This window comes from Phodopus roborovskii, unplaced genomic scaffold (assembly GCF_943737965.1).
Source record: "Phodopus roborovskii unplaced genomic scaffold, PHOROB, whole genome shotgun sequence".
Classification (NCBI taxonomy): domain Eukaryota; kingdom Metazoa; phylum Chordata; class Mammalia; order Rodentia; family Cricetidae; genus Phodopus; species Phodopus roborovskii.
The window spans coordinates 9,757,919-9,879,814 of NW_026126482.1; the positions used below are offsets into that span (position 1 = coordinate 9,757,919).

At 45.0% G+C, this 121,896-nt stretch overlaps 1 protein-coding gene and 1 pseudogene across 1 annotated transcript; both read left to right on the forward strand.

Annotated features, from left to right (window-relative positions):
- Positions 1 to 12,164: 12,164 nt before the first annotated feature.
- On the forward strand, positions 12,165 to 12,779 carry LOC127229229 (adenylate kinase 2, mitochondrial-like; annotated as a pseudogene).
- Positions 12,780 to 60,532: 47,753 nt separating this feature from the next.
- Positions 60,533 to 99,732, forward strand: Sptlc1 (serine palmitoyltransferase long chain base subunit 1). Its single transcript, XM_051194273.1, has 15 exons — positions 60,533 to 60,697; positions 62,329 to 62,436; positions 63,069 to 63,163; positions 68,128 to 68,221; positions 68,798 to 68,870; positions 78,559 to 78,691; positions 84,588 to 84,717; positions 86,564 to 86,653; positions 87,029 to 87,136; positions 88,081 to 88,176; positions 88,491 to 88,587; positions 88,751 to 88,805; positions 93,330 to 93,447; positions 96,813 to 96,886; positions 98,466 to 99,732. The coding sequence occupies exons 1-15, from the start codon at positions 60,641 to 60,643 to the stop codon at positions 98,557 to 98,559; spliced, it is 1,422 nt and encodes a 473-aa protein (XP_051050230.1). The 5' UTR covers positions 60,533 to 60,640; the 3' UTR covers positions 98,560 to 99,732.
- Positions 99,733 to 121,896: the final 22,164 nt, after the last annotated feature.

The window sequence follows — 121,896 nt, forward strand, 5'->3', positions numbered from 1 at the left end:
GGATGTGATAATCCTACCTTTTTTCAGGGTTCCCTAAGGGTGTCATCTTCCCCAAACAGCAGAAGGTAATTTTAAACACAACACCCTCATTCCCAAGATGTGGAGTAGATGGTTTTTATTGTTTAGTGTGTTATAAATATATGTCATGCTTTCCTTGTTGGTAATGGTCGGGGAAATGGTGAGCAAAGACTACATTCAAGGATTTCGTTCTAAGAATAAAATGGGGATATATAAATAGGATAAAAGGGTAGATTATGGAATCTACTTTTAAATCAAAAAATCACTACAGGTATTAAGTATTTTACATTGCCTGGATTTTTGCATATTGATACAAAATTGAGGCTATTTTTGTTATTCTGTATATATGGTATAGAATGGATACAAAGGTATATACTTGAATATCCTTTTAATGCAAGACAGAAACTAATCTTAAATTTCTGACATTGATAATGATTTTTGTTTATTGATACAATTTTAAGGTTATTTTTTGTTATAACATACTGTATATACATTTCAACCTTTGTTCCAAGTTGTTGTACCTAGCTCATTTAACAATCTATTACAAATTTCATGTGAGTTATTATTGCAACTTATTTAGGGCAATAAAGAAATTCAGGTTAATAGTGAACTATTGCAATTAAACTTGCAGTCATTTTAGGTAAGTTTTCAAGGTCAAACAGAAATAACTTAGAAAGAAAGGTGTTCTTCAAACATTTCAGAGATCAACAGAATAGGACATTTAAGAGTTTTAAAAACTTGGTTCTTTTTATGCAAATGAGATATGTCTGCTCCTGGAAGCAAGAATCTGCTTCATATATCCATTGGGCAAAAGTTATCACTGGACAAGAAAGTACCCTTGCCTCGATGCTGACAGTATGCTGTCCAAATGGGGCACGCAGGACAAAAGGAAAGTGACTGCTGAACCTTGCCAAGACACGGTGGGCTGGACTTCAAAAATCCTGCTTCATGGAAAAGTCAGTCCAATATTCTAGGCCTGTAGGCCAAGATGCCACAGTGTTACAGAACTTTGGGTGACTGTTTTGGCAGACAGCTGTTCTCTGTCATTTTTTTGGGGGGGGGGGGAGTTGCACTTACTGATTTCTTAGGTAATATTATTTCCTTCTCAGGACTCTTAGGAAATTGAAGACTAGTGAGTTATAGGTTTTCTTGTGAAGAAATTCAGAAAATAAACTCATAAAAGAAAATAAAATGGATAAGGTTGAGAGACATAGTAAGATGGCTTTGAGTTTGTGATACAAGCTAGGATACAAATGAATTAGCTACAACACCTTGGACACACAGGATAGGATAGATAATGGAACATTTTCTCTAAATTTGTCAATTTCTCATGGACTGGACATTGCTAATTTAATTCTTGCCTGTATAAATGTGTATGTACTTGTTGAACTTTATTTGTATGGCTTTTCTATGTTAGGAATAACCTCTTTTATTCACCAAAAAGAGGGAGGAATGTGATGTTTTCTTTGTGTTTTGACAAATAAAGCTTGTCTGAAGATCAGAGGGTAGAGCTGGCCTATACTTTCCCATAGAGGTCTACAGGTGATTACATACAGGATACTGGAACTGATATGGTGGGGCAAAGAGAGAGGGAGGTAGACAGGAGCTCGGCCCCTTCTAAGTCTGAGACTCCTAGAGGTCAAATTCTCTAATGGCTGGCTCATCTGCTTCTCTGATCTTTCAGCTTCGACTCTAATATCTGACTCTGGGTTTTTATTGAAGACTAAGTGGGATCACACCACAGACTGGAGTGGTTGCTATAGGCCTGCAAGAGTCATTAGAGCCTGGAATGGTGGAGTTAGGCCTGTGTGACTGCTCAAGGCCTAGGGATGTTGGGATGGGAGAAGGCAATCCTGGCAAAGGTGCCCTCTGTGAGTTCCACAGCACTTTCTACTCACACTAGGAGACATCATGCTGGGGTCTGGAATGCATGGAGGACAAGCCAGAGGGTGAGGAGGATGAGATGGGAGCAATGGTGCCCCTAGTGGTGGTGGTGGTGTATGGTGTCTTCCAGGAGTCAAGGCTTCTGGTGCCTGAGAGTCACTCAAGGACAACTGTGACTCAGTAGAAGCTGAGGAATCCAGCAGGGCATGTGACAAGATTTTAGAATTTGGGGGCAGCAGGTGTTCCTGGAGAGTAGCCAATGATGCTCCTAGGGGCTTGGTGGCCACAGACTCCCCTGTGCGATACCTAGGTGGCAGGTGGGCTTTGGCAGGTTCTGGTTGGAGTCTTCACCTGAGGCATCTTGTCTTAATAGCCTGCAAAAGCTGATGATATTGACAAGCCTCTGTAGTGTGTGTGGAGGACAGGAGATATCATTGCAGCCAGGAGAACATGGGGCCAGGAAGCCGGGCAGTATGAGTAGGAAAGGACCCTCACAGACCATCACAAACAATGTCCTACACTCAGCTTTTTACAAGGCCATTTTGTCATCAACTACAGGACTGTACTCATGTCCCACTCACCCCGAGGTTCCCTATTCTCTTGATAACCTCATGCCATTGTCGAGATGATCACAGAACAGCTGAGAATTGAGGGCCTGAGGAATGGTGATGGCTCACCTGGGCAGGAAGGAAACCAGTGTCTTCTCTGCCTTCGGTTTCTTCCTGTAGCCTCTGTAAGCTGGAAATGAAGACTGGGTTACAGTGGAATAAAGGGGGACCTGGTAACTTACCAGAGTAGAAATAAAAAGTTAAAGGGAGCTCAGGCATCTGTGAGCAATGCTGCATGACCAAATGCATCGAGAGCATGGCATAAGTGTGGCAGGTCTCTGGCATGGACCAGACACTTACATTACTAAGAAACTCCAGGGCTTCTTAATCCCTCTGTGGAGGGCACAGAGTGTGTCTTTATATAGCTCAGCCTAGATGTGAACTCTGGAGCCTCCTGCCCCAATCTCCTTGGTGCTGGGATTAAAGCGTGTACCCTCTGACACTCTTAATTCACACATTAGCAAATTATTACTATCATCATCATCTTCATTATTATTATTATTACTGTTATTATTGTTGTTATTATTATTATTATTATGCTTTTTGAGTGTGTGTTTGAGCACAGATGCCTTTGGAGGACAAAGGCATCAAACCTTCCTAGTCAGGCAGTTGTGAACTCCTTCATCACAAGGTACAGAAACGGACCCAGGTCCACTGGAGGAGTGGGATGGAGAGAGGGGAAGATCAGCCCCTCCCTCTGGTAAGATAAGACCATGTGGAAGTACTTAGATTAATAGAAATTGATTAATATTTAAGACAGAGCTAGCCAATAAGAAACTAGTAACTGGCCAACAGCATGGTATCAAATACAGAGGCTGTGTGTTATTTGGGGCTGGCATGGCTCTGGGTCCAGAAAGGCAGGAAAAATCTACTCCTAACAAAAGGGCCTCAGCAACATGGCTAATAAGGACTTCCACTTAAAACTTAACAAAAGCTTAAGTTTTCATAAACAAAAGAATAGAGACGAGCAAGGCTTCTTGGTAACAACATTTTTCTCAGTTAGACTCTTTTGCTAGAGACAGAGACTTGCAAGGCTCTTTTAAGAGAGGTTTCCTGACTCAGCATAAGAGGCAACCCTCAGGGCTTTTAAAGAGCTCCGCTAACAATTTAGTGGTGTGTAGGAGAGCTGGTAATAGCAGTGACCACATCTCCAAGCTGGCAACATGCTGCTAGATGGCAGCATGGACCAAGGCAGTGAGCATAGCTTTGAGTCTGGTAGTAAAAGTACTGGCAACCATCTTTGATAGACCGTGGCTGAAACAGGTGTGGCTTTCATTTTAGCAATGTTGTTTAACAGAAAAAAAGACTCATGGCTACAAAAAGATGAAGATTTACAGTAAAGACCGATTCAGATTAGAATAAACCTCTAAAGTTTTACAGTGTGTTTTAAAATATACGTAGGCTTGGGAGAGAAAAAGAATAAAATGATTGTAAAAAGACAGAGTAGCTGGGTGTGGTGGCACACGCCTTTAATTCTAGCACTCGGGAGGCAGAGGCAAGCAGATCTCTGTGATTTTAAAGTAAACCTGGTATACAGAGTTAATTCCAGGACAGATAAAAGTACTTTCAACAGGCCCAGTGCCCTCTTCTGGCCTCTGCAGACACCAGGCAAATATATGGTACACAGATTTACATGCAAGCATACATTCACACACATTAATAGAATGTATTAAAAGAGAAAACATAAACTAACCCCACATAATGGCATGAAATGCCTGAACCCTGTACACAATGGGGCAGCAAGCAGAGAGACTGCACGGGTCAGCAACTGCTCATCTTCATACACATAATGGATCCAGATTAGTGTTTTTATGGGACTCATGAGTGTGTAAATATTGAGTCTCTGATTCTTATGGCTTCTCTTGGTTTCATTTCTGTCTTTATTGCGGGGTGGAGGGAGAAAATGAACATGAACTTGAGTAAGACCTGAGAGGTGCTGGGGAAGAGAACATGATAAAGATATTTTATGTAAAAATATATAATAGGATAGAAAGTGTAACTACCTAGGGGTCCCTTCTATTCTAACCAGTTGGCATGATTGAAGGTAAGAATTTTTGAGTTCTAGCTGTAGTATTCTGGGCACCAACTCTCCTCATCTGTTCCAGCACGAATAAGGCAACCAACAAACAAATGAATAAACAAAGGAAGGGTCTTTCCTAAAAATATTTAACCAATGGGACTAAGACACAGAAAAACCACAAATGGAAATGATGTGGCTCTCAAACCAGAGGCCATTTCCAGGATTTAGTCACAGGGACACTTGAAGACATTCCAGAAGCAAAGGGCAATGTACATAGCGTAGTCTGAAGGCTGAGTCAGGAAGCCCCTGGTAGCTGTCACCTTGCACCACCTGAGGACTCAGTGAGCCTGTCCCAGGGTCTCCCACACATAACACTGGTGACTCCACCTTCATCACAGAAAGAAAAGGTGTTCTCACCTTTCTCTGGGTATTCACTGCCAAGGGCTCTTTGCCAGCCCTGCCTTTGGACCAGGTATGCACTGCACTTAGTTCTTGTCAGTGGATGCTGTGACAGTACAAGGCTACCTGTCCTGTGGAAAAGTCACCTTTGCCTGACCTTTCACTCCACAACATGGTGACACCACACCACACGTGGAAACCAGCATGACCTCTAAGAGCGAGCCCCCAGAAGCTGGGCCTTTCTCCCAACAGCTGCTATACACAAAGGAAACACTCTTTCCCAGCACCCTCCATCAGGACCCCTGCAGCAGAGCCTTGCACAGCACATCCTCAGGCCCTGACAACTCTTCCCCGTACAACTCTATCCTTGCTGTCAACACAACTAAATGAAAAGAAAGTACGTGCACACACTCAGCTTGAGGGTTAAGAATGCTTCCGAAGGAGATTCAAACTCAAACAGATCCTCGAAGGGAGTCTGAAAGAGAATGTGACTTACCAAATGTGCCATAAAATCCTCTCGGTCCACAGGTGCCCATGCCATACTTCTTTAACGATGCTAAAGCTGCGGCCTTTATGGAAGCAAATGTGATAATGATTTCCTGTTGGTGACCCTGACCACTCTCCCTATTCTTCCACCCACTCGGCAGACCTCACCATCCCTTTCCCTTCTTCCCTGTAACTATGGCAACTCCAACCAGTCAGGTAATGTGTCCCACTCAAGGACCCATGTCTCCTCTTCCTCTCTCCGGCTTCCCCCTTTCTGTGACTACAATTCTAACACTGTTCAGGAAACACAGATTAGTGAATGACAGACATGACTGAAGCAAAGGAGAAATGACACTGTCTGCTTCTAAAAGCCCAGTGACCACTGGTCCTCCCTGAGGATGTCTGCCATTCCCATTCCGAACAGGAGCTGGGCAACTTCTCGAGTGCTCTCTCTACTACCCAGGCCTGGCTACCCATGGTATGGATGTCAGGATCACTGATCCCAGCAGACTCTCTACCCTGCATGCTTCAAGGCCATATTTTGAATCTGTCAGAAATACTCATATGAAATGATGTCCTCCCTGACGACCATGCCTTTCTTATATATTTGCAGCTGTTAGCAGTGTCGTATTACACTTCAGTACTACCTGCTACTCGCCTTAAACAAAGGTTTTCCAGCAACCCAAGAAAATTAAAGGAAGCGAAGTTTACACATTCTTTCCCATTCACCACGATGTTGTGAGTTGGCGGTCTGGGGAGAGACAGGGAGTGGTTCACGTCAGCGCCCATCTGGGCACAGGAGAACAGGCTCTGCACCACTATGCAGTCATCCCTCCCGATCCGCTCTCCACCCCTTTCCTGTGTGTTTCTTCATAAACCAGAGATGGCAGATTAGAAGTCAAACATCTCCCCATTATGTCTGTTCTTTAACAAGCTCCCTGTACAGCTTAAAAAGGGAAAAGATGTCAGCGGGTTGTGGGAAAGACAGCAGATGGCTGGGGTTTGGTCCTCAGCACAGACATGTGGCTCACACTGCTTGTAGCTATAGCAACTTGAAATTCGATGTCCTTTTCTGGCAGTCACGTGCACTGCACATATGTAGTTTCCACATACATACTGAATACATACATTCAGTAAGGCAAAAAGTCATACAAATAAATTAAAAATAAATCTAAAATTTTGTTTGAAAAAGAGTTAAAGGAATGATAAATCTTGGATATAATAAGTTGTTTAAGGAGAAAGTAGCTAAATAAAATGTCTAAAAACTAAAATAAGACAATCAGGAAAGAAATATAAAATGATTAAGATCAAAGGCAAGAACAGGCAAAGTGAGTTATGATCTTAGTAAAAGTGTTTTTAAACATTATCTACACAGCCCTCTGAAGTCACAACTCATTTCTGAAATAAGGCTAAGATGTCCTTTGAAAGGATTCCTCTATGTCCTCTTTTCTCTCCTCAAAATGAATAAGGGTAGCCAGCCATACAGAAGCCAGATGTGCTGAGATGGGAGAGAGATTCCTACACAAGCACCGAGCCCTTTGTTGATGGAAGGAAACAACACAGCTTGAGAGCAGAGACAGATGCTCTCACACTGTCGTCCAAGTGAGGAGAGGGTTTGTGCCCTGGACCGCGGCTCCAGTTACTGCTGGCAGTGTCTGCGTTGAGGCTGAAAGGCCTGGGACACTGCTCTCACAGACACTGTTTATTTATTTTATACAGAAGTGGTAACTCAGGAGAGAAGTGGTACAGAATCCTGGAAAGCTAGAGAAGAAACAATCTGAAATAAAGCAAACATTTGTTTTATTATAAAATAGTAAAAAGATATGTCATAATCTTAGTACTGTAAAACACAGACTTTTTTTTTTTTTACTAAGCTACACTTTTCCCAACTCTCCTTCTCTCCTCCCCTCTTCCATTCCACCCCTGAACCCACACTCTCAATTTATTCAGGGATCTTGTCTTTTTCCCCTTCCTAGGTGGATCCATGTATGTCTCTTTTAGGGTCCTCTTTATTACCTAGGTTCACTGGAGTTATAACCTGTAGGCTGGTTGTCCTTTGCTTTATATCTAATATCCACTTATGGGTGAGTTCATATTATATTTATCTTTCTAGGTATATATTCATCATCTTTCTGGGCCTGGGTTCCTTCACTCAGGATGGCACTCTCTAGTTCCATCCATTTGTCTGCAAATTTCATGATGTCGGTTGTTTTTTTTTTTTTTTTCTTTTTCTCCCTGTTGAGTAGTACTCCATTGTGTATATGTACCACCATTTCCTTATCCATTCTTCATTTGAAGGGCATCTAGATTGTTTCCAGTTTCTGGCTATTTTGAGCAATGCTGCTACAAACATAGTTGAACAAATGTCTTAGTGGTATGAGTGTGCATGCTGGGTCTTGAGATAAATTGATTCCAAATGTTCTGAGAAACAGCCATACCAATTTCCAACGCAACTGTACATGTATCACTCCCACCAGCAATGGCGTAGTGTTTAGTGTTCCCCTTTTTCACATTCTCTCTAGCATAAGCTGTCATCTGTGGTTTTAATCTTGGCAATTCTGACAGGTATAATAAGATGGTATCTTAGCATTGTTTTGTTTTGCATTTTCTGATGATTATGGATGTTGGTCATTTTAAGTGCCTTTAGGTCATTTTAGATTCCTCTGTTGAGAGTTTTCTGTTTAGATCTGTACCCCATTTTGGTGGGGGGTGGGATTTGGCCTTTTGATGTTTAGTTCCTTGAGTTCTTTGTATATTTTGGAGATCAGTACTGTGTCAGAGATGGGGTTGTTAAAATCTTTTCCCATTCTGTGGGTTGTCATTTTGTCTTGTTGAATGTGTCCTTTGCTTGACAGAAGCTTCTCAGGTTGAGGAGGTCTCATTTATTCATTGTTGCTCTCAGTGTCTGTGATATTGGTGTTCTGTTTAGGAAGTGGTCTCCTGTGTCTATGCATTCAAGTGTATTTCCCACTTTCTCTTTTGTAAGGTTCAGTGTGATTCATTTGGATTTGACTTTTGTGCATGGTGATAAATAGGGATCTATTTGCATTCTTCATATCCACCAACAGTTATACCAACACCATTTGTTGAGTATGCTTTCTTTTTTTCCATTTCCTATTTTTAGATTCTTTGTCAAAAATCAGATGTCCATAGGTGTATGGGTGATATCAGCATCTTTGATTTGATTCAGTTCGTCCACCTATCTGGTTTTATGCCAATAGCAAGTTATTTTTATTACTATAGCTCTCCAGGAGACCTTGAAGTCAGGGATAGTGATGTCCCAGATGATCCTTTATTGTACAGGGTTGTTTGGGCTATCTTAGGTTTTTTTGTTTTTCCATTTGAAGTTTAGTATTGTTCTTCAAGGTCTTTGAAGAATTGTGCTAGGATTTTGATGGGGATTGCATTGAATTTGTAGACTACTTTTGGTAGGAATGCCACTTCTACTGTATTGATCCTTCTTATTCAAGAGCATGGAAGATCTTTCCAGTTTCTAATATATTCTTTAATTTCTTTCTTTAAAGACTTGGTTTTTGTCACACAAATCTTTTACTTGTTTGGTTAGAGTTACCCAAGATATGTTATTTTATTTGTGATTGTTGTAAAGGGTGATTCTTCTCTGATTTCTTTCTTGGCCAGTTTATCATCTGTATATAGAAGGGCTACTGATATCTTTGATTTAATCTTATATCCTGCTAAATTACTGAAGAAGGTGTTTGTCAGTTATAGGAGTTGCCTAGTAGAATTTTGGGGGTCAATTATGTAAAGTATCATATCATCAACAAACAGCAAATGTTTGACTTATTCTTTTCCAATTTCTATCCTACTGATCTTTTGTTGTCTTATTATTCTAACTAGAACTTAAAATACTATATTGAATAGATATGGAGATGGTGGATGGCCTTGTCCTGTCCTGATTTCAGTGGGATCACTTTGACTTTCTTTCTACTTAGTTTGATGTTGCCTGTTCACTTGCTGTATATTGTCTTATTGTGTTTAAATATGTTTCTTGTATCCCTGTTCTCTCCAAGATCTTTTTAATAAAAGGGGTGTTGAATTTTGTCTAAGGCTTTTGCAATACCTAATGAGAGGATCATGTGGGTTTTTTTCCTTTCAGTGTGTTTATATGGTGTATTACATTGATGGATTTTCTTATGTTGAACCATCCCTGCATCTCTGGGATAAAGGCTACTTGGTCATGGTGGATGATTTATCTGTGATGTTCTTTGCCAGCACTTTATTGAGTATTTTGGCGCAATGTTCATGAGGGAGATCAGTGTGTAATTCTTTATCCTAGTTGTGTCTTTGTGTGGTATGGATGTCAGGGTAACTGTAGTCTTGTTCTATTAGTAGTCTAGTATGAATATCTTCAGATAATGAAATATCCTCATGTACCTTTGTTTTAGCATTTTTCCTTTATTTTTCCTTGTTCCTTTATGTTCCCTTTTCATCAACTATGGTGCTTGTCCAGAGCAGACACAGAAAATAACTGAATCCACCCTCCCTTAAGAGGGTTCAGGATCCAGCCAGGGTTGAATTGTGGCAAGTGTATTGCTATGCACTTGTCAAAGTGCAGAACCAGGGAGGAGGTCACAGGATGGGACAATTAATCTAGCTAGCTCCGGCTCCAAGCTTCTGCCTTCAATGCTTACTTTAAATCCCTCTGCCTGGGATTTAACAGAGAGCCTGGTTGTAAGGAGTAAGGTTTTTCCTCCCACCATTAGTCTTGTCACGCCACCGCGCCAGCCCCAATTATCACACCAAGACTCTGTATTTGATATAATACTGTTGGCCAGTTACTTGATTCTTATCGGCTAGCTCTGTCTTAATTATTAACCCATTTCTGTTGATCTATGTATTTACACGTGCTTATCAGGGAATGGGCAGGCGTCTCGTCTCCCCAGTCTCTCCATCTTGATTCCTCCTTCCTACTTCCTCTTTCCTCCTTGTCTCCTAGTCCCTCCTATCTTCCTTTCCTATTGGCCAACAGTGCTTTATTCATTAACCAGCATGAGAAACATATACAGAATGATATCTCCCATCACCTGGTGGTTTTGTTTTTCTCTTTTGTGCAACCAAGTTGGAGAACTGTGAAAATGAAATTATTTAACCTGTAGGACCCAGGCAGCAGCAGGCAGTAATACCGACAGCAGTGTTTTCCTCGTGGTCATTTAAAGCAGGCTAAGGAAAGGCATTAGTGTGTGTCTACTGGACCCAAGGATGGACACTTGTGAGGCCTGATGAACTCTACGTGAGGTCATCGTCACAGGCTGGGGCATATTCTTCAGAGCCCTTAGCTGTCCTAACCCCTGGTCCTTCAGATCATGATGTCATTCAGGGACAAGGACTTTGAAAGATGAGGCTATAATCCAAGGTGACCATTGTCCTTGAATGGGAATCAGGACACAGACACACACAGAAGGACAGTGCCCAGGAAATGGGGTGGCCATGCTGAGGCAAAGATGGTAGAATACTAAGTTCAAGGCTGATCTATCAACTTAGGGAGACCCTGCCTCGAGAAAAGATTTTAAGGATGGACTGGGACTGCAGCTGAGTGGCAGAGGACTGCCTCCCATCCCCAAAGCCCTGATTAAGTACAGACAGTCCCTGTGCCTCTTCGCGTAGGAAATCCAAGCTCAGGTCAAGTGAGAATGCTTTCCTCACCTTGAATGACCCAATGATAACACTGCTGTCGGTATTACTGCTTGCTGCTGCCTGGGTCCTACAGGTTAAATAATTTCATCTTCTGAGAGAAAGGTCAAGGCTAAAACAAATCATCTCTGGGGTCATGTGGTGGAGCTGCTTTCATGGAGCTCCTGGACATTGGGCTGGAGGTCATTTGTGCAGAAAGGGGTGGGGTAAGGGCTAAGGCCATTGTTGGACATTCAGCAGAGGCCTGTATGGGGCTGATGAACAAATACCCTGAGCTTTGAGGCCTTTGGCCTCATTGCCTCTGTCTCTCCCTAAAGGCCTTTTGCACTCAGATCATGGACCACCATGACTGGTCCTATGTATAGTCAGGTTATAGGTCCTAGAAGAAGAATCTCATGTGTTGTAGATATACTAGAGGAAATATATTCATCAACCAAAAAATGTTAAGTAAAACAAATCCTTAACACAAAATATCCAGGAAATATGGCACATTGTGAAAAGACCAAATCTAAGAATAATAGGTATAGAAAAAGGCAAAGAAGCCTGATGGGAGATGTCATTCTGTAAATATGTTTGTTTTATTGGTTAATGAATAAAGGCCTTTTGGCCAATAGGAAAGCAAGATAGGGGGAACTAGGAGAGAAGGAGGATTTGGGAAGTGGTAGGAAGGAAGTTCAAGATGTAGGGCCAACAGGGTAGAATTCTGAGCCCTCTCACCAGTAAGATAAGGCCACATAGAAATACATAGATTAATAGAAATGGGTTAATATTTAAGACAGAGCTAGACAATAAGAAACTAGTGACTGGCCAACAGCATTATATCTAATACAATGTTTCTGTATGTTATTTGGGGCTTGCATGGCACTGGGACCAGGCCGGGGAAGGGGGGGAACCTACTTGTAACAGAAGCCAAAATCAAAGGTGCAGAAAACATATTTAACAAAATCATAGAAGAAAACTTTCCCAGCCTAAAGAAGGACATGAAAGTACAAGACGTTTACAGAACACCAAATAGACTAGACATACCAATCGAAGCACCAAACAAACAGAATAAAGAAAGAATATTAACAGGCTGCTGGAGAGAGGCTTTGGCAGACATGGCTCCCAGCGTGCTGGCTCCCGAACCGGAGACTCGGATACGGAAGGGTATCTGGGCCATGTTGCTGGGGCCGCCAGGGGCTGGCAAGGGGACCTAGGCACCCAGATTGGCTGAAAACGTCTGTGTCTGCCATTTGGCCACTGGGGACATGCTGAGAGCCATGGTAGCTTCAGGTTCTGAGCTGGGAAAAAAAGCTGAAGGCAACGATGGATGCTGGGAAACTGCTTGATGACCTCATGGAGAAGAGGAGAGAGAAGCTTGATTTGGTGATTGAGTTCAGCATTCCAGGCTCCCTGCTGATCCGGAGGATCACTGGAAGGTTGATTCACCCCAGTAGTGGTCGGTCCTACCATGAGGAGTTCAACCCTCCAAAGGAGCCCATGAAAGATGATATCACTGGAGAGCCCCTGATCCGCAGATCAGATGACAATGAGAAGGCCTTGAAGATCCGCCTGGAGGCCTACCACAGGCAGACCACCCCTCTGGTGGAGTACTACAGGAAACAGGGGATTCACTCTGCCATCGATGCATGCCAGACCCTTGATGCCGTGTTTGCGAGCATCCTAGCAGCCTTCTCCAAAGCCACATCTTAGTAAAAGAAGGCCAGGCGAGACTTCACGTGATACCTGCTCTTAGGTGCTGGGCAGAAGGGAAAAGGGTGGTCACGGGAAGGAAGGATGGTGAGGGAAGTGTGAGGGGCTCAAGACAAGCATTTGGAACAGTGGCAGTGTTATAATTAGAAAGGGTTTTTTTTTTTGTTTTTTTTTGTTTTTTTTTTTTTTTTGCGCATGGATGGGAATTTGTAAACTATAAGCAAGGGGAACAATTAATTTTTTAAAAACTGTGATTGGAGGGCATTGGTGCGAATGAAGAGCTACGGTATTTTTTAAGCAATCAAGCTTCCATTTACTCTGGACCACAAAGCTAATTCTCCAAGAGACCTCAGCTGCTCAGAAGCTCATGGATCACCAGACCAAGAATGCAGCCGTCAACTGGGCCTATGTATCCTGTGTGGGTGCGGGGGTGGGGTGGGCTGTTGCCTGTGGCTCCCACGCCATCTGCAAGTATAGAGGAGGTGGGGTGTGACCTCATTGGGGTCCAGTAAATCATTTTTACTGGAATTGGGGGGAGCAAGGGGACACAGATCCCACACTTCCTATCACTTACAGTCACCAGCAAGCCTTCAGCAGCCACCCAGCACACACTAGTCCTTACAACTTTGCCTCTGTTCATCCATGGGACCCTTTTCAGTAAGTGAACAAGGCCTAGGAATGTAGTTCAATGGCATGTGTGTGCCTAGCATTACAAGGTCCTGCTGGGTTCAGTCCTCAACAATGAATGAGGAAACAAAACTTAAACTGTCTTAAGCTAAAGCATCCAAAGATTATCCTTCTCGTCCTCAAATCCTTTGACCGGGATCACCCAACAACACTGTGATGTATTTTTCAATGAGGTGCCTTCATAACTGATCAAATGCTGCCGTTTGGCTCCTGAGTCAATAAAGTATTTTGAAAATTTGTAAAAAAAAAAAAAAAAAAAAAAAAAAAGAAAGAAAGAAAGAAAGACTATTAACAGCAGCAAAGGAAAAATATCAAGTAACATAATAGTCAGACCTATCAGAATTACAACTGACTTCTCCATTGAAACTCTGAAAGCCAGGAGGTCCCAGATAGATGTTGTACAAACACTAAGAGAACATGGATGCCAGCCCACACTACTATACCCAGCAAAGCTTTTATTCACTATAGATGAAGAAAACAAGATATTCCATGACAAAAATCATATTTCAACAATATATACCAACAAATCCAGCCCTACAGAAAGTACTGGAAGGAAAATTCCAACTCAAGGAAGATAACTACACTCACAAAAACACTGGCAATAGATAATTCCACATTACCAAAATCAAAAAAGGAAAGAAAAGGAAAGGAAAAAAAGGAAACGCACACAAAATACCTCAATATCCCTCAATATCAATGGTCTCAACTCACCTATAAAAAGACACAGGCTAACAGAATGGATACAAAGACAGAATCAATCCTTCTGCTGCATACAAGAAACACACCTCAACTTCAAAGACAGACATTATCTCTGAGTAAAGGGTTGGGAAAAGATTTTCCAATCAAATGGACCTAAGAAAAAAGCTGGTGTATATTACAACTCAATATTCCTCCCTCCAGAAAAACAAGATTCACAAATAATTATTGAACAATTTTAAAATATAATCCTGACATTTTTCCTGCTTTGATGAGAAGTCTACCAGACACACTATGGCCTATGGGCCAAAGATGAATGTTCCAAGGTTAGAAAGGAACATGTGATGATTGTCCAGTCAGCAAGATGTCTCTGTAAATTCTAGAGTTTATACATTTTCCTTCTGTGGTCTTTGATGGAGTTGAGACAGATAGTTATGGTTATGTTTTCATTAGTTATGATAAAAAATAAGTTACATATAAGACATTAGATTTGCAAAGATAGGATAAATGCTAGAATATTTTCCTTAAATTTTACCAAATGCTAATGAACATTGTAATTATAGTTCTTGCTTAATAACAATTTGGTCATATATAATTTTACTATGTTAAAATTAAAACCTTTCTTTTATTTAGAAAGAAAAGAGGAGGTGATGAGGGAAGTCCTTGTCTATATGTTTCTCTTATTGGTTGATGAATAAAACACTGTTGGACAATAAGACAGGAATATAGGTGGAAAAAGGAGATGAAGAAAATTCTGGGAGAAGTAGTCACAGGGAGCCAGCCAGATGCTGCCAAAAGAATAACACCATGCCAGGCATCACTGGGTAAGTCACAGCCTCATGCAATACATAGATTGACAGAAAAGGGTTAATGATTAAGACAGAGCTAGACAAAAAGAAGCCATAGTCATCAGCCAACAGTTCATATTAATATAACATCTGTGTGTTCATTTGGAACTAAAGGGCCACAGGACCTGCTGGGCTAGAAAACACATGCTTACAGGTATAGCTGTACTAATATCTAATAAATTATACTTCAAACTAAAATTAATCAAAAGAGATGAAAAAAGTCATTTCATATTCATTACATGAAAAGTTCATCAGGATGAAGTCTCAATTCTGAATATCTATGCCCCAAATACAAAGGCACCCACGTTTCTAAAAGAAATATTAACTGAAACTCAAATCACAAAAAAAACCCCACACACCTATAGTAGGAGACTTCAACACCCCACTCTCACCACTGGACAAAAGTACCAGACAGAGAGTTAACAAAGAAATAAAGGAATTAATAGAAGTTACGATCCAATTGTGTTTGACAGACATCTATAGAACATTCCATCCAAACACAAAAGAATATACGTTCTTCTCAGCTACATATGGAACCTTCTCTAAAACTGACCACATATTCATCGACAAAGCAAGCCTCAAAAGATACAAAAAAAATTGGAAACCCCCACCCCTGTATCTTATTGGATCACCATGGTTTAAAGTTAGAATTCAACAACAACACAAACTGCAGAAATCCTACAAATGCATGGAAATTGAACAATGTTCAATGTCATCACTCATGGGTCAAGGAAGAAATAAAGAAAGAAATTAAAGACTTCCTAGAATTCAATGAAAATGAAGACACAACATCCCCAAACTTATGGGGCACTTTAAAAGCAGTGCTAAGAGGAAAGTTCATAGCTCTAAGTGCCCATATGAAAAAACTGGAGAATAGTTGCACTAGAGTGCCACTGGCCGGTGATGCATGGATTAAGATACAAGGGACTAGGTTTAAAATAGGTTATTAATTTTAATTGGGGAGAAGTCACTTACACGAGAAACCAATGACCGGCAAGTTTCCGCCCCAAGGATCCACACCCAGGCAGCTCTCAGTGACCCAACTAGAACCAAGAGAGTGCACTGGGGTCCAGGACCCTAAATCTAACCTCACCCTCCATCACATCCATCCCTGTGACCACGCCCAAATGGGTGTGGTCAATGCTACAGGTGCGGGCAGGATGGATATCTCACTACAATTCCCCTTTAGTCTAAAGAAAAAGATTTAGACTTGAGACAGTAATATCAAGTGTGCTCTAGAAAAAGGAAATGTCAGAACACACACACTAAAGACCTATTGCCAGTGAAGCAACAAGAGCAAATGGCAAGAACTACATATCCAGTCCCAGGTGAAGGAATAACAGAGATCACTATAGAGTTGTCCTAAGCCAGAAAGTTTAAGTCTTGTATCTAAAATTTCTACCTAAAAAGAGAGAACAATAATTTGACAGGCTAATCTTCAATCTCATCAAAGACCTGAGAAGGAAGATAACAATACTAGGGTAGCCAGGAAGTACAGGCGAGCAGCTTCCAAAAGGTGCAGCGAAGACAAAAACAGCAGGCTACCTGGACAGTCACCCAGAGACTCACAGCAGCAGGGGCAGCCAGCTTTGGCTAAGACCTAGAGTATCTGACTGCCAACACAGAAGCAGGGAGGTAGAAAAGCTGCCTTACCCTGACTTGGCAGGTTCAGCAGTCTTCTATGTTTGTCTCCTGCAAGCACAGTAGGACAGCATGTCCAAAGTCAGCAGTCAAGGCTGGGGCAGTTCTCTGCCTTACCAGATTAGTTTGTGTCAATGTAGAATGTAAGGATTCCAGAGAGTGGTGCATGCATCTCACTTTTGGGATAATTGTTGCTAATCATTCCCAAATAGTTACTCTAAGCCCTTTGCCAATATTCATTATCCTTCCATAAGGAGGAAATTTACTCATTAAAGGTACTGTAATCTCTGCTGGGTCCCTTCCTGTCAGTTGATGAAGTCTTAATTTACCTTTTAAAATCAAATCAGAAATTTTTTCTATATATGTTTTTAGTTTTTTATTCTGCTTATGTGGAAGAAATATCCATTCTAATATGATATATTCCCTCTGCATCAAATCCCTGGAGGGTATTCTCTAGATGGTAATATAACCAGAATAGAGTCTAGTTTTGGATACACACAGTCCATGTGTGCTTCTAGTATTCTCCTTTGTACCCATTATAATTCCTTTTCAGTTTCAGCTAATAATATTCATGGACTATTTAAGTCCTTTGTAACGATTACGGTTTTTCCGCCTGCAGCCTGGTCTTGTCCTGCCGCCGCGCCAGCCCCAATGAACACACTGAGACTCTGTATTATTTATAATTCTGTTGGCCAGGTACTTGTTTCTTATTGGCTAGCTCTGTCTTAAGTATTAACCCATTTTTTGCTGATCTATGTATTTCTCTTACCGGGGAGCCAGCCGGCATACTGCTTTCTCCCGACTCTCCATCTTGGCTCTCCTTCTTACTACTTCCTCTTTCCTCCTTGTCTCCTAGTCCCACCTATCTTGCTTTCCTATTGGCCAACAGTGCTTTATTCATTAACCAGTATGAGAAACATATATACATAATGACATCTCCCATCAGTCCTTGACCAGTTTATGGCCATTTTCAAGTTTTTCAAGTCATGCCCTTCTACTCCAATAATGGTCTGTAGTTGAGAAATCTCGCCTAATCATTTTTGAAGATCATTGAGTATCTAGTATCAATCTTTCTTGATCTGTACTTTTTGTGGTCTAATATTCTGTAGAAACATTTTATATCCTAAATAATTAATAGAATCTCCTCTTTGTATTTTGTCAGGGGCAATCTGTAATCCCCAGTGAGGTAAAATTTCCTTTACTTCCTCGATTTTTTTCTAAAATTTCTGCTTTAGAATCAGACAACAATATATCATCCATGTAATTGGAAATTATGGATTGTGGAAACTGTTTGCAAATTATTTCCAAAGGTTTTTGCACAAAATGTTGGCACAGGGTTGGACTATTTAACATTCCCTGTGTCAAAACCTTCCACTGATATCTTTTGACCGGCTGAGAATTATTGTAATTAGGTACCATGAAGACAAACTTTTTGAATCCTTGTCTCTATGCTTAGAATTCTATCATTTTCAATGTTTTGAATCTTTGTCTCTATGTTTTGAATTCCATCATTTTCAATGTTTCGAATCTTTGTCACTAAGTCTCCCATGGTTTGTACAAGTTCCTTATTGTTTGCTGTAATCTCAAACCATTTTTTTAAGAATATCATGTTAATGATGAAACCCATTGCTATTACAAAATAAAAGTATATATTGGTCCAGTCATAAGTTTCTTCTGCTAAAATCCCTTCTACATATGAAGTAAAATAATTCCTAAAGTTCTGCATAGTAAAATTATCTGCCATAGTTATGGAACAATTTATCTCAGATTTTATATCAGCTTAAATTGCAAAGGATGTTACAATTACCTTAGGTGTAATTCTGCTGTCCTGGAACTTTGATGCTTTTAGTTGTATATCTCAGCTTGTGGTAGCTACACCTGGAGGTGTGTCATCAAATAGCGCCTAGCCGCCCAGGCTCTTCTGATCCCGGTTCCTGTAAAAAGTTCTTAACAAACTATGGCAAGCAGAATTTTGTTAAAAGGGGACTTTTGGAGTTACTTGTAACACAAGACGAAACGCGTGCAAGCCGGGCGGGTGCCGCCGGGCGGGTGCCGCCGAGAGGCTCTGCGTGAATGCAAAGTCCTGTGCGGAAATGGGCAAAAAAATGTTAAGCGGTAAGTGCCTTCTCAGGTCTGCTTTAGCGGCAAAGATCTCCTTTGCAGTAAGGAAGAGGCAAATGTCCCAAAGCTGTGGTGAGTCCACCTGGTTAAACCCTGCCCGTTGGGGAAGGTGGGGGAGGGGGCGGCTTCTGCCGCCTGGGGGCAAAACCCAGGTAAATCCCACTTCTGACACCAGATATTGCGGTAAATAAGGATCAGGATAAACAAATAGGCCGAATAGATGTTTATTCAGGGAGAAATAACTTACAACCTAGACAGATGAACACCAGGAAATTCAACCTGATCCTCTCCTGTCCGAGTCACGCCAGCAAGAGGGCGCCTTCCTGGCCCCCTCCGACCTCCTTCCTCAGGTCACCTCCGCCCATCGCTCCACCCCCCAATGGGCGTGGTCAGTGCTACAGAAGGACTACCTCACTATACCTTCAACAAATCCAACAACCCATCATGATAAAGGTCTTGGAGAGATCAGGGATAACAGGAACATAACTAAACATAATAAAAGCAATATACAGTAAATCAACAGCCAACATCAAACTAAATGGAGAGAAACTCTATGCGATTCCTCTAAAAATCAGGAACAAAACAAAGTTGTTCAGTCTCTCCATTTCTCTCCAACATTGTACTTGAAATTCTAGCTAGACAATAAGACAACAAAAGGAGATCAAGGGGAAACAAATTGGAAAGGAAGAAGTCAAACTTTCACTATTTGCAGATGATATGATAGTTTACATAAGTGACCCAAAGAATTCTACCAGGGAACTTCTACAGCTGATAAACACCTTCAACAAAGTAGCAAGATGCAAGATTAACTAAAAAAAAAAAAATCAGTAGCCCTACTATATATAGAAAATAAATGGGCTCAGAAAGAAATCAGAAAAAGAACACCTTTACAATAGCCACAAGCAACATAAAAATATCTTGGGGTAACACAAACCAAACAAGTGAAAGGCCTGTATGACAAGAACTTTGAGTCTTTAAAGAAAGAAATGAAAGAAGATATCAAAAAATGGAAAGATCTCCCATGCTCTTGGATTGGTAGGATCAACACAGAAAAAATGGCAATCTTGCCAAAAGCAATCTGCAGATTCAATGCAATCCCCATTAAAATCCCAGCACAATTCTTTACTGAAGTTGAAAGGATAATATTCAACTTTACATGGAAAAAAAAGGCCCAGGATAGCCAAAACAATCCTGTACAATAAAGGAACTTCTGGTGGCATCACCATACCTGACTCCAAGCTCTATTATATAGCTATAGTCCTGAAAACAGCTTGGTATTGGAAAAAAAAACCAGACAGGTGGACCAATGGTATCAAATTAAAGATCCTGATATTAACCCACACACCTATGAACACATGATTTTTGACAAAGAATCTACAAATCTAAAATGGAAAAAAGAAAGCATCTTCAACAAATGATGCTGGCATAACTGGATACTGACATGTAGAAGATTGCAGATAGATCCTTATGTATCACAATGCACAAAACTTAAGTTCAAATGTATCAAAGACCTCAACATAAATCCCGCCACAATGAACCTCTTAGAAGAGAAAGTGGGAGATACCCTTGAACTAATTGGTATGGGAGACCAATTCCTGAACATAAAGCCAGTAGCACAGACACTGAGATCAACAATTAATAAATGGGACCTCCTCAAACTGAGAAGCTTCTCTGAGGCAAAGGACACAAGACAAAATGGCAGCCCACACCAACCCTACATCTGACAGAGGGCTGATTTCCAAAACATACAAAGAACTCAAGAAGCTAGTCACCAAAACACCAAATAACCCAATTAAAAAGTGGGGTACAGAACTAAATAGAGAATTCTCAATAGACAAATCTAAAATGGCTGAAAGATACTTAAGAAATTGCTCAACATCCTTAGCCATCAGAGAAATGCAAATCAAAACCACTCTGAGATACCACCTTACTCCTGTCAGAATGGCAAAAAAAAAAAAAAAAACACCAATGACAACTTATGCTGAAGAGGATGTGAAAAACGAGTAACACTCCTCCATTGCTGGTGGGAGTGCAAACTCGTACAGCCACTTTGGAAATCAGTATGGTGTTTTCTAAGGAAAATGAGAATCAGTCTACCTCAATATCCAGCAATTTCACTCTTAGGCATATATCCAAAGGGTACACATTCATACCACAAGGACATATGCTCAACTATGTTCATAGCAGCATTATTTGTAATAGCCAGAACCTGGAAGCAACCTAGATGCCCCTCAACTGAAGAATGGATACAGAAAATGTGGTACATTTACACAATGAAGTACTACTCAGTAGAAGGAAAAAAAAAAAGAAAACAATGAAATCTTGAAATTTTCAAGCAAGGGATGGAACTAGAAGAAACCATCCTGAATGAGGTAACCCAGGCACATAAAGACAAACATGGTATGTACTCACTTGTATATGGATATTAGACATAGAGCAAGGATTAACAGCCTTCAATCTACACCTCCAAAGAAGCTGGCAAATACAAAGGACCCTAAGAGAGACATACATGGTCTCCTGGGGAAGAAGAAATGGACAAGAGTTCCTGAGCTAATTGGGAGCGGGGAGGAGAAAGATGAGGGGAGAATATGGGGGATAGGGATATTGAGTTGGTGGAAGATACAGGACAGCAGGCGGGGAGATGCCTTGATAGAGGAAGCCATTGTGGGCATGGGGAGGGATCTGGTACTAGGGAAATGTCCAGGGGTCCACAGGGATGACCTGCTGAGAATCTGAGCAATAAAGGAGAGGGTACCTTAAATGTCCTTTTCCTATAATGAGATTGGTTGAGTACCTTAAATGCCATCCTAGAGCCTTCATCCAGTAGCTGATGGAAGCAGGAGCAGAGATCCACAGCTAAACACTGGCGGCTGAACTCCTGGAATCCAGTTGTGGAGAGGGAGGAGTGATGAGCAAAGGGGTCAAGACCAGGCTGGAGAAACCCAGAAACACCTGACCTTAGCAAGTAGGAGCTCAGGGACCCCAGCCTGACAGCTGGGAAAACAGCATTGGACCAAACCAAGCCCCCTGAATGTGTGGGACTGGGCAGTCTATGGGGCCTTTAGGCGTGGAACCAGTATTTATCCATAGTGCACAGATGGACTTAGGGAGCCCATTCCCTATGGAGAGATAGTCTCTCAGCTTAGATACATGGGGGAGGGCCTAGGCTGTGCCTCAAGTGATGTGACAGACTTCGATGATACCCCATGGAAGGCCTCTGTTTCCCTGGGGAGTAGATGGGGGTGGGATGGAGGGGTGTTAGCAGGGGGTATGGGAGGATGGGAGAGGGAACTGGGATGTGTAAAATAGATTATTTCTATGACTACTAATGGCTTGTGCAGCTTCAACTGGGAAGGCATGGTGTCAGTCACCTTGTACATGGGGATCCTGGCCCCTAAGGATAAGCCAGATGTCCAGTTCCTTTAGCTCCTAGGCCTTCTTCCCATGCTCAGATGTGCATCTGAGAGAGTCACTTAGGTCCCCATAGTCACCTGTCTCTGCCAAGGCATTCCCCAAATCTGCTGCAGGAGATGCAGTCCTCTTGCTTTCAGCATCAGCATCAGCCCAAGAGAGGAGAGGAGGGTTCCAGACAAGGGACAGGAGCTCTGGGACCAGCTCTAGCTCTACCTGCTTTTCAGGGACAACTGCAGGTCAGTTCTGGCTTTAGTTCCTGCTTTCATGGAATCCTTCATGCCTATTCATCAAGTGCTTATGGATATGGTCCCAAGTGCCTGATTGGGGACATATTTTCTTGGTCTCCTACTGCTGTGACAATGAGTACACAACCAATATTGGGTAAGGTCAAGTAGGGACTCTGGCAGGAAGAGGAACAGAGCCATCCCACCTGGGGACCACAGGAAGATATTTGAATGGACACTCAGTGTTGAGCTTGTTGAGGGGTGAATCAGCCATAGGCATCAGTAGAGATGCAGCTTCAGACAGGATTGCAGTGCAGGGTTCCTGGGAAGGAAAGCATCCTGAGTATGCAAGGGCAAACTCCAACATGGCTGGAGTGCACTGAGAGAGTGCACAGAGGAGGCCAAAAGAGGTCCCCAGGGCCAGACGCCCTCAGGGCTTTGTGGCAAGGGCAAACCTAAGGTCAGTGTAACCAGTGGGAAGGCTCACTATGACTTACTTTGGGAGGGCTTTGAAGGAGGATGCTGAGTTGTTGGAGAAGAAGGTATCTTGTATTACCACATGGCCTGGAGGGATGAGAACCTCCCTAGTTCAGAAACTGTGATGGTTTGAATAACAATGTCCCCTATAGGCTCATACATTTGATGCTTGGTCACCAGGGAGTGGAACCCTTTTAAAGGATTATAAAGATTAAGAGGTGTGGCCTTTTGGGAGGAAGTGTGTCACTGGGTTAGGCTTTGATTTATAAAACATCCCATGTTAGCCCCAGCCTCTCTCTCTCTCTCTCTCTCTCTCTCTCTCTCTCTCTCTCTCCTCTCATATACATACATACATACATACATACATACATACATACATACATACATATATATGGATATATATATATCCATCCTGTGCTGCTGTCTGTCTGTCATGATGACTATGGACTAAGCCTCTCAAACTATAAACAAGTCCCCAATCAAGTGCTATCTTGTATAAGAATTGTCTTAGTCATGGTGTCTCTTTACAGCAACAGAACAGTCACTAAGATAACAGTTTGCAGCACATGCAGGCTCCATTTATAATGTGTGTATTTTGTAGGATTCTCTGGAACAGGTGCTTGTGAGCCACCATGTGATTGCTGGGAACTGAACATAGGCTCTTTGCAAGACCTGTAAGTGCTCTTAATTGCTGGGCCATCTCTCCAGCCCCATAGCCTGGTTCTCAGTCTTCACTACCATCCATCCACCAACTGCTGAGCTTCCTCTGAGACCTCATCCTTCTGTTGGTTTACTTGAACAGCCACATGGTGGCTTCTGGGAGAAAACGTTCCTTCCACATCATATCATCTAGTAGTAGTCGTCACTTCAAAGAATAAAACATATTCACTATTGCTTATTCTTCCTACAAAGCAATTGATTTTACAATGACACTTATGTTCCAGCTCCTTTCAAATTTAAACAGCTGTGCCCCAGAGCCCTTGTCTGTTGCTGGGTCTCTGAATAACAAAAGGGTAAAATCCTTGAGTGTTGACTAAGTTGACACTGTGGAATCATGAAGTTTGTGATGGAGTCATACAGATCAATTTGATCATGGCAGAAGGTGTCACTGTCCACACCCACGCATTGTGTCAGTCTCCCAAGACTGAAAAAAGATGATCAAAATGAGGCCATTAAATTCTAACTTGTTTGGCTTGTACCTTTATCCATTTTTTGGCTGATAAAGTTTGTATTCACATGGCCACCACACAGAGTCAACTCTAACCTGACTGTGTAACCTGTAGCTTAATACTAGAGGAAAACCTTGTAGCCATTGATTCAGCCAATCACAGCAATGATGCTTCAGCCAATAACAAGCTACCAATGGATCACATGGTGCCTGGCATGAGCTTGCAGCCAATCGGGCTGTATCTGAACGGTTTGTAGCTCTTTGGCGGTTTAACTGTCTGGTCTGTGGTGCTACTGGAGGTAGAACAGGTCGGTACCTTTTCCATGCAATTTCTGTCGTCTTTTCAGTAAGGATCCCCACCCAGACACCAATAGAGAACCTGTATGTGCCCTCCATTGCATTTGCAGGGAATTTAGTGCTGGAGCTGCTGGGACTTGAACAGGAAGCTGAATTGCCTGGCAGTGTAGAAGCCACAGCATCTGGAGCCACTGACCACCCACCCGCTCAGGGTCACATTGCTAACTGTAGCCCGGTCTGAGAGCCTTGCAGCATCTGGCATCAGGAGCAGATGGTGATAGCAGAGTTCAACACAAGAGAGGGGAGGAGGGAGCCATGGGTACCAGAAAGGGGAGGAGGTTGCCAGGGAAGTGCTGAAGACTATGCCAGGAAAGATAGGGAAAGACAAAGAGGCCATGTGGCATTCAGGCTCTACACCGCCCCCCTGTGGGTTCTGGAAAAGTTGCAGGCCTCCACATCTGGGCTTCTATCTGGCTCTTTCCATAGCCAGCAACATTTTCTCTGATTCCACTGTCCATGTCACCTGTTCTATTCCAGACGCTTGTCCTCACTTGAGAGGAATACAGAAGAGATTGGCTTACATGGTCCTGTGCTGTGCATATTTTCAGCTTTCCGAGGAGGTGAGTACACAGCTATCAACACTTTATTTCTTTCAGTACCATATTCAATAAATCACAATACTGAACACTTAATTACAAACTAGGCTTTGTGTGGTGTGGCTCAGTGCAGTTAGTTTGAGTGAGTCTTCCAAACACAAGCCAGGCAGGGCTGAGCACTGATGCTTCATAGGTCTGTTCAGTCCAGTTCAACAGCTAGAAGTATATATTCCTTGACAGGTTTTATCATGTGATCCCCTCTTGAGCTGAGGACATCTGTATATGGTTTCAATATTTCAAAGACACAATTTAGGAGGTGACTGTAGAGTGAACTTCTCTCCTTCTCTACCTTCCCCTCCCCCTCATCACACATGCAAAATGAGAATGGATTTCTAATTTAGTAGTGAACCAACATGTAAACAGTGGGCGGATACTAAGAAATCATATCAATGTGACTTCACCATAGCTCTGGCTATGGCAGAGCTGTGGGCCAGTGTCAGCTTGACAAGCACTCCCACAGAACTTGGCCTTGTTTGAGTGCGGCTGTGCAGAATGGACAGCCGGACATGTCTTCTGCATTGTGTTCTAACAAAAATGGGAGACAACGTGTCATCACATCTAGAAGCAAGTGTGCTGTATCCTGGGACACAGAAAGGTAGAGTCAGCATAGCCAAGTATACTCACTATGGAGTCAAGGAAAGCAAAGTGGCCCAGATTCTATACCATTCCTCCTCCTGTGTGAAATACAGAACTCCACAGAATGAAATAGTGCATTCTTTACAGATACATCTGTGTAGAGATAAACAAAGATAAAAGCAATGACAAACTTTAGGGATGGATCCACAGCACCACCAAAGCTAGGCATAATGCCCATCCCTTAGATATACTGTGTGCCTGTATTTCATCTTGCTATATTCCTATGTCTTTCCATAACATGAAATATTTGGAATGCTTTGTACAAAGTCACAGTGCAGATTCCAGGGACCCAAAACTGATTGAGAAATTCATCTGAAGGGATTTCTGTAACTATTTATTAATTATAAAACTCAAGGACAAATATAAGAATTTAAGACAGGTACCACGGCTGTGATGCACCTGCCACCATTCATCTTCAGGCTCCAAAAGGACCAGGCAATGCTCTAGCCCCTCCTCGCCAGGTCACTCTTTCTCTCCTCTTGGATTTGCCAAGGACTTATTGCTCATTCCAGCCAGCTGAATGTGCACTCTGCCTCTTGGACAAAATGTTCTATCCAGTTTGATAAAGGACCAAGGCATTCCTGTAACATCCCCCCCCCTGTCTAACTAAAAAGGAAAAACTCAAACATAATAAAACTGTATACAATAAGAATAATTATCAAGTATTTTCCAAATAGAAATGAAGGGTAAGTAATAACCGTAACAAAAAATGAAACTAAATACAACTAGAATTATTATCAAGTGAGAAATATATTTTCAGTGTCCAGTCAATATGTAATGACAAATTTAGAGAGACTACTCCATTAGCTGTCCTCTCCTGTAGAGTCCAAAGTTTTGTAGCTTATTTACTTTTTATTATGGTTCGGGAGAACTATAACTGTCTAGTCTTCAATTTCCTCAAAGACTTGAGAAGGATATAATGTTACCTAAGTAAGCAGGAAATGCATGGCAAGCAACTTCTAAAACTAAGAAGAATGGCAGGAACAGCTAGCTGCCTGGACAGTCACCCAAAGTTCCTCTGTAGTGTTGGGATATCCGTCTTTGACTACAGGCCTAGAATATTCCAGACTTTTTCTGAAGCAGAAAATTTTAAAGGACTATCCTACCCTATCTTTCAAAGTTTGATGGTCACTTTTTTGTGTATCCTGCTTGTCCAGTTTGGACAGGATAGTGTCAGGAGTCAAGGCAAGGTGAGTTCCTTGCCAAATGGCTAGCTTTTGCCACAAAGAAAGTAAACTCCATATGGAGTTTCTTCAGTACCCATCATCCCTTTTATGAAGCAGATCAATTTTGCCAGGAACAGATCTGTCTCATGTCAAGAAAAGCCTATGTTATTAAAACATTTTAAAATGCCAATTTCTGTAGGTCTTTGAAGTGTTTGAAGATGACCTATGTATATTATATCTCTGTATAACCTTGAAAACATGACTATAAGTTTGATAGTTGTGGGTAACTATTAACCTGTATTTTATTATCCTAAGTAGCTTTCAAGAACCAAAACTTTACATTCATTAATTAAATGAGCTGCATAGGTATGAGCTCCATAGGTAATACCTTGTCTGAGAATAAAAACATATGTGCAGTATAACAAAAATAACCTTATATTTGTATCAATATACAAAAGTATCTTAAACAAAAGCAGAAACATATATATATATATATATACATATATATATATAATAACCAAAATAGCTTTAAATTTGTATTAATATACAAAAATTCAGACTAATATAACATTTTTTGGAATTAGTAGTTGCTTTTGGGATTAAAGTAGATTCGATGATCTACCCTTTTTCTCATCATTCCTATTCCCCCTTTTTTCTTTTCAGAAAGCTATCCCTAAAATCTAACCTCCTTTGAATGACCAGTAACAACTTGCAAGCAGCCCCCTGAACAACAACAAAAAATCTACAATTCACTGAACAACCAAACACTATCTACCTCACCTCTTGGTAAAGTAGGCATCATATTTTCTAGACTGTTTCCTGATAATATGAGGTGCTTTCATCTTTAGGGGCCCTTGAGAAAATAGACATAATGGTCAAGTCATGGGGAATCCAGCTGTTGTCCAGTCTGGTGTGATAGGACAGTGCAAGGCTATCTGAAGTCCTGGTTGGAGTAGTTGAATAGCCTGGATCATCTTAACTGTCTTGAGATTATCCTGTGCAGTTTGTGATCAAAACTGATCTTTTGTGTTTGTCAGTTTAGTGGTAATAATTGCAGTCCAGAAGGAAGTGTCCTTGTGGGAACTCATCATCGTTGGAGATTCACCATTCATCAACAACACCATCGGCACCTTCCCACCCATCACACCCTCCTGATGCTGTCACTTATCATCTATTCATGCCAGATCCCAGCAGAATGGCTCCTTGGTGTGACTGGAAATCACTGTGGACATTACGGAGCATAACTGCCAGGTTTGCCTTCTCCCATCCCAACCACCTAGACCATGACTACTCAAGCAGCCTACATCAACCACCCCAGGCCTTCAACATTCAAGCAGCCTATCTCAATCAAGCCAGGACTTAATCACTCAAGCAGGCCTAAGTCAACCACCCCAGGCCTTGACCACTCAAGCAGGACCACCTCAACCAACTCAGGCCTTAACCATTCTAGCAGGCCTACCTCAACCAAGCCAGGCCTTGAACACTAAAGCAGGCCTATGTCAACCAACCCAGGCCTTGACCATTTAAGCAGGACCACCTCAACCAAATTAGACCTTAACCATTCTAGCAGGCCTCCCTCAACCAAGCCAGGCCTTGACCAAACAAGCAGGCCTATCTCAGGCCCTTCCTGGTCCAGGTAACTGCCAAACCTGGTGCCACTCCAACTCATCACATGGTGAGTCCTTGAAGAGCATCTTTCTCTCAGCCTCCAAGAGGCCTTGTTCTGGAAAGGCCCCACATCCAGGCAGGTAGAGGCTAGGGAGACCCCTTTCATCAACCCTGATATCCAGAAAATGCTGGAAAGATTAGAAAGAGGGTCAAGCTCAGAGTTTACAATGGGAAAGGAAAAGAACGATCTGGACATGCTTTGGGTCTCATGGGAAGTATACCCCATCCACAGATCAGCGTGCAGACCATCACCTCACACCCCTTTTGGAGCAGAAACTGTAAATCATGGCAGTGTTCAGGGCATTAGCAGTCATTCTGCCAGAAGGTCTCAGGTGACCATTTACAGATGCAATGCAGCCATCTCTTCTGTAGCCTACCTATTATCCACAGTGAGTGCTTTGTACCTACTGTCACCATGGCAGGGTCGAACCTAGGTCCCCATCCATCTATTTCAAAGGACTCTCTACTTACATCCCAGTACAAGTTCAGACTCACACATCTGCACAGCTCTTTCCTACATCACTTCGTCAAATCTCAACCATTAACTCAGAAGTCGTCCTCAACCCGAGTTCCACCAGTAGCTGCAATCCAAACCAGACCCATGCCCATCCTCTCTACAGAAGCTACCATACCTTCCACCTCCAATTAGGGATTATGGGGTTTCTTGTCCTAAAGATTCATGATCCCAAGTTATTGGCTCCCCTGCTGTTGGACAGCTACATTGCCACCTTTTGAAGATGTACCTAGAAAGTAAGACTGATTTATCAACCAAGGTTAAAAATGACATAAAATGTCTAATCTACTCACTTCCAAGAGTTGGGCACCTCACAGCCATCAGCTGTTGTCCACCACACAAGGGAAATCATTAACACCCAGCTCTGAGAGCAGATGGAAGAAAACTTTAAAAGGAGGTTCACACAATACCAAGGCCAAATGGGCCTGTGAGGTCCAACTATCACTGGACCTATTAAGTGTAGAAATTAACTACCCTGGACAGGTCAGGCAGAAGTTAATCATGGACTCCATGCCCCTCATCACTGTTGGATCAAAGCAGCAATCAACCATAGAATGTCTCATCAAGGGGGTCCAAGATATTCCAACCATGGATGGATCCATGGATGGATCCATGTATGGATAAGACAAAGTAGGAAGGGCTCTGAAAGATTTATATGGGAGGCCAGAATTCTGAGACAGGGGGCAAACTTGCCACAGGAGACACCAAAGAAGTGACATCACTCATGAAGTGTTTCCCCAGTGGGATCAGGAAAGAAGCATCTAGAAGGCACCCTTAAAAAACATTCAAGAAGCAAGTGTAAGCATACCAGTGACAGTAAGGTGTCAGTGGCATTCTGTCATGGAATACATATGGACCATACCTTGGTACCTACTAAAAACCCAAAGACAAATATGAAAACTTGAGAGAAAAAGTCACTGAATGAGTCACCCACCTGCAAGAAAACTTCTAAAAGGACTTCCTTCCTTCCTAGATCCCACCACTGAGAAGGTGCAGGAAACACATCTTACAAGACTCCTGGTGAGGCACAGATGGAGCCTGACCCTCAGAAGCCTCAAGACCATACATGTCTTCAATGTGAACAAGGCTATGGCTTGGACCTTTTCAATACCTCTTAGTCCTCCTGGGACTCGATAAACTACACCATTGACAAAATGGCCAGTGTCCCAGGAGAAACTTTTCAGTAAGCCCCAGAAGAGAACGTGATGAAAATAACTACCACTGTGGAATCTCTTTCTACAACAATTCCTCCTTCTGCACTCCAGCTCAAATTCCAGAGAGAGAATTGCCTAATGACAACTCTGGGCCCTCTTACAAACTACAACTGTTGAGGAGGACAATATGACTTCTGTGTATACCACAGAGTCTCATGGGCAGAGCCTGGCACAGTGATATGGCTTGATATGGTTCTTGGATCTTGGACAGACAACCAGAGGCAAATCCAGGCCTTGTCAAGAATGTGAATGAGTCACAGGAGAGTGGGGTGTGGCTTCTAGAGATATCTACCATGAAGTGTCAGTTCGAGAGATCAGTGTGGCATCATAGTCACCAAGTAGCAAGGTTACCAGGGAGCTGGGGGAGGGAGAGGAGCAAGGGTCTGTGACTAGGAACTCACCATGGAAGCTGGGGAGATGGCAAACACCAACCTACAATGAACATTCCCTGTTAGAACCATTTCCCAGGATCCAGAAGACTCGGGTTTGAGCACATCCCATTTCTCTGCCACTGGTGTTGTCCAGCAGCACTGTGCCTCTGCAACATCAGAAGATTCTACCTCCAAGGACCTACCAGGCCAGCTTTGAGACTGTGTCTGCTACAAGCAAGTCAACCTCCAAGGACAAGTATCCTTTCTTCTCAAGAGAAGGGAAAGTCTGTAAGATTGCCAAACCCCAGGAACCATGGACTAACCACATCTTATGGCCAACTAAAAAAAGAACACTATAGAACTTCCAGTCAGGACCAATGGCTCTCAGGGACAAGGCCTGTCCAAGCTTACAGGTCAAATACTAAGGAATGTAATTCTTCCCCAATCACAGAGAAGAAGATTGAGGACAGGTTAAAAAAAAAAAGTTTTTTATGTTGATTTTGACCCCCAAAGGCAAAGTGCAGGAGAACTTTCCAGAATTAGTCAAGGCCTTATCAGCCACAACCCAAAGCTGAGGGTCAGTCATGAGCATTCATGAGTATTCATACACTGACAAGTCACTGAAGCATAGGACCTTATGACCTCTGTTGGATGAATATTAGAAGAGAAAATGGGGATTCACCATAGGTGTGCTCCCTCAAAGAGAAATGCACACCAAGACCCACCCCAAGCTCCAGTAAGTAGACATGTCTGCCACCACAGGATTCCTACAGCACAATCAAAATTAGCCTAAGGAAACACTGGCTTTGTTCATCAAGACAACCCCAAGGTGCACAGTCAACCTTCTTCAGACAAATGGATGCCCTATGCTAACAACTGGGCCCAAAGGTCCAGAAAACCTGAGTCCTAAGCCAGCCCCTATCACACAGGGCACAAGTACCACTTGTCCCAGGGATCCCTGTCCATGGTCCCAGGCTCTGCCACTGCAGAAGTATACTATCTGGAAAAGCAACTGATTTTCCAAATTTCCACATTTAAAAGTAATCCCTTTTGAATAACAACACCACCCCACTGCCACAAAAAGAGTATGGCCTCTGAGAGCTATTGAGTTCATTTTCCAAGCTAGGAATTACTTGCTGTGGACTAGCACTGAAAAGATAACCTCCAGATAAAATATATAAAGGGAATGCCTGCATCTGTTCTACCTTAGTACTGATTCTGGAGGGAACATGGCTCTACAGGGAGGGGAGAGTAACATTTAAGGACTCACCATCTCCTAGTTCCATCATTGTAGTTACTGTTAATTATACTGTAACTATGACAACAAAGGATTGGGGGGTGCTAAGACCCAATAAGACCCAAACAGGAAGTCTGTTGGATTAGAGGGTGCTGAGTCAACCCTGTGAGACCCACCCTAGGGGCCAGCTCACCTTGTCTTTCTCCTGACTTGATCTATCCTGACCTTTGTGTAGCTGTGTACAGAGGCACCAGAGTGCCAGCCCAAGGTCTTCACAGGTCACAAAGCAGGTACAATAATGATGACAGTTGTGTGGCATCCTTGAGTTCAAATCAGGGGAATCCAGACCTCTGGATATCCTGGAGCTAGGGATCCTAGGACCCCATACTCACTTCAATGGAGGCTGACAACATGATGAGTTCTCCATGCAGTGCCAGCACAGTGAGGATGGCAAAGCAGTGTCACCCAGTCCTATGTCTGTCTTCAGTGCCAGAATGGTTGGTGGTCAGCATGACAATGACAACTTTCCATGGGGGTGGCAGCTGCAGAGACCCCTGGTCATTTGCCATTCCTTCTGGTCCAATGAAGATGCAGGACCCTTCCGACTGTGGGCATAAGTCTAAGGAGGGATGTTGAGAATAAAAAGATTAGAGCCAAGGCAGGAGGCCATGTAACATGAAGATGTCCTAAAAGTTTCCATCCATGTGAATCCCCTGGCCTCCCAGTGCAGACTGTGGATATCGGAGTTTGAGCCATTATTCACCTTGCCCTCACCCCACGCCCTTCACTGTGGACTGGAAGAGCCTTTAGCTTTGAATGACTTGAAACAAATCCTGCAATGCTGGAAGTTTAGCTTCCTAACAGCATACCTAGTAGTCTATATTGATTTACCTTCTGAATTCTAGAGAAGAGCTGGTGCAAAGTCCAGAAATGAGGAATTCTGAAATTCACTCACAGCCCGGTGGACACTGCACGAAACCATTGTGCCAGCATTACTCCCCAGTGAGAAGACACCTGAAGAGCGTTGAGAGAAACACTGTGGCCACAACGCAAGTCATTCTAGACCTGAAGCACTTGCCTGCCCATGAGACCAGCAGAACGGGCCATCTCACAGGGCTGGTCACACAGTGACAAGAAGGGACTTGTCCAAAGTGCAGGTGCTCTTTGGATGTCTGAGCTGCCCAAAAAGGATTCTTTCCTGGGCCTCACTCTGCTCCCTCCCCAGGTGTCCTTGCCCCAGGCTCTGTTCTCTTAGGAAAGAAGTGTGGGTAACTGCACAGAAGAACGGCCAGTTCCCAGGATGCCCTGCAACTTCCTCACAGAAAACAGCTGCAGCAGCATCACTTACTGCCTGGCAGAAAACTTTGTTCCAGAAGATTCCACCAAGGAAGAGGACATGGACATGTGTTGTGTTCCAGCCCACTTCCTGAACTCCTCAGGTGATACTCAGTAGCTCCGTGGGAGAACATATTGGACCCACAGGACTCCCTCTTATGAAGGGTCCATGTGTCAATGACAGCAGCCTCTACAGTACTTCCATACGGAAGCCAGGACACTGAGGTTGGCATTACTGGGTGCTCTCAGAAACCTGGAAGACACATTTGCTTCCAGCACAGTCTTGGGAGGGGTCCCAGTAGTGCTCTGGGTATATGTACTAGAGATGGTGGTGCCAACAGACCAGGCAACAGCAGGAATGGGCTGGCAATGTCAGCCCTGTCAACTATAATGGATAGGCCATGGGCCTAGAGAAGGAGACATCTACAGTAATTTTCACTGATAGACTCCCAAAGAGTCATCTACAGAGTTCCTGATACAGATCCACACTGAGAAACTTACCAGAGTTCCAGAAATAACACCCAGGGAGCTTCATGAATCAAAACACAAATATCCCCAAAGATCTTACAGAGACTTCCACAGAGGACTCCACAGAAAGGGGTTTGCTACAGAGTCTTTGTTAGACACAGAGAAACACCAAAATCCTTTCCAGATGTCCAACCAGCCACTGCACCCAGCCCTTCACAGGCCTGCAAACAAAAACCCACACACAGTCCTCTACATGAAGACTCTCACAGAGAGATATCATCCACAGACTTTCAGAAACACTCACACAGAAATACGCCCAGAGAGATCCACACTGAAGCTCTGACAAAGACCCCCCCAAAGTGACTTGAATGTGCATAGATCTTACAAAGGCACAAGTAACAAACTTCAGAGTCCACACAGAAATTTCAAGGAGATTTTTGATAGAGACATAAGGGAGTCCTCAGAAACTTCTCACAGCCTTAAGATAGCGATGTCACTTGGTGGCCTCAGGATGCCACAGAGCAATGCCTCACACTGATATCACCCAGCCTTCCAGACCTCACACAGCACCCTCAGAACGATGAATATACAGACTTCCTCCACCCAAAGACCTCTCACATCACAGGGACACCATGTCAACTCCCAGGGATCCCACCTCATCCTTTAGAATTCCACACAGAACATCTAGATGTCTCACAGATTTACCATGGAAAAACTATCACAAAACTCACACACTCTGTCACCAGGTCAGATGGCAGGGAGAAGCCAACAGGACCTCATCAGCACCACATGAAGGGTCTCAGAAGAGGAATGAAGAGGGAAAGTGACATGGATTGTTTGTGGTATGGAGTTTAGACCCTGCCTCCTGGCTGGGAATCAGAGAGCCTGGCTGTGGGCTTGTATTGTGAAACCTCTATCATACTCAAAAAGAATAAGAACAACCCCCTCTGTCTGCTTATAAGCCCTGTCCTCAGTGCCCTCCCCCAAAACAAGTATTTGTCTCTGGTGGGGACCTATTGTGGATAAATAAGAATCTGGGAAAACAAATAGGGTGGATGTTTATTCTGGAGAAATCACTCACACCAGAAACAGATGACCATCAGCAGGTTCCTGTCCCAAGGATGCCTCAGGATGCTGTCTGTCTCCGACCAGGAAGCAAGAGAGTGCTGGGGTCCAGGACCCCAGACCTAATCCCCCCCATCATGCCCACACCTGTCCCCACGCCCAATGGGCGTGGTCAGTGCAACAGGTGCTGGCGAGGTGGATATCTCACTACAATTCCCCTTTTAGTCTAAAGAAAAGTTTTAGACTGGATACAAAACTATATACAAAGACAGTAAATATCAAGTATGCTCTAATAAAAGGAAAATTAAGAACATACAAACTTAAGACCTACAAGGACCCTTAACTCTTTTCAGAGCCCCCATCAGGCTATTGACTGTGTATTAGGGAAAGGGGCATGGAGTAGGATGTGTGTCCATCAATCCCCTGTGCTGTAAACTCACTTCTCAGCTGAGAAACCCTGGCACATGGACGCTGTTAGCTGGATATTCACAGATTGTAGACAGAGTGCTTTTCGCTACCTGGGAGAGGGGAAGGGCTCTGTGTCTGCTGTGGTCTGACCAGAAACTTAACCCTGACTCCAGAATTCTGGCATGGAGAATGTCAGAGATCTGCCACATGCCCCAGCCTTACAGTAACTCACGGTCGCCCAGGCATGTCTCTGTCTACAGAGACAGTGCAGAGATCTCACAGAGACCTGACATTGCTCCAGAACTACCCACACAAAAGCCCTCTCACAGACTTTTCCCCAAGAGGCTTGCATCACTAGAGGGACCCTGACCTAAAAGCCCAGCACTATCAGATATGGCCACCAAACTGGGCTCTCTGCTTTGGGTAAAGTATGGGAATTTAGTTTCCCTCTGTAATTCTAGGGCCTCTATTCATAGTTATAGTTTTAACAAGTAAGCCTACAAAATTGTGTTTTCTATGGGCTTTTCAATATCTAGCCTCTGATCCATGGTTATTGTATAGTGGCTTTCTCAAGATGTCACATGCCTTCCAGGAGGGTGCTGGGTGGCTCAGGAAACTCAGAACTCCCGTGTCTGGAAAAGCCTCTCCCCAGCTTTCTTGAAGGATCAATGACTGCTGGGAGAGGAAATCCTCAGACCAGTCAAGCTGCTTGCCAGGTGTGTGAAAGTTCCAGGGATGCAATATATGTGAACTGTCACAATATTGTGGTGGCTTTTCAGTGATGTGGCTGCCTTTAAGTTATTCTTGTCCTGAAAGCGACCCCTCACCCCTCCTTCTGTTAGTAACTCCAATAAAAGCTCATTGGTTCTCCAAGGTAGCTTTGATGCAACTATTATTTTGGTCTATGGGTCTCTCCTTTCTTGGGCAAGTAGGCTTGTATGTTTTGTATCTCCTTGGGAAAAAAATCTCTCCTACAACATGTTATACAGTCACAAATTCAGACATAAAATGTACTGTCACCCTCTAATGAGAGTCAGTGTCGTATTTGCCTAGTTTAGTTTGTCAGGGACACTTTCTTTTTTATTTCATTGTGGACAAGATCTGAACTCATGATAGCTGAATACTCTGGAAACAAAACAAATGAGCTATAGGGATCCAATAAACCACTAAAGACAATGTGGACCCAGTCACCCACAGAAGTGCATCATGGTCTTCTGGGGAAGATGGGGAACAAGCTTCAGACCCCTCCCTCATACCAGGTGCTAAGCAGTGAGCTCATTGTCCTGCAGTTCTCACAAACTCACCATGTACAGGTGAGGTGACTTCATGAACTTGTGAGCCTCGAGTGAGAAGGGGGCGAAGAACAATTTTTATTAGAAAATGAGAGGACAGAGAAAACAGCTCAGGATTTGGAAATATATCATTAATCCTAGTTGAAAGGCCTTATGGGTGTGTCTGCCCATCTCAGAAAAATTCTAGGGGGCAGGGGTGATAACTTTAACAGTAAAGTACTTCTCTCTTACACAAGCCCAATCCCACAGTGATGGAGTCCCAGGCTTATGCAGTAGATTACAGATGATAACTTTAGGCCAACCCACCAGGCACATACCTGTCTGATAGAGGAGAAATGCACACAGCACAGCCTATGAGCAATAAAGCCCTTTGAATAGCTGGCTGATTCTACCTGTAATTCTCTTGTGTGATACTGTCACCCCCTTCCCCGTGCCCCCCCCCATAATAGCCATGGGACAGGTCCCACCACCTTAGCTGTGTAGTCCTCACTTCTCAGGCACAATTATTCCTGTGTGCTGGTAGAAGGATGACCTCTCCCTACACTGTGTAATTCTGGTGAATAAAGTCAGTCTTACAGTCAAGCTGGTGCTCCTCCACATTATTATAAAACCATGAGAAGCCTGTTCTAATTCACCTCCTGCCAGGACAATTTAGCCAGATGAGGTGTTTCACAGATAACACTCATGGAGGGAATTACAATAGGTCTGGATTTGTTGAATCAAGGCCCTCCAGAGATTAAAGATGCTGAGGCCGGGCATCTCCCAACTGCTCTGACCATCTGTAGGGGCTCACTTCCCACAGTAATTGTGGGAGAAAGTTATTTCTCTCTGGAGATGGTTAATCATTTACCAGCCCTTTCCTGTTAATCACACAACTTTCAGGACTAAAACCTAAACAGTTACTTTCCTAAGCTTAAAATCTTGCATTAGTAAACCGAGGTGAAAGTATAAACAAAATGTTAGTAGCCTTTGGGGTTGGCAGCTGGTGGGGTGATCTCAGGCCAATTTTGTTCTCTTTCATCTCTGATGGGCCTTAAAATATCAGCTGTAAATAGTGGAGAGTCTTCCTCAAATGCCCTTTCCTGATAATGAGATGGTTGACTACCTTATATGCCATCCTAGAGCCTTTATCCAGTAGCTGATGAAAGCAGAAGCCCACACCCACAGCTGAACACTGAGCTGAACTCCTGGAATGCAGTTGCAGAGAGGGAGGAGTGATGAGCAAAGGAGCCAAGACCAGGCTGGAGAAACCAGCAGAAACAGCTGACTTGAATAGTGGGAGCTCATGGACCTCAGTCTGATAACTAGGAAAGCAGCATAGGACTGATCCAGACCTCCTGAATGTGGTGTTAGTTAGGAGGACTGGGAAGTCTATAGGGCCTCTAGTAATGGGGTCAGTATTTATCCCTAGTATACAAATGCACTTTGGGAGGCCATTCCACATAGAGGGATACTTTCTTAGTCTAGACACATGGGGGAGGACCAAGGCCCTGCCACAAATGATATGACAGATTTTGAAGACTCCCCATAGAAGGCCTCACCCTCCCTGGGGAGCAGAAAGGGGATGGGCTGGGGTCTGATGGGGGTGATAGGGGAGGATGGGAGGGTGAGGGAACTGGGATTGACATGAAAAACAACTTTGTTTCAAATTTAAATTAAAAAAAGGAAAAAATTAAAAAAAAAATAGCAGCTGTAAAGGTGAGTGCCTGGGTCCCCAGTCTAAGAACCCTAACATCTAGGGCCTAATTCCTGGGGCACATCACACAGCCCATCCCCAACCAACAAAACCCCAGAGACCTGGGGGCAGCCTACCCATACCCCAAACTATGTGTTGCATCTGCTCTCCTTGGAGCTTTGGCCATGCCTCTACAAGGAGAAGTGAGTGCCTGGGACCACAGCTGTAGGACCCTACCCTCTAAACCCTAATAACCTGGAGCACATCATGCTCCCCACCCTCATCCAATGAATCCCCAGAGACCTGAGGGCAGGCTCCCCACACCCCAAACCCCAAACACATCCTTCACATCTGTTACCATTGGAGCCTTGGCACTGCCTACACTTGGAAGAGCTCCAGAGATGTATCAGTATTGAACAGAAGCAGGGACCTCCCTCAACCTATAGGTAAGTGACCACCTATGCCATAGGCCCCACCTACACCAACTGAAGGAAGAGAGAACCCCTGACTCGCAGGGCCCCACCCGCACCCACTGGAGGAAGAGATGGGTGGGTGTCAGTATAAGAATATATTCAAGATCCTTGACCTGGGACACATAATAATCAAAACACCAAACATACAGAATAAAGAAAGAATATTAATAACTGCAAAGGAAAAAAGGCCAAATAACATTTAAAGGCAGATCTACCAGAATTACACTTGACTTCTCAGTGAAAACAATGAAAGCCAGGAGGTCCTGGATAGATGTTCTATAAACACTAAGAGACCATGGATGCCAGCTCGGACTACTATACCCAGCAAAGCTTTCAATAACTATAGATGGAAAAAAACAAGGCATTCCATGATAAAAACCAAATTTAAATGATACATATCCACAAATACTGCCCTACAGAAAGTACTGGGAAGAAAACTCCAATACAAGGAAGTTAGCTACCCCTACAAAAACATAGGCAATAAATAATCTCACATTACCAAAACCCACAAAAAGGAAACACACAATACCACTAACAACAAACCCAAAAATAAGAGGAATTAACAATCACTGGTCATTAATATATCTTAATATCATTGGTCTCAATTCACCTATAAAAAGACAAAGGCTAACAGAATGGATACAAAGACAGAGACTACATCCTTCTGTGGCGTACAAAAAAACACACATCAACTTCAGAGAAAGAAAATCTTCAGAAAAAAAGATTCTCTAATTAAATGGAACTAAAGAAACAAGCTATCCTAACATCTAACTAATTAAACTTCAAACTAAAATTAATCAAAAGAGATGAAGAAGGACATTTCATATTCATCACAGGAAAAATCCATCAAGATGAAGTCTCAGTTCTGAACATCTATACCCCAAATACAAGGACACCCATATTTGTAAAAGAACCATTACTAAAGCTTAAATCACACCTAAACCCCACACACTAATAGTGGGAGACTTCAATACCCTCTTCTCACCACTTGACAAGACTACCAGACAGGAACAAACAGAGAATTAAAGGAATTAATAGAAGTTATGACTCAGTTGGGTTTAACAAACATCTATAGAACATTCCATCCAAACACAAAGAATATACCTTCTTCTTGGACCTCATGGAACCTTCTCTAAAACTGACCACATGCAAACCTCAACATATACAAAACAAATTGGAATAACTGCCTATATCTAACCAGATCACCATGGTTTAAAGATAGAATTCAACAACAACAACACAAACTGCAGAAAGCCTACAAACGCATGGAAATTGAACAATGCTCAATTACATCACCTCTGGGTCAAGGAAGAAATAAGAACTAAATTAAAGACTTCCTAGGATTTAACAAAAAGAATGCACAACATACCCAAATTTATGAGACACTTTGAAATCAGTGCTATAAGGAAAGGTCACTGAAGGGAGGGTAGTAATGAGTTCACTAGACCCAAGATAAATGAGAAATGTGTGTTTCATTGGGGAACAACTTACACAGATAATAGTAAAGAACCATGGCAGCGTTCCTGCTCCAGAAGATGCAGTCTCTGCCCTACTGATGCTCTCCTCCACCCAAGCGAGAGTGCCCACCCCCACTTCTCTACCTTCCAGCATTCACAACTACACCTGAAACCATGCCCAAAAGGGTGTGGCCACTACTGCAATTTTCACTAGCAAGGTGAGATGCCACTACAGTTCAAAGCACCCCGTGCCTACATAAAGAAGCTGGAGAACTCCCACACTAGTGACTTAACAGCACACCTCAAAATCCTAGAACAAAAGAAGCAAACTCACACAGCAGAAGTAGACAGATTCCAGGAAATAATCAAATTGAGAGCTGAAATCAATACAATAGAAACAAAGAAGACAGACAATACAAAGAATCGATGAAACAACGGGTTGATTTTTTTGAGAAAATAAAAAAGATACACAAACCTTTATCCAAACTAACCAAAAGGCAGAGAGAGAATATGCAAATTAAAAATCAGAAATGAAAAGGGGGACATAACAATAGACACTGAGGAAATTTAGAGAATCATCAGGTCATACCTCAAAAACCTGTACTCCATAAAATTGAAAAACTTAAAGGAAATGAACAATTTTCTGGATAAGTATTATATACCAAAATTAAAACAAGAACAAATAAACAATTTAAATAGACCTGTAACCACTGAGGAAATGGAAACAGTCATCAAAAATCTCTCAACCAAAAAAAGCCCAGGCCCAGATGGATTCAGTGCAGAATTCTACCAGAAATTCAAAGAAGAACTAATACCAATACTCCTCAAATTGTTCCACACAAATAGAAACAGAAGGAACATTTTTTTACAAGACTATAATTACCCTGGTACCCAAACCACACAAAGACACCACTAAAGAAAGAGAATTATAGACCAATCTCCCTCATGAACATTGATGCAAAAATACTCAATAAGATACTGGCAAACTGAATCCAAGAACAAATCAGAAAATTCATCCACCATGATCAATAGGCTTCATCCCAGAGATGCAGGGATAGTTCAACATATGAAAACCTATCAATGTAATCCACCATAAACAAACTGGAAAAACCCCAACATGATCATCTCATTAGATGATGAAAAAGCCTTTAACAAAATCCAACACTCCTTCATGACAACTGTCTTGGAAAGATCAGCGATAACAGGAACATACCTAAACATGATAAAGGCAATATACAGCAAGCCAACAGCCAACATCAAACTAAAAGGAGAAAAACTGCAACTGATTCCTCTAAAATCAAGAACAAGACAAAGCTGTCCACTCTCTCTCTGTATCTATTTATTATTGTACTTGAAGTTCTAACTAGAGCAATAACACAACAAAAGGAGATCAAGGGGAAACAAATTGGAAATGAAGAAGTCAAACTTTCATTTTTTGCAGATGATATGATAATTTACATAAGTGACACAAAAAATTCTACAGGGAACTTCTACAGCTGATAAATACCTTCAGTAATGTGGCAAGATACAAGATTAATTTTAAAAAATCAGTAGCCCTCATATATATATGATAAACAGGCTGAGAAAGAAATCAGTGAAACATCACCCTTTACAAAAGCCACAAACAACATAAAATACCTTGGGGTAATGCTAACCAAACAAGTTAAAGACCTGTATGACAAGAACTTCGAGTCTTTAAAGAAAAAATTAAAGAGGATTTTAGGAAATGGAAAGATCTCACATGCTCTTGGATAGGTAGGCAATCTTGCCAAAGGCTATCTATAGATTCAGTGCAATCCCCATTAAAATCTCAGCACAATTCTTCACAGCCCTTGAAAAAAATAATACTCAACTTCATATGAAAAAAAAAAACAAAATAGCCAAAACAATCATGTACAATAAACAAACTTCCAGAAGCATCACCATCCCCGACTTCAAGTTGTACTATAGAGCTATAGTAATGAAAACGGCTTGGTATTGGCACAAAAACAATCAGGTGGATCAATGGAATAGAATCAAGACCCTGATCTTAATCTACACACCTCTGAACACCTAATTTTTGCCAAAGAAGCTAAAATTAGACAATGGAAAAAAGTATCTCCAACAAATGGTGCTGGCATAACTGGATGCTGGCATGTAGAAGGATGCAGACAGATCCATATCTATCACCGCATACAAAACTAAAGTTCAGGCCAGGTGGTGGTGGTGCACGTCTTTAACCCAGCATGAGGCAGATGCAGACAGATCTCTGTGAGTTTGAGGCCAGCCTAGTCTACAAGAGCTAGTTCCAGGAAAGCTTCCAAAGCCACAGAAAAATCCTGTCTCAAAAATAAAGTCCAAGTCCAAATGGATCAAAGACCTCAACATAAACCCACCCACAATGAAATCATAGAAGAAGATGTGGGAAGTACCCTTGAATACATTGGCACAGGAGATTACTTTCTGAACATAACACCAGTAGCACAGACACTGAGATCAACAATTATTAAATGGAACACTCTGAAACTGAGAAACTTCTGTAAGGCAAAGGACACAGTCAACAAAACTAAATGGCAGCCTAAACAATGGGAAAATATCATCACCAACCCCACATCTAACAGTTGGTTGGTCTCCAAAATATATAAAGAGCTCAAAAAACTAGACACCAAAATGCCAAATAATTCAATTAAAAATGGGGTACAGATCTAAACAGAGAACCCTCCTCAATAGAGGAATCTGAAATAAGTGTAAAGTACTTACATAATTGCTCAACATCCTTAGCCATTAGGGAAAAGCAAATCAAAACAACTCTGAATGCCATCTTACACCTGTCAGAAAGGCTAAGATGAAAAAAAAAAAAAAACACTAATGAAAGCTTATGCTGGAGAGAATTGGAGTAAGGGGAACACTCCTCCATTGCTGGTGGGAGTGCAAACTAGTACAGCCTCTGTGGAAATCAGTATGAAGGTTTCTCAGAAAATTGGGAATCAATTTACCCAGAAATAACACTGTTGGGCATATACCCAAAGGATGCATACTCATACCATAAGGACATTTGTTCAACTATGCTCATGGAAGCATTATTTGTAATAGCTAAAACCTGGAAGCAACCTAGATGTCCTTCAAGCATGGATAAAGAAAATGTGGTACATATATATAATGGAGTACTTACTACTGAGGGGTAGAAAACAATGAAATCTTGAAATTTGCAGCAAATGGATGGAGCTAGAAGAAACCATCCTGAATGAGGTAACCCAGTCACAGAAAGACAAACATGATATGTACTCATAAGAGGATATTAGACATAAAGCAAAGGATAACCAGGCTACAACCCACAACCCCAGAGAAGCTAGGAAACAGGGAGGGCCCTAAGAGAGACAAGCATTGACACCTGAAAGGGGGAAAGGGATAAGATCTCCTGAGATAACTGGGAGGATGGGAGGAGGGGAGAGAAGCAGGAGTAAGATGAGGGGAAAAGGGGAGGGATGAAGAGAACATGAGGCATCTTGAAGGTCGAGTTTGGGGAAGGACAGAGGGGGAAGAGCAAGGAAAGAGAGATACCTTGATAGGAGAAGCCATTATGGGGTTAACAAGAAACCTGGCACTAGGGATATTCTCAGGAATCCACAGGAATCCCAACCAAGAATCTAAGCAATAGTAGAGAGGCTACTTTAACTGTCCTTTCCCTATAATGAGATTGGTTTCTATCTTAAATGCCATCATAGAACCTTTATCCAGTAACTGATGGAAGCAGATGCAGAGATCCACAGCTAAATAGTGGGCTGAACTCCTGGAGTCCAGTTGTAGAGAGGGAGGATGAGCAAAGGGGGCAAGACCATCTTTGGGAAACCCACAGAAATAGTTGACCTGATCAAGCAAATGGGAGCTCAGGCATTCCCCAGACTGACAGCTGGGGAACCTGCCTAAGACCAAACTAGCCCCCCTGAGTGTGGGTGTTAGTGGAGGGGGCGTTGGGCAGACCATGGGGCCTCTGGCAGTGGAACTACTATTTATCCCTAGTGCATGAACTGACTTTTTGGAACCAATTCCCTATGGAGGGATACTTTCTCAGCCTACATACTGGGGGAGGGCCTCGGTCCTGCCCCAAATGATGTGACAGACTTTGATGATCCCCTATGGGAGGCCTCACCATCTCTGAGGAGTGGATGGGGGATGGGATGGGCAGATGTTGAGAGGAATGGGAAGACAGGAGGAAGAGGGAACTAATATTGGTATGTAAAATAAAATTGTTTTAAAAATAAAAATTATTGCTGTAATCTATTACATAATCCTGTGGATTACATCAACCCAGAAGCCACATAAAAATCTAAGAATGACAGAACACACATGAAACCCAAGGTCTAAGGGAGCATAGACAGGCAGATCCCTGGGGCTTGTGACCAGCCATTCAAAACAAGTCAACAAGTCCAGGTTCACTGAGACATCTGTCTCAGAACACAAAGTGGACTGTGACTAAACAGGACATCCAGCGTCACCCCCTGGCCTCAACATACACACACGTGCACATTCTCTCTCTCTCTCTCTCTCTCTCTCTCTCTCTCTCTCTCTCATACACACACACACACACACACACACACACACACACACACACACACCAGAAAAGCACTAAAGAGGAATTTGCCCTTTGAGTAAGCAGTAAATTTACAGTTAAAGAAGAAGAAATTGTGAACATCAATCTTATTTCTTTTCATTTTTTTCAGATGGTAATATATTATTTTGCCCTTTTTTCTTCTCTACAATACTCCCAGATATTATTCCTTGCTCTCCCAAATTCATGACTCATTTCCCATAAGTTGTTGTTGCATACATATATCTACACATAAATACAAATAGATTCCTAGTAGCACTGAATCAATTTGCATAATGTTTTCTGTATGTAAGCTTTTTGGGCTGACCATTTGGTATGGAGATGATTACACAAAACCACAACCAATCAAAGTGCACAGTGTGGATATACAGTTCCAATGGATACAAGTACAAAACAACTCCCACACTCCAGGTTCAGGAAAAGTGTTCGTGGAAAGATTGTAAGAGCAAGTGGATCAGGGAGTTTGCTATGAGACTGTCTCCTAGAAATGTCAGAAGCTACACCCATGCAGACTCATAATCTTGACTGCCTGAAAATTAGCTGAACAAGGAAAACAATGGACACTTCTCAACTGAATGCTATGTGACTTTGTAATTTCATTAGCCAGACGAATTTGCCCATCACTTTAGAATTCAGCTCCACTCAAAATTGCAGTATATTAGCACGATGTGGCCAGATTCTCTAGCAGGATTAATGTGAGTAGCCGTTAGTTCCATTTCTGATAAATCCCTTTTCTTTCCTGGAATCTCATGAGCACAAACTTCATTTCTCTCAGCATTCTGGCCTTCCACGCTCTCTACAGAAGTGTTGTTTTGAGCAGATCTCTAACTATCAATAAGAGCAATGGCTGCAGACGGCATACTGTGCTTTGGTGGCAGCAGCCCTACTTGTGCTACCATGGCTCTTCTTTGCCTCAGCGGGTCACCTCAAATGCTGGTTCTAAGTGACATAAGTAGCGTACTGTCCGAACAGTAACAAAAGTGCCTCCTGACATGGGTCTCAAAAGGTATCCCTCAAAGATGAGCCTCTCTGTGCCTCCTTCGCCGCGCTGTCCTCTGTCCTGCACACACACACAAAGGCAGTGTTGTCTGCTTGGAAAATGATGGCAAAAAATGTGTGCTGTCGAGAGTAGTCCTACGGTAACACAAAAGTGTTACAGGAATTCTGTTTATGTTGTGGTCCGTTATCCAAGTGAGTAGAGCATTTGGTACGAAAGGCGAAGTTCACATTCTGCTGGCCCGAATGGATCAATGAGACCTTGGTGGACCCAAGAGAAGAGGAAGTGTGGCTCCGGGGAGAATAAGTGGGGCCGGAAGGGTGCATGGTCCTTTTGGTGCAGAAAGGCTAAGGCGGTGCACCGCTGCTGTGGTAACTGTATCAGGTTCTTATATTTCTCCTCGACTTCTATAATTAATAAAAGGTAAAACAAATCCCTTCATCTTGTGCTCAATGTCTGGCATTGTTAAACCATGCAACTGCAATGCAGCAGAAGTGGGCTTCCCTCAGTCCATTTTAACCTGCTTTCCAGCGTTTGAGGGTTTTCTGAACCCCTCTCCAGGCTTCCAATGAGGGCATCTCAGATCTCTTTTGGGTTCTTGGACCTTTGTGGCTGCTATTACCAAGCCGCTGGCAGTGAGCAGGAAAGTCAATTCCCAAACAGCTACAGTTGCCTCCAGCCAAGCCTGTGCACCTCTCTCGGGCCAAAGTGCTAGCGCTCACAAGTGCCAATGTGGAGGCTAGCTCAGGTGCCTGACCAACCTCCCCAACCTGGGCTCAGTCACTCCTACTGTACTGAGCCAGAGCGCTGCTTCTCTTGGTCTCAGATACCCTCCTCCTGCCTAGGTGCCTTCCCTACTCCACCTGCTGGTCAAATAACGTCACTACATTTGCATGACCCAGTCCTTCCAGCATCTGGTAAGACCCTGAGAACTTTTAAATGGCAAACTAAGCAATTAATTAAGTAACAAAAATAAATTAAGTTTTAAAAGGGGGAAAGGCCAACTTAAGACCCCATGTTAAAAATTGGAAATATCACAATGAAGGGAATAAGGACCCTGTTTACTGCTAGTACGGTTAGGATGCAAATCGAAAAGACAAATGAGAAAAACAACATAGCTGGGATCAATATTATGCCGGTCATAACTATTAGCAGTTTGGTAATTCATATTTTATTCTTAAAAATGGTTTTATAACTATGTCAAATGTGAGAAATTGACTAATAAGGTAGAAGCCTTGGAAAAACCTAGTGACTATGTGAATACAAACTATCGGGCGAAAGAACAGATAAAGGTGCAAGTCAGGCAAGCGAGAGTTCAACAGCCTTATTTGATCAGCCTTTTCCACTCTAAAGAGACTGGCAGAAAGCAAGGGTGAGCAGTGACACCTTCTGCCAGGATCAAATTGATCTGCATGACTCCATTACAAACTTCATGATTCCAGTGTCAACTTAGCCAACACTCATGGATTTTACCCTTTTGTTATTCAGAGACCCAGCAACAGACAAGGGCTGTGGGGCACAGCTGTTTAAAGGAGCTGGAAGAAAAGTGTCATTCTAAAATCAATTGCTTTGTAGGAAGGATAAACAATAGTGGATATATATTTTATTCTTTGAAATGACTACTAGATGATATAATGTGGAAGGAAGATTTTCTCCCAGAAGCCACCATGAGGCAGTTCAAGTAAATCAACAGGAGTGTGAGGTCTCAGAGGAAGCTCGGCAGTTGGTGGATGGATGGTAGTAAAGACTGAGAACCAGGCTATGGGGCTGGAAAGTTGGCTCAGCAATTAAGAGCACTTGCAGGTATTGTAAAGAACCTATGTTCAGTTCCCAGCAATCACATGGCGGCTCACAGGCACCTGTAACTTCAGTCCCAGAGAATCCTACAAAACACACGCATTAGAAAAGGAGGCAGTTTGTCTTAGTGACTGTTCTATTGCTATAAAAAGACTCCAAGACTAAGGCAAATCTTATACTTGCTAACAGTTTGAGAGGCTTAGTCCATAGTCATCATGGCAGACAGACAGCACAGGATGGAGAGTATATATATATGTGTGTGTGTGTGTGTGTGTGTGTGTGTGTGTGTGTGTGTGTGAATATGAGAGAGAGAGAGAGAGAGAGAGAGAGAGAGAGAGAGAGAGAGAGAGAGAGAGAGACTGGGGCTAACATGGAATGTTTTGTAAATCAAAGCCTAACCCAGTGACACACTTCTTCCCAAAAGGCCACACCTCGTAATCTTTCTAATCCTTTCATCAACTATGAGCCTATGTGGAACATTCTAATTCAAACCACCACTTAGAGAGGTTCTCATCCCTGCAGGCCTCTTGATGACATGTTCTATAGTGTTCTTCACACTAAGAGAGGCTTGAGGCTGAGGAGTTCCTGACACAGACAGGCTTGCCATTTCCATCCAGGATACTGTGACCTGGGCAGGAAATAGCCATCCCACCAATACCTCACATACATAAAAAATGAAGAATTTGTGAGAACAGATGCCAAAGGGAAGGATACAGAAAAATAAAGGGTTTGTGTCTCCTGTCTGCCTCTTTTTCCTCAATTCTCACACATGAATATGTAACAACTGAGGAACTGTCACAAACCACACATTCTAGCACAGTGGTATATTAGTGGGCAGGAAAAAATAGTTTTCTACTCCCATGAGGCATTTAATCTAGGAACAAAACTGAAATTGCAGCAATGGCCCAGGACAAAAATGATCACACTCAGCAAAACTCTTCTCAGAATTCAGCCTGAGACATCACTCTACCTTCTCATCCCTCAGAACACTGTGGCCAGGGAAAGGCCGGGAGCACATCACATCACATGGGGAGGTAACAGAAATGGCCCTGCCCCCTGCATCTGCAACAGGCATTTTGGAAAATCAAGAACAGGGAGTAGGACCCATCACATGAGGTCTACAAGATACCTTCTCCTCCAACAATTCAGCATCCCTCTCCAATGCCCTCCCAAAGTAAGTCATAGTGAGCCTTCCCACTGGTTACACTGACCCTAGGTTTGCCCTTGCCACAAAGCCCTGAGGGCATCTGGCCCTGGGGACCTCTTTTGACCTCCTCTGTGCACTCTCTCAGTGCACTCCAGCCATGTTGGAGTTTGCCCTTGCATACTCAGGATGCTTTCCTTCCCAGGAACCCTGCACTGCAATCCTGTCTGAAGCTGCATCTCTACTGATGCCTATGGCATCAACAAGTTCAACACTGAGTGTCCACCAAAATATCTTCCTGTGGCCCCAGGTGAGATGGCTCTGCTCCTCTTCCTCCCATAGTCCCTACTTGACCCTACCCAACATTGGTTGTGCTTGTAACAAACAAGAGGCATCCTCCTGTGAATGTGTTCACTCACAGCCAGCTAACCTCAGCACAGACATGAAATAAGCCCAAGGAGCCTTCACTGGACCAAGTCCTAGAAGTGGTCCAATCAGCTTTCAAACGTGGTGTTTAAATATCATCTGTACAACCCCAGACACTTTACAACTTCTCCAGATGACTTAACACTGAAGCCGATGCAAAGGCTACATAAATACTGGCTAGCTTGGATTTCCTACGTGAAGAGGCACAGGGACTGTCTGTACTTAATCAGGGCTTTGGGGATGGGAGGCAGTCAGCTGCAGTCCCAGTCCATCCTTAAAATCTTTTCTCGAGGCAGGGTCTCCCTAAGTTGATAGATCAGCCTTGAACTTAGTATTCTACCATCTTTGCCTCAGCATGGCCACCCCATTTCCTGAGCACTGTCCTTCTGTGTGTGTCTGTGTCCTGATTCCCATTCAAGGACAATGGTCACCTTGGATTATAGCCTCATCTTTCAAAGTCCTTGTCCCTGAATGACATCATGATCTGAAGGACCAGGGGTTAGGACAGCTAAGGGCTCTGAAGAATATGCCCCAGCCTGTGATGATGACTCACATAGAATTTATCAGGCCTCACAAGTGCCCACTGCTGGGGTCAGTAGACACACATTGGTGATTTAAATGACCACGAGGAAAACCTGTGTGAAGGCTCTGGGAGTCTCAATCAACTCCAACACTTTCTGTGAATTCATGACTGCATCTCCCTTTCCAGGTGCCACATGTCCTCTACTGCTCATGTCCTATTCCCAAAATGTGAGCTCCATGAGGCAGGAAGCCCTACTGCTTTCTTGACTGCTGGATACTCAGGGACTAAGACAACCTGGCATGTACTGGCATGTAGAAAGTTCTCAGCAAATAAATCAGATAAATGAGTGTCAACATTCACCAATCTGTCTCTTTTCTCTCTCCCTCTCCCTCCCTCTCCCTCTCCCTCTCCCTCCCTCCCTCTCTCTCTTTCTCTCTCTCTCTCTCTCTCACACACACACACACACACACACACACACACACGCACACACACACATCCAGTTCAGGTAGCATCAACCTTCTTTTTAAACCGGATCATTTCCTAAATGATCTCCTCCTGTGACTTTGGTTTGTCTGTCACACAGACACTGTCAAAATATCTCCAAGACATTCAGAGCCTTAGAAAGAAAGTCATGGTTCATTTTGTGCCCCACCTTGCCCCATGATCTCTGCTCTACTTGAAAGGACTGAAAACATGCTACTTTCTGTCTGGAGTGCCCTTTTCTCTCCTCCTCCCTGCCACCTGCCAGAGCTAAGGTCTTACAAATACCTGGGTGATTCATGATTCCCTGAATCTGATATTTATGCCTTTGGATCATTCTCACTGTCTTTGTCAATAGTTTTTAAATGAATAAATACAATTTTAAAACTATGGCAAGGTAACATCAATGTTTCTGTGAAAGACATAAGTGAATGTGCCCATGAATATGAGCGGAATGCTCTGATAAAGATCTCAGACTACGTACACTAGAGTGTGTGAAGTGTCTGCTGGGAGAGGGAGTGAGGTGAACATGTGGGCTAAGATGCACCAGATTTTCTTCTATCCCTTGTTCTATAGCCTTGGGTCTTTCACATGGCAGACAAGACAATGCAGGCATAACCACAGAAACAAAGATGGAGCCTGTGCCTTCTCTGCTTTACCGTGGTTACAGTGCCCATTTCCCTTTCCATGGAGTGAGGTGTATGAGAATACTTCTAATCACCCACTCATTAACTCATCAGTTCTAGAAGGCTTAGAATTCCTGTCACACTAACAATGGCTTAGATTGAGAAATCCCTTACTCCATTAGAAATGCAGTTCCAGGATTTAAATCCCCACTTAATACCGGGAACAAATGGAACACTTAAGACATAAACCCTGGATGCTATTGTGCAAGCCTGCTCTTAGGAAATCCAGGTCAAACAACTGCAGCAAAGGAAAACATGATGTTGCTAAACACATGCTTCTGTGGCCCACACTGTTCTTACAGAAGCCCACACTTGATTCTGGAGAAGACCTGAGGCTGCCAATGTTCCTCGTTTCCTTCACTCCCTTCCCCAAGCCCAATGAGATCGGGACTAACCTTACCACACACCTGCAAGCTTGGGATAAACAAAGAGTGGTGGCCAATTACACCCACTAACAGTGGCATTAAAATCAAGTCACTGTGAGAGTCTGGGATTCCAAACACAGAGATGGCAAGCATTTCAGGTTAAAAGTCTGATGTGGGGGCTCGGGAGATGCTCAGGTGGGTAAAGTGCTTATTGGAAAGGCATGAATGCCTGGGTTTAGATCCCCAGCAACCAGATACAAATCTAGATGTGGTGGTACAGGTGTCCTTAACCCCAGTGCTAAAGCACAGACAGGCAGATCCCGGGGCTCACTGGTCAGCCGGTCTGGCCATACTGGTAAGTTCCAGGTTCAATGAGAGACTCTGTGTAAAGCATATGGTGGGAAGCATTTGAGGACATTCTGATGTCCATCTGTGGCCACCACATACACTCACTAGGGCAAGTGTTTTTGCGCGCGCGCGCACAAACACACACACACACACCAAGCATATAACATCCAGTTTAACACAGTTCAGTCTGGACTCCATCTGGGAATGGCTAGAACACGTGAATACAGTATTGGGTGAGGACTGGAGAGAGGTGATGAATTTAGCTCAGTAGACTCTCTATTGCTCAGGCCTGGCCCCTCCTCTTTGAGCCTTCTGCTCTCTGCCTATGAAGTGCAACATGACAGCTTATGATACACTTTTATCTGCCTCTTCCTTTTGTGTACCTGACTGCCTGTACTGTGTCTTTCTAGGCAGGTAACTTTTTTGTTTGATTTTTGTCATTGTTGTTTTATTTTGGGGACAGAGCTTCTCTGTGTAGTCCTGGGTGTCCTGGAAGTCACTCTATATACCAGGGTGGCCTGGAACTCAGAGATCCATCTGCCTCTGCCATCTAAGTGCGAGGGTTAAGGGTGTGCACCACCACTATCCAGCAGGTTCATTTCTTCTTAACCAATCCTAAACCTCACCGGTTGCCAGAGATGGTGATGTCTGAAAGGTGAGCCAGAAACAGGCTGTCTTAGGAAGCATCTGTCCGAGTTCCTTGGTGCACATTCCAGGAAAGTAAAGCCAAGAGAGTTCACTTGACACACATGGGAACACCAAGGGCAGGAAAACAGATAAGGAGATCATGCCTAAAAGAGTTCAGCCTTGGAACATTCATTGTGTTAAGGTGAACTCTGCCACAGTTTGCAAGTCTTTTCATTAAATGTGGGCTGTTGTGGAGGAGGGAGCTGAAGTCCTCAGCCTACTTTGCACTCCTTTTGTCTTATCAGTGGTGTTTGCTCAGGTCAAGTGAAAATGCTTTCCTCACCTTGAATGACACAATGAAGTCAGTAAAGGCAAGCCATGAACCATCTCTGCTGGGGATGGTGCTGTGTCGCAGGAGGGAGTCTCCCCAGAACCAGTTCTGGGCTCTTCCTCTGAGGAGCTTTAAAGGCTCCCAGCCCTTCTGTCCCCATCCATCCTGGAGATTTTCTAATGAAAACACTGCTGTCGGTATTACTGCCTGCTGCTGCCTGGGTCCTGCAGGTTAAATAATTTCATCTTCACAGTTCTCCAACTTGGTTGCACAAAAGAGAAAAACAAAACCACCAGGCTCTCTGTTTAATGTGCAGAGGGATTTAAAGTAAGCATTGAAGGCAGAAGCTTGGAGCCGGGGCTAGCTAGATTAATTGTCCCATCCTGTGATCTCCTCCCTGGTCCAGCATTTTGACAAGTGCACACCAATGCACTCACCACAACTCAACCCTGGCTGGATCCTGAACCCTCCTAAGGGAAGGTGGATTCAGTTACTTTCTGTGTCTGCTCTGGACAAGCACCATAGGTGATGAAAAGGGAGAAAGGGGACAAAGAAAGAGAAACAGAAAATGCTAAAACAAATCTACATGAAGATTTTCATTACCTGGAGACAGGCATACTAGATTACAAATAGAATATGGAGATAAACACAATAATGTCTGCATGTAATTAGATATATACATAAATATTTAACACACACAGTCTAACCTGGGCTTCTGTAGGTTCCACATCTGTGAATTCAACCAACTTCAGAACAAAAATAGTAGTAAAACAATTTCCATCTGTATTGAATATGTAAACCTTTTTCTTTTTTCCTATAAATAACAACTAAATAATTCAGTCTAGCAATAATGCACATGGCTCTTACCCTGTCTTAGAAATAATCTGAAGTGGCTTGAAGGGTAGGTCATGTGTGCATAGGTTATCTACAAATCCTCTGCCATTCTGTATGAAGGGCTTTAGATTTGGTCTGTATAGGACAAAACTCATTCCTGTAGTTGCTCAAGTCCCTTGCAGAAAATGGTATACTATATGGGGTAACCTATATGTAACCTATATGTTCTTTCCCTGTTGTACAATAATCTTTTGTATACTGTAAAGGGAATAGATGGGATGGGATATAGGTAGATTAGTATATCTTCTTGTGAAGTACTTTAGCAACTATTATCTATAGACACTTTACATTGTTATAGATTCTTGTATATTGAAACTTATGTAAAATTTGTTTTGTATATCTGTCTTGGATAATTTTGTATATTGTTTCAAACTTGAACTTATATTTGTCGTCATACTGTGTAGGCTCCTCTTTCTGTTTACAATGTTTTTGTGCACAAATGTAAAATTATCTTTATCATACTGTATGTATGTATGTTTCTACATATGCTTAAGGTATTTTGTATATTGATACAATTTAGGATATTTTTATCATTTTGCATTATACAGTTCTACCTCTGGTCAAGAATTTCAGTTCTACCTCTGATCTAGAGATTTACATATATATGTATATAGTTACAAATTTGAGGTCATTATCTTTATTCTGCATATCTATTCAAAGATTGTTTAAATTATATATGGGAATCTTCTGGCAGTAAGCAATATATGCTTCTGAGATTTAGAGATTAAGGTTACCCATGCTTCTTATACCTAATGATATTAGTCCGGTTCTCTATGTGCTCAGAGATGTACCCAACATAGATATTTGATCTTCAAACACTTCAAAGACCTACAGAATATGGCATTTAAATGTTTTAATAATTTAGAGCTCTGCTGACATGAGGCACAATTGTTCCTGACAGCACCAAGTAATTCCTGAGAGTATGATGGGTACCCATGACACTTCATTTGAAGTTTGTTTTCTTCTTGGCACTACTGACATTTTGGGCAAAGAAGTACTGCTGCCTCAACCACTGACATTGGACATGCTGTCCTAACTGCACTAGCAGGAGATAAACATAAAGAGACTGCTGAACCTTGCCAAGTCAAGGTAGGGCAGTCTTTCAAAATTTCCTGCTTCTGAGATGGTATGTCAGATACTCTAGGCCTTAGCCAAAGTCGGTTACTCCAACATTACTGTGAGACCTTGGGTGACTGTTCAGGTAGCCTGATGTTTCTGTCATTTCTTGAACCTTTAGGAAGTCACCTGCTTACACTTCCTAATTACCCTAGTAATGTTATTTCCTTCTCGTGTCTTTGGTGAGGTTGAAGACTACACAGTCATAGCTAATATCCTCTCTTATCTAAGTAGAGCATATTAGGCACAAGATTTACACTTTCCAGAATAGGACAGCTATCAAAGTAATCTCCATTATATGTCATTATCCTGGGACTGAACATTTAGTTTATGTTTCTTCCTTAAAGTTGCTCTTGCTGGATGTAAATCTAAATTTGTGTGTTTTTACCTTTCTTTCTCCTGGACTCTACTTGATATTTGTTATCATTGTATATAGTTTTTGTATAAGACTTAAAACCATCTCATTTAGACATGCTTTGCTAGTAAAAGCTTAAGCTATCAGCCAAGCTTTTATAATTAAGAAGTCTCTATGTAGTTTTCTGGGAGCTAAATGATGGGACAGAAACTACATTTCCCACATGCCTTGAACCTTTTCTAGACCATTTCAATTCCTAAGGCCAGTTCACATTGTGTGGACAGCTGCCCTCACTCTATTACATAAGGAATAAGAAAACATTAACACATACTGAATAATTCTCATTATTTTTTTACAGTCTTTCTGTGTGTATGTGCATTCATGTGTGTGGTATATGCATGTGTATGTGTTTGTGTGCAGGTATATTTCATGTGGAGGCAATGTTGGCTATCTTCTTCTGTTACTCTCCACTTTGCTTTTTAAGACAATATCTCTCATTGAACCTGGAGATCACCTATTCAGCTAGACTGGTTGGCCAATAAACCCCACAGAACCTCTTATCTTTGCCCTCAGCAGCAATGAGATTAGAGTCATGCACTGTTCTGACTGGCTTTCATGTGGTCATCAGGGATCTAAACTCAGGTCTTTATTCTTACACATCAAGCATCCATTGACTGAGTCATCTCTCTAGCCATGTTTTCTAAGTATCTCCAGCTTGTGGTTGGCTGAATGCATTTGGTGTGGGACCCAAGAATGCAGAGGAAGAACTAGAGAAATGACATAAAACACAGATGCCTGTGATAGCTTTCTTTTCCAGCAAGGGCTCTGCTTGTCTCTGTCTCCAATCAGACGTCTTCAACAGATCACTATGTTCCTACTCCTACAGTCATGACTGTGCTCTGAAATATAACTAAACTTAAAGGCTCCCAAGTTCCTTCCTGTGATATAGTCCCAGGAGCTCAAGCCTGTTGTATAGAGGAGGATGGCTTCTGAATGGCTGACCCATCTCAGAAACCATAAAGGGGAGCAATATGATTTACTAGGCCCACACACCTCTGTTCAATTTCATACAACTCTCTATTCGTCTTGAATGATTTCATGAAGACAAGGTGGCTCTTTTTTAAATTCCTATATTTCTTTTACTTTTATTTTTTGATTGTTTTTTGTTTTGTTTTTTTTTTTGTTTTGTTTTTTTCTGCCCTAATAAAAACTTTCAGCAAAGTAGCTGAATACTCACAAAAATCAGCAGCCTTCCTTCCTATATACAAATGATGAAAGAACTGAGAAAGAAATCATGGAAACAGTACTTTTTACAATAGCCTCAAATAATATAAAATATGTTAAGGTAACTCTAACCAAGCAATTGAAAGACTTGTATAGTAAAAACCTTAATTCTTTGAAGAAATAAATCAAAGAAGATACCAGAAGATGGAAAGATCTCACATGCTCATAGATAGTAGGAAAAAAAGAGCATTCTACCCAAAGCAACCTGCAGATTCAATGCAATCCTATCAAACTCCCAACATAACTCTTCTCAGATCTTGAAAGAACAACTTCCAGCTTCATATAGAAACATAAAAACCCCAGGATAGCTAAAACACCCCTTAATGATAAAACAATTACAGGAGGTAGCCCATCCTCAATCTTAAATTGTACTTCAAAGATAGAGTAATACAGTATGACACTGGACAAACATAGGCATGCTTATCAATGGAATCAAACTGAAGACTCACACATAAGTCTATACACCTATGGACATCTGATTTTTAGTCTTAAAAATGCCAGAAATACACACTGGAAAAAGGACAGAATCTTCAACAAATTGCATTGCTGAACATGGGTGGCTGCAGGTGGAAGAATGCAAATAGAATCATAATTATCACCCTGTACAAAAAATCAACTCAAAATGGATCAAAGGCATCAACATAAAGCCAAATACACTGAATCTGACAGAAGTGAGGGATAGTCTTGAACTCTTTGGCATAAAAAAAGATGTTTTTTTAACAGAATGCTGTTATCACAGGCTCTAAGAACAAGAATTAACAAAGGGTACCTCATGAAACCGATAATCTTCTGAATTGCAAAGGACACTGTTACTTGGACAAAGCAGCATACCACAGAATGGGAAAAGATTTTTACCAACTATGCCCCCAACAGAGAGCTAATATCCAAAATATATAAATAACAAGACCACACATCAAGAAAATAGCCCAATTTTAAAATGGGGTACAGATCTAAGCAAACAAGGAAACACAAATAGCTCAGAAACAAAGTTCATCATCTCTAGTCATCAGGGAAATGTAAATCAAAACTGCTTTGCGATTCCACCTTATACCAGTCAGAATGACTAAGATCAATAAAGCAAGACAGCTCATGCTGGTGAGGATGTGGACTAAGAGAAACACTCATCCACAGTTGGTGGAAAACCAAATTTGTATAACTACTATGGAAAGCAGTGTGGTGGTTCCTCAGGAAGCTAGTAATAGATTCCCCCACAAGATCCAGCTACACTTTACATCCTACCACAGAAACACTTCAACATCCATTTTCATTGCTGCTCAATTCATAACAATCAGAAAATAGAGACAACCCACATATTTGTCAACCAATGAATGGAAAAGAACTGTGGTATAATTACATAATGGAATATTATTCAGTCATTAAAAAAATAATCATGAAACTTGCAGGTAAATAGATGGAGGTTAAAAAAAATTATCCAGAATGATGTAACCTAGACCCAGAAAGACTAATATAGTACATATTTGCTTTCTTTTAGAATATTCCCTATTAAGTCTTTGATAAGCAAGCTACAATCCATAAAACCACAGAGGTTAGATATAAAAGCCTAGAGAGGAGGGAACAAAACTCCCTAAGCAAGGCAAATAGAACAGATAGCTATGGGTGGATGGGAGGGGTGGGGAAACAGGAATGGGAGAATCAAATGGGGAGGGGGAAAGAGAGGGTCAGCAGGAGAGTATGGGGAGGGACCGCTAAAACTAAGGGTCATTTCAGGAATTATATGCAAACCTACCTAATACAGTAGAAATTTCCTAAACATATGCATATGTGAAGGTTAATGGATGTTCTCCACAAACTGATGATAAGGTCCTGTTGCTGAAGACAACACCTAAACAACCCAATGGACACAGAGACGTCAAGCTGCTGCCTATCTACAGCCTGACTAGAGTTGGTGGTATTGGAAGGGACTCCTTACATTACCAAAGGGGAAAGGTTAACACCAACCCAGCTATACATTCTTCACCTACAATGATGGCCTGGCTGCAAGGCACACTGGTGCAAGGGTGGCACACAATCTGTGGGAGCAGCCACCCAATAGCTGACTGGGTGTAAGACCCACTCCAGAACAGGGGACTCACACCTGACGCTGCTTAGGTGGCCAGAAACCTGAGATCAGATAAGCCAGGGACCTAGGGAGAAACCAAATACTGGTCCCGCTAAGGGAATGTAGCAATAAAACGACTCCCTGTGATCTTGTTCACCAATCATCAGAGAAGTGTCCCCCTGCAGAGTCCCAGAGCTGAACAATGTGAAACTGAAGTCTGATTGAATATGGACAGCTGACACGGGCACCACCATGTGCCTCACTCATGGGAATGCCAGGGCCTTCCTCTGGTTGGAGAACAGATATCGCCAAGCGGCACAGCTGCAGCAAAATCAGCATGTGCAGAAAGTGCTGGCTACAGCTTTTCATGCAGGATAATGCAGCCTTGAGACTGCTCCCCTACAGACACCCCCTCCGGAGATTAGCTAACCCACTTTCTGGTTCATGCTGTGTTTGATTACAGCTTCAATTCAGAGCCTAAATACTATTTATCGTGGACTGACTTCAGCCCTCTTTATAGCCATCCATTGCCACCTGTGTCTGTCCTAATGCTTCTAACCGATGACAAAACCTTATGAAGTGCACTCACTTAATAGACCAGCTTCCCGCTAACCCACCTCCCTAATGTTTCCACCAACATATTTGGAAAGTGCCTTGGTTTAAGGATTCTCTGTTTCTGTTGTTATAAAGACTTCAAACTGTTTTCATGTTGGGATATGGAATCTGGGGTAACCTGGATCTGTGTTCTCAGGTCATGGATCACTCATGTTTGCCTACAAAATGAAACTCATTTTTATCCCCTTTCAAGTGAAAATTGTGTTTTTACATTGAAAGCAATAATCTTACTCATATGTGTAATCTAAACATAGAAAAGTAGGATAATGGCTAACAGAGGAGGGAGTAAAGGTGGGGTGGGCAGTGGGTAAAAAGTAACAGGTAGAAGGGATGGATGCTTGCGTTTGTTCCCACAGTAAGGTGACCATGACCAACAACAACATACCCCATGTCTCCAACAGCTACAAAAGAGGGTTCTGGAAGTTGTCACTGCAAAGAAACATTCATTCCCAAACGATAGCTGTGATGGATGTGCTGATGGCCTTAGTTTGACTAATTACATAATGCATACATCAATGAAAATGTCACATTGTACCTGCCCCACTTGTTTTATTTTTAGGTGGCATTCAAAAATAGCAACTGTTGTAATTACTATGTTGCCAAAGAGTAGACATTCCAAAAGGAATCCATCTTGGGATAAGAGACAGTGTTGTTCATTTCCAAGAATAAACAGAAAAGTCAGAGTGAATTATCCCGGTTCTCTTTGGGAGAAAAAAAAGCAGTTTCTGCATTTGACAGTAATGGTCTAGGGCTTGAAGCCATGATGGATTCCACAGGCAGCTACCAAGGAGGAGGAAGGTGGAACAGGTATTGAGATCAGGCTAAGTTCTGCTTTAAATTACTCCATAATGTGTGAGACAGTGGCTTTCCAGGTTGTTGTACCTTGTTGTGGAGGGCACGAGGTCCTTGTGCTCACAAATAAGCACTAGGGAAACCAGGATGGTTAAACACTCAGAGGTGTCTCCTCAATGGAGGAAATAGCTGCTTTCCGCCCAGAAAGCTGAGAGTGGATGCTGTAATGTCTGCCTCCTCTCTATCCTTTGTTTCCCTCCCCTTTCCCCTTCCCCTCATCTTCTTACCACTGCATCCTAGCCCATTCTAACACAGACCTCCTCTTTCTTCCTCTTAAAAATGACGCCTGCAAGGTCATTTGATGCTGTTTTCTCCTGAGTCAGAAAGCAGCCACTTTAACTTTTCTTCCCCGGTTAATAAAGGATCTCTCTGGAAAACAGGCATTTGGGTGTGCGGGGTCTGGAGGAAGCCCCTACCGGGGGGGGGTCCCCTTCAGAGAGCCCCCAGGGATTTTTTTTTTTCCCCTTGAATGCTAGGTATTTGAACTCTGGTCCTGTTCCTGACTGTGCTATCTCTCCAGCCCCAATTTACTTTTCTGCCACCCTTTAAAAACTAAAATAAAATTGCTGTCCCAATGACATTTCTGGACAAGTCTCTGGAAAGATAAATTGGTGTGCACACAAAACTTGGCATCTAAATGTCCACAGCAGTTTTTTGACCGTATTTCACCATGAGAAAAACCACACATACCCACATTGTGAAATAAGACTCCCGACTCGCCCTGAGGAACAAACTGCGTAGATTTCTGTGGGTTATTTTAATAATGCTGCATGGCTGCGTTGCTTGTTATTAAAAGGGAAGGATATATTTCCTTCATGTTGTTTTACGTGTGTGTGTGTGTTTTCGTTTTGAAACAGGGTCACGTAGAGCAGGCTAGCTTAGAACTCACGGGATCAGCTCTCCTCTGCCTCCCGGCTCTAATGCTCAGCTCAATAACCCTGCTCACAGCCGCCCGCCACGAGCAAAGGCCACGAGCAAAGGACAAAAGTCCACTGCGCGACGCCATTAAGTCTCAGCGCCCCGAACCTCCGTCTTCTACCGCCGAGTTCCACGAGCGGCCGACTCACGCGACGAGGTAACGCCCGACTTCCGGTGGCCCCGCCCCGGCTTTCGTGACGCCACTAGTCCGCGCCGCGCACTATTTGACGCGTCTGCGACCCGCCTGCCGGAAGCCGGGTGGCTGACCATGGCGATGGCGGCGGAGCAGTGGGTGCTGGTGGAGATGGTGCAGGCGCTGTACGAGGTGCGTCGTCGCTGGAGCCTCCCGTGGGCCCGCGGCCCGGGCCTAGTGGCCTGCGGCCCGGATCCGCGGTGCTTTCTGCTCCCCAGGAGCACAGGGGACGGAGCCTCGGCTGCACTCGCCGCCGGGAGTCATGCAGGACTCCGGAGAGCAGCACTCGGGAGGGGTGCTGAGGACACGCAAGTCCTCGGAACCACAGTTGGAGCTGATGGCGAGACGGGGTTTGTGGGAGTGGGCGGCCTTAGGTGTGAGGAATGCCTTTTCATAAACTGTAAACTTTGCCCAGGTCGGCGGAGAGTGCTTTTGAGAAGCAGAATAATTGGGAATGTATGAAAACGGAGTAGCCGTCCTTTTGCCCACAGTTTCTATGTTATAAACATAACGTTTTGAAGGATTTTTTAAAAGAATAGTTGAAGGCTTAGTTTGGCTTTATTCCGCTCGGTAAGAAAATATGAATTAACAAATGCCAGTCCTGGGGGATGCTGGTTTATTGAACAACCGAGCTTCCCTGCCATGACCTGTAGAACTTGTGTGTCTTCTCTCTCAGGGGCTCTCCAACACGGCAGTCACTATGCCACGTGATAATAGGCTCTGGCAATGAATTTGTAATCACACTTTAATGTGAATGTCAGTGGTCATATATGACTAGTGGCTCTGTGTTGGACCACACAGATCCGAAGCCTAGAGAGAGAACTGTGTAGGCGAGCAGATAAATCCCGGTGCATAGAGAGCTCGTGTTACTTGAAAGTGAATTTCATTTCATTTGATGATGTTATCAAAAGTTGCTGCTTTTGGGTAATGCTAATGCTCCATTACAAGAGCTATATGGAATTTCTCGTCTTCTTTCCTTCCTTCCTTCCTCTTCTTTATTTCTTTTGGTTTTTCTAGGCAGGGTCTCTCTATAGCCCTTATCTCTGCCTCATTGTTAATCTGTTTTTGCATTTCACTTTGTAAGCACTTGTCTATATTTTGAGATAAAATCTCACTGTGTAGTCTGGGTTTGCCTTAAACTCCAGATGTTCCCGGAATTTCAGGCAAACACCACCATGCTAAACTTTTAAAGGCCTGGGTTTGCAAAGTATGGTGGCTCGTCCCTTTATTCCTGGCACTCCTGATCTATTTAACAAGTTCCAGGCCAGCCATGGCTACATAGTGAGAACTGTCTCAAAAACAAAAAAAGGCCTGGATTTCTGTTTTGTTTCCCAGTTTAACATGTCTGTTTTAAATGATCTTTCTAGTGATAACCCACTGGAATAAAGTATCCAAATCACTAACTGACTGAAGAGTTATTGGTGTGGTATTCTACACAAATGCAGTCATGCCTTTATCCTGGAACTATGTAGAGGACTAATGAGTAGAAGAGCCAGGAGACCATCTTATTAAGATGGCTCAACATTTAAGAGCACTTACAGCTCTTCCAGAGTGCCTGGATTCAATTCCCAGCATCCACTTGGTAGCTCACAGCCATTTGTAACCAGTTCCAGGGGAATCTTTTGGTTCTGGCGGTGCCAGGCACACATGTGGTAGTAAGATGTATGCGGTAATAGTGTAGTGGTTGGAGAGGCAGCTCTGTGGTGGGCTGAATTTCCCTGCAGGTTTCAAAGTGACTTCTTTGGTTTCTTTCTCCCTGGCAGGCTCCAGCATACCATCTTATTCTGGAAGGAATTCTAATACTTTGGATAATCAGACTGGTTTTCTCTAAAACCTACAAGTTGCAGGAGCGTTCTGATCTTACAGCCAAGGTAAGAAATGATGTTTGTTTTATTCAAGGCATGTGGCAGCTACATCATCTTCCTTTAGTGGAATGAATCTCAGCTCTGTGGTGTATGTTAAATTGTTGAATGTGAGGAGAGCCGGGAGAATGGGACTTGAGTAAGCAAGGTTTGAGGGAAGAGGGATGAAGCCAGGCTGGAGGAGACAGCCACCTGCCAGTCGGCGGTTGGAGGGGCACGTGAGCAGTGTGCGGATGCCAGTGTCTACACACAGTGTTATGGGAGTTGTCCCTACAGCCAAGAGGAGAGTCCTCCATGTGGGCTTCAGGAAGGGGACTAGGGTTGGAAATACCCACATCTCAAGTAAAATTGTGATGTATTATGTGTAGTAAGGTGGAAGAAATCCGGGCATAGAAATAGGATTTGTAAGTTGTCGCATTACCCAAAAACTGCATGAGAAAAAGGTATGAGCTGTAATGAGGAAAGAGGTGAGGGTGGTAAGTACCCTGAACTCAAGAAGGACGGCCTTTGTTCTCCACAACAGCTGGCAGGGTTGTATCTGTGGCGTGTTGTTACTGTTGTAGCGTTACAGTCAGGCGTCACCAGAGACCGTGTGAGGTGACTCGGGCTCCACCACACTCTGATATCCTTTCCTTCTGTAGGAAAAGGAGGAGCTGATTGAAGAGTGGCAGCCAGAACCTCTCGTCCCTCCTGTCTCGAAAAACCATCCTGCTCTCAACTACAACATCGTTTCCGGGTGACTTGCTTGGCCTTGCTGCTTGAAGTGCTTGACCTGGCTTTAGTTGCCAGGCGTGTGAAGGGTGGTATTCCCCTCTCAAGTGAAGGCATTTCTTTGAGTAACCGCTGTACTTTCAATGTAAAATTTTCTTCAGGGGTTGGTCTGGGAATCTTTTATACTTTTAATTTGGGCGTTTTGTTTTTCCTTAAAGAAACAAGTCTTTCTTCCCCTAACTTGTGCCCTGTTGTTTCTTGATTGGTGGTAGGACTAAAGACTGCTCTCTTCACTGTCCCCAGGACTGCAGTGTCCTCTGTCAGGCCATTGCTTAGATTAGGAAAAGGTGCTCTAAGGGGGTACAGTGACCTACTGTGACCCTCGGCTGTCTCAGCACCTGGGTCCCTGCAGCAAGAGCCTGAAGCGCAGCTGGCCCCAGCTCAGCTGCACTCACCAGCCTTGTTCCGCCCTTCCCTGTTAATTGCAACGTAACATGTGGTGTGTGTAGATTATACACTGCTTCAGGCTTCTGACTCTGCATATAGCCGTTAAAGGGTCCCCTGCTGTGTGACTGCAATTTCTTTCTCATACACCTCTCTTTTTTCCTAGAGTTAAGCATCATCTTTGGTATACTTTTTGGTTCTCTGTGGCAGTCTACAGTCCATTTGTATCTTCCTCCAGGACTGTACATCTCCATCCTTCAGTCATGTTAGCCATTAGGTTTCTTTTCTTTTTTCTTCTAGAACCCTTTGTCCTGCTCCTGTTGCTCAGAGAGAAGCCTTAGAATCTTATCTTTTTGCTTGAAAATATTGATCCCTCCCTCTCTCCTCTCCATTCCCCCCCCCCTGTGTGTGTGTGTCCCTTCCCCTGTGTGTGTGTGTGTGTGTGTATGTGTGTATGTCTGTGTGTGTGTCCCCCTTCCCCCCCTCCCTCTGTCCACGAATTGAGTCACACACACCCAGTGTTCACATATGCAAATGTTTGGAGCCCAGTGGTCAAGTGTCTTTCCCTGGTGCTCTTTGCCTTATTCCCTTGAGGCGGTATCTCCTTCCCTGTCACTTTTTTTTTTCCTCTCACTAGGCTGCCTGACCCAGTGATCTTCCTGTCTGATCCCAATCCAGAACTAGGGTTAAAGGCACTTGACTGTTCTAGTGCTTTCTTTAGTTTTCTCCTTTATGTCATTATAGTAGAGACAGACTTCTGAGAGTCTAGAATATGTTTTGTGCTTATTAAATTCGCATTTATTTCACACTCATACATTCTGCTGATCCTCACTATCCATTCTTTTTCTTTTCAACAATTTTTATTAAAATCAAGACCGTTATGTACATTGTTTACAAAAGCTACAAGAGGCCAGGCCTGGTGGCCTAGGAATTGCAGCTGTTTAGGAGGCTGAGTCAGGCACATCTCAACTTCAAGCCCTGCCTGGGCTGTAGAGTGAATTCACAGTAGCTTGTCTCCAAAAAAAATTATTTAAAAAATAATAACAAATGAGCTGGGGTTGTAGCTCACTGATAGAGAACTAGGAAGAGGCAACATAGTAGTCCGTGTTAATTTTTTCAGTTTGATTGGTTGTGTGTGTGTGTGTGTGTGTGTGTGTGTGTATGAGAGAGAGAGAGAGAGAGAGAGAGAGAGAGAGAGAGAGCTTGGGTATGTGTGGGTGCCTGTAGAAGCCAGAAGACATTGTTGGGGCTAAAGTGGCCTGCATCTGTAAGCCGCCCAGCATAGATGCTGGGATCTGGACTCTGCTCTTCACAATGGAGCAGCAGGCTCTTCACTGCTGAGCTATCTCCCAGCCTAACTGGTGATTTTCCCTGTTTTTGTGATACTAGGAGTGGAACCTGGGTCTTGTGTGCCAGACAGGTATGGTACCACTGAACTATGACCCTGCCTTGAGGATGTTTTTCTTGATGTAGAAAAACTGAGTCTTAATGCCTGTTTGCTTCTGCACTGTGACATGAAAGTAACCCTTGTGTTTAGTTTTATTCTTTAAAAACAAGCTTTATTGAGCATCCACATAGCCTGCAATTCATTCTTTTAAAATGTTCACTTAAAATAAATACTTTTATGTATTTACAAGGGCATGCACCCATCACCATTATCTAATTCTAGAACATTTCCTTCCCTCCTAAAGTAAATCCCAAGCCTTTTCCTTCCTACTCCCCTCCCTGGGCAGGCCCTGACCTTATCTATCTGCCTGTGCAGACTCAGCTATTCTAGGTATTGCTTCGAAGAAATCATGCAAAGTAGGATGATTTGTGTCTCACTCAGTGCCTTCGGGCCTTCTGTGCTGTGGCAACTGTCAATGTGTCCCTCCCTCCCTGAGGTGGCTGAGATTCTCATCTTTATATGCTTCTGTCCCTGTTAGAGTGTTTTAAGTTCCTTAGAGTCTGGAATTCTGGGTGATAATGGCTCATGTCTTTAATCCCAGCACTCAGGAGGCAGAAGCAGGCGAATCTCTGTGAGTTGGAGGCCAGTCTGGCCAATAAAGGGAGTTCCAGGACAGCCAGGACTACATAGAGAAACTCTGTCTTGAAAAACCGAAAGAGAAAAAGAAGTTGGGATTCTTGGGATTCGCCTTTGCAAATGGCTTCTCAGCTTTGTCACTACAGAAACCTGACATGTGGCCTAATAGCTGGGGGTCACATAGTGTGACTTACAGTTGTCTGCATGCCAGGGTACCATAGCTCTCTCTGCCGGCCTGTGTTTTATTACACATTGTGTATCCGTCCCATGACAGTTCCAGTAGTTTCATGAGTCTGGAGTTCCTATGTGATGTAATCCAGGGCCTTGCAGGTGTTTATGTAAGTGGCCTCAATGCACACAGTATGACTGACCTTTTATGATAACCTGGGCAGTAAGAAAATATGAAACAGCTTTGGTTTCTGTTGTTAAAGAGAGTGCCTTCATTGTCCTCCTTGTTATCTACAGATTTTAGATTAAAAAGTCTTATCAATCTGTATCTGCTTCTGGTCTTGGTTTTAAGAGTTTGATTGCCCATGCTGAACTTTATCCAGGGTCATTTCTGAGTCTGTCTTTTTTCACTTGAGTCGTACTGGGGATTTGCCTTCTTTTTGCATTTTTAAGGCTCACTAATCTCATTATAGGCAGTTATCCGTGTTTACTTTCTGTAGTGAGGGTCCAGTCTTCTTTCCGATTCCCTGGGAGCAGACACTGAGAACTCTGTAGATTTTGAAGGTCGCTATGTTTACTTCTCACATACGACAGCCCTGTGCTGTGGTCTGGGAAGACACAAGTGCTGCCACCTCCTCTCTGCTTAGGATGGGTTTGCACCCAAAGAGTTTGGTGGCTTTACAGCTTTAGAAAGTGTAGATAACAGGCTCAGGGGCGGAAGTTCTTCCTAAGGTCTGCCCAGCTGTAGGTCCTGCTTTTACTATGTGCTCTAAAAAGAGTTTGACACCTTTAAACAATATTTTTATTACATTTTAAGTGTGTGTAACCATGCGCGTGCCAGGGCATGCCTGTGGAGGCCAGAGGACAACTTTCAGGAGTCAGTCCCAGGCATTGAACTTGGGTCATCAGACTTTGTGGTAAGCACCTTGACCACTGAGACATCACCAGCTCTTAATACTTGATTTGGATACCTGAGTATTCCCAATTTTTTGTTTTGATTTTTTTTTTTTTAATTCTCTTTCCTTTTTGAACCAAGAACATGGTTTTCAATGCTTTGTTGTTGGAAAGTGTTTCTTTCTGAACAGTTCTTGTGTTCTTGCTGAGATTTCCTGTGTGTCTTTTAGGTTTTTGCAGATATTTTGCACATGTTGTATATTAGGATACACAGTGTTGCTAGGGGTGATGGCTGACAGCTCTAATCAGTCATAGCACTTGGAAGGCAGAGACTGGAGGAGTTCAGGAATTGAAGGGCAGCCTGGGCTATGTAGTAAGTTTGAGACCATCGTGAGCTACAAAGTGAGGCCCTATTCCAAAGCAGAAAATAGAAGTTTTTTTATAGTAATAAATATTATGACATATATTTTTAATGTTTTATAATAAGGCAAACGTTTGCTTTATATCAGGGTATCCTCTTATGTTTTATATGCTAATACTGTGAATTGATTTTGTCACTTCTCTGTATTTCCAGGATTCTGTACCTCTTCTCTCCTGAGTTACCATTTCTGTATAAAATAAATAAACAGTGTCTGTGAGAGCAGTGTCCCAGGCCTTTCAGCCTCGCCGCAGACACAGCCAGCAGTAACTGGAGCCGCGGTCCAGGGCACAAACCCTCTCCTCACTTGGACGACAGTGTGAGAGCATCTGTCTCTGCTCTCAAGCTGTGTTGTTTCCTTCCATCAACAAAGGGCTCGGTGCTTGTGTAGGAATCTCTCTCCCATCTCAGCACATCTGGCTTCTGTATGGCTGGCCACCCTTATTCTTTTTTTGAGGAAAGAAAAGAGGACATAGAGGAATCCTTTCAAAGGACATCTTAGCCTTATTTCAGAAATGAGTTGTGACTTCAGAGGGCTGTGTAGATAATGTTTAAAAACACTTTTACTAAGATCATAACTCACTTTGCCTATTCTTGCCTTTGATCTTGATCATTTTATATTTCTTCCCTGATTGCTTATTTGTATGACTTTTTGCCAGACTGAATGTATGAGTTCAGTATGAATGTGAACTCTACATGTTGCAGTACCTGTGACTGCCAGAAGAGGGCATCAGCTTTCCTGGTGCTGTAGCTATAGCAGTGTGAGCCACATGTCTGTGCTGAGGACCAAACCCCAGCCATCTGCTGTCTTTCCCACAACCCACTGACATCTTATTCCCTTTTTAAGCTGTACAGGGAGCTTCTTAAAGAACAGACATAATGGGGAGATGTTTGACTTCTAATCTGCCATCTCTGGTTTATGAAGAAACACACAGGAAAGGGGTGGAGAGCGGATCGGGAGGGATGACTGCATAGTGGTGCAGAGCCTGTTCTCCTGTGCCCAGATTGGCGCTGACGTGAACCACTCCCTGTCTCTCCCCAGACCGCCAACCCACAACATCGTGGTGAATGGGAAAGAATGTGTAAACTTCGCCTCCTTTAATTTTCTTGGGTTGCTGGAAAACCCTCGGGTTAAGGTGAGTAGCACGTAGTACTGAAGTGGAACACGACACTGCTAGCAGCAGAAATGATATGAGACAAGCATGTTCATCGAGGAGGACATCATTTCATATTAGTGTTTCTGACAGATTCAAAATCTGGCCTGAATCATGCAGGGCAAAGTGTCTGCTGGGATCAGTGTTCCTGGCAGCCAGAGAAGCTGGGAAGCCAGGCCTGGGTAGTAGAGAGAGCACTCGAGAAGTTGCCCAGCTCCTGTTCGGAATGGGAATGGCAGACATCCTCAGGGAGGACCAGTGGTCACTGGGCTTTTAGAAGCAGACAGTGTCATTTCTCCTTTGCTTCAGTCATGTCTGTCATTCACTAATCTGTGTTTCCTGAACAGTGTTAGAATTGTAGTCACAGAAAGGGGGGAGCCGGAGAGAGGAAGAGGAGACATGGGTCCTTGAGTGGGACACATTACCTGACTGGTTGGAGTTGCCATAGTTACAGGGAAGAAGGGAAAGGGATGGTGAGGTCTGCCGAGTGGGTGGAAGAGTAGGGAGAGTGGTCAGGGTCACCAACAGGAAATCATTATCACATTTGCTTCCATAAAGGCCGCAGCTTTAGCATCGTTAAAGAAGTATGGCGTGGGCACCTGTGGACCGAGAGGATTTTATGGCACATTTGGTAAGTCACATTCTCTTTCAGACTCCCTTCGAGGATCTGTTTGAGTTTGAATCTCCTTCGGAAGCATTCTTAACCCTCAAGCTGAGTGTGTACACGTACTTTCTTTTCATTTAGTTGTGTTGACAGCAAGGATAGAGTTGAACAGGGAAGAGTTGTCAGGGCCTGAGGATGTGCTGTGCAAGGCTCTGCTGCAGGGGTCCTGATGGAGGGTGCTGGGAAAGAGTGTTTCCTTTGTGTATGCCAGCTGTTGGGAGAAAGGCCCAGCTGCTGGGGGCTCGCTCTTAGAGGTCATGCTGGTTTCCACGTGTGGTGTCACCATGTTGTGGAGTGAAAGGTCAGGCAAAGGTGACTTTTCCACAGGACAGGTAGCCTTGTACTGTCACAGCATCCACTGACAAGAACTAAGTGCAGTGCATACCTGGTCCAAAGGCAGGGCTGGCAAAGAGCCCTTGGCAGTGAATACCCAGAGAAAGGTGAGAACACCTTTTCTTTCTGTGATGAAGGTGGAGTCACCAGTGTCATGTGTGGGAGACCCTGGGACAGGCTCACTGAGTCCTCAGGTGGTGCAAGGTGACAGCTACCAGGGGCTTCCTGACTCAGCCTTCAGACTACGCTATGTACATTGCCCTTTGCTTCTGGAATGTCTTCAAGTGTCCCCGTGACTAAATCCTGGAAATGGCCTCTGGTTAGGGAGGCCACATCATTTGTGGTTTTTCTGTGTCTTAGTCCCATTGGTTAAATGTTTTTAGGAAAGACCCTTCCTTTGTTTATTCGTTTGTTTGTTGGTTGCCTTATTCGTGCTGGAACAGATGAGGAGAGTTGGTGCCCAGAATACTATAGCTAGAACTCAAAAATTCTTATCTTCAATCATGCCAACTGGTTAGAAGAGAAGGGACAACTAAGTAGTCACACCCTAAGTATTCACACCTCCTCCTAGGTCACACAGCTTATAAATATCTACACTGAAATTAGGCCGAGTGTCCCAACCGCCAGCTCAGGTTCACAAGGGGGAATCGGAGGAAGGGGCTCAGAGCGAGCCCCACACTGTGCTTTGCTTGCTTTTCCCAGGTAGGGACTTGTTCCTTGTCGTGGGACTGGGAAACAGGAAACAAACCCTGGTTTTTCCTTGCCTTGGTGGCTGTCACCTGATGTTCAAGGCCGGCTGTGTGAGTTTGCCTGAGTAAAGAAGCTGCTTTCTTCAGAGTCTGTAGCAGATTTTATTTGTGTGGCCTCACTGCTGCTTAGAAGTTGATCTGGGAAGTTCCATGAGATATGTTGCTCTATGAGACGAGGGGTTGACCCTTTAAGCCGGATTCCCCGGGCACTGTGAAAATTGTAGTTAGAATGGCCCGCTTTCTGTCACTTGTCAGTAGTAAGTGCTGCTCAGCCAGCGCCCCTCACTGAGTACCCAGTACGGGTGTAGATCTCAGGCCTTAACTAACCCACTGCCTTATTCTCTCCCAGCCCCCACTCTTTGACCCTGCTACAGGCTTTACAAAAAAAAAAAAAAAAAAGCTGTTTTACACATTGTTGTTTGCTAAGTTTTGTGTGCTTATTTTCAATTTTTTTTATCTAAAAAATTTTATACAGTACATTTTGATTACGTTCCCTTCCCCAGTTCCTCCTAGATCCTATCCAAGTTCATGTTCGTTTTCTCTCAAAAAAAAAAAAAGGAAAAATAAGTCAGACAAAAAGATGCCCAAGCAAATCAAAACAAAATAAAGAAACCCACCTCACCGCCCCCAAAAACTGAGATTGCTTTGTGTTGCTAGGTACACCTGGGCATGGGACCTGCCCTGGAGTGTGGTTGATAGACCCAGTGACAACCATAGGAGACAGTGGATTTTCCCTTGGCCAAGTAGATGCAAATAGCTTTAGTGGGCATGGGCTGTGCTTTAATGGGGATGTGGAGACACTAGGGACAAACCACAGCCTCCTGCTCTGGGCACACAAGCAAGTATATTTTAGATTTAAATTGGATTGGGTTGGTCAGGTGTCTGAATGGCCACCAGCGGCAGATAGCGAATACTTGCAAGCAACTCCCGTCTGTCAGAAAGCCATGGCTGAGGGCTCAGTTGACCAGAGCCTCAGGCTCACGTGCAGCCGGGCAGATGTGTAGTGGGGCTGGTTGGTTCACTCCTTGCTCAGTGTGTTTCCTCTGCAGACATGTCATCTTTGGTCCTCGTTTGGTTGGTTTGGTTTGGTTTGTTTCTGTCTGTTGGTTTTTCTCCCATTCTGTTTTGATTGATTGCTTGTCAATTTTGTTTTTAAATTATTCTTTGTGTCTTTCACATCATGTGTCTTCCATCGCATTCATTTCTCTGCCCCTTTATATTATGAACCCTGCCACAAGAAAATAAATAAATAAATAAAAGTTAACAAAAAATAAAAAAGAAGAAGAAAAAAGATCATCATGGAAGCTGTAGTGTAACACAGTCAATCACACAGTAAAACCTTTTATCCATATATGTTTGCTTACAAATGTTCATTGCAAAGAGTCATTGTTCTGGTTCGAGGCCTCTGGTTTCTGCTACACTATCCATGCTCGGCCCTCACTTGAGCTCCTCCTGGTTTTCCTGTTGTTGCCCTGTGTAGTGGAGATCCTGCAGCTTTGGGTCTGCAGGGCCAGTCCCTTCACGTGCTCCAGCAGATCACAGATGAGGTGGGTGTTGGAGTGGGCCAACTCATAACCCTGGTTCTGGGCTTGGGGAGTTGCAGACCTGGTCAGTCCTCCCGATCTTCCCCGTCTTCACCACCAGGGTGAGCTCTCCTGCATTGCCCTGCCTAGTTCACCCCTCACAGCAGTGAGGAAGGGGTGGGGGCAGTTCTTCTGCTCTCACACCTCAGGGTGGGTTCTCCCACATGTACACACACCTTCAGGGCCAGCTCTACTCTGTTGTCCAGGTGTGGCCATTCTCCCAAGTGCTACAGCTGATGAAGGGCGGAGACAGCTCTCTCCCTCTTATGACCTCTCCCGCCTGCCTCAGGCATTGGTGGGTGGGGAGGGCATCCGTCTCCCAGCCATGCCACCACATGACAGGCGAGTGATGGCTCCCCTACTCTGAAAGCAATTATTTGAAAGATTATAGTGACCTGCTTTAGAATTTTAGCTTTCAGTAAAATCAGAGGGAACTACTTGAGTCATCTCAGGTTGAATTTCAGAACTCTGCAACAGCCCTGCATTAGATCACCCTGAATGGCAGGCACATGGCAGGCACCCTTTGCTCTGAGCCCTATAGCAGATGTGGGGACCCTCCTCTCTCTGTACTTATGTCTACTTGAACCATAGCTCAAGGCTTAGTTTCTTTCCCTAGGCCCACAAAGAAGTAACTTTACTTGTTCAAGGATCTTTCCAGGCCTGTGAGATGGCTCAGCAGGTGAGGGCACTAGCTGCCCAGCCTCGAGGCCTGAGTTAGATCCCTATGACTCACACGGTAGGAAGAGAGGACTGACTCTTAAGTCATCCTCAGACCACGGCACATGCACCATGACACACTTGTACCCCACACACACATACACGCAGAATACGTTCGTTTGTTTTTTATCATTTATCCTAACATCTGATAGATGATTACTACAGAAAGACGAGCAGTCATTAAGCTAAAGGTTTTTTTTTTTTTTTTTTTTTAAGTAAATGTGGTCTTCCACCCAGAAGTCTGGCGGAGGGATGTGAACCCTCCTCACAGTGGCCTGCTTACAACATTTAGAGACCACACAACAAATCTATTAAGTTGTACAGCTAATGTGTGTTGTTGATTGTGGTTTAAAAGTAGATAGAAAGTCATGATTGGAATGTTACAGTTTAGAGCTGAAAACCTCATCTCCTTCCAGGATAGTCAGGTCCTGTGTGTTCAGGTCCTGTGCTGTGCCTGTTTGTTCCAGTGTTTCCGTTTGGGTGCATGGAAGCTGTAACTTACTTGTAATCTTCAGTGGTTTCTTGGTCTTGGTCTGAATCAGAAGACATCACTATGCAGCAGGCTCAGTAGTGAATGTCCTGGCCAATGCACATGAGCTCGTAAGACTCTTAGATAGACTGCAGGTTTTCCTTGGTCATAAGACTGTGGTTTTGTAGGTGTAGGGAGCAGCCCTCAGGCACAGGCTCAGAGCATTTGGTAAGAATCACATGATATCTGGATGTGAAACATTCCTCGTGACTTTTGGATACAGAAGTGCTGTTGTTCTTACTTATGAAAATTGTGTGTGCATGTGTGCGTCTGTGCATGTTACTGGGACTTGAACCCAGGACCTTGCACGTGCTGGGCAGGCACTGTACCACTGCACTATATCCCCAGCCCTTTTTTTGTAGTTTTATTTTGAGGCAGGGTCTCACTAAGTTGTCCAGGCTGTCCTTAATTCAGGATCCTCTTGCCTCAGCCACCAAAGTAGCCAAGCTAATGTCCCCTCTGTCACTATTTGTGTTTGGGAAGGGATGTGTGTGCACCCTCTGTGAAGGTTAGAAAGCAGTTTGCAGAAGTCAGTTCTGCTCTGCCAGCATGTACGTCCTGGGGCTCAAACTCAGGTCATCAGGCCCTAGCAGCAAGTACCTTCACCTGCTGGCCCAGGAATATTCTTTTTAAGAATAGTATTTATTAAACTGGACAGTGGTGGCACACACCTTTAATCCCAGTACTCAGGAAGCAGAGGTGCGTGGATCTCTGAGTTTGAAGCAAGCATGGTCTACAGAGCCAGTTCCAGATGTTGAGGACTACACAGAGAAACTCTGTCTCAACCACCCACCAACCCCACACACACAAAAAAAAAATAGGGAAAAGAATAGTATTTACACAAAAATAGAAAGTTCTTAATAGAAAATATGGTAAGTTGAATTTGAACTCCTGTGAAGTTGGTTGTTTTAGTCTTTTCTTTGGAAAACAACCAAGGACAGTTGCTGTTTCCTTGCTGTAAATGAGCCTGGGCAAGCGGCCCTACAGAAAAGAAACTTTTGTTAGTATAAATTCACATGACTTTGTTGGAAGATAAGGGGTAACCAGACTTTCCTTTCTTGAAGTAAAACCTTTTTTTCTAGGTATTGGTTTAATTGAACAGTCTTTCAGAGCCAGGCACTGTTCTGGGTGTTTTATTTATGTTAAATTATTGTCCTCCCAGAAGCCCTTTGAGGTCGGTGTGGCTCTTACCCATGTTTGTCAGGGGAAACATTGCAGGTATAGAACAGTCTCAGACTTATGTGAGTGTACTTCCGAGGATGAGTGTCCAGCCTGAGCTCTGAGATGATCAGTGGTCAGACCTTCTGTCTCAGGTTCTCAGAGGGCTGGAGTGCCATGAAACATCAGAGGCTTTGGGGACAGAGACGCCTCAGCTCTGACCTCTTCTCTCTGATGTGAGTTAGAAAATGTAGTTCTTGAATTTTACTCCATGCTTAGTTGGGTCCTCCCTGGCCTGGGTGGATCTGCACACAGATGATGGGGCCATCAGCAGTCACAGAACAGCCCATGGTGGTTTTTCCTGCTGCCTCCCTTCTGCGGGTGGGGAGATGTTCACTCACAAGCTAGCATCAAGAGAAACGAGTTCTGCGCTTACCCCTGTTGACCCATTACAGAACCTGTTCTGCAAGACTGATGATGGCCAAAGTCTGTGTTGTTAGATAGAAGGAAAGGCCACAGGTTCTGAAACTTTGGGGACTTGGCAAGTCATTGATGTGTCACTCAGATTCTCCATCCCCATATGCTCCACCTGTCTGTGCGTGGCCTTCGGTGTACACAGTGATGAGCATGTTCTGACACAGTTCCCATTGCCAAGGGGCTTCCTCTAAGGCCCTACCTAGTACAAGCTCCAGTAAGTCCAGCTTTTCAGTCTTAGCCCTTGTCAGTGAGAGGAGTCTGGAGAAGCCTATATAACAACCAATAGAAATCCTTCAGGGTTAGGAAAAATGTTGTCTGCCTCCAAAGCATGGTGTGACCCGGCATAGTGTTCTGAAATGGAGATCACAAGTGAGGGCTCAGCTCTGGCCTGGTGGCCTGGGCTGTTCCCCTCCAGGGAAACACTGAAGGTTATGGTAGGCTCCCAGCCAGAGGCAGGGCTGTATTTGAAGGGGGTCTTTTGCCTGGACTTAAGAGGCACCGGCCATAATGCTGAGAACCCTAGAGAAGGGAAGGAGGACATGCCTCAGACTAGCCTGTGCTCAGCAACTTGGGGGAGGGGGCTGACCAGCTATTAAGTCCTCATAGCTTTCCTCCTTCTGGCCACTTTCCCTGAAGCCTTCCCCAGGGACATTTCTCTACCTCTGGCTCCGTGTGGGGTTAATATCATGGATCTATGACTTACAGATGCACTTAAGCGCAGTCCTGTGAAAAGCACGTTTATTTAATGTTGATGTAAGGAAATGTTTAGTCTGTGATTTGACTGTGGCGGTAGGCTGTGTGTTCTTGTTCCTTACAGTGATATGTGAGCAGTAAGTGTGGAGAAGCGTGCTGTGCCACCGCTTGCTTGGAATGGGATCTGCTGTTTATTTGCACAAGTTGAGCTCCTTTTAAGGAATCAAGCTAATCTGGCATCTGCCACCGCCACTCCCTGCCATCCTTCACTTGGAGAAGGCTTGCCCTGGCCATAACCCAGAGCATCCTCGTGGACACACCCTGACTCCTTCCTCCACTGCTTTGGGATCTGCCTCTGCTCCCTCCTTGCCCCGGATTCCTCCCTTGGTGTTCAGGAGCCAGAACCAGTTTCTCTCCCTGTACCAGAGGGCTCCTTGCACAGAGCATGTGGTGAAGCCAATCTGGTCCTCCAGGCCTGAGCCCCACTCTGCTGGAAAGGGTAACGGGTGCTTGCACTGACAGCTGTCTCCTCAGAGCACCTCATTTAAGTTGGCTTTGAAGCTATAAGACTGAGTCAGCTGGTGGCAGGCTGTCTCCAAAGGCTGATGTCCTTCCCCCTGAGTGGCTTTAAGGAGCCACGATTGACTAAATATGTCACCTCAGTGTTATAATTTACCCTGTGATACCAGCATTCTTTTCCCCTCTTTTATTGAAAATGGATTTTTCCCTCATGTAATATACCTTGATTACAGTTTCCCATCCCATGTGGACCCACTCCCCCTTGTCTCATTAGAAAACAAATGGATGCCAGGCAGTGGGGCACTTTCACCCCAGCACTCAGGAGGCAGAGACAGGCAGATCTGTTGAGTCTGAGGCCAGCCTGCTTACGGAGTGGGTTCTAGAACAGCCAGGGCTATGCAGTGCAACCCTTTCTCCAAAAGCAAAACAGGGAAAAAAAAAACCAGGCTTCTATTGTTTAATTATAAAATAAAATAAAATAATTATAAAACAAAAACTAACCACGTCAGAGTTGGACAAGACAAACAACAGAAAGAAAAGAGCCCAAGAGAAGGAACAAAAATCAGAGACTCGCTCATTTGCATACTCAGGAATCCCATTAAAAACAGTAAACTGGAAGCCGCACTATATATGCACACAGCCTGGCGCTGACCCATGCGGGCCCTGTGCTTGCTGATTTGGTCTCTGTGAGGCCAGGTTGACTCTAAGGCCCTATTCTCCTGGTGTTCCCCACCCCTGTGTCTCACACTCTTTCCGTCTCCTTTTCTATGAGGTTCCCTGAGCCCTGAGGGGGCAGATTTTATAGAGACGCCCCATGTAGAGCTAGTGTTCCAAGGTCTGTGATGTCTGGTTGTGGGTTCTATAAGTTAGGGTTCTCTAGAGTAACAGAATTTGTAGAATGAATATATACATATATATGATTTACAGGCCATGGTCCAGCTAATCCAACAAAGGCTGGTACAGAAAGTCCAAAAATCTAATAGTTGCTCAGTCCACAAGGCTGGATGTTTTGGCTGGTCTTCATTTCAGTAAATGCTAGAATCTCAAAGAAGTGGGCTCCACTGCCAATGAAGGGATGGATGCAGCAGCAAGGCCAGAGCAAGGAGGGAACAAGTAAAAGCTTCCTTCCCTCTGTCCTTCCATGGGTTTCCAGCAGAAGGTGTGGCCCTGCTTAAAGGGGTGTCTTCCTTCCTACTTCAGAGATCCATACTAAAAGTGCTTTCACCCATTTCAAAGTAAGCGAAAGCAGTCTCTCACAGGTGTGCCCTCCATTTCTGGATTGAGTCTCATTCCAGATGTAGTCAAGCTCACAACCTAGAAGAGCCATCAAGTGGGTCTCTGTACATGTTCCCATCTGCTGTAGGAGGAGGCTTCTCTAATGATGGCTGAGCAAGGTACTGATCTATGAGTATAGCAGAATGTCTGCTTCTTGATCCCCCAAGCGATACTGGGTATGGGTTCCATCTGGTGGAGTGGGCCTTCAGTCCAATCAGATGTCGATTGCTTATTCCCACAGCCTTTGTGCTAACAATGCCCTAGCACATCTTACAGGCAGACAGGGCTGTAGATGAGACGGTCTGTGGCTGGCTTGGTTTTTTATGTTTCTCCTTTGCTACCAAAGATGCTAGAACATGGGGGTGGAGGCTCTGTGTAGGCACCAGCTAGACTTCTTCAGTGAGTTGTGTAGGTGTTGTCTTTAGCAGCAGGGCCTTGCCGTCAGTTTGTGCCTGTAATCTTGGCAACAGCCTGGATTATTTGGAGATTCCCTGCGATCCCTTTGGCCGACAATTCTATTAGATGTAACCCAATACTGGAATTGAAAACTTCATTTGGCGACAAGAGATAGCCAGTTGGCACTCTCTCCCCCATTTTTTGGTGATTTTATTTAGATCACCTTCATATATGTATATATTTTAGGAAGATTCTACTATATTAGGTTTCTGTACTACCCCTTAAGTGGCCCTTAATTTTAATTGTCTCTCTGTATTCCCTCCCTCATCCTCCCATCCTAGTGACCCCTGCCATCCATCCATAACTCTCTGTTCTACTGCCCTTTGCTGAACCCCGTACCTTATACTTGCCCCGTGTGACTCTTGGGTTTACACCAGCATTCTTAAGCTGCTTCTCCTGACTCTGTCCCTGTGTGAATTTAATTCCCTGGTGTACTTGGGGGTGGCAGTTGCTGCACCTGAGCCCTAACCTGGACTGTGAGAGAAGTGTGTCTTGGTGCCTAGTGTGTGGAGCTGTGTTTGTTGAAGTGTGAAGGCCGCTTGTGGAAGTGGCCAAGCCTCAGCAAAGTGCTCAAGGGAAGATGAAGTGGGTGCAGTGAGTGAAGCCATGGCTCTGGGCTTCGCAGGGCAGCAGAGTAAGGAGGCAAAGAGCCTGATCGTGGTCTGTCACTGCCAGAGCAGTGGGGTCAGAGCTTGACTCCCGGGCTTCTGGAACACTAGGAAGCCTGTAGCTAAACTGAGGTCTCCATTTGCCATGCATGAAGGCAGGGAGCTGCTTTTAGCTCACATGTCTCAGAAGAACTTTGGGTCCAAAATTATTTTAATCTAGAGTTTTTTGTGGTTTTGTTGTTGTTGCTTTTAATTCCATTTTCGGGGCTGGTGAAGGGCTCAGAGAGAAGCACTTGCTGCCAGACCTCAAGACCTGAGTTTGATCCCCAGACCTAAAACACTGATGGAGACAACCCACTCTCAAAAGTTGCCCTCTGACCTCCACATGTGGGCTGTGGTACAAACACAGACAAGCAATAATAAACATTTTTTAAATTGAATTTTATCTGTAAGGTGAAAGAGGTAGTAATTAAACTACTATGTGCTTACTTTCATTTGATAGTAAAGGAAAAAGAACTATAAGACTGTTTTAATATTTCAACTTTCCCTGTAAAATAGATGTCCATCTGGACTTGGAAGAGCGCCTGGCAACATTTATGAGAACCGAAGAAGCCATCATTTACTCGTATGGATTCTCCACCATAGCCAGCGCGATTCCTGCGTACTCTAAAAGAGGGGACATTGTTTTTGTGTAAGTGCCTTTGCCTACACCAGATTCCTTCTGAGACAGCACCTTGCTGCCTGGCTCAGCAGGTCACATTGGAAACCACCTGCCTAAAGGAAGAGGGGATCTTCTGCGATCTTTGTTTTGTTTTGCTTTTAACTGTTTGGTTTCCCCAGCCAAGAGCTATGAGACCCTTACCCAAACGGTGTTTGACAGTGCAGTAGTCACTTTCCTGGAACCATGATTGTTTTATTGATGTCCTTCCCTGTCAGCTCTGTGGCCCTGTCGTGCCCTGAGTCACCATCACAACCTCACATTGCTTACTGTGTCTGGCCACATTCCTTCCTCCTTCTTAGTCTCCAGGTTGACCTTGACTCAGTGCTCATTAAGGGTATAGGGGCTGAGGCAGGGGCAATGGCTCAGTGCTTAAGAGCACCGGCTGCTGTTCAGAGGACCCGGGTTGATTCTCAGCCTCCACGTGGCAGCTCACAGCTATCTGTAACTCTAGTTCCAAGGTATGCGATACCGTCTTCTGACTCCTGGGATACCAGGCACACGTGTCATGTACATATATATAGTCAGACAAACACCTATACACATAAAATAAAATTTTAAAAAGTCTTTTTAAAAAGGATATAGAAGCCATGAGATGGGGGTGTCCCTGGCTGCCCACAGCAGGTCTACAAACTCAGGTGAATTCCCCAATGCATGGTGTGGCTGTTGACTGCCAGAGGAAAGCCACTGACTGTGTAGTGATAACAGTAGGTAAAATCATCTTTGCAGTTACCATGAGGTTTACAAAAACATCTTTTCATTATAACAAGCTGTTTTCAAGTGATTGCAACTTACGCATCATAAGCATAAGACAGAAACAAAACTAAACTAGTATGGAAACTCTGCCCTTGTATTCCTTCCTCCCATTTAAATGTTTCTTTTTTCCAGTTTTGTGTATAGTTGTATGTGGACATGTATGTGGACAGCCAAAGTTGATGTTTGCAATTAGACTGGGTTGTTTTCTACTTTATTCAGGGCCACTCATTCAAACCCAGATCTCACTGATACAACTAGTCTTGCTAGCCTGTCCGCTCTGGGATGCTCTCTTTACAGGTGGAAATCCAAATTCCAGTCCTGTTGCTTATAAGGCAAGCACTGTAACCACTGGACCATCTCTCCAGTCCCCATGTACATTTTGAGTGTCATATTTACAACTTTCTGTGTTGGCTATCTCAGCCTGCTGAAATAGTTGTTGTTCTAGGGTCTTATGTTCTGGTTTTTAAACTGTACTGAAGATATGAGTGGTTTGTACTCATTATTGATAATGTGAGCATCTCTGTCCCTGTGCAGAACTCCTCCCTTTAGAATTCTTTCAGGATAGGTGGGTAGACATAGATTCTTCCTGCTCTGGCTTGTCTGGGGTCATCTGCCTCAGCTTCACCTTCATCTACTTCTCTCTCTCTCTCTCTCTCTTTTTTTTTGGTTTTTCAAGACAAGGTTTCTCTGTGTAGCCCTGGCTGTCCAAATACTTGCTCTGTAAACCAGGCTAGCCTTGAACTCACAGAGACCCTCCTGCCTCTGCCTCCAGATTTCTGGGATAAAAGGCATGCAGCACTATCACCTGGCAAAAGAAAGATCAGTCCTGAGAAGTTCATTTTTTTTTTTTTTTGTTTGTTTGTTCATTTGTTTTTTTGAGACATCACCTTCATTTCTTTTTTTGTTTTGTTAATTTATTTTTATTTTATGTTCATTTGTGTTTTGCCTACATGCACATCTGTCTGTGAGAGGTGCCAAATCCCCTGGAACTGGAGTTACAAACCCTTATAAACTGCCACGTGGGTGCTGGGAATTGAACCCAGGTCCTGTGGAAGAGCATCCAGTGCTCTTAACCACTGAGCCATCTCTCTAGCCTCCTCACCATCATTTCCAAATGATAGCTTTGCTGTATAAAAAATTCTTTATTGGATGTTTCTGGGGTTTTAGTTTCTCTTTCTAATTGAAAACCCACACTACTCTGTCCTGGCTATAAAGTTTCTGTAGCAGATTTTGCTGGAGACTTAACTGGGACACCTTGTGAGTCTCACTTTCACCTCTTAAGAACCTGATAGTGATATGTTCCCAGAAGTCTTGATGTGGTTGGTCCATCTGGCTCGAGATGACCGTTGACTTCCTAGACCTGAGTATTGGTAGCTGTCTCTTTGGGAAGTCTTCTACCCTGGTGGCATTCTCGGGTCCTGTTTGAGCTCCATCCGCCTAGCTCCTTGCTTTTTAATGCTGCTCCAAAGCTCCCATGAGCTATCTTTATCACACTTAATTTTTTCCCTCCAGATAACCATTTGCAAATAGTCTGTCTCTGAGCTCAGTAATTATCTCTTGAATTTGACCTCTCCTGATACTGATGTCTCCTGCCATGTTTTTTATTTCACTTTAGTGTGTGGGTTTTATGTTGTTTTTGGTTTTTGTGGTTATTGTTGTTGTTTTTCTCAAAGAGTTCTGTGTATTTGTTTCCTCTTATCAGGTTTCATGTTAGAGTACTGAGAAGTTTACCCATGCTTCTTCTGAGCTCCTTGGGTTTCCTTAGAATGGCTTTTCTGAGTCTTCCTGTGAGTCCTCCTGTGACTCCTCCTGTGAGCCCTCTCCTGTGACTCCTCCTGTGAGCCCTCTCCTGTGACTCCTCCTGTGAGCCCTCTCCTGTGACTCCTCCTGTGAGCCCTGTGACTCCTCCTGTGAGCCCTCTCCTGTGACTCCTCCTGTGAGTCCTCCTGTGACTCCTCCTGTGAGCCCTCTCCTGTGACTCCTCCTGTGACTCCTCCTGTGAGTTCTCCTGTGAGCCCTCTCCTGTGACTCCTCCTGTGACTCCTCCTGTGAGTTCTCCTGTGAGCCCTCTCCTGTGACTCCTCCTGTGACTCCTCCTGTGAGCCCTCTCCTGTGACTCCTCCTGTGAGTCCTGTGACTCCTCCTGTGAGCCCTCTCCTGTGAGTCCTCCTGTAACCCCTCCTGTGAGCCCTGTGAGTTCTCCTGTGAGCCCTCTCCTGTGAGTCCTCCTGTGAGTCCTCCTGTGAGTCCTCCTGTGACTCCTCCTGTGAGCCCTCTCCTGTGACTCCTCCTGTGAGTCCTCCTGTGAGTCCTCCTGTAACTCCTCCTGTGAGTCCTCCTGTGAGTCCTCTCCTGTGACTCCTCCTGTGACTCCTCCTGTGACTCCTCCTGTGAGTCCTCCTGTGAGTCCTCCTGTGAGTCCTCCTGTGACTCCTCCTGTGAGCCCTCTCCTGTGACTCCTCCTGTGACTCCTCCTGTGAGTCCTCCTGTAACCCCTCCTGTGACTCCTCCTGTGACTCCTCCTGTGAGTCCTGTGAGTTCTCTTATGGGTTCTTCAATACTGATTATGGTATGGTCAGTTTCTGGCACCTTGTGGTGTAGTGAGGTCAGGACATTTTCGTTTTGTTTTTTAAGATTTCTGTTTAGTTTGTGGGTGTTTTATCTGCATGTATGTATGTGCACACCATGTGTGTGCAGTGTCCACAGAGGTCAGAAGATGGCATATCCCTTGGAACTGGAGTTAAGAGTGGTCACTAGGCACCATGTGCCGTTAGGAATTGAACCCAGGTCCTCTGTAGAGCAGCAGTGTTCTTAATGGCTGAGCCTGCCCTCCCACGCCTGTGTCCTCGTTTATTGAAGGCTTTTGATGGTTTGGGTGTGAAACATCACCTGGGCCCTGAAGGAGTCGTGACTCTTTCCAAGCTGCCTTTGCTGGATGGAGCCTGTCTTTCTAGCATGAGCATTGTGTTTCCCCAAATCCAGGCTTACCAGAAGTGGGCTGTTGTATCACCACTCTTTGAACACTAGAGGGCAATCCAAGCCCAAGTTCATCTCAAATTCATGGTTGGTAAGTTGTCTAGGGATGAATCAGGAAAGGATTTTCAGAAGCCCCTGCCATAGACCCAGGCACTTTGTCTTCATAGTCACTGGCACACAATCAGACACTACAGGAGTCTGCCCACCGTGGCAGACTCATTGTAGATAGATGTACTCTGCCTCCTGTGCCACACCTGTGGCCATCAGCAGTGCCAAACTATGTGATACCACAAGGCCTTGAGCCTGCACATCACAGGGGGTGCACAAGAACACACCTGCTCTGGACTAAGAGTGGCATGGACTCATGGCCCAAAATCAGTGCAGCTGGCGTAGGTGACCCTGACCCTTACAGATCTTTCACACACGGAGGTATCCTGCTGCCGGGGAAATCTCTGTCCTCAGACCTGAAGAGGGCAGGGGACGGTGGGAATTAGTGTCTTCTCTGTACCAGCTTTCTCCCGTTTGACACTTCGAAGTCATGTCTCTGTGCTTTTCTTGTTGTACCTCCATGGACGGACTCTTGGACCACACTGTATGGATGAAGGCAATCCCTTGGCTATCTAGACAGATAGCAAGTGGCTGACACCAAGTTGGGTTGTGCCTGCATTTGACATCCTTGAGAGCCTGCAGAGACTTGGGGTTTCACTGTACCCCTTGTGACTCTTCACTTGGCCTTGCCTGTTTGGCTTTTGCTCACTGTCTTTAGCCTGCAGATTTAAATAATTTTTTGTACTAGGGTTTTAGCCAGCTTGTTTGTGTCGGCGGTTCTAATGTCTTTCTCTTCTACTATGAGAGTGTTAGATTGCTTGCTTGACACCACCACACCATCACCACCTCCCATCCTTGGAGCTCTGCTCTCTCCTTTCCAGACCGTTTCTCTCTGACATGCACTGACTCATTTCAATATGTCTTCCTATTCACTGACCCTTTCCCTCTAGTCTCATTGGCTAATTTGTTTCTCAGGGTGCTTTCTCCGTAGGGTAGGACTCTGTAGCTTCTGTTCGCTCGGATTTCTGCTTGAGTTCCCTTGTTTCAGGTGTGTCTGTGACTGCTCATCGCAGCATTTTTATGCTGGATGCTTTGAGTTCATTGTTGGGTCATCTTGGGCTCTGTCATCTTCGTAGTGATACTTGATGGAAGTAATACTCAGTTGGAAACCAGGTATTTTCATGTTATGTGGCTCCAGTCTATACTGGAGCTGCTGACCACAGGTCTCATGTACCCCAGGGTAGCTATAAATGTGGCCCAACACAAAACTCTAAACGTAAAACATTGTGAGGTTCTTTCCACCTTCTAACTCGGTTGTGTTTCTGGAACATGGACAGCAGATGACGGTGTTGTGGAACCGTCTGTGGGGGTCAGCTTTCTCTGACACTGGGGAAATGGGAGGTGGGAGACTACCGTGTCATTCTGAATGCCAGGCGCGTTCGGTCCCAGTCCCTGCTTCAGCCTGGACACCCAAGGTCAGACTTTTCTGCATTGCTGCTGGTTGGTGGTGACAGTGCTGATTTCCCGTGGGTTTTCTTACCCAAGTGGAAAATGGGGGTGGCTGATTGTTACCACATTAGTTAGAAGTTTGTGTTTCCGGGGAAGGATGCAGGGTGCCATTACAGTGACCCTCCATAGGCCAGTGGCTAAGTTCTTTCCTCTGCCTCTGCTGGGGCGGGTGAGCTTAGACCCGTTCCCTGTGCTGCTTGACCGTAGTCACCTGCCGTTGCCCGGGAGTTTCCCTCGTGGTGGAGAGGTGAGTCAGTAAGCAGAGATGCCACTGGCAGTGTGGTCGCCAGTGCTCTCAAAGTCCTTAGAGAAGGGTGTGTGAGCATGCTCAGATGCCACCCGCAGTCCTGACTTGAGAGAGGTCACCCTGCGGCCAGTTGTGTTTCTTGGGAGAGAGGAAGTGAGGTAGTCATGTGGGTAGGACTTGCAAAGTGAAGAGCAAACAGGGATGTGAGTGCTCCAGCACTGTTTGCTGTGTTTCAGGTAACAGTTGGAGGCTGTCAGCTTACAGAAGCAGGCATTCTTCCTGGAACGTTGACAAGGCCCTCTAACCCCGGTTTGGTGCCTCTCCCCGTTGCAGGGACAGTGCAGCCTGCTTTGCTATCCAGAAAGGATTACAGGCGTCGCGCAGTGACATTAAGTTATTTAAGCACAATGATGTAGCTGACCTGGAGCGACTGCTGAAAGAACAAGAGATTGAAGATCAAAAGGTACGGTCCTTTGAAGACCAGTGTGCAGCCCTTTGCACTTCCTAAGCAGCTGAATTATAGATGAAATGCTGGCTTGTCCCTGAAGACTTGCCTGGGGATCACATTTGGATACTAAGTAAGGGTGTTCCTGCTTGTTAATGTATTTCAGGTTGCAGGGCCTTGTCACATTTGGGGGGAGGCGGTCAAGGCGACTTCCTACGGGGGCCAAGGGGAGAGCAGCAGCTTGCCCTTGAGGAGACACAGTATGGGTTCTGTGTAGGAGCTTGGAACACATGAAGGCTGTAAGGAAGTGCTTGGGTTAAATCCAGAACATACTTAAGTCTTCCTGAAGCTCCAGGCAGCTGCTGCCCTTGGGGGACAGCCTCCCTAAAGAGGGGATGCTGGAAGGCTTGAGCATCCCTAGTGTGGGGATTAGGAAGTGTCTCCCTGGCATGGTGGGAGATTAGCACAGCATCATGATGAGGATCATAACTGTCTTTCCAGGCAGTGTGGGTAGGAAAGGCCGGCTGAGATGGTGACAGTGTGTGGACTGTGCCGGAAGCCCGGTTGTCACATCTCAGGCACCCCTTCAAGTACACGTTGCCCAAACAACTCATTCATAACTAGAGTGTCTGGTGAAAGTGCTCACCACCCCCATGGTTTTGTGTTCATTTAGATTTTCCCTAAGCATTTGGGTTATTCATTCATTCTGTCATCTGTTTAGGAGTCAGCCTGTGTGATAGATACTTCATGAATATGCACATTGTCATATTGAATATGCATAAACTCATTATTTTGTGCTCAGTATACTATCAGCCAGTGTTCCATATTTACACAGTTAAGAAAAAGCTAAAGGAATTCTGAAATTGAGACAGTCTCACAGATTTAATTCTTTCAGCAGACTAAAAAGATGGCCTTTATTCTGATTAAGTACTAGATCCCAATCACCAGAATAAATACTGTTTTGGAGAGTGTGACTAAGGAGTCAGTCTGCCGGAGATTTCATGGCTAGATTTAGGAGCTGTCGTGCTCAAATTTCATGTGTGCTTTTCATAAGATTTATAACTATGGAGTTTCTTGTGGGTAACAATGAGAAAAACAATTATGTATCTTAGAAATTCAATTTCACTTTTTTACTGATTAATTTATACCTCATTTTTCTGCCAGGAGTATGCTATTAAATAATTTCATAATTTAGAAATTTCTTCTTACTTGAGATGCTGTCTCTAGAAGAAGATTGGCACATACTTACAGTATGATGTAAAAAGCAAAACAGAGGTAGCTGCTTGCTTCCAGCACTAAGAATGGGAGGAGGCAGTGTGCCCACAGAGGGGATCTCTCCAGTAAAGCCATGCTGTAAGAGCTGGAGGGATGCCTCTGGTCAAGAGCACTCATTGCTGTTGCAGAAGATTCAGGTTCATTTTCCAGCATTGTGACTCCAATCCAGGCATCTCGTGCCACCTTCTTCTGACCTGTGGGCATTGCACACATATGCACATGCATATGTGTAGGCGAGACACTCATCATATACATAAATATACATAAACCTCTTAAGGGAGCAAAGTAAAACTGTTTAAGTAAAACTTAAATGATCACATGTAATACTTCTAAAAATCATATTCTAAAATTTCTACAGTAAAATCCTGATTTTGGAAAGAGTGATGCATACATAAATATCTAAAAGAAAGGCAAAAGCTATGGCATAGAATTCTTCTTTATTTAGTTTTGTTCATCCTAAGTCCCTTATGTTGAATATTTTAAACTCCTAAGCAGATACTTGAATGGATATTGGGAGAACACTTGAGTAGTGTTGTTTATTTTTTTTAAGAATTTTTTTTTATGTTGTTTTTTTTTTTTTTTTTTTAAGAATCCTCGAAAGGCTCGTGTGACTCGGCGATTCATCATCGTGGAAGGCTTGTATATGAACACTGGAACCATCTGTCCTCTTCCAGAACTGGTGAGCAGCCCTGTTGACCTTTCACTTATAATCACATTTAAAGCATGATGCCTGGGACACAAGGTTACACAGTGGATGAAAGTGCTTGCGTTTCAATTCCCAGAACCCACAGGGTGGAATGAGAGAATTTACCTGTGAGAGCTGTGTTCCAACTCCGCACTCAAGCTGTGGCATGCGCACACACACACAAACACACATGCATGAATGGATATTGATTTTAGAGTCTCAGATCTTAACAAGTAGGTAAATTTGCAAATACAGAATTCATAGATATTGAGGGTCAGCTGTCAGTACTTTTACAAATTTTTTCTACATCAGACATTCTGTATGTTGCTAATGGTGATGATACTAAGCTCAGTTTTGTTTAACACATAGGTTAAGTTAAAATACAAATATAAAGCAAGAATCTTTCTGGAAGAAAGCCTTTCGTTTGGAGTCCTTGGAGAGCACGGGCGAGGAGTCACAGAGCACTATGGGATCAACGTGAGTTCTCAATGGGGAAGCGCTCCTGTAGGAATCCCGTCAGAGGCCTGAGAAAGAGCCTTCAGCCAGTCACAGGCTCCTGAGGCTTTTATGTCTGGGGGGGATCTGGTCAGCCCACTCAGGGACCATGTTCTTCCCTCTGGGATTTTTGGTTGCCACAGATGGGGGTAGGATGTTGAACTTGCTTTCCCTGCCTCTTCCAGAAGCAGCTAGTTTTGTATGATATTATTAAGGTCATTAAGAATTGCCTTGGGAGCTGGGCATGGTGGCACATGCCTATAATCACAGCAGTTGGGAAACAGGCCTTCATAAGCTACATTAAAAAATCCCCACACAAACAGCAACAACAGAACAGATTCCTAGTCCTTTAAAAGACATTTTGAGTATAAAATTCCTACATATAATCTGTGGGAGTACATATGTACAATTGTACCATATATCTTTGTGTAGCTGGTGGTATGTGTGTACATATTTAATATGTAGCTTTGGCACACACACATATGCTATCGAAATCACTGCTGAGAATGGGTTCAGCAAAGCTACTAAAGGTCCCAAACAGTTGAATAACATTGACCCATTTCCTTTACTAAAGGGAAATGGATCCAGAGTGACTAAATGCTCCTAGAGCCTCTCAGGCTGGTGATAGCCTCCTTGCTGACCACCAGGGGGAGAGTTAAAGGGTGCCTTCTCTCCAAATGTGGGTGATGAGTTTTGCTGTGTGTATCACCAAGCTGATGGGTCAAATGTGAAGTCCCCTTGGTAGTCTGCACTGCCTGAGGGAAGAGTGCAGAAGAACGCTGCATGGCGCTAGCTGGACAGCTGACATCAGCACATGGCTGTGGGTGGGGACGCAGGGAGATGGAGCGCTGGCATGGAAATGCAGTGAGGAAAAGCTCGGTCCTCAGAGGGCCTTGGCGGTGATTGCTTTCTGTTTTTCCTGGCAGATAGACGACATCGACCTGATCAGTGCTAACATGGAGAACGCTCTCGCATCTGTCGGGGGCTTCTGCTGCGGCAGGTCGTTCGTGGTTGATCATCAGGTGATGCTTCTTAGAAATGAAACAGTCCCAGATGGTTGTCCCCACCATCACTTCAGAATGCAGCTTCCAAGACAAGCCTTAACTCGTAATTTACCACTTTTTTATTTAAAAGCCCGTTTTTTAAAGGGTAGCTCAAAGTGTTTACAGACACATAAAGCTGCCAGCTCTTAAGAAGGCATCTTGGGTTTGTTCCGTTGTCCCTCGGCTGTCCTCATGGAACACTCATCTTGCCTGCTGTTCAGATGCTGTGGAGATGTGGTGTCTTCCAGGTGTCTCTCTAGAGAAAGAATGTCTGTGTCTTTGTTTCTCCTTAGCGGCTCTCTGGACAAGGATACTGCTTTTCAGCTTCCTTACCTCCCCTGCTAGCTGCCGCCGCCATTGAGGCTCTCAACATCATGGAGGAGAATCCAGGTATAGCCTTGTAATGGCTTGTTCTATTAACTGTTGTAACAACTTGCTTTCTGGAAGAATTAGCTTAAGTGAATTATTTATCAGATTGAATTCCTTTAGAAATCACGAGTCCTTGATACAAAACCAAACTTGTTGAGGACATCAAACTTTCTTTTCTATGCAGGCATTTTTGCAGTTTTAAAGAAAAAATGCCAACACATCCATAAATCTCTACAAGGGTAAGTATGGTGGTTTGCAGCCAGAATAACATGGGTCTACACCACACTTAGCAGCACTGCAGTTCTGAGTTCTATGGGCTCTGGGTCCTTTGCCCACACAACAGCCACAAAAGCAAACCTCAGTGCATGCAGCTTCGAATACAACCGGACCAGCCATTTGCCGCTGTCATAAAGGCAAGGCCTCGTTCTGGAAGGTACATGATGTATAGTGGGCACTGTGCTGAAGAGGAGGAAAGTCAGCAACAGCTCCCCAGGGATGACCCAGGTGCGCGTGGTTGATGTCATCAACACCGAGGGCAGCGGTGTGTGCTGTGTACCCAGCAGTCCCGAGTCCCACTGTCCATGACCCTCTTAGCAAAGAGAAGTGGGTCATGAGTGTTCTTTTTCAAAAAGAGAAAAAGAAAATCTTCAGGCTGGCATTTGGTTCCATGGGAAATGAATGCACATTGTTCTAGATCTTCCCTTTTGCTCCCTAAGGAGATGTGTGTCTCCTGTGTTGTGAAAGTTCTGTCTCCTTTGTGAGATGTGGGATAGACGCTGCTGAAAGAGAAGGCAGGTGATGAGTGGCTGCAGCTGTTGGGTAGGACAGACAGACAGACTGGTGCTCCGTGTGTCTGCTGGTGGGGAGTGCCTCTTGCATGATTTACGGTGGCAGGGGCACTGCTGTTGCTGTGTGCTGTGAATTTTCTGGCACAACACAGCACGATGGAGGACTGCACATCCACTCGCCTAGGTGCCTGTGCTCCAGCTTTCCAAGTCCTGTCCTACCTCCTCAGACTCTGTCCGGCCGTCGTTGGCTGCTCCTGCCTTCTGTCTCTATCCACCTACTCTAGTGGATGGCCAGGCTTCATGCTGTCACTCAGGAACTCCCTGGATAGTCATGGAAAGTGTTTTTCTGTTACAAAGAATTGTGTGTGTGTGTGTGTGTGTGTGTGTGTGTGCGTGTGTGCGTGTGTGCGTGTGTGCGTGCGCGCGCGCACTGTCTTATCTGTCTGTCTGTGTCTGTATATACATGCATGCTTATATATTGGGAGGACGCGCCTGGCTATTGCTCTTTAGTTGGCATCCATCTTGTTTTTTGAGATACAGTCTCTCATTAGCCTAGAACTTGCCCAGCAGGCTAAGCTGGCCAGCCAGCAAACTTTGGAAATACACCTTCCTCCCAGCCCCCCAGCACTGGATCCCAGGATGCACCACCACACTCAGCATTTTTTTATGTAGTTTCTGGTCATTCAAACCCGGTTCCTTGCTTACAAGGCAAGTGCTTTTCCCATTTTCTTTTCGAAGGACTGTTGACTCTGCTTTGCTGTCAGTCCCTCCCCTCTCTTGGGTCAGTAGCTCCACCCCTTCCTTTATAATACTGTCCCTGGGACTCCCTCTGTCAAGTTCGTTTCTTCCTGCTCTTTGTTGCTGGTCGTATCAAGAGTTGTGCAAGCTCTCTCCACATGGTCACGTTGACCTTTCACTGGAAACTGCGAGCTGATTGTTGTTTCTGTAGTTGATCAGATTGTGGGTTACCAGTGATGACGATGGTACAGAATCCCCAGACCCCACTTTAGAACTCACCTGACCCAGTCTCATGGTTTTCAGCTCCAGGACCACTACCTTCTTTTGATTCTGCTGCAACAAACTTGTGGACTTCCTTTTAAGACTTTAAATTTCTCCATCTTAGTCCCCTTGGAAGGCTTTCTTCAGCACCCAGCTCTTTAGGGTGTAGCCTCAAATTATTTCATAATTATTGTACGTGAACAATCACAGGTGTTGTGTCTCCTCTGTGGCTGGATCAGGGCTCCATATTCCAGGTCAAGCTAAGCATTCATGGGAAGACTCTCGAAGGAACTTGGTACACATTGTCAGAGGCGGTGTGGAAGGGAAATAAAACAGAAAAGAGGCAAGAATTGAGGAATCCTAGTGGTTTGAATGAAGATGGAGGAGCTTAGAACTGTTGGCCTTGAATCTTAACAAGATCTCTCTTGTGTGGAATGAGGTAATACATTGTATGGCGAAAAGAACAGAGGCCAGGGTGCCATTTAGGAGATGCATACAGACAAAAGGTGGCTGACCAACTCCATAATCGCAAGGGAAAGTGCTGGACTGTATATAATGCAGGGAGAGCCAGCAGGCTCTGCCAGAGGTTGACCTGTTGGATGTAAGACAGAATCACGGCTGATCTAAAGCTGTACTCTGAGGGACTGGATGAAGTAGCACCGTGGGGAATAGCCAGAACCATGGAAGGAGAGCGTGATGGGGAGGTTCAGTGCGAGGTGTATGTCACGCTTCACCTGCCCATCAGATGCGCACTGGAGAGCAGCCTTGGGTTCCCAAGTTTACATTGGGAAGCCCTGGCTGAAGAGGTGTTTTGCCTCGTGAGCAGATGGATAGGGCTTGAATGCATTTCCCAGTGTAGAGGGTGGAATCCACTGAGGAGGGGGAGTGGCCAGTGAGCAAGAGGTTCCTCCTTTGTCTGTGAGGTTGGGTTCAGGGAAGTCATCTGCCTGCTGTTTGCCTCCAGCAGAGCCTGAAAATCTCCACTGTGTCTGGAGATGGTGTGTGGAGTGGACTCTTCCTAAAAACTACATGGTGGAGGCCATGGTTTCTTTGCTGATGACTCTGAGCCTAGGACCTAACCCTGGGCTTGGTATTTACTGGTCTGGGTGAAGTGATGTGTTTGCAAAGTGTGTTTGCAAAGTGCCTTAGTTTGTGAATTTCAACTACAACTCTGTCCGCGTGGTCTCAGCACAGACATAGGATTCTGTTTCAGTCATCCTCCACCAGCCTGCTCTTCCTGTACATGGCACATCTGCTTACAGCACACGCTGGCTCAGTCCATGATACCTTGTGTACACTGAAGGAAGGCTGGGTCATTTGAGATGCCATTGGAAAGCATAATTTTTAAGGTTCTTCCCAAGGGGATTTAACCTAAGAAATTGACAGGTCTTGGGAGTGTGTTACATAGTTTCTGCTTTGGAAAAAACTAATGTAGGTCTTCCCACACTACAGATGCCCTTGGTTCTCAGGATCTAACCTCAGCTCTGTAGAGAAAAAAGCTAATATATTGAATTTGTTCAAGTAAAGGAGACACTAATAAGTATTGTTTGGGGTGAGTTGTAAACCAAGTAAGATTAGCTGCCAGCCCCTCACAGTTCCTGTTACAAGCTTTCCATCACTGTAATAAAATGCTTGAGGCAATTAACTGATGGATTGGAAATGTTGTTTTCTTCACTATTTTGGGAGTTCCAGTCCAGGATTCTTTGGGGACTCTGAACAGAGCCAAGTAACAGAAAGAGGCCGTTAGGACCTACATTGCCATTCAGGAGGTATACCCATGTGACCTCAGGACTTCCCACCTTCCACAGGTGCATGACACCTGCCAGTACTGCTCCCTGGGACCTGAGCAGTGGAGACATTCTTCTAGGCCATAGTGGCAGTCACTAAAAGCTTATTGAGTCCTAAGTTGGGATCATTCCAAGTACTGCCCGGGGCTTCCTTTCAGCCTGGGGAAAACCTGGGCCTAAGAACAAGTAGCTGAGCAAAAGCAACCAATCTGAAATGGGTAGCCCAGTTGTAAGCAGGCGTATATCACTGCCATGTCCTAGGAGATGGATAGCATTGGTGAAGGTGAACCTGACTGAGTACCACTCATAGAGTTGCCCTGCATCTCTTATAAAAGGCAGGGTTTTACCCAAAGGAATCTGTCTTCTTCTCTGACATAGCAGATTTCTGTGTGTTAATCCACATAAGATGTAAAGCAAATCACACAGTTAAGAGAATCATGCCGCCTAAACCTATGTGTGTGACAGTGTAAATATATGTGATGGCATCACCTCTCTGGCATTCTGAAGCCTAGATAATAGGCAAGGCGGCATGATAGTACATACACCTTATGGAAGCAAAGAGAACAAGTCATAGAAATGGTGGAACAGGTCCTGCTGGAAGGGGCTCCCAAGGGAGGTCCCTCCAGAATGGCAATGTGATCTGGACCTCAGTCTGGAACAAGAGTCCAGGGTATATCTGGTGCAGATGTGGGAGGGCCAACCCCAGGGGTGAGGGGCTGTGAGGAGAGTAACCATGTAGGATAAGTGCCAGTGATGCCCAGGCAGACCCCCATGAGAGACTGGGACAGAAGGCCAGTGTCCCAGTGTGTGCCCATAGAAACCGCTTCACAGGCCTTTCCTGCGCTGGGAGGCTGATTCTCAAGATTGGGTCCCACTGCGCAGTGTTGCTTGTTTCCACCTCCCCAGTCTGCTGTTGTTATTCCAGTGGGCCTGACAGGGCTGACTATTTATTCATTTACTCATGTATTTTATCAGTGGCCCAGAGGACTGAGCCCAGGGCCTCATATGTGCTAGGGAAGCATGATGCCCTGAGCTCTGACCCCTGCACTAACAGTTACACTGTGTGTGTGTGTGTGTGTGTGTGTGTGTGTGAGAGAGAGAGAGAGAGAGAGTCAGACAGACAGACAGACAGACAGAGACAGATCTGTGAAGCTGCAGTGTCTGACGTCGCGTGTGTTTCTTTCTGCAGCATTTCTGGTTTAAGAGTGGTGGGGGAGCCCCTTTCCCCCGCGCTTCACCTCCAGCTGGAAGAGAGCACTGGGTCCCGGGAGAAGGACGTGCAGCTGCTGCAGGAAATCATAGTTCACGTAAGTATGCAGTGAACGTGCAGCAGCCTCTCCATCTTGCTCACCTCACTTTCAGGGATACCAACCTACTGCAAAAGGTGGGATGTGCCGGAGGCAGCCGGTCACCAAGCTCATGATGGTGGCTGTCTAATACCCCTGACCCTCCCAGCCAGCCAGCTGAGTTCACACAGTACCTCAAGTGCTGGCTAAAGGTCTCCTCTCCCCTTGGGTCACTCAGCTCCTGAAGTCGGGGACTTGCTGCTGCCGTATATGTCTGTGCTCAGCTTCTCTCCTGAATAGTCTTGCAGGTTGCACTCCATTTACCATTTGCGTTTTTCAGATAAGGTCTTACCCTGTCACCAGGCTTCCCTGAAACTCACTATGTAGCCCAGGCTGGACTTCCAACTTATAGATCATCCTGCCTCAACTTCCAGAGTGCTGGGATTGCAGGTGTGAGCCACTACTCCTGACTAAATCTCTCTATAGATTGTACTAATATTTCACTTTTTGTTTGTGCTAATCACTTTTAAGTTGTAGACTGTATATGCTCACTGTACTTGGCCCATCCTCCCAGCAGTAGCTCCCTCTCCTGAGGCCTTTCTTCCAGGCTCTCGCCCTCTCCTTGCAGAAATCCAGGGTGCTACAGCCCTGGGGATGTGCACACCTGGGGTCATGCAGCTTTCCTATGGAACCTGGCACAGGCCCTCTATGCCTTTGAGGAGGAATAAAGGCTTCATTCTACTCTGTTACTGCCCTGAGACAGCACCATCGGGCTCCTCAAAGGAACTAAAATGCCCACCCTCTGTCCCCCTCCATCCCTGTGGCATGCCTGGAGAGCACTGGCTGGTCACATGATATTCAGTGTGCAGCTAATATGTCAAGACCTCTTGTGGTTGCATAAGCGTCCTGGACCATCCTTCATCCTACTGTGTTGTGCTTGTGTGATCTGGAGTGAGAGTCTGTGGAGGGCGCACATGACACACAAGCTCTTGGGAGCCACAGTATTAAAAACAAACCAGATCTAAGGTTCATATTTAAGGACACATGTCAGAGTGTGATGACCAGGCGAGCAGTACTTGCCTGGCTGGAAAAGGACACATCACACGTGTCTTCTCTGGCTCAGCTTTGCAGGCCTGAAGAATGACAGGCGTCCTTAAAGAGACAGAACACTCTTCCACCCTTGTGTGGCCTCGGTGCTTTACCCTAGATATTTCCAGACCGGAAAATAAGTATGTGGTTAGTTTTTGGACAAAGATGAAAGCAGATGCACACGTTTAAAACCAACTAAATGGACAAGCCAGTACAGCTCAAGTGGATTGTATGACACCCATGTGTCTGTTGAGTCTGCTGTTCTCAACAGGATTGTTGTTGTTGGCAAGCCCGCGCCAGTGCACAGAGCAGAGGCCTATAAAAGCCGTGTGCCCATGGTGGAGCCCATAAAAGGAGTCCGTTGTTTCCGGTCTCCCCTGTGGTTGGAATGATCTTCATGTCCTGCATCTGCTCTGTATTAGTCCCACTCTGTGCTTTTGTCTTAGCACAGTGAAGCTGCTTTCCAGGAGCCACGGGGCTCATGTGCAAGCAATGGAGAAAATTCTCAGAACAAAACCTGAAGATGGGGCCTGGATAGAGGGCTCACTGTGTTACTTTTCTGCTGCTGTGGTAAACCACCACGACCAAGACAACTTATGAAAAGAAGTGTTTAATTTGGGCTTACCGTTTCAGAGCTAAGTCCATGGTGGTGGACAAAAGGCATAGTAGCCGCAACAACTGAGAACTCACAGCTTGATCACACACAAGTAGGCGGCAGAGCACACTGAAAGCCTGCACCCAGGGACACGCCTCCTCCAGGAAGAGCCCGCCTCCTAACCCTCCCAAACAGTTCCAACTGGGAGCCAAATACTCAATCATATGAGCCTATGGGGCTGTTCGCATTGGAGCTACCACACTAAGACAGTAAAGCACTCGCTGACTTCGGGCCATAGGGATCTGTCTTCAGTCATTTCTGTCTCTTTAGGCCAGTCATAGCAGCACGTACTTGTGATCTCGGCATACTTGGTAAGCATCAGGCCAGTTAGAGACCGTGTCTCAAAACGGTGGATGGGGCCTGAGGAGCGGCAGCCACACATACACATACACACTTATGCACATACATGTGTGCACACACAGGAGCCAAATAATAATAGAGATGTAAACCCATGAAAGTTCACAGTTCCCCAGGCTCCTGTCTGGTCTGCAGGCTGTGTCAGTGGCTCTCGGGAAACCACCCTGAGAAGTCCAGCATGGAGACAGAGCCTGACAGCTTCTCCACAGCACGCACTCTTACGTCTTCCCAACCGCCTGCCACACCCCTCCTCTTCCCTGTACTCGGAGAAAGGGGATCAGGGTACAGTACGTCTTGCTGCTCTTTGCAGACCAGAGACTTTCGCCAAGATTCCGTTGAATTGCTTCACGAGACATTGATCTCACAAACAGCTCCGCTCTGTGATGTCTCTTAACCAGCCAGGCTGGACACAGCCAGGCCAGATGTTGGGAGGCTGGCAAGCTTCCAAGTTTCCTCCCCGGATCTGAAGTAAGCACGAGGCTGTGCTGCCATCCACATTGTCTCCCATTCTTCCTCGAAACTTGGGGCCACCTTTCTTTGGGCATTTGAGGTGGTCATTGTCTTCCTTTATGTGCCATGCCTTGCTCTATGCGTCATGTCTACACTTAGATGTGCACGTGCACACACAGTAAATACACTCCATCCAGCCCTTGGACGCTTGCCTTTCAGCTGCCTCTGCTGTAGTCACAAGGCTCTGCAGCTCTTGCCATCTAATTCCAAAGAGAAGCCTGTGTACACAAACTGTTGCTCCCTCAAGGTTGTGGGCGTTCTGTGTACAGTGGAAATCTTCAGTTGTGCAGGCACTGGGTGGGTGCTTAATGCATAGAACAGCTCAGAACAACTGTCAGTGCCAGACCCTTTGGTGCCCGGCCACCTTGCCAAGGTGGCACCCTGCACGGTCTCACTGTGCCTGTACTCCCACAGCTGCCGTCTGCTGTGGTTCTGCCAACGCCGTCCGCACAGAGGGCTTTGCTCCTGGCCTCCCTGTGTCCCCACTCTGCTCTGTCTGAAACGGTGGACTCTGGCTATCTGTGCCTGTGTAACTGCAGACAGAGTCAAATTGTGTAGAATCACATTTGCAGTCTCAAGAGAGCCTAGCCATCTCTTCGGCGTGCTCAGATATCGCTTAGGCTCTGTGGTCACCAGAGATTCGCCTTGAGAGTACAGTGAGCGAGTACGCTTTGTCACCAAAACCCCGAATGGAAATGTGAATGGCAGGTGCTTGTGAGAGTCTCTCTCTCCACTGTGGTCTACATCTGAATTGTTCTATCCCTTTCTCCCGCAGTGCATGAACGAGGGCATCGCCCTGACTCAGGCACGCTACCTGGACAAGGAAGAGAAGTGCCTCCCTCCTCCAAGGTTGGTTAACATTAAAGCGCAGTACCACCTTCCCACTTTACTCTGTGAAATGCCTGATGTTGGGAAACTTGAAAGACTGTTGCAGGGTAAGAATGTCCTTAAAGTACAGCGCACCTGGGTTCGCTTCTCAGCCAGGCGTCCTTCATTTTAACTGAAAAGCCTCTCAGGGCTGAGTGTCCTCCTAGGTGACTCAGTGGATGATCTGGTGACATGAGTAAAGCTAATAACAGCTGGAGAATAACAGCTGGAGTCCAGCTGTAACGTGTGCTGTGAGGCCTCTTGAGTGTGTGGTCGCCTTCCTAGCTGTGCCAGTGGGAGTCTGGATGTCTCATCCTATGGACAGCAAAGCAAAGGGGGAGATGGGGATTCGCAAATAGGCTGCCAAGACACAACCCTGACCTCCGAGTGCCCTCACTAATCAGAGGAACTACACCACAGCCCTGGGTCAGAGGTCACAGAGGAGACTGGCATGATGCTGACTGAGGCTTCCCAGAACAGGTGGCACCCTGACCTCAGAGAACCAAGTGCAGACAGTGCCCACCCAGCTTCTGATGGTTTTCCCCAGATTTACCATGATGGGATAGCACTTGCGTGGGAGAATTGGATTGCTCATCTTTGTAGGGTCGAATAGCAGGACATGTAAAGGCGTGTTGTTGTACATGACTTTTGCACACTGTGTAGGCTAATGTCCTGAGCTCATAGTATTACAGTGTTCCAGCTGAGTGCACTAGCTGGGTTAGATCTGTAGAGGATTTGCTGGGGTGTGGTCCCACCCTGGGCCAAACAGTGTCTGCTCAAGTGGACCTGGAGTCCAGCATTGTGATCTTCAGCAGATGAGACACTATTTGGCTGGGGTGTGCAATGGGTAACACCTCTAGGCGCAACCTAGAGCACAGAGTATAAGATGCCATGGACTAGGGCACAGATTCTTTGCATGGGTTCTCACATGCAGAAGGCCAGAAGGGAACCGATCTCACTCAAGTCTGCTCAAAATGCCTAAAAGCTCCGCCCCTGTCCTGTCCTGTGCCCACCTGCCCTGTGCTTCTATGATTCCTTGTCAGAGCACAGGGCTAAGACAGGAGCCATGCCTGCTCTGTGTCCTTGGTGACTGTGCCTAGTGCTCAAAGCCAGAGTTGGCAGAGGACAGGAGGAGCGTTGCCTCACCCACCTGTTTCCTAAAGAACTTGAGAATGTCTGCTTTGTGTTCTGATGGAGGCATTCTTGTTTCAAACCGAATTATTAAATAGGAACGACCAGGCAGTCACTGGTGTGAGAAATGTTGAGTTCCTGCTGTGGGCCAGGACTGCTTAGAGTGTAGGTTGTTGAGAAGACAGCCTCAGTGGCTGCCCCAAAACAAAACACTGGGACTACATGCAGGTGAGGGGAGACAGCCAGCAGGCACAGCTTCTTTCTGCCCGTGGCCACAGAGGCTGTGTTAGGCTGCAGATCCCTCTCACAGCTGCTCGCTGCTGCATGCTAGAAAGCAGGGCATGTGGAGGGGCCAGGTGAGCTTCTGAAGAACTGTAAGAGTCCCCAGCACTGGGGTATGCCCCGCCTCACTGTGCTTTTTCTTGCTCAGCATCAGGGTTGTGGTCACAGTGGAGCAGACAGAGGAAGAGCTGGAGAAGGCTGCGTCCACCATCAGGGAGGCTGCCCAAGCTGTGCTGCTGTAGGATGCGGTCCGGTGCTTCCTGCCACGTCACCTGCGGGCAGAGCTGCTCGGAGACCTCCAGCTGCCCAGGGAGTGGATTGCTGCCTGGCGGTGCAGCTGTGACTTAAGTTCACAGACATAACTAATGGATGGATTTTTCTTCTCTTTTAATAAGGCAGGAGCTGACTTTTAGAAGAAGGCAGGTGACAGCATATAACTGCTATTTACCTTGTGCCATTTGATCTGTTTGGATGCTTTACTGTCTGTCATTTATATTCAGTTTGGTTTAAAACTGGAGCTTTGGTTTTCCTTCCCCCATCTGTGGTAATGATTGGATAAGCACTCGTATTTTCTAGAACAGGACTTAGTAGCTAAGAGGAACTCTCATGTACCACAGTTAACTGTGGGAGAGGGAGTCAATGGCATCTTCCCAGGTCCCTCAGGTAGAGCCCAATGGTGGCTGCTGTGGGGAGAACACTTTCTAAGAGTTAGAACATTCCTATCGCATATTTAAATCCTAGAGCCTTATACACACTAGTTATTGATGTTATCATTTCTAATCTGAGCTTCACTTAATAGGAAATATTCATAGTGCTTCCTAAGCAATAATATGAATCAAACATTATTTTATTTTTGTGTAATTGACTTTATATTTTTATATATACTCTAGTCGGTTTTGTGAAGAGGGTTATTATTATGGTCCCCAAACACAGATCATGCCCTGGGTATTTTTGAATTTGTCAGATGTCCTTTTTCATGGTGGTTTTGTTCGGAAGCATAGAACTGTGGACTTTTTCTAAGCTGAGAAAAATGAGAACTTCTTGTCAGCCTGTGAATTGCAGATGCCTCAGATAAACAGGACGCTCTGAAAGTGGCCTCCGAGCTGTACACTGGCTGCTGCTCTCCTTGGCGAACATGTTGAGCGGTGTAAGGCTTGTGATATGTGCCAGGGAGCGTGTCCGTGGAAGGGAGGCCGTCATTCCTTCTCTTCTGCTTAGGCAGCAAATTGGGTCAGTAGAGGTCGTTTTATGATGTGCGTCATGTTAACAGTGGTCAGCATCTTTTGAAGTGATCTGTGCCATTTTTTTAATGTTTCTATTTCATACGTGCCTTGTGATTGCTGCTGCTGCTGTGAGGGGTATGGTCCTGTCGGGGATGGGTATGTTTCGTTTTGGAATAAACCTCCAGGAGCCTACATTCCTGAAAATGAACCTGTTTGTGTAGCAACATGCTCCACGCAGCACTCTCTCTTTAATGCTTCTGCAAACCTAAGGCCTGTGTGTTTTTCTTTTGTTTTAGAAAATAATTCAATTTCCTAGTTCCATCTTTCTGCCTGAACAAAGAGTATATACTATCTTAAAACTATTAGGTTCCTATTAATTTAAACATTGGCTGCAGAGGACTATAAAAATGTTGGAGACTTAGTTCAATGGGAAAGTTCTTGCCTAGCAAGCATAAGGCGCTGGGTTCGATCCTCAGCTAAGGAAGGAAATCCGGTTGAGTGACAAGGACACAAAGCTTTCAAAGAAGTTTACAAACAGCAATTAATTCTGTTTGCTGAGAAGAGGTCCAGAAGCAAAGAGTGACCTTAATTCTTGGCTACCTCTTCTAGAACTGAAATCTGAGCAGTTGCTCTCCCGACATGCGTCAGCTTTCTCTGCAGTGTGGGGAGGAGACCACACCCCAGCCACACACAATCACAATCAATAACGAGATTTCCTAGTTCTTTTCTCGTGGCTGTTCCCAAATCCCTGACAGGAGACACCCTAGGAAAGGCTCAGCTGGTGGTACTGGCAAGCAGAATGTGTGGCAACTGGTTTCGCTGCTTCGACAGGCCCCCAGTCCTCAAAGGACTCACTGACTCTAGCCAGGCATATTGAAGGTTCTCACAATAGCACTGCCCAAGTAGACCAAGGGTTCGAACACATGAGACAGTGCCAGACATTGCACATTTGACCCATGACAAAGACTTTTTGCGTTGAATAACAAGCAATAGTAATTGGTGCTCCCTACATTATAGACATTGGCATTTACTAGTTAGGAAATGAGTGTAGGATGCTTCAATGGCATTATGACTTGGGCCCTAAAATTCTACATTTGGCTTTCAAAAACCTCATCATCTCTGCACCCAGGTTATTTGGTTCTGTTCATGGTAATTTTGATGGATTTAAAGGATGTGGTACCTCATGACACAGATACAGTAACAAGATGCTCTGTTTCCAACACACCTCAGGGCATGTGAGTTACATCTTGGGGCCTCAGAGGAAGAGGTGTCATATCAACTTCCCACTTAATCCCTCAGAAACCTGGGATTCTGAAAACAGTGACTTGATGTATTAAAAATTATCAAGAATCACCAGTCTCAGTCCAGAGGGCCATAAAGTAAGAGGTGTCCTTTGTATGGGCACAGGAAATAGAGCTTTCTTCTTTCTGTCCAACACAGCACCTTGGTTTGCATCATTAATGGACCTCTTGCTCTGCAGGAGCTTGGCCAGTCAAGCCCAAGGTACCGAGAGGGCGGTACCTGCCGTCTCTCTGTCTAACATAGCAGTCTGCTGTCCACAGAGGCTAACAGAAGAACTAAACCCTTTCCTCAGAACTCTTTTCTAAAGGTATTGCCTTGTGTCATCTCTGAAACCCAAGACCTCGGCACCTCCCAAAGCCTCCCACCTATTAATGCTGTTGCATTGGGGTTGAAGTTTCTACAGGAATCTAGAAAGACATACTCAAGCCTGAAGCACAGGCTACAGCTGTTTTCCTCCAGATGTGTCCTGCTGAGGGGAGCCCTTCAGGGTCAGCTGGACCTCAGCAGAAGTCACGAAGGTCTCCAGTAAAGGTGAGCCTGTGACAGCTACCAGACTGAGTGTTCTTCTGAGGTGGAGGCAGTTCATGCTCATCATTAACCACACTGCCAGGTCTAGACTAGACTGCTCCATGAGCCCCTGTCTCAGTCCAAGTACAACAGCATAATAACCACAGTGTGCTATGACATCATACAATCAAAGCCATCAGGACTTTTGTTTTCTGCAGGATTTCCATCATCATGTGTAAAAAGAACATTAATTATTGGTAATGGACCACAGTATGCACATGTGAAATTGACATCAGCAGGAGAGTGGTTCCGGGTGGTTTCCTGTGTTCTTGAGATGCATTGCTGCAAGGTTCTTTAAAATAGAGAGAGCATGCGCGCACACACACACACACACACACCTGCTCATGTGCATACCTGCTGAAGCCAGGAAAGAGTGTCCTGGGGCGCAAGCTGGGACTGGAACTCTGGTCCTGGGCAAGCACTCCACTGCCCGTCTCCCCAGCCTCCCAAAACTGTCACCTGTCGGCAGCACCCTGCTGACATCACCGGTGTGAATTGTTAGTGGAGGACTAGAAAGGAAAGACCAAATTCACTTTGTCTTTGAGCTTTAGAACACTGAGTTTCTATCTCACAACCATTTTAAGACTGGCAGATTCCAAATGTCTTTTTAGACTGTTTTTTCTTCGGTCATCACCATTTGGTGCTAAGATGTAATCTACCCACAAACTGCCACTTCTAGTTAATAGAACACATCTCAAAGAGGTTGGGGCTGAAATCAGAAGATCCTAAAACTCTTCCTGGGTCTGACCATTACTGTGATTTCAAAGGACAAATGGTGATTTTAAACTGAAAGGGCATGGGTAAGGAAGATAAACACTTTTTTGTTTGTTTACCAAACACAAATAGCAACCAGGGTGGGTGACCAAGTTATTAGGGATGACCCAGGAGAGGTTGAGATATTAAAATGGATCTGAGAGAGGATGGAAGCCTGCCACGACGTGAGCCAAATGGAAAAGACCATCCCAGGTAGAGTGAACAGTGACTGGTCCTCCTGATGCACTGCTGAGAAGCCCTGAGTTACAGTCCCGCCCCCCAGCATCCAGGCTGCCAAACCCCTGTGTGGTGGCCACCACCTGCCCTTTCAAAACCCTGCTGTTCCACAGAAGATGACCCCTTGCGTCTCCCCGAGGGATGACTCGGGGAGAGAGGCTTGCTATCTATAATTTCTTCACCTGTCTTTGTACCTGGTGCCTGGTGGCCCTCCTGACTGTCACTGTTTACACTTTTAAATTATGCAAGTGTATTCTCTTCACATATCCGATTAGGAGCTGAGAGATGGGTCAGGAATTTGATCTCACCAGTAAGGCAGGTTCTCTGAACACTGGCAGAGCCTTTTGCAGTTGGGCTACAGTACAACTTTTTTGACCAGTTTTCTTTTGTAGATACCTCAGATTCTTCTTAAATTTTTTCTACTATGAAGAAAGCTAAGGAAAAAACATCTGTGGGCACAGGACATTAGCAGAACTACAGCAGTTTCTGTGATGTGTGTTCCATTTTACACAAATGCAGATGGTAGTGGGGTGGTGATGGCCCTGCCTTTAATTCCAGCACTCAAGAGGCAGAGGCAGGGGGATCTCTTAGTTCAAGGCCAGCCTGGTCTACAAAGTTAATTCCAGGACAGCTAGGACTACACAGAGAAGCCCTGTCTCAAAAAAAAAAAAAAAAAAAAAAAAAGCAGATGCTGGATGTCCGTGTCCGTCATTCTTCCTCAAGCGTTATTTCTGTCTGTCCTCGAGCCTCTCATCGCTTGCTCTTCCTCTCAGTCCCTTCTCTCGTGTGCTCTGCTGAGCCAGTCTCTCCCACTCTCTCTGTGTCCAGTCTTTGCCACCCCCAGCAGTTAAGAGCACCAAGTCTGGTTCCCAGCACCTAACATGGTGGTTCACAAACCATCCCTCACTCCAGACTAGTGCACCCAACTCTCTTCACAAAGTACCCATACAGACATGCAGGCAAATCACACACGCTCATAAATAAACTAAGTCTGTTTTAAAATGTCCCTACCACAGGGCTAGGGAAGGCCATGCCTCAGTCCTCCCAGTTCTGGGGGCCATGGTACTGTATATGCCTCTGTCCCTCTAGGACACTGTGGGGCTCGTCCTGGACACTATCACCACATGTAACGAGCAGACAGCAGAAAACTCCACTGCCTCAGGGACACTCCTGTTCCTGTCTCCCCAGGACTAGGGTTACTGCTTTTTTAAAGCCTGGGTTCTAGCCTTGGATTCAGGTCAAGACGTTACCCAGCACACACTTTATGGGCTGAGCCTTTTTTCTGGATGCCCCTTTTTTCTCTTTATATTTGGTAATGTCGATAATTTCATTAACTTTAAAAAAAATGTTGGTTTCTAACTCACAACTGGACAAAGTACCAAGAACTAATGTCTGTGGGGTACTCGGCCACAAATAGGACATCTGTCTCCTACCCCTCCTCCTTCTAAACCCAGAGAGGAACAAGTAACAGATTCTTTGCTTCATGTGAGATTGTCTCTTGTCCCCTCACTGTGGGTGTCTGATGGAAGTGTGGGTGCCCACATCCCACTGAACACATGTGGAGGTAGAGACAACTTGGGGTGTCTGTCAGTCCTTACCTTCAGCCTTGTTGAGACAGAGTTTACTTTTGGGGTTGGACTGAGTTAGCTAGGCTAACTGGCCCACAAGCTTCCAGTACTCTGTCTCTATCTCCCATCTCTACAGAAGAGCTGGAATGATAAATGCATACTGCCACATCTGTCTTCACCTGGATTCTGGGGATTTGAACTTGGGTCCTTAAACTAGCATAGCAAGTGTTTTACATACTGATCCATTCAATGGGGCCCTCTTCATTTTCATTTGTATTCCATTTATTAGGTTTACTTAGTGTGTACATCACACACACACACACACACACACTCACTCAGAAGCCACCAGCCATGCATGTTAAAACAGAACCCTTGACCCTTGGGAGTCGGTTCTCTCCTTCCTCTGTGTGGGACTTGAGGATGGACTTGGCAACAAGTGCCTTAGGCCATTGGGCCACTCACAGATGCCCCTTGTCCCCTGCCTCCAACTCCATTTTGGAAAGAGTTTTCTCAGCTACAGGACCTATGGCTGACAGAAGTTCCTTTTTTAAAATCACTTGACACCAGATAACGCAGTTAAATAAGGATCAGGATAAACAAATAGGCCGAATAGATGTTTATTCAGGGAGAAATAACTCACAACATAGACAGATGAACACCAGGAAATTCAACCTGATCCTCTCCTGTCCGAGTCATGGCACCAAGAGAGCTTTTCCTCGCTCTCCCTCCGACCTCCTTCCACAGGTCACCCCGCCCATGGTTCCACCCCCCAGTGGGCGTGGTCAGTGCCACAGAAGGACTATCCCACTACACCGTGCCACTGACTTCTGATCTTTGTGACTTCAGATCCCTTGTCACTCAACTGGTCTTCCTCCATTGGTCCTGCTTTAATCTCGGGCAGTTTGAGTTTTATTTGTCTATGTATTTATTTACTCGGGCTGTTGGCTTTTTTTCTTTTCTTTTTGGCAGTGTTTTGGGTGCCAATTTGTTTCACTTTGTCATATTTGGCTTTGCTTACCCTTAGAACTTTGAGGTTCTCTGTCTCTGGCCTACTTTGGGAGATTAACGGACGCCATTCACTTGGGGACTTTTGAGTCCCACCTTATTCCCATTTACTCTGGAACTCTAAAGATGTGGCTGAGACAGATAATCTAGGTGTGTGGGTGACACTCTTCAAGGTTGCTCAGGCTCTGGTGTCTTTATTTGCACTGTGTTTTTCTCTAGTTCTCAAATGCATCCTACTGAGTGAGCTCTTTATGTGTATAGGTTTTGTCTCACCCTCTCCACTTTAACACTGTGTCTACCCAACAAGTTTTTCATTTCAGTTGTGTTTTTCAGTCCGACAATTTCCATATTTTTACAGTGTCTGCTTCTTTGCTGAGAGATGGGCTGAGACTGGCTTTCATTTGTCTCAAGGGAATCTGTTGCAGTCCTTGTGAAATGATGTCCACATGATTCATTTCGGTACCTGCATGAGTATTTTTTGTTGTCGTTTCTTCATTAAAAGTGTGGTTTCCCTGGGTGTTCATAGGACCGGTGGCTTTCATTGTATTCTGCACATGTTGGCTATTGTGCTCCAGGACTCTTGGTGGGATTTCAGTCTCCTGTGGGAGCAGAGGCTCACACTCTAGAACACAGGCAGCTTCTGACCTGCATCTGCGTCCCAGGCTTCTAACACCAGATCTGTTTCCCCTCTCCTGTGATGCTTCTCACGGGCCCACTGTCTCTGCATTTCTAGGGCTCTTCCTGGGTCTCTGCTGTTGCTCTATGGAAGAACAGAAACCACTTCTCTGTCCCAGAAGGCCACCTTCTGGCAAGGCAGATGGGAGGAAATGAAGCCATAGGCCTACATCACCTCAGGCATTAGACTCAAAGCAAGGCAACAAAGCATCTCAATGGATGCCCAGTTCTGGAGACGGGTGGTCAGTCCAGCAGTGAAGACTGCACCTATGCCCAGCTGTGGGCTGGAGAGAGTTTCCCATGCCGTTTCTGACTCCTCCTCTGTGTCTGTCAGAGGTGTCAGGCCTCTTTGTCATCCAGTCTGGGGTCCTCTGTGAGACAAAGGAAAGCACGGGCCTTTGAGGCCTTGTTCCACCTGGATTGTAAGGGCTCTCGTAGGCCTTCTTCTAGGCGCCCAGAGTCCTGTGCCCAGGGGGACTCTCAACTGAACTCCTCCGGCCTCAGCATCCCAAGTGCTAGGATGACTGCAGGCAGGCATGGGCCATCATACTTGGTGGACAGGGTAGTTTTAAATGTCAACTTGCCATAATCTAGAATTATCTGAGAACAGAATCTCAGTGGAGTTCTTGCCTAGATCAAACTGGCCTGTATGCCATGTCGTGAGAAGCAGACTTAATTGGTAATCGATGTAGGGGGACCCAGCCACCGTGGGCAGCGCCCTTCCTCAGGGAGATTGTTCCGAATTACCTAAGAAAGCTAGCTGAGCACAGGCCAGCAAACAACACCCTCCATGGTTCCTGCCTCATTTCTCTGGCTGGGAAGTGAGTTTCTTGGTCAGAAGTAATGGTGTGTGGAATAGCAGGCTGGCCTGTCTTAGGTACACTGTCCTGCCTGGCTTGGGTCCTGGCAGGGGAATGAAAAAGTACAGATGCACAGGCACTTCAGGAAAGGGAGATCAGGTGGGGTGTGCATACCCTCATGGAATGGTCCCCACTCAGGCCAAAACCCAGAACTGTTGTGGGGTGTCCACCAGAGAAGACCACTCAGACATGAGTTCAAGCCAACAGGAAGTCTTTATTAGCCGGCTGGTGACTGCACTGGATGTTCTGGACCTGAGTACAGTCCCCAGCCTTCCTCGGGATGGGCTTCTAAGAACAAGAACCACATCCTGGGTTGACACACCTCAGTTAGCAAGAACGTCAATCAGAAGCTGAATTCAGAAGCAAGGTCAGTCCATTTCGGGACTTTCCCAGAACTGTGGACTTTGATGGAGTAGTCTCTGTTCTCACGCTGGCTGGTGGTGCTGCCTATGTGCTGCTTTCCAAGGTACGAATGGTCCTTACAACATGGCGTCAGTTGTGCTAAGGTGTGGGGATCAGTTACAGAACTTCAGTGTGTTCGTTAGGCACAGCACATGGGGAGGGGGTTGGTAGTCTTGGGAGGAGATCTCTGTAAGTGAGCAGCCTCACTCTGAATACAATCCATAGTGCCAAGCTACAGCTGCTATTTTTGCACAGACTGGTCAATGGTTTGCATTCAGAGCCGTGAGGGAAGCTTTGCCATCCCTCTGAGCCACTCCCATGGGGCTGAGGCACTGGAATCCTTGATGTGGCCATACTCTTGCCAACAATACACACTCACTCAGGGGTTCACACACTCAAGTTTCCTCCACTCCTTACATCCAGGTCCCTGCCGTGGAATATGGCCTGGAATGTGAGCCAAAATACAGACATGATAGGACTTTAACCAATTAAGACAGAGCTAGCTGATAAGAAATACTAGTAACTGGCCTACAGAATTATATCTAATACAGCATCTCTGTGTGTTATTTGGGCTGGCATGGCAGTGGGACATGAACGGCAGGGAAAACTACTCATAACATTAACCCTCACTGTTAATGGCACTGGGGCACAATAACAGAACATCAGGGGTTTTTTTTAATACCTACATGTCCAGATTCCCACTAAATTTCCTCCACCTCTCCCTCCCTTTGCTCTGTAGGTATAGTGAAGACCCTGAGATGCGGCGTTTTCAATGCAGATATGGAAGTGAGGTGGTAAATAACCCCACAGTGCACGGCCACCCGCTCTGTGTGGGATTCACAAAGGATCATACCAGCTTGGGTTTGTGTTCCCGAGTCTGAATTTACCCCACAAGGGACACCCCACTTTTATATTCGAGAAGAGAAATGCATAAGGGAGTCATTAGGAACTGGGCTTTGGTGGGGCGGCTTTGATGTGACACTTTTGAAATAGGATCCGAGTCACGGTTGTGAACTGAATGGTGCAGAGCTTTCTTTTGGGCAATAGCGTCTGACCTTGATTATTTGAAGCCAGGTTGTGGGCTCAGTTATCCACTCCATGATGTGCTGCTGTGGCAGACATTGTGTCCTGACATGACTGGGGAACTCTGATGGGTTCTTAATATTAATAAGTAAGTGTCGTGTTGGTTGTTGGCTCTGCTGTTCAGCTACTCATTCAGTGTTTGCACTCCACCTCTTACCTGTCCTCCGCAGCTCTAGCCTTCCTGCCACTCAAGTTATACCACCAGCATCCTGTCTTTATTCACTGTCATTTGTGCTGTTCAGTGAGCGAAGAGCAACTGGACAATAACCTGCCGCAGTGAGTTTAGGTGGCTCCTGTGCATCTGTGTCCAGGGCTTCCCTCATCCCTCTCCTCCTCCTGTGTTCAAGAGATCAATAGAGTCTTTCCATCCATCCTAACCCCAACTGCGATCAAACAAGACAGTCTGAAGCTGGCCCCGGTGCACAGTCCAGCTGTAGCTCCTTCGCGTTAGATTGCAATGATGCGCCTCTCACACCTGAGCAGTCCACAGCCTTCTCTCACATCGTCTCTCGTCTCTGAAATGGTCTCTTACGGCTGCTTCTTTCAGAAGACAGCTAGGGAGATTGCACGGCCTCTCCTATTCATGAAGGATGCTGTGAAAACCCTCAAGGGAGAGAGTGGGTACAAGACAGCAGCTTGGTAGATGCTCAACCATACATGTTAGGGGACCCAGAGAAGTCCTCTGCCCTTCCCCAGACTTGTCTTAAATCCATCCATGGGTGTTTTATAGAGGATATATACCCATAGGGTAATGTCTCAAACTGTCTGATAATAATCACATCCCATTTAAACTCCACAAAATCCTATTATAGGTAGAGAAATGGAGACAAAGAAAGTTATTAACCTCCCTCAACTCCAACAGCCAGACCCGGTTCCTGTCTCCTTTTGTTCAATTTCCTGCCTTTTCCTCAACTACCCAACAATCCAAAGGGGAAAAGCAGGGCTTGGGGAAGAGCTACTGGAAGAGAAAATCCTGGAGATACGCATTGCCTATAAGGGCCCCCGAATACCCCTAGCTTCTCCTCTGCATGGCACAATTACTAACCCCCCTGACCCCTCCCCAGTCCTAATGCCCCTCCAGGGGCATCTAGCTGAATCTGTGCCAACTGCCTTGTGTCTTGGCTTGAGCTTCCTCACAAGCAGAGTCCAGAAAAGGAGTTTTGCGGGAAACCACTCTGGCAAACTCCTCGGGGAAAGTCAGGAAGGGAAGCACATCTAGGGGTCAGTTGGTGGTGACACTCAAGGTGAGCAGCTAGGGTCCAGTCCTGTGGAGGCCTTATGTTCACAGCTCTGCCTAAGAAAGTCTCCTTAGGGATGCGTTAGGTACACTCCAGCACCCACTCCAGACCCCTTAGGAGCACATAACTACAGCTACAGAGATCTGATGCCCTCTTCTGGCCTCTGTGGAATCAACATATCATGGTGGCATAAACACAGAGAGACCTATAAATAAAAAAATAAGAATACAACTTTAAAATGTCGTTAAATCAAAACTATCTGTAACTGGGGATGCAGCATGGCAGTGGAGAGCTTGAATGGCATGTTGTAAGCCCTGGGTTCAACTCTACAGAAACCTTATAAATAAACCAATAGATAAAGCAGCCCCCAAGCAGGTGGTCGAGGTGATTTATCACAGCAACAGAAACTCTAAGACACAGAGCTTTGTTGGTTTGATTTGGTTTCGCTTCTCCAGTGGCCCCCACACTACACAAGTTGCATTGTGTAGTCCTTCTGTTAGCTGAGTCTCCACCCCCATGTCCCTTGCCCACCTCACACAGCGCAGGGTCATCTACCCCCCTCGATCTGCAGCACAAACATCTGAACAAGATTCTCCGCTCATGTGTGCTGTGAACTCCATAGTTCTGTAATCACATATGTCATCCACCTGACCCCCACCCCCACACCCTCTAAGCCCCTCCTTTATCCCTCTAAACCCCTCATTTACAGGAAACACTCTGCTTACTTCGTTCTGTTAACACTGCTCTCCCCGAATAGCAATCCCTGGACCCCGAGTCTGTGCCTGCCCACCTCGGAAATCATCTGAAGTCTCTGGATGACAGTGGCTCCTTGGTGCTGATTTTCTGGAGATTCTCCAAGTACCACAGGCCTATGGAGCATGGAGTGAAGGGTCTGGCTGGCGGGCCCGGCACTGAGTCTTCTCGGTGTGACAAAGGTCATGGTCACAGGCACTAATTCTGGAACCTGCAGCTGGGCCTTCCTTCCACACAGCTAGAATCTCCGAGGGTCTGGAATCAGAGCAGGATCTTCTTCCCAGAAGTCCTTCCCTGTCTCCTGAAAGGGGCCTTTCCTCCACACTTGTCAGTCTCTGAGGAACAAGACAAATGACACCATGTCCACTGCATGTCAACTAGAATTAAGGCTGAGGGCCTTTCTCCTGGGTTTTCTGGAATAACAAAACTTTGAAGGCTCACTTCTTTAGAGACTTTTTACATTGATGTAGTTATTGGGTGTGTGCGCGTGCATGCGTGCGGTGCGGGTATAGAGGACCACTTGAGGGAGTCAGTTCGCTCCTTCCATCCTGGTTTACATCTACAGGAAGCATTTTCTGGGAGCAGAAATGATAGCTCAGTGGTTAGAGCACCTGTTCTTACAGAAGCCCCGGGGTTCCTGGCACCCACATGGTGGCTCACAACTGACTGTGACTACAATTCCAGGGGCCTGGTGCCCTCTTCTAGCCTTCATGGTCACTGGGCACACATGAGGTACACATACATACACACTGGGCACACATGAGGTACACATACATACATTTATGTAAAAATACATGCAATGAAAATTTTTTGTTTGGTTGGTTGGTTTCCAGTTTTAGTTGTTGACTTTTCAAGACAGAGCTCTGTGAGCCATGATTGCCTTGGAACTCATTCTGTAGACCAGACTAGCCTTGAACTCAGAAATCTGCTTGCCTCTGCCTCTCTAGTGTTTGGATTAAGGCATGTACCACCAACACCCTGCTAAAAATGTATGTTAAAAAAAGTTCTAAAATGATTTTCTGAATTAAATCAATTTTGGTTAGAGGTGCGTTCTGAGTTTTAATGAAATATGGTGAACAAATGTTTTAAAGGGGAGCTAATAGTCCTGCCCGGTTACACTTAGGTAAGAAGACAAGAGTTGGTTACTTTAATCCAGCACTTGGCCCACGACCTGCTGAGGTCTTGAGGGAGTTTGTTTAAGCAACCCTGTTTCTCAAAAGCCAAAACAAGCATAAATTAAAATTCTTTACTGCACTGAGAAAATTTTAACAGATCCTGTTTTCCTGGTGGTACTGTTTTCCAAAGGAGAAAGATGAATAAAATCTGTATATTTTACAAGCTATCAAAATAACCTACCTAACACCATCCCAGTGTGAAAGCACATGTGAATGAGTGGCCAAGGGGAAGCCACTGTGCAAGTCTGTCCCAGGAATAGGGACCACACCGTGTCTGCCTCGCAAAGCAAGATTTTCACTGTGTGAAACATGGCTTAGGGTCTTGTGGCAAACTATCCAAGGTAGTATTTTCATGTGGGAGGCTGTGGGGGGAGGCTGGGAAGAGGGGGAGGTTGCGGAAGGGGGTGGATCAGTTGATGAAATGCTTATCGTGCAAGCCTGAGGACCTGAGTTCAGATCCCCAGGATGCAGGTAAAATGCTGACTGTGCTGCACAGGCTGCTCAGCCTGAAGGGGACATGTGTGCCCTTCAGGGACGGGGGGTGGACATGATGAAAATATGTTGTATGGAATTCTCAACTAATAAAAAAATGTTTAAAAATGTAAAACCAGGAGTGGGGGCAGGTGCTGGTGGAGCACGATTTTAATGCCAGCACTTGGTTGGCAGAGAGGCAGGTGGATCTCTGAGTTTCCTGTGTCAAGAAAAAAACAGGCAAATGTCTCCTGAGGAATGCCACAGACGGGCAATCTCTGCACCGCGCACACAAACAAACACACATTTATAGACACCGCAGGGAAATAAATAAGATCACTTAGTTACAATATATGAGTGAGTATTGTATTAGTAAACTGGGGTAAATTGAGGGCCGCGCTGGTTCCTGGGGTCTGGCCTGCCACCTCAGGCCCTGTTGGTGTTCTAGGGCCTATCTGCCAACGGGGTCAAGCCGATCTGAGTGGCCTTGATGACCCTGGCTCCTGCTGAGGACCATGTCTGGGTCCATGGTCCTACCATAGCTGGGGTCTGTGTTGAAGTCTCTGACCCACATTGCCACCAGGATCCATATGGAGGCCAGTTGACTGGACCACAGCCTGTGGTCTTGCTGGAGTCTGGAGCCTATGCTATAGTCAGGCCATACAAATCTGAGAGGCCTGTGCAGCCACACAGGGCCATGGTGTCATCAAGGCCCAGACTACTGCCCAGGGCCATGTCTGGGTCTGTGGACAGGCTGCAGCTGGGACCTGTGTTGACATCTGTGGCCTCTGTCACCTCAGGGGGCCATAGGAACCATGCATGATGAAGTGCCATCTGAGACACTCTGCCCTTTGATGGCCCTGCCTCTCACTGGACACTACAGCAGGAGAGCTGCCCCAGACCCTCAAGAGACAGCTGTCCCTGCATTTGGAGAGATGGTTCCACCGCTCACCACAGGTGAGGAAGGCCCTGGTGGCATGGGCATAGGTAGCTGACTGGCTCCTCACCTGAGGCAGGTGGCCCCAGTGGCCTGGAATGACCAGCTCAGCTACCACTCAGGCCCACAGTCAGCCCTTGAGTTGGCCCACCCTGACAGCTACCTCATCTAGGACCTGCTGGAGCCATGAAGGGACTGGTCCTGTGGACTGATACTGGCGGGATCTCTTTTACTCAGTGTGGCCATGGATTATCCCAGGGGAGGAGTTTCAGTGAGGATCCATGAGGATGGTGTAGCAGCAACCAGAGGCCTTGGACCAGACCAGTTACCCTTGTATTGAATATCTCCTAGTAAAGCTGACTAGAGAAAAGGGAATAGATGTGGCACACTGCTCCCAGTGCCAGCAGGAGGAATGAAGAGGTCAGAGAGGCGGGAAATTGAGAGAAGCCAAGAGGTTTAGCGGGAGGCTGGTTTGGTTCTTGTTTTTGTTTGTTCGTTTGCTTGCTTTGTTTGGTTTGATGTTTTAAATCTCTTTATGGGGGGTGCTGCAGGGTCAAGGGGAGGATATGGAGGGAGCTTCTGGAGGTGAGCAGAATTAGGGAGCATGGTATAAAATACTAAAGAAACAAAGAGACCCTGGGGTAAATCCAGTGTCTTCCCATGATACCCAGTGGGTGGCAGACGATGGCTGAGAAGGTGCATGGAGGGTGCAGCTGAATCACAGGGCCACCCTGAGAAGAACAGTGAGGCTTCAGTTCAAAAGCAGACAAGGCCACCAGTCACAGATGAGTAGTGACAGTAACAGTAAAGTGAGGCCAGTGGGTTCATGCAGATGCATAATCAATGAGTAATAATAATAATAATAATCATCATCATCATCATCATCATCAATGCGTAATCAATGAATAAACAAACAGGGAAGCAGGTTCTTACAAACCAACTCGATTAATAAAAGGAGACCCAGGGTGGGGAGAGAAAGTTCCCATCAGGCACCTGGGGCAGTGCTGACTCCTGCATGGAGACTGACATCTACAGGGAACCCTGCAAGAAACAGGATACTGTGTTTCAGAACAAATGTCTCCCTGATGATGGTGCCATAGAGTGGAAAACTCTGCAGGTGCCCCGGGCCCCTAGACAGGGCCAAGAAACACAGAGGTCTATGGAGTAGTAAGGCTAATGGGCAAGGTGGTGTTTAATGTTCTGGCTGCACCACAAAGTAATGAAGATAACATCAGCGGAGCCATTCAGGGACATCCTACAGGAAGAACTGATCACTGTACTTGGAATGTGTTGGGGAGGTTGGTGAGGAAGGACAGAGGACTTATCTCAGACTAGAGCAGACTAAGAAGCTGGGAGGTCACAGAGTGATTCTGGACAGACGGCAGAGGTGCGATAAGGTCTGTGGTTCATTAGCAGCATCACACTGGTCCCAGCGGCTTGTGCTTAGGGCTCTGTTATACAAGATGCCAGCACTAAGGATACAGAAATATTGGGACTCTCTCTTCTATGTGAACACCATTCTTGTCAATCTAACATTCCAGGGCTGTGTGTGTGTGCGTGTGTGTGTGTGTGTGTGTGTGTGTGTGTGTGTGTGTGTGTGTCTGTGTCTGTGTCTGTGTCTGTGTGTCTGTGTCTGTGTATTTGTCTGTGTGTGTGTCTCTGTGTGTCTCTCAGTCTCTTTGTCTGCGCAGGTGCCTGTCTGGGACACGTCTATGTGGGAAGCTGTACATGGGAGTCAGAGAACAGCCTCATCTGTCATTCCTCAGGGGCCATCTATTTGTATTTTCAGACAGAGCCTCTCATTGCCCTGGATCTTGGCAAATAGACTAGAATGGCTGAACTATTTCCCCAGCTCCTTGTCTAGCATTATTTCTACCTAAGACCATGGTATAATGTAAGGTGGAGTGCATCAGTGGCAGGGAATCCATTATGTATTCATGAGAGATTGGTTCCCATGGACACATGAGGTTTGGGGTCCACCACCCAACAGTTACATACAGGGACAAACAATGGCTCCTAGGTTGATGGGTCCCCCCTCCCCACACTGCTCTGAAGCTTCAGGGCTAAACTCCAAGCAGTTGCTGTCCATTTGCCACCACTCATCTGTGATCTGGCTGCTTCTGCTCAGGGAACCCACAGCAGCATCAAGAATGCTGAGGGAGGAGTTTATTTGTTCTGTAAAACTCAGGCTGCAGGTAACTAGAGCTGCCTCGTGCTGACCAAAAGCTGCCCTAGACTTAAGCAGAAACTTAAAGAAACAACTTTGGGCAAGTTGGCCAAGCTGTTTTGGAAGGAACTGAGTAAATAACACTCCAAATTTTGTCACTTTGGAGTTCCCACTAAGGGCACTTGGGGAAGAATCCATGCAGGAACTCCCAGTCAGCCTAAGGAAACTCCACCAAGGGACTCCATCATCATAGATCCTCTGCCTTGTGAACCCCAGCATGCACAGGGGACTAACTTGGATCCAGGATAGGAGTCCAGAGCTGACCCCACCCAGTCACCAGGCAGCTGACCCGACCTACATGTCATATGCAATGGGGACATCTCTCTCCAAGTTTATTCATCCTCCTCCCAAGTGCTCCTACCCCACCCCACCCCCCACAGTGAGGATATGGAAGCTTCCAGATCCAACTAGGATTAGGGACAGTCACTTAGCTTTTATATTAACTTTGAATAAAAACTCTCCCTCCATTAATCCATCTACCATTGACTTACAGACACCAATGCTGGAATTGTCATAGCGAGGGCATGAGTCTTCTGTCCTCTGTAGTTTCATGTGTGAAATATGTGGTGTAATGAGGTTCACAAATTCCCGGTTGGACTGGAATACACATTTCCTCTTTCCCAAACACTGAACAAACTGACCAATGAGAAAAATAGTAAGCTGGGCATGGTCCCCCACACCTGCATCAGAACTCATGGAGTGGAGGCAGGATGATCAGAAGTTCAAAGTCATCCTTGGCTACAGAGAGACCGAGGAGAGCCTGGGTTGTGTAGTTTTGGAACAGAATTCCGGGCCTAGGGGTACCTCTGACAACCACTCTACAATCTAAGTTACACCCGCAGGTCACCACTTTCTGAGATTAGTTTCCTTCCTCTCCTCACTAGCTCCATCCACTCCACCCAAGCAGATCTGAGGATATAAGGAATAAGAACTTATTTCCTGGACAGCCTGTTACTTCCAAAGTGTATACAGGGGTGTGATGCCATGGAATTCTCCCAAAACATCTGGGAGATGCTTTACCTTCCCTTGCATAGGCAGAATGAGAACAGAGAGCCCCTCACCGTGGGTAAAGGCTGGAACTCACTGGGCAGCACCTGCCATCTTTGCATAGGGGCCCTTTTGAGCCATAGGCAACTATGAATGAACAGGCACAGGAGAAAGCTTTGTCTTCATCCTGTTTCCCAAGGCAGGACTTAGATGGATAACCTCCCCCCAACACACACACACACACACACACACACACACACACACACACAACCACACACCCATACAATGAGTAAATAAACAGAGAAGAATTTTCATTGCCTTTTCCCCCTGAGATGGGATCACAGAACTTGCACTACTCCCCATCATACCCATGGGCCTGGGGAGGCTCCGGAGCCCTATGTGACAGCCAGCCTGTCTCCTTCCCTTCCACTCTCCCATCCATCTACCTCCCACAACTGCTGCTGCCTCCTGAAGCTTGGCTCTTTTAATCTGCTGCTTGCAACATAATTTGGCTTGGGTTAAGATGATAAACAAGCGTCAGTTCTAAACTGTTTGAGAGATTCTCTTGCTGGGTGCCTCCCATTCTGTATGTGCAACACATTTGCCAGTTGGCTGGTTTTCTGTTGTTACCTGCTTTACCGTCTGCTTATTTTACAGGATCATAGCCAATGATCCTAAGACAAAGAAGGGCAAATATTTCTTTCCCTGATGAAGTAATCCCAGTTTAACCCATCATTGGAAGTCTACAAATGTAGACTGGAAGGACAGCTCTGTGGTTAAGAGCAGTGGCTGCTCCTCCAGTGGACCTGGTTCCGTTTCTGTACCTTGTGATGAAGATGCTCACAACTGCCTGACTAGGAAGGGTTGATGCCTTTGGCCTTTGAGGCCATCTGTGCTCACATGCTCACAGAGACACACACTTAAAAATAATTATAACAAATATTTGTAAAAAAAAAAATATCTGCCTAAGTGAGTTAAGAGTGTCAGAGTGTATATCGTGTAATCTTAGCACCTGGGAGACTGAGACAGGAGGCTCTAGAGCTCAGATCTAGGCTGAGCTATATAAAGAGACCATATTCAAAACAAACCCTATTGAAAACAAAAAAGGATTGCCAGGGCTGTGAATGTAACACTGCTCAACAGTTTCCTTTAAATTGGTTAGGTGACCACTGAGGGATTTAGGTTAGTGGTAGAGCACTTGACCAGTGAGGTTCTAGGTTCGATTCCTGGTCACACCAAAAGAAGAAGAAATCCTCTAGCCATCCAGTTGAGGGTGCATTGGCAGTACTTTGGGCCTGGAAAGATGTCTCGTCAGTTAAGAGTGTTTGATGTTCTTACAGAGAACCAGAGTTCATTTCCCAACACCCATATCCAGCAACTTACAATGCCTTGTGACTCCAACCCCAAGGGTCCTCTCTGGCCTCCAAGGGCACTACACTCAAGTGTACACACACTCACAGTGATTGAAAATAATAAAAATCTTTTTAAAATGGCTATGATGGTGCATATAAGTTGATGTGTGCTCTACACCAACTAAAGCTGGTTTTTGTTGTTTGTTTGTTTCATAATCTTACTATGCAGCCCTGGTTAGACTGGAACTTAATATGTAGATCAGGCTTTCCAGGCTGTCCTCATACTTGAATTGATCCTCCTGCCTCTGCCTACCACGCGCTGAAATTGCTAGCATTCACCACCATGCTAGGCTATGTTTGTTTTCTGATACAAGATCTCACCGTGTAGCCCAGGATAGACTCAAACTCCAATCCTGTCTTAACCTTTCAAGTGCTGAGATTATGTGTGTGCCACCCTATTCAGTGACGTTTAGACTTCTGTGTCTATGTGTATGTATGGTGTGTGCACATGTATGCGTCCACATGTATGTGAGTGTGTGTACATATATGTGTGTGCACATATGGAGGCCAGAGATTGATGTAGGTATTTTCCTTTATCTCTCTTCATGTTATATTGACATAGGATCTCACTTGAACATGAAGCTCAATAACTCAGCTGGTTTAGCTAACCAGTTTGCCCCATGGTCTGTGTTTAGTGAGGGCTGGGATTGTAGATGGCATTTGTATAGGTTCCAACTCTGGTCCTCAGGATTGCTCAGCAACCCTTTTATCCACTGAGGGTCTCCCAAATTAAAAAAAAAAAAAAAAGCCAGACATTGAAGGTACTCTAGCAGGCCCATACATGGTGTAATCTGGCTGCCATGTTTACCATGTTCAGGCCTGTTAGAGCCCCTTCCAGCATGGTGGCCCTCGAAAGCTGGTGATAAAGTATAGTAGAAGAGTGTATTGACAGAACAAGGCACTAGATTCAAATGCTACCACTATCAGAAAAAGAAAATCACTAAAATTTGATGGGAAGCAGTGACACACACCTGTGATTCCAGAACTCAGGAGGCAGAGGCAGGCAGATCCCTGTAGACCAGCCTGGTCTACAGTACAAGCACCAAGACAGCCAGGACTACACAGAGAAACTCTGTCTCAGAAAATAAAAATAAATGAATAAATCTAGCACCCAAGAGGCAGAGGCCTCTGTGAGTTAAAAGCCAGCGAAGAAGGAGGGGGGAGGGGGAGGGGAGGAAGGGCAGGCATGAATTAAGTGTGGCCATAAAGACATTCATTTTACCTCTGCCACATCAGTACCATTCAGCGAAATCAAACCATGTCACCAGGAAGCATTTGTGCCCACTTTATTCAGCATAGACTGGTCTTAGCAACTTCCTCTCTAAGGACCACTGTGTCTCGATGGCCTAAGCAGCCATGTCCAACCTTGGCACCACCCCTACCTCACCCACACCCTCCACCAGCCTCATGCAACCAAACACAGCCACAAATATGGCCCCAAATCATAAAAATACTTAGAATAGTATGAGCTTTTTGTTTGTTTGTTTTTGCTACTTTTTAAAGACTTTATTACTCAATCACATGCTGCCCCAACTTGAACTTGACAACATCATATCCCAATGTCAAAAAGTCACCATTCCCACTGGGTCTGATGTAATGTCGGTTCTACTTGCTTCAGGAGCGACTCAATGAGAGACCATACTGACTCCCAAGAGCAAGCAAGAGAAAAGCTGGGTCAAGAATCTTCCCAGCTTAGTGGCTGGGGACGGAAGGTGGCAGCTAGGGAATTGATGGATTCCCTTTGTTCTCAGCCTCCCAACCTCTTCTCCCACAGCTGCATGCTGGGGATTCAAGGCCGGGCCAGGAAAGCAGCATGCCCAGCCTGCTCAAGCACCCAATCTCTCTCCCCTAGATACGGAGGGCTCCCCGCACCCCCCAACCCCCTCCAGATGGAACCTGAACTCGTGACCTCCCCACATAAAGACATCCGCGACACCCACCACACCATCTGGGGCCCATAAAATTGCGCTCTGTCTTTTCTTGGCTCTGGGGGCCGTTCAAAAGCCGTGGGGCCACGTTCAGGACTCCTCTGGTTTACCCGTGGAGTTTAATTCGGAACACATTTCCACACAGAGGGGCAGAACAAAGCACAATAGCTCTGGAGTTCAATTTACATTCTCAGTCAGTGAAACAAAATGGAAATAAAAAACAGTTGTGTGTGTGTGGGGGGGGGGGTCATTTATAACTCCGCCGCAGATCCAAAAGTGCCTTTCCTAGTGTGTCATGGAAGAAAAGACATTCTTAACGCCAGCCACCAGAGAAAAGCTGAAGTGACCAAAAAAGGAGAGGTGAGGGTTTTTGAGTTTTTTTTTCCCCCGTGAATTTGTTTTAAAGTGCAGATGACAGTGTGTAAGCGCACTCAATCTGGCGGACACAAGGCTGCTTCACCGTTTCCTGATGGGGGACCTTTCCCTTCTGTTAGACACTTGTTTGAGCCCTGCCACTCCGTGTGGTCCTGGGAAGTTTCCATACAAACTCAAGTTTTTCTTTATGTTGGACCAGGCTTCCTAGATGACTGCCGAGCTTGTGTAATGTAGCAGCACCGAGATTTCCAGGTAGATATCTGCTGTCATAAGTAATGCCTGGCTTGTTTGGTGGGGCTGGGGATCGCAAGTACTAGCAGATGGACAAAAAACGAAAACTCCAGGCACTATGTCAGCTGCCCAGCTAAAAAGCACAGTGCAGACCGCGTGTTGTGCTTGCACGATTAGAAGGGTTGTAGGGCTGTAGTGATAAAGGGGCTCCCTGTCGTTTTCTAATGCACATGCTCTCACACCAGCAGTTGTGTGAAAAGGTTACTGCTCTCCTGGTGCCCACTCTGGCCAACCCCTGTATTGTCTTTGTCTTTCTACTGTTGGAGACAAAACCCGGAAATGTCTGAGTCCTCAGTTATCTGTACCCACAGAGAACGTTGGGTATTTTGTTTGTTTCTGTAGGGTCTCTCTCACATTCTAGCTATGTTTTATAGACTTGTTTCTACTACTATAAACTTTCTGAAGCCATGCAGCATCACTTACTGATTTTTGTTAGTGAGGGTTTTGGCAGAGCTGTGTAAATCTGTGGCTTGTTAAATATTTACATGTGGATTTTAATGCTATAATCCACAATAAATTCAGCGACTGTTGATTATTTTTAGTTTTATCATGTATGTATGTATGTATATATACCTGTATGGAGGTATGTGCACCTGCCTGTGGGTGCCTGATGAAGCCAGAAGAGGGCGTCAGATCCCCTGGAGCTGGAGTTACAGGCCATTATGAACTTCCTGAAATGCATGCTGGGATCTGAACTTGGGTCCTTCCGGAGGAACCTACATGATTTTAACTGCTGAGTCAGCTCTCCTGCCCCAAGTTTTTAGGTTTTGCTTTAACACTGTAGATGCTTTGCCAAGGAAATATCCTCAGAAGTACATTTAGACACTGTCTGAAATGGTTGAGAACAAAAATTGCTTTGGTAGCTTCTCCGGCCCTAATTCCTAATCTTATTTCCTTGCTTAGCTCTAGTAGAGGCTGGAATAGCTAAGGTTTGCTTTACCAGGTTTCCGTGCCACTCAGTGTGGGGTGAAGTTTAGTTTCGACCCACTGCACCAGGAAAGGTTCTCTGGAGAAAGAATGATGTTGATCTGGCCCGTCAGCTGCTGACAGAGACTACTCTGGCCACCTATGGACAAAAAAAACCATTGCAAATCTGACATTGCTCCCAGCCAGAGTGCAAGACCCTGGGAGGTCCTGTATTTTGAGCACATCATGGTATAGAATCTACATGGTAGCAGGTGGTGGTGGCACTGGCCTTAGAGGCAGGCAGATCTCTGAGTTTGAGGACAACCTGATTGATATATAAAGCAAGTTCTAGGACAAGACAGTCAGGGCTGTTATACAGAGAATGCTTATCTCAAAAAAGAAAATAAGAATTGATATGACATAGAATGTATAGAAGAATCTACATGGTGTAGAAGGACCAACTGCTCCCTCCAGGGAAAATCTGAGTGTGTACAAAGGTTTCCAGTTCAACAGGAAGCCACAGGGCAGATGCGCGGTGAGCCCAGTGTTAGCTCAAGAGGAAAGACACAGCCTGGCTAAGCCTAGTCAAGGCTAAGAACAGGCAAGAAAATAAGTAGTTTTGTAAAGATTTATAAGAAAGCCAAATATCCTTAAAAAAGGAAAAAAAAAAAAAACCTATTGGCAGCATTCTCATGTTCTCACGTCTTAATCCAATTTTTTTCTGATAACACAGGGCTATGCACATATTTTTCTGTTATTATAAATGGGTTACAGACTTTATGACATGTCACCCTTCCAAGAAATAAGACACAGATGTCCCCTGGTATCCATCAGGCATTGGCTCCAGAACCACCCTGGAGAGAGCCAAAGACCATGGGAACTCAAGTCTCAGAGCCCAGGTGCCCTCCTCTCCACACCTCTGGACAGCCATCCAGAGGATAAGAAGACTGAATCTGTACATACTCAACACACAGCGCTGCTGTTGCAGGCAGAACTCTCCAAGACGTAGACTTGAAGCACAACGGACAAGACCCCCACGGTCCCGTATGGATCATGGTGCTTGGCGAGTTTAGCTTTGTTTTTGGAATTTCCTGGAACGTTGTTCAATTATTTTTTTTCCAGTCAACTTTAATTGAATCCATGGGTAAAGAATTTGTGGACACCCTACTTCTACAACCATGATACTTTTATTATGTTTAACAAG

What these genes read in the sequence shown, in the direction of transcription:
- Sptlc1 (XM_051194273.1), top strand. Translation starts at nt 60,641, where the DNA reads ATGGCGATGGCGGCGGAGCAGTGGGTGCTGGTGGAGATGGTGCAGGCG. An exon ending in AACTACAACATCGTTTCCGG is followed by an intron (nt 63,164 to 68,127) that starts GTGACTTGCTTG and finishes GTCTCTCCCCAG; the next exon opens with ACCGCCAACCCACAACATCG. An exon ending in CATCATGGAGGAGAATCCAG is followed by an intron (nt 88,588 to 88,750) that starts GTATAGCCTTGT and finishes TTTTCTATGCAG; the next exon opens with GCATTTTTGCAGTTTTAAAG.